Here is a 125,086-nt window from a genome sequence, read left to right on the forward strand (position 1 = left end):
TTGAAGCTGGAAACAGTGTGGAACCACATTAACACAGCATGACCCCCAGTGGGAGGAACACATGAAGGACAGCTTAGCATGTCTTTCATGCATGGTAAGCCTTGTCGGATGTATCACAGTGCTCCTCCTGTACCTAAAACAAGCAAGAGACACAAAAAAAAGGTGCACGTGTTTCTGTTAATGAGCAATTGGATCCAAATTTTCACTTCGGAAAGGAATTCCCTTAAGTGTGCGATCCTGGAAATGCAAATGACAACACGGCTGCATATTCAAAGATGTAAAATGGAGTCGTCATCTGTCCTAATAACCCTGTAGGGTGCTTTCTGCGGATTTCTTTGAGTATCTGTACACTGAGTAGGAGGGACTGTCTGGCTTGGAAGTTGGATAATGCTTGTTCTTAAGCTTAGCAAAAATGTGAATAAATAAATGACGATAAGGGCTTTTATTAACTGTGTGATTAGCATGTCTTGCTTGCAGTTCACTTATCTTTATTCAGTGCCTCACCTTTGTGAAACAGCCAACACACTTCACAGCTTTGGAGGATGACATGTGTGAGGAGAGAGAAATAGATAGAGGAGGGGGGGGGTAAAAGTGCAGAGACATTGTCAAGAAAACACCAAGGGATGGCTGCACAGAAAAGCCTCAAAGTGGAAGTTGTGACTCTGGGATAGTGAGACTCAGAGGTAAGTGTTCAGGCTTGGTGCTACAAAGGGCAGTATAGTGCTTACTTTGATTGAATCAATTGCTCTGTGTAAGTAGCTGCTGGTGCTGGCTTCCCCTGGGTGACAGAGAGGTCTACAGAGAGCGAACCAATCCAACCATCCATGGCAAGAGAACAGGGAAGATTAACAGAGCAATGCATCATAGCTGTAGCAACCAGTGATGTGTAGCAGACTGTATTTATTGACTCATTGGCTGTATTGATTGTCTCAATTGATGAAAAGTCCAGAGACAACAGACAGACGCACAGCAGATTATGCAAAATCAGAAAATGATAAAGGAAAGATGATGGGTCATGTTGTTATTTCATTGTATGAGTAAATTAACATTTCACAGCAAAAGCCTGTAATATCTGATACAAGCATTCAATCAGTTAGCGCTGCTGATCATGTGATTAAGTGTTTGCTAGTAAAACGTCTAGTTACAGCACATTTGACTGGCATGAGTTATCCCATTCAAGTTAAGCACATACAATAATGGCTTGGTAATTTACCTGGGCATGTATGTAGCTTTTCCTTGACAGCAAATTCTCTTTGACATTGACATTGTTCCAACAGCAGCAGCAGTTTATTTAACACGCCATTAATCTCTAACGACAGAAGACTGCATAGCAGCAGATGTTTGGTAACAAACTTCTGCTCGGTCCTCTGTTTTTCTTCACCCTCATTGACATGTATTACTGTGACAAGAGGAGGGTCACAAGGCAAGCAGGACCACAAAAGTCAACTGTTATTTTTGGGAATGCTTTGGCAGCACCAATTTTTTCTTCTGCCTAGATGCAGACTCGTTTGATGCACAAAGAGAAAACAGATTCATTTGTAATGCTATACCAAAACTACTCATAGTGCACCACACTGGTGCGCATGGTCGTCAGTATGCTAATGTTCAACTGTGCAGTGAAACAATCCAATTATTGAATGATGGCCACTGTACATCTTCTCTCATATGTATGCAATTAATGAGTGCAGAGCAACCATAACAGTGACACAGAGTAAATTAACACTTTGGTAAACTTAAAAGGATTGTCTCCACTCAGATATAGACAACTGAAAAGATGAGCACATGTCAAAGGATTATAGTTCTATGTCTATCATGTCCTCTTTTCTCTCTCTCTTATAAAGCAGCAGAACTCTTTTAAAAGAAATAATACAGAACGCTTCATGGCATTAGCCATTGAAATATAATGTCTTTTTGTACTGAATGCTGGTGAGTGGGCGTGAGGGCAACAAACTGCAGGAAAGTAAAGGGAGAAGAAACAGGCAGAGTTTACCCTTAGGGCTCATGAGGTAAGGACACTTAACTCATCGCATGCATTGCCATAGTCAACATGATTTTTTTTATATCAGTTCTATGCTTTAAACCCAAAAGGAATAAATCATCTCATTTACACAAATATAAATATATTTTATGTTTAGTATATACAATAATGATCTGCCATCATCAAGAAAAAGCATGTCAGTAAACTCTTGCTAATGGGTACAGACACTGCAAAGACAGCCATGATTGATTGGCGTGCTCAAGCACTCTCTGAAGATGAAGCCGGACAAGATTAGTTTTAGTGAGAAGGCTGGTGGTGTGGCTGAGCCGTGCCATGCTAGTCCTGAGAGCTACGAGTTTCACTGTCCTCCTCCAGCTCCCATTCAAAGTTCTGACCAGTCATTTGGTAGAACATCATGTTAAAGGGCTTGTAGAACTTGTGCAGCCGCCGAATCACATCTGGGTCAATTTTAGGATGAGTTCTCCCTTTAGACTTGCCAAGGCATCTGGGAGTGCTGCTGTCCTCTGGCTTCTTTAGACATGGAAATCCTTTCGTTTTATTAAAGTAAAAGTGTTTGTCTGTGACAATCCGCTTCAGTCCCAAGAAGTCCTGCACTTTGGCCATCTCACCAGCAGGATCCACAATGAGCCTCTCTCCACTGACAAAGTGCATTTGGGAGAGTGGGAAATACTGCATCCAGCTCTCCAGGTGAAGCGCATATATTCCTATACGCAACGCACTCCACGAGGCATCTATAAGACCCAGCGTCCGGTTCTTAAAAGCCAGAACCTCAAAGGTGGGGATATCGGGTTTCTTGGACAAAGTCTGTGTATAGTCTGAAATGGCTCTAGTGACAGGATTACGCACGACAATAATAAGCTTGATGTCTCTTGCCATGGAGTGGATGCGCTTGGGGGCATGGTTAGTCACAAAGTAGCTTGGTGTCTTTTCCATGGTGATCTGCCCCTCCAGCGTTGAAGGCATCAGGTCTCTGGGAACAGAAACAGCAGAGGGGGAAAAAAACAGCTTAGCATGGTATTACCCTCAACACCTCTTCCAGTGCAAATAACATACCCAAGGACAAGGTGCAAGCAAATCTGGTACATTTACTAAGCAGTGCATTATTCGAAATTACAAGAGAAAATAACCGTTATTATCACTGGACATTATGTTGTGAGGAGAAACATACAGCTAATTACATCCATAGAGTAATATGCAAGAGATAAAAGAAGGAAGATGAAACAGCAGGAAAGCAAGTATGCTCATTGCTTAATTGACTCCATCTGTGTTACTCCAGGAGCTGTTTTGGAACTTTAATAATGAGTTCACTGCATATCATTAATACTGGGGTGCCTGGGGTATTGTTTTGTCATACATTTATTATGCATGCTAGGCTCACACTCTGTGCAGGCAGTTTTATTTCTAATGCACATGCACTTCCCCAGCAGGAGAAGATTGGAATGGGTGCAGGCAGCTCTTTTCTTTTGCTCTTTCTGCTGCATTTAAGGTTAGGGGCCAATCATTTAAAGCAGCAGTGATTAATTATCAGATTCAAGGAGATAATTTGCAGTACAGTTGAAATGTCCCAGACTTGATGAATTAATCCAGGGAGTCGCAGGAAGCCATGTGCCATTGCCACCAATATTATGAGTTTCATCTCTGAGTTGTAGAATAGGCCAGTGCAGAGGCAAGTATATCAAATGCACAGAGGCAACTCTTGTTTTTGCAGCTTTTATTTTTGTATCAGTAATAAAGCATAGCAATCGCCTCAAGCAAACCCTTATCAAATGTTTACACTGATGTTCATTCCAATCCGTACTGTTTTCTTTGTTTGTAGGCTATGTGATTCAGTGCTAAATTGGTACATTAAATCCTCTGTGAGACATGCAGATTATTTAACTACTAACAAATACAAGCACAGGAGATGTGTAATACACTGTAAAAAAGAAGCAGAATCCAAGCACGTAGAAAGCTGCTTCCTTCCAAATTCACCAATGTTTGCTTGGAAATGAATGTCCGAACAACCGACCAAAATCGAAATTATTTCTTCTGGAGACTCACTGATTTAGTGGAGAAATTTCCCCATAATTCTGGGATAAAAGCTATTTCCTTCTCCCTGCAATATTCTTTTTCCATTTGGCTGCCCTGCACCACAAACCTACAGTTGTAACGATATAGTCACATCAATCATTTGCATCTTGGACATATTCTAAATTAACTGTTCTCCAGCAAAGAATCCAATTTACTCTGCTAGACATAAGAGCTGTTATGCACATATCGACCACACACGTGTACCCACGGATACTGGGCTGAAAGTCTCACAAGTGGCCTGGTAATTGCATCTCAGTAACAGTATTGCCTTCCTGATGGGTAATTTCCCTCCGGATTATGTTTGTCTCTTGACAGTATAGAACTGTGGTTACTTCTGGGCCTGTAATGGGATATTAAACATATCTACAGATAGCATAGTGACCAGAAAGAGTATTAGTTTTCATTATATTCAATCACTTTCCACACTTCCCCCTTCCAGTAATAAATGGCTAAAGATTGTTTTAACCTTTCAAGGACTTCAGGTCTGTCTGCCATTAAACTCCAAAGTCCAGTAGGTGGTCTAATAGAGCAACATCGCCATGCAGAAAAAAAAAGTTCAGATACACACCACAGCGAATCACCTTGAAACAACCGACGTCCTACTGTATGGACATTAGCTGCAGCGTCTCCCTGGCAATCTTTGGAGCATATCCAATTGAAAGGACAGTTATACAGTGTTCAAGGGTACTTTTTTTGAAAACACAAACATAGCAGGCTATTATTGTAATCACGCTCATTGCTTGTCATCATACATTTAATTAAAAAGCGAGCGAAAGCACATAAGCCCGGTAACTTGTTATTGTGCTTTTGATTGAGAATCAGTCATGGACCATGTACATCTAAAATGTCAGTTGGATGTTGAGGCGGGAAGGAAATCAAAACACTGATAAGCAAGCTAATTTTACTGTGCATTGCAAATGACTCCTCTGGCCTTGCAGTCTAGTGGAACTGAAGTAAACACGAGCAAACAGTTAACTCTTACTTTTTTTTTCTCTCCACATCAGCTGCTCAGCTCAATGCAGGTCATTCAGGTGGGTAGCTAAATAAAATCCATAGCGCTAAAGTGGCGCTGCTTACCATCTGCTGTTTACTGCCTCACACCGAGAACATACCACATAACATTTATTTCTTGCATTTCAACACGTGCCTAACACTTTATTTACATAGCAAACAGAAGTTTGAAGATAGAGGAAAGGTCTCTCATACCATTTGAGGAATTCTAACTGTGTTGCATTACAAGTATCTAAGGAAATAATATAAAATTACTCTGAAAATCATTGTCAAGATATGATCCTCTGACAATTTATGGCATAAAAAATATTTCCATCAAATATTAACAATACATCTTGCAATCAGATACTTTGAGTGGAAGAAAGAAGTCATCCACAGTGAAATAAATTATGAAAAGAGAAAATCAACCTTTAAAACAAGTTCACTTTCCAGTTGCACCAAGGTTACGTACTCGTAGGAAGGGAATTCCATTTCACACCCACTCCTCATAATTTTCAGATCTGGAGGATGCCATTTCAGAAAGTTGATTCATTAGTAAGAATGTGAAGTACATCAAATCAAATTTGTTGTGTGTGTGTTTGTTAAGACAGAATCTTAGTAGATAATCACAAGTCTTATTTCCTAAACACCCACTACAACATACGTGAGCATTTAACTCGATGTTTCATTCTGTTTTGTCAAACTGTTGTGCGGGGAATATTTTGAGGTATGATGAGGTGAGGCATGATGCTCATTTACATTCCCAGATACTAATAGGTCCAAGCTGTTTATGGAGAAATGCAGTTTCTCCAGAGAAGCTTTGCTGTTTCTAATAAACTCTGGCAGAGGAATCAACGCTCCCACAGTCTCTCATTTGGATTGATCACATCTCAGCTGCAGAGTATCAATCTGCCGTGCTTCCTCCACGTCATGTCAAATACAATCAATTATTCTAAAGGAATCCACTCATAATAAGCTTCTGACTCCTTGGAGAATGTACTTTGGAGAGGGGGCCAATGTTGTGGGCAGATTTGTGTGATTTTTCTTTTTTTCAATAACGCCTAAAAACTAACATAGTGATATTGAGGTGTAAATTACAGGAATTCTTTGCTGTCTGCCAATATTGACTCAGTAAGAGAGAATAATCGTTTTGTCGGGGAGGTGTCAGAATCTTGTCATCTTGCCATTTATGAAGGAACATACTTGTTAGTCCTATAATAGAGAAAGCAGAAGTTGTACTCGGATTTACTAAAAATGGCTTTGATAAACCTTTATAAGTTAACCAGTGCTTAGTACAGGCAGCCCCCCCCCCAACAAAAAAACAAACCAGTAAAAGAACAGGCAAATGTATTACACTTACAATTGGAATTACAAATATCAGTCGAGGGTGTAAAAGCATTTTTCATCAAAAACAGTCAAGACATTTGCAGTGAGAGATACTGTGGTCATTTTGCAATGAATAATCCAATTATTTCACCATGAGTGACATGTTTGTGATTACAGCGGCACAAAGAACAAAGACATGGGTTTACTGCAAAGTGGAGAGAAAACAAAGGTTGGTCAAATGAGTCATTCTTTGCTTGGCTCTCAACAAGTGGATGCGTACATGTTTGGCACACACAAAAAAACAAGCCCACAGGCCAGAGCAAAGGGGTCCTGGTGGGTCTGCTGTGGAGTGGGAGGCATTGTTTTGTCACGGTTAAGGTGCAACTTTTAGGAAGAAAATAAATAGAGAGAAGGCTGCCATTCTGAGCCATCAGATCATGTTCAAGTAATGGGAGAAAGTTTGGCTTGTTTTTTGTTTTTCTCAACCTGAATCTGACCTAACCACATGGTTGTGTAGTGAAAGTATCCTTTCAGCAGCCTTGCCTTTAAGCTATTAACTGGATTTAGTTATGCAATGTACATAGAGCCACTTACAATTACAGTGAGAATATTATGTGATTTGTCATTTAGAGCATTGAAAAAGTGACATTAGGCTTTTCACATGTGTCACACCTATATACATATATATTTAATGAATTCTTTTTTGTTCATGTTTTAAGTTTTACATTATAATAATTAAAGACACGTGTGCATACACAGACACAAACTTAATCCATTTATTGCTTTTAATGATTCCTTCTGAATCACTTACATATTATGTCTTTCTTTCACTATCTTCAAATCCAAGGGGCTTTTCACACCAGGAAGATATGTATATGCATAATAGGCATAAAAGCCTTTTATTGAAATCCAGTAAAAGAGAAGATATGGTTGAATGTATTTAATATTAGCTCTGCATGCTACTTTTTTGTGCAGTAGAGTCTCAGATGCAGAGCTTTTACTATTACATTGGGCAATATGGAAATGGTTCATTTTTACTTTTAGAATTTTCCTGACTCGTTTTACGTTAAACACTTATTTTCTTTCACTGACTTCCAGTTTATTTCATTTTTTCTTTTTTTTCTTGTTTACATTTACTGCCTGTTGTTATTAAAAACAGACATCTAGAAGTAGTTTCATGAGAAAGATGAAACCAAACCAAACTGTATTTCAAAATGCAGTCAGGTGCTTGGTCATCAGCAACGATAAATACATTTTTATAAAAAAATAAATCTATACTACAACATCGTTTATTATTGTTTATTCTACAATATCCCCTTTTACACCCTTAAACTGTTTTTTGTCTGTTAATCAACTAAAATACTAGCTATTACCAGCTATTTGAAAAACCTTTAAGACTACCATGAGCATTAGAACATTATTTTTATCTATTTATTTTTCTTTTCACTCAGAGTTCCCAGTTTGGCTGATGCACAAAGAAGCAGCGATGAAACCAGGCCCATACTGACTGAAGAGTGTTGCTAGGTTGTTTCAAAGCTGTTTAGACAATAGGATGAAACCATGCCAAACTGCAGTATGAGATTTTTTGTTCCTTTCTTTAATCATAACAGTACAGTGGGTGATAGAATGAGGAACACTGTTTGAGTTTTTTTTAAAGTCACTTTATCATTTAATTGTACATTAAATTTATTAACTGCTATTATGTGAAAATTACTATTGGTGTGGTATTACCACCTTTTAAGAGCCAAAATAAGCAAAGCAGATTAAAATCATATTTCAAATATAACAGCTTTCTCATACTTACTAAGTAGTAATTAGGAGGTAATTGAGGGAGAACTCTAAGTTAATGGTCTAGTAGCTGGAGAATATTTTGTGACGAATAAGTCATTTATAAGTGACTTATAATTATTTCTAAAGAGTCATTAAGCTACTAATGTGCATAATAATGGTAAATAAGTACACCTTAACATGGACTCCTATTGAACTATGAACCAAGTTCTAAACAGCTTAAACACATTTCAGAATTAATGCTGTTTGTCATGCAAACTGTTGGCTTTCTTCTCAAGTGCATTGCTTTCTTTCACCTGCAATGCCATGATCACTGAATATAGACTGTATATCTGTCCACATTCATCATGCTGTTTTTACAAATTCACCACATTCATTAATTAAATGCAACATTTTGAGCCTAGCGGTCAGAGTTATGCTAAATTGTTGAATGTTAATATTGTTAATCTTTCCTCAGTAGAGATTAAAAGACAAGCAAATCATGTCTGTAACATGACAAGGAGAGCAAAACTGCTCTAGCCTCCCCACTCTAAATAAGCCTATTATACTTGCACTTCTGTGGGACTGTAGACTTTGAGAAATAGTTGAGGACAGAAGTGACAGCTGGTCCTGATCAAACCCCTATTCCCCACCCCCTTCCTGAGATCCCCTAAAGACCATCCCATTCCAACAGTGGGCAAGCCAGGTACTTCTCTGCCCACATCACCAGACTGCAGTGCTGAGATCTGAAGCTGTGCTCAGATGCCCTTTGGACATAAAACATCATGAAATAAAGTGTGGCAATGAAGGAGACTATGAGGATGTTTGGAATGCTGTACCGACCTGCAACATTAGTACATAACAGTGTATATGAGCCAGAAAATAAGTCTATTTTTAACTGTATTAATGTCTGGGAGAGAGAGCGGAAGCAATCTTATCTCAAATCAAACTTCAAGGATATTGCCTTTTTTTTTTCAACTTCACTGTCTTGTCTTAACATTGCTGGCTATAAAAAGGAACTGATTTCTAATCATAAATCTCGAAATAAACACACAGTACATAACCCAAAATAATATCCTTACATAATGGCTCATCTGTGGTCTAATAAAAAAAAAACAGCAGTTTGCCACTCCTCTGAAAGACGATTGTCTCCTTTTATTGTTCTTTACTTGTTTGTTTATCTGCCTTTGAATGAACTGATGAGAGCACTTCAGACAACACTCATTCAATTTGATCACAATTGCCCTCAATATTCCATTATTGATGTTGCCACTACAGAAACAAGTCTATGTTATGTGCTTGTCACAGCAGTGCTGCACCACTTTCACATTCATTTATTTACAAAGTTGGAGCACAAGCGAGAACACAACATAACAACCGCATGCAGGTCAGTGTGATAATATCAATGTTAATGAGCCAGTGGACAGAGTGCGACCTCAAAGTTGTTTTGGGTTTTTTTTGCATTTAATACTTTATGGTATTTATGTTAAAAATGTAAAGCTCTGCATTTTCTTCTGTGTGGAACAGAGGGGTTTTCATTAGCGCCTGCCTAGCCCAACTTAATTCGCTTACACCGTTGAAACCTTACCAAATGTCTAATAGCTCAACGAAATGCACAAAACAGCAGCTCTAATTGAAAGTCACACCTGAATACGTCAAAGTCAAAGGCTAAAATTTACATCCTGGCTATATTGCAGATCCAGCTCAGTTAAGCAGAACCAATTAATATGACAGTTTGAACATGATAGATTTCCTTGCCAGAGAAAAAAATGGGCAACACTTCAGGATCCAATCAGTTTAAGTTGACCACAGACAAAACTTTACACTTGTTTGGCTGCATTATGTAAAGCAACCTTTTATTAAAATGCTCATTATTTTGATTACATAACACCATCCATGAGCTCTTTCCATGCTTTTTCTAAGTGGATTTATGAGGTAGCTGAAGTGTAACTTTTGATAAAGTGTCTGTCAGAATGACAAGACTGAAAGGCATCAATTATTGTGGTTAAACAAGAAGACATGAACATATGAGCTGCTGCATGTCATCAGATCAACGCCATATGACTGAAGAAAGAAATAATGTAAAATGGATAATGTCACCATATTTGCATGTGTGGCTGATATAACTTAATATAACCGGAAAACACAAATTGTATTTTATGTAATTTTGAGTATAATATGTAGGTCTTTGTCAGATATACATTACTCATAAGTACTCTGGTGAAAACTTAAAAGAAAAGATTTGATATCCAAATGATAGATTTTTGGCAGCTCGATCAGTTAAACACCTGGACATTTTCCAGAAATGACCTATCAGAGGCAGTATTTTTTCCTACTTTCCCCCCCAACTTATTATTAGGCTGTAGGTCAGCGTGACACTACGAAAAAGAAGACTGCACAAACTCTCACTTTCTGTGTGCAAGACATTACCCTAACACAGACAGAACTTTGACGATTTTCTCCTTTTAGAAGTTTGAGTTAACTCACAAAATGTCAGGCTGAATATTATGAAAATTTGAAAGCAAGCAGACTTTACTTTTGTCTTTTCTCATGTTGTAAAAATCTTTAATCTTTGCAATGAAGCCTTACAGAAATGTCAGTGTTGGGCTCTGTTGATTCTATATAATGCACCTTATTCACACATTACAACAAAGGATGCAAGTGACTGAGTTGAGTACTTGGCTATTTTCCTCCCTCAAATGTATGTGTTAAGCTGGCCACAGTTGTCATAGCTATAGAAGAATAATAAACAATATAGTAAATAAAATGAAACATGTATATAGTAAAAATTAAGTCGCTACTGAATTAGGTAGGGATTATTGCATTCAAAGCGAGTATTTGGTTCACTGGTTCACCATCAATTCTTTCTACGTGTATTTGTCTTGATGCTTCAACCCAAACCTAAATAACTCTTCAGAGCACATTTGCATTCATTTCTTAGTTACTACACAGCAGATATTGAAATGCATCAATAAGAAATCCAGCAAAAGCAAAAGTGTGTACTGCGTTTCCTTTCTTGCCTTTCCTGTTTAACATTAATCAAGGACTTCAGCGGCTCCAACAGAACTGCAGGAACACCACACATAATGGCATATAAATGCTGCATGAAGCCACTTTCAATCTTGGCAATCCTGAACATTTTCATTCAAATAAATGTCTGGGAGCCCCCATAAATCACTTAATGTGGTATCACAATCGTAATTAAGTCTGTTGCCGACTGATGAAAAATTGTGCAGCATATTTATATTTGGAATATTACAAATCTAGTGACTTTGCCAAGAGACAAATGCATTCTTAATTTGCACACCAAATATTACCAACTGCTATAGCTTCACATTAAAAACATTAACTAGCAAAACAAAAAATTGTATTGTGTTGGACTAAGAAGGTACAACGGATCCGCTAGCTGATCCTCCTGTTCGACTACAACCCTGATGTCAAAGTATCTTTGGGCAAGACACTGAAGATCAAAGTGTCGTCGATCCATCAGTGTGTGTGAATGTTAGGGTAAAAGTGCTGAGGCATAAAAAGGCACTTGTATAAATGGTAAATTAGGCTAGTAGTAAGAAAGTGCTTTGAATTCTAAAATTGTGCAGAAAATTGCTATAAAAGTATCCATCCATTTATCAGTTATGAATTAGAAACAGAAAAGGCAATGTGTTTATCAATGAGCTGTGCACTTGTGTCAGTTATTTATTAAAAATGCATCTATAAGACTTGACAAAGGTTTTTTTTTTTTGTTTTTTTTTACATATTTTTAGACTGTGGATCAGTTTGACATATCACAGGGAGTAAAGGGACAAAAAGGAGTAGACCTAAGGCATTTACATTAAAGTTCGTGTTTTCACTGTCACATCTCTAAGATTGCTTTTTTAAAGCTTGAAGTTGTGCAGACCCAACTAATAGTAATTAAGCCTATATTTGCCAGATAATTTTCTCTGTAATTTACATTTAACCAACATTTTAAATTGGGTGTGTCCTGCCACATTTCCACACTGGCAACCCAGTATCTCTGCATTTTACATTGCAATTATTGGTGCACTTGAAAGGTTTAGAAACAACACGTGAAGTTTCAGATAGAAAAGAAACTCAGCTTTCGGAAGAAGGATTATTGTCTAAAAACAAAAGAAAGATTCGTGGTGAGGACAAATACAGACAATAAAAATACATTTAAAGTGCAGGTTTAACTGTCCAGTTTTAAACTGTAGCTGATATGGAATACACTATGACCCACGAATCTGTTCATATAGTTTCTATCCTTGAGTTTTTAAGTGAATTCCTCAGTCAACTGTGGTGCAAAATTTCTAACCTCAAAAGAGATGAGAAATGCCTCTAGCATTTAACTGTCTTTCTGCCTGAGCCAGTGAGGACGAGGTCAAGTCTTAACACTCATTAACACTGTTTTATCTACCAGGTCCCTCTTTTCTATTTAATTTCTTTCAACATAAATTAAATCATTGTAGCAGTTTTAAGATTTATAGAAAAAAAACATTAACTGATTAAAAATATCACTTAATTGCAATTCCTCTGTATTTTCTCTGTCTTCATTCCTGTCTCGTGTTTGACCTCCTGTTATTGTTGTGCCCTTAAACAGGGGAAATAGTGAGGAAAGGTGAAAGAACGGCACAGACACGCAGCTCTCACTCTCACTTGTCTCTATTGAGTTTCACATGCAATACAACCAAAACAATATTCTTATGGATGCACTCAGTCTCAGGACAACTGTGTCCAAACTAAGTCACTATTGTTCGCTGCATTAGCTGATGAGAATACTTTAGATAACATGAACTGTAGCATTAGACAAAAACATCTTTTTAACTCGCACATGTTAGCTGACACAGTCACTAACTTTCCACAGCAATGAAATAATACTTTAAGTACTGCATGTCTTTCAGTAGTTAACTTATACAGATAGTAACAGAAAAATCTTCACACAATATGGCGGAGTAATAGCGAAAACTAGCATACACAGCAACAGAGGTTAACTGGAACTTCTCAGCAAAATAGTCTGCAATTCACATCTTTCGCTACAATGAATAATGATAATGACCTAATAATCAACAGTAACACATGCTGCCACGTTTATACAGATCTGTGCATGGCAGTTACCTTAAACAGGGGAAATAGTGAGGAGAGGTGAAAGAACGGCACAGACACGCAGCTCTCACTCTCACTCGTCTGTATTGAGTGAATTAGGAGGCGCGCGAACCCACCTACTGGAGCCCTGAGGCATTAACAATGGATCGACGCACAATCAACGCAGGCAAAACTTTCACTACTTATCTCCCTCTATGTTCCCACTGCATATTCTATTTGAAAACAGTCAAAGCAACAAATAAAACATTAATAAGGGCATGACATGAAATGTAAGGAACAGAGATGTACAACTTCAAAACTAATCAAATTTATAATCCACCACATTATGATCATATGATCAGCAGCAAAAACACATGGTAGTTGCTCTGCAACATGGATCCTGATCCTACTCTTTAAGCTTTGGTGCAACTTGAAAGACTTTGATCAAATTTACAAAGTAAAACGTGCAGTATCTGAAATGTTGGGTCAGCAGTTCATAGCTGCGACTGGTCAGCAACTAAAAGTGATTTTCTCTCTTGAGAAAGGGTGTGAGTCTATTCTGTCTGGAGAGTGTGGCAGCCTGCTGGTGTGCGTGATTTTAGATGACTTTGGGCAATGTGCCATTGCTGATAGTGCTTTGTAAACATTGTATTTCATTTTAAATATGGTGTGACTCATGTATTTTTATTATGGTCTGTGTCTTTCACATCTTGCACTGTACCTCTGTCCCCATGTTCTAGGCATTTCATATTCTGTATATACTTCTATATTTCAGTGTGCATGTGGCAGCTACGAGTGCTTGAGAGTATATTTCACTTTTGTCTTGCATTTGGAAAAAAAAAGCCTCTAAGATTTTTGCTCCCAACAGGCAAAACAGAAAGCAAGAAAAGAAAATAAGGGAGGCATGAAATAAACTGTATCTATTACCTGTGTTTGAGAGATTTACCCACTACCTGTCTCTGCTTATACACGGTGCAACAGTGTGTAGTGTGGTGCAAAAGAACCTTTAATACCAATCAAACAGAGCGGCACAAATTCTTTTAAGCTGCTTTTTGTCATCTGGGCAGGTTGGCCCATCGTAATACTCATTGTAAAATATTACCTTTGGCTCTGGCAAGAGAGGATGGAAAACAGATGAGAAAGGTTCCTGTATTATATGGGGGTATGCGGTGTATCTGACAAAGGGAGGAAAACAGTTATGCGTCTAAATGCAGGCTTTTGCTAACAGCACTTTAGCCCATCATCAACTAATCGATGAGCACTTTTATTAGTGTCTTGTTTGTTTTTTAGCCCATACAAATAAGCTTGAAATTAAACGTATCAACAGTAACATGGATCTTTCAAGCATTTAGGATGCTTGAAAGCGAGAGAGGGAAAATAAAAACTCCCCTCCAAACAACAAGAACAACAACACTGATCAGCCAAAGCCTGGAACACCCAAGGGAGTCTAAAAATAAATTATTAAATAAATAATGTGTTCTCCAAAATATGTTTAATAAATTATATTGAGATTTGCAAGTTCTCCTTGTTCCTCCATTTGTTTCTTTGGCTTCCTCTTTGTTGGGTTAATTGGTGATTCTAAATTGGCTGAAGGTGTTAATGTGAACAAGAATGACCGACTGTCTCTGTTTTAGCAATGCAATAGACTGACAGCCTTTCTAGGGTGTACCCTGCCTGTCACCTTAAGGCAGCTGGGATAGGCTCCCTTTGCCCCCATTATGTTCCTCATTCTTTGGATCCTTATCAATTCGTGACTTCAATATTGCAATGGAAGTAACTACGTATACTGTTAAAAAAGACAGCTAACTTAATATGCGAGTATTCGAGACGAAACAGAAGATATTTTTTAAAACAATAATAGTGAATAAAAGTGACATTTTTGTCTCGCAAACTACAAGATGTGGCCACAGATCATGTTCATGACATTTCGGAGCTAAAGCAATTACAGCGTGAAGTCAAAGCAGCGGGGTGCCCTGCAATAATGTGGTGGAAACTGCTGGTCGTAGGTGTCCATTTTCATGGTGGAGGCATGTGAATTAAGCTAGCGGCAAAAGTTCTTTTAAATGAGCCGTGAACTTATAAACAAAAGGTTTCACGTGTAAGAGAGACGAGCTGATGAAAACATTCTGGCACGTGTTTTATTTCTATGAGGACGTCTCGTTTAATATTAACAGTGGAAGTGTTGGCATGGTTGGGTAAGGAGAAAGGTAAATGATGAAAGCCCCCTGAGTGAAACCTGTGATCAGAAGAGTCTGAGAGACTTCTAAAGACAGACAGCCCTTTGAAAATGACTAAACCACACAGCAGTTTGCATAAACACTGGGACTGTCATTTGGAAAAATAAAACATTGATTTTTCAGGTAATCTTCTTAAACCCATTTGCATCATTGACAACATCCATCATAAAGCTTTAAAACTTCTAACCTGATCTTGGCCTGTTTATATAATGTACTGATAATGCAAACATGCTAAGAAGAGAATCACTACGTGGTGGTGCGTTGAGCACTTTCCAACAAATGTATATGCACACGAACGGCGTCATTTTGTCACGACATGAGGAAATTTACATTGTCATTTGTGTTTCATGAGAACAACTTGCACAGGCTGAGAGCTCTAATTTAAAGAGCAGTCAGAAATTGAAGTGTTGAAAATAAATTACTGCTGAAGGTCTGAGAAATGGGGTTTCTGAAGTTGAATGTGTAGCTGCTTAAATGCACAGACAGTGCAAAATAACAGTGCTGCTAAATATCAATTAACTATAAAGCATTCGTCACATGCCAGCATTTCAAAAAGAAGCGTCAGAAATGAAATGTCTGCTGTAGTCGAATGTAGTTAAAATGTTGTTAAAGTTGACATTATAATGCTTTGATTTAGCAAACAGATGAAAAAAGAAAATGTTGTCAAAGATGAGAACTTTTAGAATAAATTATTTGTGCCAAATAAGGAAGAAGCATTGCTTGACATATTTTACAGCTAAAAGATCCTTTCAACATTTATCACAAACAGCATTGCTGACAATTAAGGTTCTTGAAAAATGTATCACGTATGCAAAGGTGTTTTTAAAATGTTCATCTTTTTTTTTTTGTTCCTCTGATCTACATTTTATTTTGGACTTGAAGTGAGGCAGACATGTTTGTGCTGTAACATCTGGAAGCAAGGCAATAGGCCGCTAAGAATGTTATAATCATGCAGACAAGGCCTAAGCTGCTCCATTACGGGCTAAGCTGACCTATCAGTGGGGCTTTTGCTAATCCAAATTGTGCTTTAGCTGGCAGAGATTGCTCAATTCAGACAGTCTGTTGGGAGGGCTGAAAAGCTGAAATAATTCACCTGCCATGTGAGCTGCTATCACTTATAAGATATTAAACTCCTAGTATCATATATGCACAAGAGATGATGTGTTTTTCTAATTAAAAAAAGTTTATTTTCAATCTATGTGCTTGCCATGAAATGCCAGCTATGGTGCCTTAATTGTGCTTTCATTTTATATAGGCTTAATAGCCCAGCTGCCGTGCTTACATCATGCTCAAACCAGCCCTGTGTCAGTTATATTTGCAACTGCAGGCAGAGGAAAGCACAGAACGTGCTGTTAAATGTATGTGTTTACTTGCAGGGGCCTTTTCTTATATCTGGCAAAAAAGGTGTTTTAAGGCCCTGCTGGAATGCTCAAGATGCAAATGCACAACTTGGCAGGCCTGAATTCTTGCCTGTGTTAGGGGAATTTTGTTTTCACTGTGACTTATGTACAGAGGCAAATCTATTATGTCTCTGCATGGTGTGACTTCATCTAAAATCAGTAGCACAGAGTTGGCTCCACAGATAGACTGTGTTACCCAGCTGACATGACACTGGGGAAATTAATTTGCTACAGTCATATAATGGTTGGTTATTTAATCACTGTTAGATTTAATGTAACACCTTAATCTCACAGGGTTGCTTCCCCTGCCGGAGTTTCATACCTGCAAAGACTGAAGGGATTAGAGACAGGATTAGACAGAGTCCACTATAAACAGGACCCAACTCTGCAGCGTGAGCGGCTTCGCTGTGCTGTCAGAAAGAAAACACGAAAATAGCTACTAAACAACCGCTCCGCTAAGTGTCTCTCTTTATGGAGGAATAGCTTCGTATCATGGCTTTTGAGCTTTCTGGTTTCTGTCATGTATATTTAATCATTTTGAAGATCAAAGCGTGGCACGTTCCTTCCCAGTCTCATGGACTCAAATACTTGCAACTATAATATTAGCTGAACATCAACCAAAGATCTCACTGAGCAGAGACACTCTGCAAGACCTGTTTATTTTGTCAGTTCCGCATTATTTCTGCTGGTTACAGCCCCAAACCACCAGAAAGACAGTCTTTATCATGGAGGAAATGGGCAGACAACACCTCAGCTGTGAAATGGCTGTTGCAAGTCATTGAACATCTCTCTGGTTTTCAATACTCAAGATGGGAGGAGATATGAGGATGTAATCCTTGAATGAATCTCAGTATAGCCCTCAGCCTTTTGAGCAGCTTGTTTGAGCACTTCCAGTAAACCCTGTACACACCCTTAATCTCCCCAGCAGAGGTAGTTTGACACAGCAAGGGAATCTGCCATAAACACACATCACAAACGCAGGATAATGTTTTAGAGATATACAGATTTGCTCATGTAATCCAGGCTGCCAAAGGGAGAGCTTAAAGAGAAATGTGTCAAATGTTTATAGATAGAATAAAACCAAATATTAAACCTTAATCTCAGAAGGCTTTTTGATATTGTTGTCCTCACATGTTTTGCACTATTCTTGAAATGTATCACTTACCATTATATAAATAGCAAAGAGCTAAGTTACATAAAAATGCATGCTTTATGAAAATATGGGAAAAAGATTTTAAGTGTTTTAACCTCCTAGGACCTGGCGTCCACATATGTGGACATCACATTTTGGGTTATTTAGCCCAAAATACTCAATTTTGCTCTACAAGGGCCTGATATCCACTTACGAGGACATTATACTGCTACTGTTCTATCAAAATTTTAAATGAATATCCTCATATGTGGCTCTTATTTGTCTTAAAAACAAAAATAAGGTAAAAAAAAATCTGGTAATTCTTTGTTTTTACATTCATCGGGTCCCAATCAGCCCAAATATCAAAGAGAAATTAAAAATGCATGCCGTGGAAGAGTTCAGGTCATCTTCCTTCACATGGCTTCTCCTAATATAACAGAATATGTTGAAACAAACTGCCCATGTAAAAACAAGCAGCTCAGGGCTACGGCACTACAGCACATTTACTTTTAGATAAGAACACAAACATACGTTCTTAGAAAACCATGCTGTATCACATACTCCTGAAACAGGCAGGTATGCAGCAATTTATAAAGTAATTCTACCCGCTCAACATTAACTTTTTTTTTTTTTACATCAGTTTAACAGTTTCCCGCCTCGGTTTCCATTGGCTAAAGGATAAAATTGAATTCTGTACAAAGTCCAGATGCATCCCGAGTCAGTTACACCAAAAAAAAAAAACAGTTACCCGTGGTCATGGCACGACGGTGTTATGGTTTGAATTTGGCTGAAAAGATATAAACCACATCTGGGTTGTATATATTGCCAAATCAGTGCCACAGCTTAGCTGTTTATTTGGAACACATTCCTGCCAAAGAAAATTTGCTGACTGGATAATGCACTTAGAGGCACACTGTGCACCACACCGTCCCTATGCACATTCAAATTAGCTGATAAATGCATATTTGCAAAGCTGGGAGTTCACTGTGTAGTGTGTTATAGTTCCTGTTGTCCTTGTACTGTGGAAAATCTTTGAGCTTCTGCTACCAAGTAAATCCCTGTGATACAGACAAAGGTAAGGGAAATATTACATAACAGACCCATTACTCCTTTACTCCAACATTCTATATTGTATATTGACTGGAAATTAAATTCTCCAAAAAGCAAATGCACTCCTGACATGGGAGTGTCTTATCAATAACCACCACCTAAAGCAGGTACACTTCAACACAGAGGATAAATGAGTTAAAGCAAATTATCCATATGGGTTGAGTTGCATGTTTTAATTACTTGTGAAGCCTGCTCTGCTATCTCTTGTACTCTTCACATCAGTATTCAATTAAGCACTGTGATCAGATGATTTGGCACGGCAAACTGCATTGCGGCATTGAAATGCAAGGAGTAAAGGAGCTGTATATTACAAAGAAGGTATTTTTCTAGTGAATGAATTTGGGATATATAGATGATTGCAATTAATAACAATTAGCAATGACAATAATAATAATAATCCTTTGGACATGCATTTCCATCGCCACATTTTGAGCACTTTGAGCACTCAATTGGAAGTTGAACTGTTGTCTTATCTCTGCCAGTAGTCAAGTTTTCTTCTGTGCAGTGAGTTCTGTGTTACCATACATCATTAACCACTATGAGCTCTTCACTGATTTATCATCCACGAAAAACAGCCTTTGGTGTGTACACCAAGTTGACCAGTACTCGAACTCTCCATGTTACGCTGCAGTGATTATGGACCCTCCCTTTATATAAAAGAAAAGCTCAGTTAATTTAAAGAATCTAATTTCCCAATCAATCTGCATTTATAAATCGAATTGGACTCGGGGTGTGTAAAGTTGCACAATAAATTAATTGCTTAATGACTCTTGCACATACAAGCAATATTTTCTTCCATTTTATTCCAGCGGTAGAATAGAAGGCTTCTGAAAAGCAAGCACCTCATTTGAAAGCTCACAAAAGCAGCAAACAAGAGCTCTTTGTAGCTCCTTGTTAGCAGATACGTCTTATAATCTTGTAATGGTAGTTCAGATATCATTCACAACACAATGTGACTTGATATTTTCTTCAACAGGAATCTATTTAGGCAATAAATGTGCGCAGAAATCAAAATAGCTTCACCAAAGGCCCTCTCTAGTGACTTTATCAGCTCATTCAAATGTCAGAAATGTGTAAAAGCAAGGTATGATCATCTCCACCGCTCTGAAATTTGGCGTAAATGAGGCTTTGGTGTGAAGAATAGAAAAGGGGCTAGGAAAATCCAGGTGCTATTTCGTTTAGCAGTAATTAATTAGGTTTAACACCTATCTTTTTTTTCAAGGGAACAACTGTCTGCCAGAAAGATGGTGGTTTTGAGATTACCTAAATGAAACTGCATGAAATGAAAAATTATAGACAAAAGAATATGACAAGACTGGCATACAGGAAAAAAAATGCCAAGAACAAGCACAATGAAAATAGTGGGTTTGGTTAAAGGGGGCAAAGGAGTACTGATTAATATATAAATACTTTCTAGAATAAAAGAGAGTGGAAAAAAGGCCTCACAACATCAACCTGGCCCTGTCAGTATGCAGTACTGAGCCTTAAGACATAGTGAAAATTGGTACTTTTCGATATAAGATTGTAAACACTATTAAATAAATAACAGGATTTCATTAGAATGTCGTGGCAAAAGTGGACTGAGGACAGACACTCTGGACACAGAGCCCTCACGAGTCCTAGTCAGGGCTCTCTGTCCAGCGTGCATGCCATCCAACACCTCCGGGTTTTACTGGAATGCCGAATGTAATCCAGGCTTTATTGCCCAACATCAGTAATGCTCTTGTGACTGAATAAGAGCAAAGATCCCCTTGCCCTGGTTTCAAAATCTGCTAAAAAAGCTCTCACAGAAGAGTAGTATTTTAATCACCATTTCCCATGCAGGCATCACAAATGCAATCTATCAGCAGTCCAGCCATATTAAAACCTGCAAAGCCATCATGTATAATATTTTGTATATAAAGTAAGTAATTAAATTAAATCATTAAGTATAATGTTTTCTGTTTTTGGCTCGTCTTTGGGATATTGCATTATTTGTTGTGAATTACTTTAGTTTCTATGAAGACAGAGTGGCATTAATATTACTCATCAGAGACAGGTTTCACACAAGGATGCATTTTTCCTGGTTTTATCTGAAAATATAAAGTGTTGCCCTCTCTCACCACTTAGATACTGAAGACATTATGAAACCAAGAGTGGTTTAACCAAGGATAATCTCAGATGAACTTAAATGGGCAAAGCTATTAATGGACAGTTTGTATAGTTGAGCACAGCAGTTAAAAGCTTGTCAGGAAGAATTTTTCTCCGCCATAAATCCTTTGCTTGGTTATTCACATGATCACATTTCAAATGTGCATTTCCAAGTCAGCAGGTCTTACTAATCTTTACAAGCCCAGCTGAATGTTGTGTTCAGAACCTTGGCAATTTGCATGATTCATGTGAATATTCACACACTGCGGATGCATGCAATGTGTTGTTCATTCCTCGGGTTGTAACAAGCTCAGTAAGAATTCCTCTTCTTGTCTTGGGAAGGGTTTTTAAGCCATAATAAATTTCAGGGTATATTATGAGAAACAATATTATCGTAAGCTCCACCTGATGATTGCCTCATTATAAATGGTTTGCACATTGACTTTTACCTCAGCAAGACAGAGGGCTATTAAAAGATGCTTTATTCTCCTTCTGGATGTTCATTATTTTGCACAGCTAAGGATGTTGACATCTCAAACAAAATCCCTGAAGTGACCAGCCTCAGGCCTGTCAGGGGAAATTTAGATAAGCTTCATATGCATACATTTTCTCTACCAAAACTGACGAGGCACCATCACGATAATGTAATCTTACAAACATACTTCTTTTGTAGTTTTCATTTTTACAACCAGTTAAATTAGACTTGACTAATCCCTTCAATGAAACACATTCTATACATGTAACGTATCATAAGTATAATGTAGTAAAGAGGAGAACAAAAAAAACCCAGACATCTGCTGCAGACACTTCAGGGCCAGAACGATGACGTCTTAGAGAAAGACATTATTATTGATAAAGATATGGTACGCGTCTCAATTGGACAGCTCTGTATTCCTGATGACTTAATGTGCTGCTTGTGACAAGCACAGCCAGTCTCATGATCACATTGTCAGACATTCTCAGTAAAGCTTATAATTATTTGTGTTGCTTAAGTGCTGCAAAAGAGAAAAGTGTCCAATTTGACTTACTTTACTAAAGCCTGTTTGAAATAAATTGAGTCTTTTTCTTTACAACACAGTTGGGCTCTTCGCACATTTCATAATGGCTTATTGAGATAAAAACCCAAGTGCTACGATGTGGACGTGTATGGTGCAAAGACTTCTTGGTTTCTCTAATTGATGCTCGGTAATTAAAATGTCTAACTAGAGTATTTGTATACCTTAAAGGTTAAGTTTGTTATACTTAAGTGTGTTTTTTGATGTCCCTGACATGCAAGCAATCAAATCAGGCACTTATTATGTTGATTTGATTACTATTTAGCAACATAGTGCACCCATGATATTTCCCTGTTATTCTCAGAGCAGATGTTCAGAGCAATCTGATGGAGCGCCGCAGGAATGTAAAAGAGGCTGTTAAGAGAATAAGCTACTGTAAAAAAGCTGCACTTTTACAGGTTTGACTATATAAAATTAATATAAAAATTTATATATTTACACACTGTCACAAACACATAAAGCTTCAAAATGGAGTAGGAAAAATAGTCTGTAATGACTATAAGCAGTAAGTCTGCTTATTAAGTCCTTAAGTTTTGTGCTTGGACATATAGTTTATAACAACATTAGTGGCAGTTAAAAAAAAAGATTTTATCGTTAACTTCTTTGTTTTATAGAAAACCCTCATTGACAATACTGGCCTCCTATATTGTTTTTAAAAATAAATAAAAATGAGTCATAGCCAGTCAGTAAGAGCTAAAGCTATTATTCTATTTTTTTAAAGCAAAACACAGAGGACATCTAAGGCAAAAAATAAATATTTGACTCAACTGATAGCATGTAGCATATTATTATTATCGTACCATCATAACCATTGCCACAGCAGTGAAGCAGGAAGATACCAGGCAGGCTTTGTACCTTAAATATTACCTGCTTATTAGCAGTACTTAAATGCAATGTCAGTATTTCATCAGTATTAGTATTTCATAGGCTGAAAGCCTTTTGTTTTCATATAGTGACACACATATACACACGCATACAAAAATACAGCCTTTTCCTTATTTATTTCCTGCTGCTTTTTGGGACCCTGCTTCCCCCATTGAGTCTTGTATACTAACTATGTCTGCATTTAGTTGTTAGCGTATATGTTCACCCATGAACATAGTTACTTTTCAAGAGTCCTTTACAATGTTTTGGATTATTTTTGTTGTGCACGTAGTAAATAAAATTTAAATGAAATCCGAATGCAGTCAGTTATATTGTAGTTCATAAACTCATATTTTATTCACAATAGAGCATAGAAAACATATAAAATGTTTAAATTCAGAAAACGCACCATTTAAAAAATTTAATTTTTAATTTATGAAAAAAGTTGGTGTGAGGTCATGTTTCCCACTGAATTTCCTGTTCTGTTAACAGCAGTCTTCTCCGGGAACTGAGGAGAGCAGTTGCTGGACTTTTGGGAGAGGAATGTTGTCCCATTTTTGTCTGATATAAGATTCTAGCTGCTCAACCGTCCTGGTCTTAGCTGATTAAAGGTCTATACTGCAGGCCAGACAGTTCTTCTACTGTGAAGTGCTGCTGTTTTAATAGTAGCAGTATGCAGTTCAGAATTGTCTTGCAGAAACGTGCAAGACCTGAAAAAGATGTCATCTGGGTGGGAGAACATGTTGCTCCAAAACCTGTATGGACATTTTAGCACCAATAATGGCTTTCCAGCTGCCAGATTAATAAGCAAAGTACCCCCATACAATAAGATATGCAAGATTTTGACCTGAGTGCTGGATGGTCCATCTCCATTTTAGTGTCAGGACTAAATTTAAGTTCAATTTTGTTACCTGTCAGCCTTTTCTGTCATTTGCAAATCTTAGCATTCATTTTATGCAGCTTGCACATTTTTTGGAATTGGGCTAGCAAAATTGACTTTTTAAAGTTTTGTCCTCATGTTATTTTCTAGCAGTTTTAGTTGACACTAAAGTTTAGTAAATACATGTTTACATATTTATTTTACAGTAAACTGTGTCTCTATTCTGTCCCTTCTTCTTTAAAAATATTACTTTCACTTGAAGACAGAGCGTTTTGTGATGTTTTGATGGTATGACACTCTCTTTTCAAGTGCGTGTTTCTTGGCCCCAGACAATCCCCAACCTTCGCTGTGAGCTGATATGACAGAGAATGCAGTCTGGCTGTCATTTGCCCTGACCATGACGGAGAAGCACATGGCTGTGAGCTGCATACACATTCTTCTGCGCAGAGTCTGCCTACACCACTGACACTCTATCTCAGCTAGAATGAGCTGTGTTCACACCCTGAAACCCAACAGTATTCTTTGTAATAAAAGTATTTTTCAAGTGGGTCTGAATAGCCGTCAAGACACATCATTGGTGTGCCTTTTGGCCATTTTAAATAAAGCAGGTGCACAAAAAACACAATAGAACCTCATATAGCTTAGCTAAACCTTTTGCCCCACAGCTGACAGGCTCGTCGGCTGGTATTTGGGTGTAAATTCTCAAAAAGCAAGAAAAAGCATTCTCATACAAACATACTCAAAATCCCTGATATCCATAAGGTAGAACATTGACCATAATATTCTAAAATACAGGAATACCAAAAACGAACATTTTCTCCAAACATATGGTCAAAATCGAACATGACTTTACTGCAGTTACAAATAGCCACTTGGTAATACACATATGTTACCATATGCATATTACCATTAATGAAAACTCCAATTTCTGCTTACTTTACAGTGACAAATTTCAGGCAAACCTAGTGTCACTCTACTGCCTACATTAATAGGACTGCAGTCACTCTAATAGTAATACAGACTTTGGCCTTCATGTGTTGTTTAAGTCTAAAACATTTTTTTTTTTACCTTTAAAAATTTACAGTAAAGAAGAAAATTACTGTGCAAAGAGTAGTTTTATCCTGGTAATTCAGCAGACTGACTGCACATTCCACAAAGCCTCACAGTCAAGAGTCTGCTGAATATGACCAGCTGAAAAAAATGTTCACTTAAAAAAAAAACCCTTTTATACAATTACAAAATGAAAATATTTTCAATATAGCATGTAAAAAAAAAAAGAAGAAATGCTTCTGGATTAGTCTTATAATCATAAATTTAGTATAGTGTCATTATGCCTCTCGTGTTTGGGGCACCAAAGAGGAACAAGTCTGGCTTTAAGGTGATCCTGCTCTTTTTTTTTTCCCTGCACTTTTATGAACTACTTGTCATACATTAGAATAAATCATGTCTAAAAGGTTGTCATTCATATAAAGCAGAGCTATTTCAAATGTTGCACAAAGGAGATGCCGACGTTATTATCTGTATAGGCAGAAGTGTTTTGATAACTGCCTTGATAGGATGGCCTTGTGAAATCTTGTGAAAAAGAATATGAAGGAAATGTCAGTCAAAGTGGTTAAATGTCATCTAGCATGCATCACAGATCAGGGAATAAAACTTCATTGCAGCCAATTAAAAATAAATATGCCACAGACCAATATGAGAGACATTAGGTTAACAGGTTACTTCCAATTTATAGCAATTAGCCCACTGTAGAGTCAAAGATCTAGAGTCAAAGTGAGGGCTGAGCTGCTCAGCACAATGTGACGAGCTCCTGGCACATGACATCAGTTAGTTGGAATCCAAGTCTCTGACCTTCGCTGCCTCAAAGAGTGTTGAGCTTTCTGTTCAGTGCTTGCTCTACGATTGTGGGTTACATATCACAGGGAAGACTGATCTCTTGACCCGGATTGATATACTGGTTACCCTTTGCCCCCTTGCTTGTTGATGCTATTCATGCTGAACAACATCTGGCTGTTATAGACTGAAAAAAATCAAATAAATCAACACCTCGCATGACCTTTTGAATATTATACCATTATCATTAATTTACCTGCTTATATTTATTTGCCTACCCTGTTTTCCATCATGAAAAAACCAGAAAAGTGGGAAATTAATACCAACCACACTTGTAGAAAGACAGCTAACCTTTTCTTTCTTTTTAAAAAAAATAAATAAATAAATAAGAGACCAAAATGTGAGCCAGGCAGCGTTCAGTTTCACCTTGTTCTTTTGTCAGCTCTGGATTAACCTTTGCTCTGGTTTAGGATGTAAAGGTAGCATTGCTAATACAGAAACCTCAATAGTGACTGAAAATTGTACAATTTGTACAGTGCAGTAAAGCCAGTGTAACATGTTCCATGTGTTCCTGTTCCACACAGTTCTCAGATAATGAATGCCACAAAAATGATCACATATTTAAACTTGTGTGACATTATTATATAAGTGGCAGATGGTAGTGGTAATTTAATCAGGAGAGACTACATTTTAAAAGCATTGCTTGATTACACTTGAAGGAATCGCTTGTGGCAAAAAGACATAAAGCAACAACTAGACTGACAACATTTAGCTGATGTAAATCTCACTGGATGGTTGAAACAGGGGGTTCACTAGTTTTCTAAGATATCGGCAAACATTTGGTTAAAATAAACTAAGGAACCGTGACTGAATATAAACAGAGTGATGGATATCTTAGATGTCAGGACTAGGTTTTAGTTTACAGTTTTTATAAATTATAGTGTTACGCTGGAAGGATTATTACATTTTCTTAGCGTCTTCTGTCTGTTTGAAACATCATATCCACACTGTTGATGCCAACTGTTATACTTTATGTAAGAATATTATTTTCTTTTAATATACATGACTGTGTTTTTATTGTATTCAGGATTGCCTTTGCAAAAAACACACTCTGGGGATGCTGAGGCTCCTGTGGCTGGTTTATTATAAAACCTGATGTTCCCTGTGCAACACCTGAGTTTATTTACTGTCGTAGCAACAGTTAAACAAAGAATGCAACATTAATCTATAGCAGCAGCATTCACCACACCACATAAATTACTGACAATTTATTACAGCTTTGCGAGGCAGTAATCAACAGGTTAATCGCTTTGCCGCAGTTGAGCTTAAATTTTCACTGGATGTTGCATAAAAAATACAGTTGAATTTGGATGATCTGACACTATACATGCACTACACTAGCCAGAATGGCACTCAAGAGAGAACAACAGATTCAGAGACAAACAATATCATTAAATATGTATGTTTGTCTTCTCTACTAAAATAGTGTATTTGACCAAATGGGTTGTTCACATAGCAATTGAAACACAAAGACGAAGGCTATTCAAGCAAAACAATGCAGCCCTTTGAGAGTATATGATCACTGGGAAGAATAGTGTATTCCTCACGTATTACTTTTACTACAGCACTGAAATATAATTTTAGTGCTTGAGAAAGCTGCACACGTGCGGACACACAAGATTTTAGTTTTCTAAAATCTTCTTTCGTTTAACTTGTAAGAGTTCTTTTTTCTGTGTTTTATTTTGATGCCCAACATTAATTAAGTCTGGAAATAAAAGCGGCTTTCAGAGAAACAGGGTTTTCTTTTAAAGGCCCCCTCCATTTTTCTCTCCATCCATCTTTAGATAGTTTGTGAGTGACTTGAAAAGTGAGATGCATCAGCAGGCAGGGGGTAGAAAACAAAATGCTGAGAGCTTATAAGAAGCATGTGGAGATGTTTTGTGTCTTAAGCAGAATGAATCAAAATGGGTGAAAATATTTGTGATCAGAAGGACCTGAATCACAGTTAGCGGTTAGGTGCAGTAATCAAGGTTTTTGTTATTATGATTATTTTTGTTAAGTTATCATTAAACATTAAAAATGTAAAGTAATATATAGCAGACTGTTACTTTTTAGGCTCTGTGATAAATTATTTGTAGGTAGTTACTGGTGGAATTTTGCCAATTGTGCCTAATATGGATATTTTTACACTACACTGAATATCTGAAATTAATGAAGTGCCTTTGAAAAAACTTGCAAAAGACTTGCACTTTTGCAAGACTTGTATTGATTGAAAAAATAATTTAGAAAAGTTGAATGTTTCAGAAAGGGCAGAATTCTGTTGCATACGTATTTACACCCAAGAGGAATTTTAGCAGTTTCCAAAATGTGTTTGTAAATACTAAAATGTTTATATTTGAGCTATCAGGTCATTATCTAGGCACTAAACAATATTGATTCAAAACTGGAATCTCGACTGAAACATCTGTACTAATAAAAGCAAAACTTTTGTGCATTATTATGGTAAAAGGCATAAAAAAATCAGATTAATAGACAAGACAGCGATCTCAGGCTAATGTAAATATAAGGGACAAAGCTTTAGGATCAAAGTTCATTCCTAGTTTTCATGTTGATATATTTTTTTTCTACATATCAATTAGATATACAATTTTTCCCTATAAATCTTCCTCTTTTCATTCAATAATTTCACATCCCCCCAACCAGTGGCAGCAGATGGTGCCCTTTTCCTGAGACTAGGCCAGAGGTTTCTTCCTGTTAGAAGTTAGTTTTTCCTTTCCACCGTTGCCAAATGCTTGCTCATAGAGGATTGTTGGGATTTTCTCTGCATTATTGTGGGGTCTTTATCTTACATAATAATGCACCTTGAGGCGTTGTGATTTGGCACTATATAATTAAAACTGAATTGAATTGGACTGAATCAAAGCGATGACGTACTTCTTGCTGATCACCATTGTTTATCTTCAGAGACATTGTCACCACTGTTCAGTTTTACCTTGAGATCGTGTGCAAAGTGTGTAGCAGTGTAAAGTGTGTAGCAGAGATGCAAAGAAAAATGAAAAGGTGGCTGATGACAGCAATGTGTGTAAATACTGTCATGTCTAGTGACAAGTGCAGCCATGTTTAGAAAAAAGAACAGAATGGCTCATGTTTTACAAAAGAACAATATATTTACATACCCTCTATATATAAACCTGTTCTAGCTTCACATGCACCAAGACCTAGATGAACAATAAGTTTGCCCCTGCACTGTGTGGTTACCATGGTTACAAAAAGTCTCACAGTATGGCCATCTATTTATTGCTAAAAAAAAATAAAACAAACCAAAAAGATCTAAGATTAAAAAAAGCAAAAGGTTTCTTTGTATCTATATTTATAGTATATTGCCGAGAATTGTGTATTCTTTCACACGCATATGAACTTGAGCAACATCTCATTCTTAATCCATTGAAGTTTATTAGGATGTTGGCCCACCTTTTGCAGCTATATCACCTTCAACTTGTCTGGGAAGGCTTTTCGGAAGCGTATTTGTGAGGTCATGCCGATGTTGGACAAAAAGTCCTGGCTCATAGTCTCTGCTCCAATTCATCCCAAAAGTGTTCTGTTGGGTTGAGTTCAGGACTTTTTGCAGGCCAGTCAAGTTCTTCATCACCAAACTTGCTCATCCATGTCTTTATGGACCTTGCTTTGTGCACTGGTGCACAGTCATGTTGGAACAAAAGGGGCAATCTCCAAACTGTTTATCACAAAGTTGGGAGCATGAAATTGCTATGCTGAAGCATTAAGAATTTCTTTCACTAAAACTAAGGGGCCAAGTCCAACTCCTGAAAAATTGCTGCTTCACAGGTGGCATCCTATCACACCACGCTAGAATTCACTGAGGTCCTGAGTGCAACCCATTCTTTAACAAAAGCTGTGTGTATCCGTATGTCTAGGTGCTTGGTTTGAATCAGCATGGAAGTGACTGGAACACCTGGATTCAATGATTTGGATGATTTATTCTCATAATAAGACAACCCTACTTATTGTGTTACAATAAAAAAAATCATATTAAATTAAATGATACTGACAACTAATTAGGAAAAACAAGCTCTTTTTACGGAGATGTAACAAACATGGAAGTACAGTAAACAGCTACTGGATCTAAGAAACTGCAGACAATGACATTTTCATATTTTCAAAGTGTAAAACACAGTATGAAACAATCAGCTTGTGATTTAAAGTTATCTAAAGCCAAAAGACCTTTTAATGATTTAAATCTAATAATACAACAAGTCTCAAACAAAGTGGCCTGTTATTTCTGTTAATGAGAAGGCCCGATCAATATGATGAATTGTTTATTTTTATATGGACATAAACACATAATAACCACCGACTTGAATGAAGCCCCTTATCATACTGTGGCATTCATAGCCTGAGGCAAATTTGCAGCACCTCTCCCAACTTAATTGCAAACTGATGCTTAAATGCTAACACCATGAATTTTTCAGCAACTATTAATGAGCAAGAGCTTAGAGAAGGCTTGGATTGCTGTTGAATTATAAACCTTTATGAGTATGGCTGTGAAGGATAACGTTATATATTATGTAGTGTATACAAATGATTTACCTTTTCCTCAGCCACGATCTGATTCCAGAACCAGAAGGGGAAATATTTTTTTCTTATGGAGTCTCTGTTGTGTCTCTCTTAAAAGATTGATTGTGCCATGCAGCTCAGTCACACAGTGATGGCTTATTATTTTTGTCCAGACAGGTAGAAGTGGAAACTTTCCAAAATCTGACATTTTTTCCTAAACTGTTTTGGAACAGGAGTTTGTTATTTATATATAACCTGAATAATATAGATTGCCAGACATTTAAAAGCAGCCACAGATTTAAAATTGGCTCAACATATCAATCATTACAAATGCAAAATCTGGAAAGTTTAGAGCAGCACTGAGCTGTGTACTCCCTGTTAATCCTTTAAAACCCAACAAATTCAGGGAATTTGGAAAACTAATGCCATGCTTGACCGCTCTGATATGCCTATGCTGCTTTAGCGTGTGTAGTGAACAGAGCCGATTTTGACATCTAAATCACTGTTTGTCAGCACATGTGTTGGAAGAAAATCAGTTGTAATGCACGGCTACAACAGACTGTTGGAAAACATCCTCCAGGGGAGATCACTTGTGAGCATTGGCTGTGCTGTGTAGGACATAATTATTTTATTTGAAAATGTAGCAGACAATAATCATTATCAAAATGAATGATGGAAAAGACAAACTAATTGAGGGTGTTAAGTGTCCTCAAACCAAATGAGGTATGACTAAATGCATCCTTGGAAATATGAAGCCGCATTAGGTTTTGGAAAACAAACAGTCACTACATTCTTTACCAAACACTGCAGAACACAGAGGCATGTGGTTTCATGCCAGATTCATAAAAACAGCAATCAGCAGAATACAGAGTGCCAAGGAACAACCCCATGATTTCTAAATTCTCTGGGAATCCTAAATAAGCTGTGTGCTGTGTTTGCCTGTCCTTTTCATTACACCGTGATGTGCTGTCTGTTATGTTAAGTCAGTCACACACAGGAAACAGAGATGAAAATAATATCACTTTTTTTTTTTTACAAGGTTGATGTCAAACATCTGAGATCCGCTGAGTAATACACTCTTTTCCTCCACATTTCCATTCTGCAAAATAGTGGTCTCTTTATGTGTTGTATTAGTTTTATTTCTTAGTGACAAGGAAAGACTGTAAAAATAGACACAGTGATCAAAGGCACATCTGTGACTGGTGAGAAGAAAAAGAATTCATCAGCAGTCGGAGAAAGTGGGTCTGCAGCGCACGTCTGTCTAAAAGCAAAGTAGAAACTGTGGATCCGCTCCTCACACATCTCCTCTGAGAGCCAGGTGCTCAAAATCACCTGAGGTCACCAACTGTCCTCCCACGTGGGCATCCATGCCCTCTGCAGGCACTATCAATGTTTAAAAGCTTTATAAGCGTGGAGAGACTAAGAGGCAGAGAGGAGGTTTGTCATATGAAGTAAAAGCAAGAGAGAAACACTATTAGAGAGAGGATCATGGAAAGAAAAAGCGGGGTTTGGGGAATAGAAAACTGGATAGAAAAAAAAGATGGTGCTTTTTAGTTACTGTTCCGCCTCTATCTCTAAAACGTTTTTTTCTAAAAGCCAGTGTTATTCATTTTGGACAGTTTGTGTCTCAAAATTCAGCTACTCCACATAGCTACGAAAGCAGACAGGAGCCCAAGTATGAAAAATTGATAGGAAACAAAAGACAGCACTTCCCAAATGTCAATTAAATCTGTGTTACTGTACCCAGGATACACACACATAAATAACACAAAGTGCCTGCTTAACACTGGACAATAAGGGCTAATTTTATTTAAACATCAATCTAGCCCAAAGGAGCAGTGCCTCACAGTGTACAACTGATATAATTAAATACTCTGTCACAACATATGCAGCAGGTTTAATTATTCCCCAGAGCTGTAGATAAAGAGAGGACTGCTTTTTTTGGTGATGTAGCACTTTTTTTGATGACGCTTTACTTTGGTCACGGGCCCAGTCACTAGGTAACACAGTACTGTGTTATGTGTGCGCTTCTTGCAGAGAGTCACTTTTAGCACTGCTCAGATCCAGAAACCTGTGGTGTAAATTACAACAACCAGAACCACCAGTTAGAATTTGCCTGGGTGGGAAAGCCATTATTCGAGATGTTACAAGTCATTACTAAGTGTGAGGATATTCTTGGTAGCAAGCAGCATGTGTGTGAATGTGTGCGTTTGATTTGGGAGACCAATATGGAGACATGCAATAAGAGGCTTGAAACTTTCTGCATATTTTCTTTGACAGAGTCTGAACCACATATTTGCCTGACTTGATGTATGTGGTATTTAGTCTATAAAGCATAATGTAATGTGTATCTTATACAGATGACAGAGCATGATGATTAATGACAGAATATTCGTATTCACTTCTTAAATTCACTCACTCAAACGGAATCCTAACAAGACATTTCTCTCTCTTATCTTTCCAAGATACATGAAATCTGTTTATTAGTTTGTTTGCAGACTCTTCCTTCGTGAGCACTCATTGAGCAACCAAACTGGTATGTAGGTAGGTATCATATTTTAGGCCCCTGAATGTTCTTATCTACCCTATATCTGCTATTATGATCTTATTGTGTTGCCTACCAACCACCAAAATTGAACAATGGTGATCCATTTGTAGATTTTGTACCACCCACCTAACAATGCACAAAAAATTGCGGGCCAAATTATACTGTACAATGAGCATGGACTACTGATGTACCTTCATAATGGCAGTTTTACATTAGTTTCCTTTACCAATCCCTTACCATTCTCCTTTACTGTTTTGTGTATGCCATTTTCAACCATGGAAATATCACAATAGGTAGACTTCATTTTTCTGTGATTTAATTTGATTATTTTTTAATTTTTTTTTTAATTCAGTATACCTGAACGTTAATGACAGCAAATGCGGTTGATGGAGTTTTTCTTTAAATCCTACACACAATTTCTGTGCCATATTTAACTGACGCATACCGTTCCTTCAACTTTTGCATGAACAAAATAAAGTTTTTTTAACTTATTCTTAAATGCTCATTTCCATCACCTGCATTGCATACCAGCTCTCTATATATTGTATGACTAGTATGTAGTGTGCTCATATTCAGTTAACGTTAAATAGTGTGTCATCAAACACCGCCTCATTAACAGCAGCATCATTAGGATGAAGCCTTTAAGAGCAGTACTCAGCCATGTGACAACACTGTCAGAAATGTGAAGTACGACTGCACTTAGTGAAAAATTTGCATCTCAAAACAACTCTTTTTTTTTTTCTAGTGGGCAGGATGGATGGCTGACTCTTGCTGTGTTTTATGTACATTTCAAGTTGTCAGTGTTAGCCATGTCACATTCCTGAGCATAGCACCGTGAAAGCAACACACTGTGCTGTAAACGAGATGAGATGAGTCCTGTTGAGAGGTGGCTGCACAATCTGTCTCTTTTTGTGTGTCTCTGACCTTCTAATGATCGAGTCATGGGCCCAGGATAGCAACCTCGTCTAAAACTGCAACTCAAGCCAGAGTGAGGAAGGTGATATGAACGGTTAAGACTATGGCTCAGAGAGACTCATTTCATAGCACCTTGCAAAGCTGATAAAGAAATCCCTTTGACATTAGGGAGGAAGCTGCCCTCCCATTTTAATTACCTGGCAAACTGCGAGGCAAACAGTATTACTTCAGCCTCCAGATTCTTTGATGGCATTTGTCATTTTAGACAGATAGCAAAAATTGTCAAGTAGAGCTAACTCCTCTCTAAAGTGGGACATAGATTTAAAGCTAATCTGGGTGGGAAGGGGAGTCTGGATAGATAAACACTGAACAGAACTGAGCAGACAAACAATTTTAGCTGCTGTTCAAATCACGTCTTAAAGTAAACAGCCTCATCAAAGCACCAGAGATGCTCTTGAACTGTCTTTGTTCCCAAAAAGTAGAACAGTGGTTTCACTTCAGATTAGGTGGGCAACCACACAGTAGAATATTGTTTTATTTATTTATTACAGTGGTTTTTCATTTGACATGGAACATTTTTACAGATGACTCAGAATGGCTGGAAGTATCAGCTGAATAAGACAGGGTTCTTTTTTAATAAAAATATTCTGCTCTCTTATTGTAAGAAATGCGCCTGGGGTGAAAAGCCTCTAGAAACTGAGGTCTGCCCAAAACTGATCGAGGGAAAGGTAGTACTTAAGCTCATATGGTTATTTTTGTCATGATGGAGCTTCTCAAATGACATGGGCTCGAGTAATTATTTAGGTCAAACGTATCGAAGTGCATAGTGTAGTTATAGCACACCACTAGGGTTAGAGTTGGGAGGTAAAGTATGTAAAATACGTTACTTTTCCCACAACTTTTTAATCCCTTTATTTTAACAGAAAAGTCTACACTTTCTAATCACTTCTCACTTGTGCTTACATTTTCAAACCGGGTTCGTTACTTTAGGTTTAAGACAAGGGGAGGGTATTACTTCCCGTCATTGCATGCCTTCAAACATCAAACTGATTTGAACCTAAATGGATGGAATAATAAGTTGTAAGGAGCAAGCACATAGGTAGTAATTTGACAGGTAATTTCAAATTCAATGTTTCTAACAGCTTAAAAATTATCAGCCAACTGTCTCTGTGCAGTTTGTCACACAGTGTCTGCTAGCTGAAGGCGCAGTTGCTGTTTTTCCCTTGGAGAGAAAGAATGTGTGAGAGAACTTCAGTCAGAGATGGAGAAAGATGTAAGAAAGGCAGGGCAGGAGAGGAAGAAGAGAGATTAGATTTAAATGTAAGAACTGCACAGTGATATTTGTTGAACTGGAAATTGAAAGCTTACATGTAATGTCCTCATTTGTTCTCGAATTCTTGAAACCAATATTCAATCGAGTTTGAAAGTGATCCAAAAGTATTCTCCATGTGCAGTAAGGTTAAATGCACACATTTTGATCTGCTGCCGAGAAAAAGATTGAGAGCTCCCCCCTCCCATGCTACTTCTTTCTCATGAAAACGTGGCAAAATATCAGTGCTCGGAAGAAAGACAATCATAGAAATTTTGCATTTAATATCAATGAAAATAAGACCCTTTGTGAACTGTGTGGATCATCTCTCACTATTAAAAACACAAAAAACGTAGTCAACTAAAACTAGACTAAAACTAAAAGAATTTAGATGCCCAAGTAATGACCAAAACTAAAAGATATTTTAGTCAAAAGACTACAAATAAAACTAAATCACAATTTGCTCACAACACAAATTCTTGTCTCTAATTTCTAAGTGATTATTTTCCTCACACTGCACCGTTACAACCAACCTTGGTGTTACTATGCCTGCCGAATCCCACTGGTTATACTCATCTTTCTGTTTAGCTGTGGAAGCGAAGTTACCTTAGCTTTGGTGGCTTTACTTTTCTTTTCTATTCTTATAGATTTATATAGATCTTATAGATCTTTTCTATTCTTTTATCTATTCTTTTCAAGCTGGGTGAATTCTTTAGAATTGACATTAAGGTTGAAAAAAATTGGAATTCTCTTGTATTCATGTATTATTTTATTATAATATGACACGAGGTTTAGTTAGCTTTGCAAAAAGAATAAAAAAGTTAATAGTAGTTTCAAATTGTTAGCAGAAATGTCATGTAAAGATTACTTTATTTACTTTAATAATTAATACATACATTTCAGAGTTTGTACTTTTTTACTTTTACTTCAGTAGCAAAGCTAAATCAGTACTTTCACCAGAGCTTTTACCATTTTTTTAAGACATGTTTCTGTACTTCTGCTTAAGTGACAAATGTGTGTACTTTTGCCACCTCTGCTAGGCCTCCAGGATGACAATCATGCGGCTGAGAAAAATGATGCTCCATTCTCAGTGGAAGGTCTTACTGCTTGCACAGTTAGCACCAAGTGTGTTTCCTTTACTGTGGTTATTTTAGTGGTGCTGTATTTATGTAGACATTTAAAAAGGGTTTACAAGAGACAGATAAGATCACTTAATTACTCGCTTTTATAAAGAAGCATGTTTCAAATACTTATATGAATCAGCAATCACTGTGGCACATCCTTCAGAGAAATCAGGAGTTTAATTTAACAAAAACAAGGTGATGATGAATGACTCTGAAGGAGCATCCTATTTTTCTCCTTGATCAATCTTATCTTTTCTTCTTTCTGTGATATTTTCTGCACTCTGATCCTGTCCACTCGCCGTAAGTCTCACTTAAGATAGTGTCAGAGAAAGGGTATGCTGAGCACTTTAACACCCTCTCTTCTTGAGACACTCTTTCTCTCTCATCAAGTATCCAACTAGACACGGACAAGCGCACTTAGAGGTTATATTTGGCGATTACAGGATAACACCATGAGCACAATTCAAACACCACGAATTGGATGATGTGGTTGTGGTATTGAAGAGAAAAAAAAGTCAAATGTAGTTTGTTTATTCATTTTGCAAAGCATGCTGTGTTTCATGACTTCCTCCCAAGCAGTGTTTCTACTGCGGTAAACAACACCCTCAAACTCTGACTAAACTGTGTGATTTTCAGAAAACTGAAACAAAATATGTCTCAGGAGAGAAGAAAAAGAGAAGTGCGCTCACTTGATTTACTGCAGGGACTGCAAAAGAGAAAACTTGAAAGACACAGGTTTACTAGAGTGAAGCAAGGCTTCCCCGGGCACACAGTAAATTATCCTTTTCACTTTGAAATTTAGAAGCAGAACTAGAACTAGGGAAAGCAGTCTTTGGGGCAAAGATGGACATCTGTTAAAGAGTGATATATTCATGGGGAATCATATCGTACTATGGGAATTCTTCAAATTGCCACTAACATTCATTAAATTGTATTTAAATTTGTATTTTTTTATTAATACTGTTTGACATAGTATCCTAGTTGATGCGGACCTTTGTATATTTTATCCCAGGATAGTTTGCACCATTCAGGTGTATTGTTGCTGAAAGGATTTTGACTTACTGTGTTATGAGAGCTGAATGCCAAAAATATATACGGCACTATATTTTCTCCTCAAAATACTTTAACATTTAAATTAAAATCACTGCTCCTAACGTAACATTTTTAAATTCTACATTTTACACAGATTGTGGTTTTCAATATTCACCTGTTCACCTAAACGAAGAGGTATGAAAATAAGAAACTGACAATAAAGGAAAATTACGTAGTATCAGAGTCACTGGATAAATATGCAAATAGCTATCACATTTCAAACCAGTGCATTCTATACTCAGGTGTTTCTGAAATGACGAATCATAAAAAGCACGATAAGAAAACAACAATAGACCAACTGTCTACCAATAACGCTTCTACTTTTCTCTCCTCTGTCAAGTGTTTTGCTGCATAAAAACAGAACAAGCACAGAAGACAAAGGGTCGGGTTATTCTCACTTGTCAGACATGGTGTTTGACTGTGATGGAAATCACTGTTTGTTCCAAACAGCCACATTACTGTGTAAATATGGAGAATTGCCATAGCTCCAGCTAATGTCTCGTGTGCATAGGGTGATGTTTTTGGGGATTTTTTTGGCCAAAGCATTTTGACCAATCAGCAAGCACTTCACATCTGCATGCTAACACAGAGACAATACTAACATGCTTTCGTTAAGCCAGAGCTGCCAACTCCTGTGTTTTTGGTGTTAGACAACCAGTTTAAGGCTCTCGTTCTCTTAAAAAAGTCTCAGTGGACTTTCTTCATAAATAAAACAGTGATATTAATAAAACACAGCTCCTCTCTATGCATAACACAGTGTTGACAAATTAGGCTTTATCTGTATTTCACTAAAAAAATCAGTCCATAAATTTTAAATGGTATAAAAGACAGAGTTAGAATGCTGCGTTTTAAAAGAGAAACATGGACACGAAACGCTTCCTCATTTACTTAGAATTGCAATCCAAAATCGCGTGTCAATTAATAATTTGGTCCAGTTTGCATCACCAGTAAAGTCTTCCTGTGTTCCTACATGTAATCAGGCTTTTGACAAAACGTATTTATTCATTTAGCTTCAGCTGTTTGAAGGTTAAATTCCCCTGATAATAGATAAACACTGGTACCACCAATATGTACATTTCCATGGTAACACAGCTGTAGATTTCCCATTTATACAAGTGACACATTGATTTGCTTTATTATAAATGTGATTTAAGTATGCTAAACAAAAGAAATCTTGATGGCATACAGCTCTGACAGGTGAGGTGTAACAGACAAATTTACAGTTTCCTGGCTACAGTCAAATAATTTAGAGCTGCCATCTTCAGTTTGAGTCCTGTGCTCCATCACAGCTGTCAGAACAATTTCATTTAACTGTAAATTAAATTCCAAATCATTAACTCTGCAGAGTCAAAATATCTCCTTTTTTTGTCTCATGTCAACTTTATCATTTTCGGGTCTTTCTGGTTGCATTCTTTAATCCAAAATTGTGCTACAAATGGCTGCCATTGTGTGGTGGGGCGTGGTCTGCACCGTGCAGGTGCGTCCGCCCTCCCTGCACGGTTTGGGTGTGTTGTGGTGTGAAACCAATAAAATGGCTCTAAATGATGATCTTTGGTCCCGCCGTGCCTTATTCACACCACACTACAACACACCCAAACCCCTGAGTCCCGATGTTTTTAACTAGGCGGGTGTGATTAAGGATGCTGTGCAGATTCGTCCGCCCTCCCTGCACGGCACCGCAGACCACGCCCCACCATACATTGTTTACAGTACACGGCAGGCATCTACATCATTATAATATACATTTCATATAATCCACATGATAGACATTGGTACTATGTACAGGGAGTGCAGAATTATTAGGCAAGTTGTATTTTTGAGGAATAATGTTATTATTGAACAACAACCATGTTCTCAATGAACCCAAAAAACTCATTAATATCAAAGCTGAATGTTTTTGGAAGTAGTTTTTAGTTTGTTTTTAGTTTTAGCTATTTTAGGGGGATATCTGTGTGTGCAGGTGACTATTACTGTGCATAATTATTAGGCAACTTAACAAAAAACAAATATATACCCATTTCAATTATTTATTTTTACCAGTGAAACCAATATAACATCTCCACATTCACAAATATACATTTCTGACATTCAAAAACAAAACAAAAACAAATCAGCGACCAATATAGCCACCTTTCTTTGCAAGGACACTCAAAAGCCTGCTATCCATGGATTCTGTCAGTGTTTTGATCTGTTCACCATCAACATTGCGTGCAGCAGCAACCACAGCCTCCCAGACACTGTTCAGAGAGGTGTACTGTTTTCCCTCCTTGTAAATCTCACATTTGATGATGGACCACAGGTTCTCAATGGGGTTCAGATCAGGTGAACAAGGAGGCCATGTCATTAGTTTTTCTTCTTTTATACCCTTTCTTGCCAGCCACGCTGTGGAGTACTTGGACGCGTGTGATGGAGCATTGTCCTGCATGAAAGATGCAGACTTCTTCCTGTACCACTGCTTGAAGAAGGTGTCTTCCAGAAACTGGCAGTAGGACTGGGAGTTGAGCTTGACTCCATCCTCAACCCGAAAAGGCCCCACAAGCTCATCTTTGATGATACCAGCCCAAACCAGTACTCCACCTCCACCTTGCTGGCGTCTGAGTCGGACTGGAGCTCTCTGCCCTTTACCAATCCAGCCACGGGCCCATCCATCTGGCCCATCAAGACTCACTCTCATGTCATCAGTCCATAAAACCTTAGAAAAATCAGTCTTGAGATATTTCTTGGCCCAGTCTTGACGTTTCAGCTTGTGTGTCTTGTTCAGTGGTGGTCGTCTTTCAGCCTTTCTTACCTTGGCCATGTCTCTGAGTATTGCACACCTTGTGCTTTTGGGCACTCCAGTGATGTTGCAGCTCTGAAATATGGCCAAACTGGTGACAAGTGGCATGTTGGCAGCTGCACGCTTGACTTTTCTCAGTTCATGGGCAGTTATTTTGCGCCTTGGTTTTTCCACACGCTTCTTGCGACCCTGTTGACTATTTTGAATGAAACGCTTGATTGTTCGATGATCACGCTTCCGAAGCTTTGCAATTTTGAGACTGCTGCATCCCTCTGCAAGATATCTCACTATTTTTGACTTTTCTGAGCCTGTCAAGTCCTTCTTTTGACCCATTTTGCCAAAGGAAAGGACGTTGCCTAATAATTATGCACACCTGATATAGGGTGTTGATGTCATTAGACCACACCCCTTCTCATTACAGCGATGCACATCACCTAATATGCTTAATTGGTAGTAGGCTTTCGAGCCTATACAGCTTGGAGTAAGACAACATGCATGAAGAGGATGATGTGGACAAAATACTCATTTGCCTAATAATTCTGCACTCCCTGTATATAAATCATTTGAGTTATCACTGTATTTTGGAACTTTGTAGACATGTACAATTTTTTTGCAAAACATGCGTTAGTTGTCGAGGTGTTTTACTCATGACCACTCTAAACCAATGTAGTGGCATTACTGAAGTCCTTCAAGGCAAGTGTTCGCCTAAGCAGCACCTGTCTTTGTAACACCTCTGGCCAATTATATCAAGACCTGTCAGTAGTTCCACTATGCATGGTTATGCATCAACGCACTAACTTACTGATTGGACAGTCCTGCTGTTATAAAGAATACAGTTAAGGACATGTGTAATACAGCTGTTATGTCTGGTGTTACAGATTCTCATAGATTTTTGAGTGTCTCTTTCTTATAATGTCTCTGACACTATAGAGAAATTCACTTTAACTGTGTACACAGCATCTGTCCAGGGGTGGCCCCATTTTTAACCACTGTGGCAGACCTGCCAACAGATTCCACGAGCAATGCTGCCGGTGTCGCTAAAAGTGTTGCAATGTTATTTTCTAGTTTTTGACTGTGTTTGCACTGTGTTTTAGTTATGCCTTACAGTTACTCTCTTTAATGAGCAGTGTGTGCATATAATTATTCTAATTGATGAGATATTTTGACAAGATTTAACAGGATGCAATTCAATATAAATATTCAGGAAATGTAAATGTGCCTCCACAAACTAATTAAAAGACTGCAGTGGGTTATACAGGGTACAAATTGAGGTTCATTCCCCAGACTGTGAAAATGTGGTACATACAGATGAAGTGTGCTGAAGGGAAAATGAGCTTTCTTCTGACCAGAAACAAGAAAATTTCACAAATTTGTTGTGACGTATTCACCTATGTTCAGTATCGTTGCAGTTAAGTCAAATTCAGTGAGGCTAAATGCTGATTCTGAATGCAGGTCTGCTTCTCTTATTAAAAGCTTTCATGGTGGTTTGAGGCACTTGGTCAATGGAGGGAAAAGCAGAGGTTAATTTTTAACATCTCTTTATTTATTTATTTTCTGCCTGCACGGTCCCTTTGTGACGTCCATCTCAGTTTGAAAGGAGCTGTCTTGTGCACTGCCATAGGGAACCAGTCATGCAGTGTCATGTTAGAGTGCACTGAAAGATAAGAGTGGGTATGCGCGACACAATAAGATGCTCATACGTAAAATCTACACAGTGTAAAAAGCTTGTTAAAAAAAATGCAGTTGAACTCATTTAAATGATTCAGATGCCCAAATCATGAAAATAATGACGCTACATTTATTACACTATTATTAAATCATTTAACATTTAAGGGCATATACATTTTGATCAGTTTCCTTCCCAAATGTAAATGTGCTTGTTGGTAAATCCCTTTGAAAGACTGCATTAACTGAATGCATTTGATGGCATTAGAAGACATTCTGACAATAAAAATGTAGTAATTGTGGTCTTGGCACTTGTCACACAGTAATGGAACAATGATATAGATGTATGCAAACTGTCAGGATAATTACGAGGTACCACAATCACCGGTTTCACCTTACACTGTGATCCCCCCTTTATGATTATACTATCCTCCACTTATCACCTCTACATTGGCAGTTACCCCCAAGTTGGTAGAATCTGGCACATGAAAATGATCGTAGCATTTTAGTTCACAAAAAATTCATTGTTTGACAATTGGAAATAAGAAATGTTTGAGATAGAGCATCTACTAAAGGCATAAAGATGTATCAAAAATAGCTCACCGTGCCGTTATGAAGCAATATATTAGACTGCGTATTGTGTAAGGCTGTAATGAATTGTCACAGAATACCAACTTGTGTACCTTCTTCAAAGGATGAGAACAAAAGACAAAGGCATAACAGAGTTGGTTGTCTCCGATATTGGATATTACACACCATGCCCACAGAATTGCTAATGAACTTCATCCAGTTTCATGCTAATGGTTATCAGGGTGAATTCATTCCCTCGGCCTTTGTGTGTAATTATTGATTTCCCCAAGAAAGGTGGGGTATATAAAGCCCAGTAAACAGCAGGTAATTAGTATTTCTGGACCTTTGGCAGGATAATGTCCTGTGTTGCTTCTATTTGTATGCATGAAGGTAGAGAATATAAGAATTCTTTTCACACACCAAGATAACTGGGAGCAGCCTCAAAAGATGCCACCTGAAGGTTCATTTTATCTTCTCTCTCTAAAACGTGTTAACAATTACAATTTTCAATTGGACATTATTGAAGGTTTCAATTAAAACCAAAAAGATTAATAATTTTCTTAGAACCAAAGTTTTCCAGGAGAATGGCAGAGGAGTTAGGTCTTGCATTATTCATTATTTTGCCTGAATATGACAGGGAATACTATTTCTTCCTATTCGAAAATGCCAACATTATTCTTATTGTCGTGATTTATTGGGAGATTTTCAAGAAATATTATCTGTGAATCCCACTCTCCCAGAGGAAAAACGCTACAAATTAAGTATAATCTATAAGGAGGCTTTTATGGTCTTTGCAGTGGCTTAGGGTGAGGACTCAGCAGGGGGTTGTGATATAAGTGCTACAAGCAGTTACTTAGGGTGATCAAGAAACTGAGAAAAAAAATATTGCCTCACACCCATTGCCTCACACCCATTCAAGGCCATCGTTAAATGTCAACAAGCTGATATGATTGAAATAGCCCTGACATACATCCAAATATCTAGCTATTTAAATAAGTGAGATGCCCATTAGCATAAATGACTATATGCCCACTAATTCTTAGAAATCATAAAAAAAAACATATGTTTATCTTGTGCTTTTCCTCATACTGTACTGATAAAAGTAATTATTCTATTAATTATTGGTTATTATCTAAGTTGGTTAATAATTATCTTAATTGATTTTATCTGCTACCTCTCTGAAAATAAAGATAAAGTTCTCAAAATAATCTTCCTTTAAATATCCCCAACCCCAAAAGACAGTTTATAGAATACAAATGCATCCAGCAAAGCTTATGAAATGACTTAAATAACTAAAAATGACCGAAATCAATAAGAAAATATATGAATTAATTAATCTTCTAGGTAATGCTACGTAAGTAACTCCAGGTGTCACCCCTAGATCTGTGTGCATTATGCATGATCAAACAGCTGATCATTTGTGATGCAGATTTCTAGAACTCTAAGCAATATATGTTAAAAATAGGGTTCATCAAAAGTTTGCCCATAAGGCTTGAAAACCTTAAAAGACCTGAATACACAATACACATGGGAAGTACATCATGAACGTTGCCACTGGTTGTTTTGTGTAGCTGCCTGTTCTAAAAGGGTGGGTATGATGTAGGACCACCATTTGGAGAGATTTCAGCCCCCAGATGGTGTTTTTTTGTTGCTCTGAAATTGTTTAAGAAGTACATTGTGCAAGTTATAGTGATTTGGCCAGTCACTCAATTCCAAAGGTCATCTCCTCATTAACTGTCCTTTTCTTTAGGGACAGAAGGAAAATAGTAACATTTTGTTTCATATCTTTTATGAAACAAGACTCCCAGTGCTCCAGTTCTTAACACTGATTACCAAACACTGCAGACAGAGTCCTGCACAACATCATGGCAATATGAGACTTTGATTATGTGTTTGTTGTTTAATTATAGTGGAAGTATTATCTGTATTTTTCACGCGGAAAGAACCTATGAACTGAAAACCATTTTAAATAGCACCTGTAATGCAGAGTGAAATAGCAAACTGATTTGTGCAGGCTGGTGAAGCATCACCTTTCCTGGCATGGTGCAGATGACCTGTGTTGAGCTTCGAGGATACAACAGAAATCCATGAAATGCAACACACTATTAATGGACATTTGTTGTGGATCACTCACTCTAAAATGTCAGCACACTCCCTTTTTTCTCCTTTCAGCATTAGAGCAAGGAAGCACATGGTGACTATCAGAAAGGACAATATTATCCACAATACATAGTGGATAATATTTGTGAAAACATAAATATTGTATGAACGTGTTTAAGTGTATATATTTGAAAAGTAAGAGATCAACTATGTTACTGAAGAAATTAATTCCAGTATTTGTTATGTATTTATTTAGCTGTCCCTGAGCCTATTGCAGTCTGTCCTTAATCGTCAAGGTTGGCATAGTTCATGGATATATGAATATTCAGCTGGGAACAGTGCGCTAGTTCTCAGAAGAAATATGCAAAAAACAAACAAACAAAAAACATATATTTAACTCACTTTACAGCGACTCCACTCTGGCGACTCTGTTAGGTATGACTTGCTAATACTGGGCTATGCCTTCTTGGCACAGATTGTGGAAACATTCTGCAGAGATTTTGGTCACGTTGACATGATTGTTTCATGCAGTTGCTGCAGATTTGTCAGCAGCACATCCATGATGCCGATCTCCCGTTTCACCACTTCCCAAAGGTGCTCTACTGGATTGAGACCTGGTTACTGCGGAAGCCCTCTGAGTAAAGCAAACTCATTGTCAAGTTCAAACACAGTTTGAGATGATCTGAGCTTTGACATGGTCCATTATCCTGCTAGAATCCCCCAGTGGACGATGGGTACACTGGTTATAAAGAGATGGACATGGTCAGCAGCAATAGGCAGGCAGTGGCATTTAAACCATGCTCAGTGGGTACTGAGGGGCCCAAAGCATGCCAAGAAAATATCCTCCACACCATTACATCACCACCACCAACTTGAACAAGTGGTACAGGGCAAGATAGATCCATGCTTATGCTGTTTCTGCCAAATTGTGACTCTACTGTCTGAATGATGCTGTAAATATTGGGAATTATCAGACCACGCAGCAGTTTTTTAATTTTCTATTCTACAATTTTGGCAAGCCTTTGGTTCCCATTTTAACCTCACTTTCCTGTTCTTAGCTGACGGGGGTCTCCTGAGCTTTAACGTTCAATGTATTGTTGTTGAGATGCTCTTTTGCATAACTGTGTTGTAACAAGTGGTTATTTGAGTGCTGCCCTCCTATTAGCTCAAAGCTGCTCTACCGATTCTTCTCTCACGTCCAACAACAATACAGCACTTTCGCCCAGAGAACTGCCACTCAGTCCCTATGTGCTTTTTTTCCAGACCATTCTGTATAAGAGAATGTGGTATTGGAAAATTGCAGTATATTTGAAGTTTTTGAAATAATCAGACCAGCTTGTCTGGCACTGACAAAGTCACTCAGCTCAACTTTCTTCCCTATTCTGATGCTCAGTTTGAACATCAGCAGGTCATCTTGACCGTGTCTACGTGCCTAAATGTTGAATTGGTTCCTAAAAGCTAAACATTCTGCTGACTTGTTATTATTCAACATAAAAATCAAAGAAAAAGATTGGGTGATTGCAATTATATTCTAGCAATACTGCATTTTAAGGGTATTCCAATGTGGCAGAGGAGAAAAAAAGCAGCATGAAAACAAATGTTTTTACTATTGGTTGTTACTTTTACAAGTAACCAGCAGCTATAAGATGTTTGAATGTGTATTTGCTCAATGGCAGCAAAATCAGGTGTGAATTTGATGGATTTAGTTTTATAGACTTGCTCTCGGGTAGGTTCACAACAAACAACACCTGTGACAGCATATGTTGCCTCCGTCCTCCTGCAAGAATAAATCATTTGCCCCCCCCCCCCCTCCAAAAAGATACAACAATGCAAAAACACACTATTGTGTAGTTATGCAGAATCTCTCTGCTCTGTGAAGCTTCATAAGATAAAGGATTTTTGTTTTCCTTTTTTATTTATTTACAAGGTCTTACGGAGAAAGCGCTTTAATAAAACCCCAAACCGAAGCTATAAAACTACGTAACGGTAAGTTAAAAAAATAAAAAACCAAAACACGAGGTCTCTGTGAAGTAGCCTGCACCCATTCTGATAAAAGCTTCATATGAGTAAACTGCCAAACGTAAAAAAATACTTTGTGTGGGAGCCCAAAAATCGACTCTGTGGCGTGTACCTGATGCATAATTTAGCCTTTGTCTAATGGCACTAGGTGTCTGAAAGTGAATAAACAAAAAAGGAGGCAGCAACTAATTTAAACAACCTTTTCATTTATGCACATCTGCACTGTTACCGATGCAGTTAGTCCTGTGGCCTTGGATGGCTGCCATGACGGACAACCCACCTCTAGACGCGGCTGTCTCGCCATGACACCAGATGACCTGATCGATTACAGCTACTGTCAGTCTCCTTGAGAACTGCCAATATCGAATGTCTCGCCAAAATAAAGACATCAAGTGTTTCTCTGATCCTCTGCAAGTAGACTGCAAAGTTAACCCTATCTGATGCCTGAAATTGTAAATGCTCCAGGCTTCATCTTTCTTTTGAATTTGAGCCTCATTTTTTCAAGATTAAAGTCATCGGCATCTTGATGTTGCTTTTAGTGGAGTTAAGAAAGCGAGTGAGAGATAACCTGGGAAAATAATGATCTAGCCATAGAACACGACGAGGAAAAAAACAACCTTGTCATCTACAAGCTGTATGGTAATTACTGCAATGGTGTTTTTTGGTTTTTTGCCTTGTACGTGTATTAGAAAAGGAAATGTAGAAGCCATTCTGGTGTCCATTAAGAATGTTTAGTTTTATATAGAGGTGGAAAACATAAATTTAGTAGTGAGATGTAAACAAAGGATCAGGAGTATCAAGAAATACACCTCTCTGTCTTTAATTAATGCTGCCACACAGTGCACACTATAGCATCTCAGATTACAGAGAGCAAATTGCTATGTAATTGCTTGCTAAAAAAGTTAGACAATTACTGCTATACTTTCTTTTCTACAGTAACAGCTGCATAATCACATGTAAATGAGTTTGAGGGGCTGTTATCACGTACCTATGTGAATGGCATGCTAAAAATCACTAAGGGGCAATTTAAATCTGAAATAGCTTAGAAGACACATGTACAGGGAATGCTAAAAAATTGGATCCTAAATGCACCAAATTCTAGTTTATGATTGCACCACAGGTATCATCCTCCTTTCTAAATAATGAATATGTATTATTACCTCCGATTTGGTTTATTGGTTGGTTTAGTTCTCTGAAAGTCCTACTAAACGTTTTTTGGGGTAATGTCTTACTAAAATTGCCCGCCTTGTTCCTGGTTTTCAGCAATATGTTTTTAGGAGAAGGGAGTCAAACTCATCCTTACAAATGCAGGAACACTTTTTTTCCAGTTTCTCCACTGCTGTACCTCCCAGCAATCACTTATCAGTAGGCAAATCAGCTTAGTCATTGACCTCATGCCTCCTGGCACTCATTAGTGCAGCATGTGACAGTGATGGAGGGGTGGGCTTGTGCTAGAGTATGATGCTCACGCAGGGAATACATGGGTCACCACTAGTGGGTGGTCAGATTAGTGTGTACCACAGAGAGCTTTCTGGTGTGCTATGCCCGGGGCAAGCTTTTTCTTGTTTTACCTCCCCTTGCCAAGACCCCTTTTTCTTTTTCAGTTATTCTATTCTTGTTGCCCTGGATATCAGAAGAGAAACTAAGAATTGGAGAGTAGCTGCACTGAGTGATGTCATGTAGCTCAGGCAAGCACTCAAGGCATTATGGGCCCAATGTGCTGAGTGCACTGAAATGAGAGAGGATCAGCTGTGGCTTTCGAGCTTTTTCCAAAGCATCAATGGACGTGCACAGTGTGGCATCTTTAGAGAACCCCCCCTCCATGCAGAGCTGCTGTGGCAGTACATTTGTAGTGTGGTTCTGATTGGTTAAAAGTAGGTAAACACCACCACAGTATATGTTTTGGTATATGGGGGAGGACACAACAACAGCTGTGACATAAAAAAAGAATCCGATACATCATATATATTTTATCAGTTTCTGATATTGCTGTATAGTACCTAATGTTGTGCTGGTGAACTGTCACTCACGGCTGTTCATATTGAATACAAGGTAAGCTGTGATAAAATCCATGACAGCTTTACAATAAGAATACAGACTGAAGATTAAAAGCAATATCTCTCTTCATATTGAGACAGAAAGAATCCTCAGTTTTTAATGGGGAGTCACATGTTTTTAAGGGGATTAAAAACTATTGCTGTTTACATAGGCAACCTCTTGTGGTAATGTGAGTAAGTGCATGTTAAAGGTGTAAGTTTTGTAGAAAAACTGTGGTGATCTCATTAATGTAGGAACTGAAAAGCAGAGGAGAAGCTTGTAATAATTGGGGAAGTTGGCCTTTTAGAAGTGGTTAACCTTCAAAAGGGGTTATTATGACAAAATTAATTATCTTATCCTGAAAAAAAGAATTCTGTGGGCAAATGCATCGTAAACCATCATCAGAGTCCACAGATTTTTTTATTGTACTAAATAATCCTGATTTTCACGAGGCATGTAGCCATATAGTTACTTTCTAAAATAAGCAGTTTGCTACTGTTAAGGTGATATCACATTCTCACTGTTCGGGCTGTTGCCACAAAACATGAAACAAAAAATAAAATCACTCAAGCATTTGTAGTTTGTTTGCTTCATATCTATTTCTTTGCAGATAGCTGAATTCTTGGAGGAAAGCATTCCATACTACAGTTGTTTGTGGGCACGTGCATAGCTCATCTGGTGAAATGGCACAGAGGGAATCCTTGAAGTTTTCGAGTTACTTTGATTTCGTGGCTGAAAAGGACAAGAACTGTCAGCAGCAAAGAGCTCCACTTCAGAATAGAAGAAGTACCTGAAAGCTAAGCTTTGCAGCTCTTCAATACTGGTCCTAAGGACCACTGAGAAAGAGAAATTATGCTGGTGCAAATACTAAAAAGCAATTATTAACTTTTTTGTTTGGCTAAATGTATCATTTCAAGAGAAATTCACATGCTCCATAGTTACATAGAGTGGAGATGCTACAAAAAGGACACCAATAGTCTATAAGGTTTCTCTCTTCAGTCTTTTTGATTCAAGTTATCACAGGGCGCACAAAGCATTGTGATGGAACTGCTGTATAAAGCAGCAAGTATAAAATAAAGTCAGTTAAACAAAAATTTAACTCCTGCTAATCTTTTTATTTAAGATGCAGATACATTCAATCGCGTGCTCTCGAGACCTCATAATTTCACCTGTTACAGACAATCTTCACCAGTGTAACCTGTATTATTAAAGACATTTTATTTTGTAATAGATCTGAACATATAGAGCAAAGTAAATGAGGTAAGACTCAAAAGCACAAAACATCTTTCGAACATGCAAAAGTCCTTGTGTGCATCTCAGTAAGATAAATGCATGTAGACTGTGTCTTTGTCTGCCTGTAATGTCTTTTTTCTTGTGTGCAGCTATTGAGGCTTGAGATTACATGTACAGGCAGATGTATACGCCCATGTTCCATCATTTCATGAAAATGCCACATCTGTGAAATTGTCATCACCAGCGCGACGCCTATGTCGCACATTTTTAACACCCGTGTCTCTACTGTCAGTGTGCATAGATTGTTGCTATGCATTTAAAGGTTTGATCAGATCTTAGCTGTCTTAAGTCAGCACTAGTGAGGTGTTTAGAGTAAGTTGCAAAATTTGACCCCTGCAGTCAACACATTCAAAAAGGAATGCGCTGTATGCAACTGCATTATTTGCTCTGGACAAAAAGTGCGAGGAATGGGGAGTGCAGCAAAATCATCAAAAACTGATTACAAATTTGTACAAATGTTTCTTTCAAGAGTTGCTGCCATTCAATATATTCTGTCTTTAAGGTAGAAGGAAACATGAAATTATCTCTAAGTGAAGTAATGAAACACAAATAGGTCACATACAATGAGTGATCCATTCACATTCGTTCAGTGTACTTTTTTTTTTTTTACGCAACAAAAGATGTATTTTAAGATCCACACATTTCCTCCTACCTTCCCACAGTTCCACCTGGGAATTGGATTTTCAGTACTGATAGTACTGTAGGTGCAGGCATTGACGCATTCATTTGGTGGACTCTACTTATAGCTTTAGGTGTCTGGTGCCTGCACTTCTCTAAATAACACAAAGTACAACCTAATAGATAATAATAGATAACAAATGCAATTACTTTGTGTGGCAAAGAAAATGTACAGAAACTGCAGAGAAAAGACTTCGGGATGTGGGATGTGTGGCTAATTTCATTCTTTAGTATAGGCGGGTGTGAACACCATGGGATAGTGTTCACCCACATACTGTATGCCTGATTAAGCTGGCTGGAAAGAAGCTCCCATGGTATTTAATCAGCTTCCCCAGACCATAACCTCAGTATGGCTGAGTGCAAACATCCAGCATTGTCTTTTTTGTAATTCAGTGCTATCTCTTATTCAACCAGAATGACATGAACAGAAATGGTAGCAACAGTGGTGGAGCTGGTGTGTGTGTGTAAGTAGAAGGGTGTACTCATGCAAGGCTGTAAGGATTGACAAGACCAAAGAAGTCCACAGAGAGAAGGTAAATAAAAGGAATATCGTAACCTCTAACAAGGATTTTAATTAGCTATTCAACTATATAATTACACAGACACCGAGCAATAATCACTCCAAATATCTGACCTTCAATAAACCCAAATTGGCATTGCATTTCTATAGTTACAGTGTCCTTAGAAAGAAATTGTTTCATAATGAAATTATAACGGAGAGAAATTTCCCCCTCTTCAGCTTACACCTCTTTGACTTTGCTTCCACTGACTTTTTATGAAGACTTTTTTTAACGAAAAATCTAAAATACTGTGGCAAAAATGGGAGTGAACCTCATTAGATTCTTCTTTAGGAACAATGCGTGATACAAACATGTGTAGAAAGAGTAATTTAATGTCACAAAGCTGTTGACTGAGCACACCATCAAAGGCTTTCCATTTCCTGCAAATCATGAGCCAGCTTATCTAAAATATGAATTTTACACCTTCAATAGCAGATGTTAATATAGGCATAACGTAATTGAATTTATGTCAGTTATCATGGTGATGAACATTAAGTGAGAATTACTAATTTGCCTACAGTGACAGTAAAACAGATTCAACCTAAACCTTTCAGCTCTTCTTTATTTTCCATAAGCGCACATCTGAGCTGGAGAGGAGCCCGAGGAGGAAAGTCAGAGGCAGTTAAGACTCTCTGGCAGAACTCACTCAACAGATCAAAGTGTGAGGCTTTGTCCAGTGTGAGAACAGTGTGTGAAAATGGTGCTGGGGACTGGCAGACTCAGCTTTTTCCCTCAGTATTGGGTTAATGCAGTTGTGCCACTAAACCTGTCAGAGCATCTAACAGTAGGGCAGATTCACAGCTGCTAGCTTTAACATGCTATTACTGTTGCAACACTCAACAGCAACATGGCAGACACAAACACAGAGTGATTTGTAAACCTGATGTTTAAAAAATATCCACTCAACATTAAGCTATGTTTTTCCCCATTGTGGACAATGTTAAACCAAGTCTTTTAAATTTCTCCCTAATAAAGGTGAATGCTGATTGTCAGTGTTACCTAATAATTCAGTCGGCCTATGCAATTTTATTTTCAAGAAAAATCAAAATGATGTAATAACTATCTATTCCAAAGTTTCAGATGCTTGAGTTGTTTAACAAAAAAGAATAACAAAATTACAACTGATTGAAGACGTCTGTGTGGCAGTACTGTATGATTTGTCTTTGCTGTAAAGATAAGAAGATTTGAAAACTATGTCACACTTTAATTTTAAGCCGTTTGACTTCACTCGCTGGTCTTCAAGAATACCATTCCAATTTAAGAGGACCATTGTATAGCCACATAGCCATGTCCAAAATAAGTATACAATAAGAAATTATTATTATGACGCAAAAAGAAGCCGCATCAGACATAGCCAAAAGCATTTTTCTCCTAGCAGCATTTCTTTTTTGAATCCATTATGTTCTGATTCAGAGACTCTCACAGGGGAAGACAAAGAAGATGTACTTTGTTCAGCGCAATGTAGGCCAAAATGCTTAAAGCAGGGGTCAAGCCACACAGAGTATTCTTTGATAAACTCTGGAAGAGAATCAGAGAAAACCACCAAACCTAGACTTGTCTAGTGGGGTAGTGCTATTACATGCAGAACAAACAAACAAATCCATGAATGAGCACAAATAATTACAATATTGCATTATGTAAAAAAAACAACCCAACTTCCGTTTTGTATGGCTGTCTCCTTAAGGATTTGTGGTTAGCAGTATAATTGTTTCTCTAAACAATTTAAACATTTTAATGGTAATTAGCTTATTCTTGCCAATAAAACCCAGAATTTATATAAGTTTGCAGTTCTTCAAATTAAAAACCTTGATGAACATAACCAAAAACTACTTTTGCTCTATTAGATCCTAATTATATTAGTTATCCCTTAGAAAGCTCAGATTTATTTACAATTTCAAGGCTTTCAAACACAAAGATTGAAGCTTGAAAGCTGTGAAATCACAAAAAAGAATAATCACTCATCACTAACCCTAACAAGGTCAAGTTTAGTCATAGTATCAAAGTATCCATATTTTGTTAGATTTAAGTAGTTGCTAATTCTGCTAACCTTCAAACTGTAGCCTGTAATCTATGAAAAATACACTCATCACTGAAAAATCTGTTTTAAACGTTGCAAAATAACCCGAACATGAAACCCGTGCAACCGTATGCCTGTTACCATTGAAAGCAAAGTTTTGCAACCTTGTTTTGTATCCATTAGGCCTCCCATGGCCTCATTTTCAGAGTACTTCTCAAAAGTGCTTCATGTTGCTTGGTTACAGATTTATCTTTTTTTGTTGTTAGATCGTAAATAACTGAGCTGCCACTGACAGCCAGGATCAGTTTCTCCTTCATTATTCATTGTGCAGGTATGGTTAAATGGTTCAGCAACTTAGGGTTGAAAGTGTTTATGTCACAAGCTATTTCTGCGCAGTGCAAGCATAAAAAAGGATTCGAAAGAAAACCCTTCTGAGATCGAGTCACCAACACTGAACTTTAATGTTTTTGCGTAGAAAATGGAATCTGTGAACATGAATCCTTATTATTAGAGATATGACCAGCATTTAATGTTATCTTGCCGTGAAAATATAATATAAAAAGTTGATTTAAAGATTTCACAATGGTTTGTCTTTCCTAGTAAAGCAGTACCCCTTGATCACCAGCATTATCTTCAGGTAATCTCAACAAGTACTGTATGCCAGCGGTCCCCAACCTTTTTTGCGCCACGGAGCGGTTTATGCCTGACAATATTTTCACGGACCGGCCTTTAAGGTGTCGCGGATAAATACAACAAAATAAAACCAGTACCGGTACCGAAAAAAGAAGATTTATTCATAACACACGTGAAAAGACCCAGGAAAACCGAGTTAACAATAAAAACGATAACAAAAACCCCTGAAAACAATACATTTCACACCCGAGCCTCAACTCTCGCGGCCTGGTACCAAACGGCTAAAGGACCGGTACCGGTCCATGGCCCGGGGGTTGGGGACCACTGCTATATGCTATGCATTTGTAAATTAGCATCTTGTCTACACTGGCCACATAAAATAAACAGCATGTTAGGAGGAGTATTCATCATTGTTCAATTTATTGCCTACATTGGAAGGATTTAGTCATCAAACTGCTGTGGGCAGAAAAACAGTGATGTTACACATTTAAGACAGAAAAAAAATGTGGTGTTGAAAATAGAGCAGGCAGTAAAATGATCCCTGTGGCAGTAGTTTGTGCTACATTTTTATTAAACAGTCTTAGTTGATGGGCACCAAGGCCTCTTTGAAAGCAGATTAGTATGAGTTAGGAATAGACCAAGCAACAGACTTCACTTAATGTTAATCACTGGATCAGTCTGGGTGTTAGTATTACATAAAACGCCCAACTCAGCATCTGTATTGATTCCTATTGTAAAAATATAATAAAAGACATTCCAGTTGTTTTCAGCACATTTTGCATTTATATGTAGGACTATTTACCCACCATCAGAGAGTATTAAATTAAATGAACATTTTTGAGCTGAATAATGTTGGAAGCAGTGAGACTCATTATTTTCTTTGACTTAATGATAGTTCTTTTGCTAATCTGTTGTGCAGTGTCAAGAGCTGATTTCGATTAGCTAGAGCTGAGTGGAAAAGTCGTTTATTGTTGCCATGGAAAACTGTGTGCTGTGTGTGTGCTGATCACATTGATCAACGGGATTTTGTTCCAGTAATGTACTAACAATTCTAAATCAAGGAAATCACAGTGATCAAAAATATTTGGAGACTAGATGCCCTTTGCAAAAATGCAACAAGAACGTTGTAACTATTGAGTGCATTACCAGTGTTGTTAATATATAAAGTTAGCGAGTACATGAAACAATGAAAGACTGAAAATACAAGGTGATGCAGAACATGTAATAGAGCCTGCATTTCACTTTTTATTTGTACACAAGACCAATAAATGACTGTCTTATTGAATCGATGCGATGCTAAAGGATTGTTTCGAAAATTTAAAAATAAATAAATAAATAAATAAACTACTTTTCTCAATGTTTGAAGCCATCCATTTTCTTTGTGTATACTTCAGGGTTGCAGGTGGATTAGAGATGAGGACACATTGCCAGTGAATCACTAGATGTGTTTTAAACCAATGGGAGCAATTAGTTGATTTACAAAAATAATTCTGTAAATCACTGACCTTGGCTTTTTTTTTGGAGAAGAGAAGATGTTTTATGTACCTTGTTGAAATGTTGTTCTGATGCCTTTCTTTGTCAGTGTAAATAACTTTGAGTGTTTTGTATGAGATATGTATATAAAAAAGGGCTTTATTTTAATTTCTCATTTTCTTTTATTTATTTCTATTATGAAATATAGTATGATATTACTCCCTGTGCAAACACAGGAGCAATACTACAATGCCTCTTCTCTTTTCTTATATGCTTGTTTAAAGATGATCTGAAAAATGGACAGAATTAATGTTGTAAAATGTCACACTGAACCTTCACACAGTAATTACAGTAATTACAGCAGTTAATTAAATAACTTGATTTTGTGATACACCTCATAACCACAATAGATAGTTTAAACTTGTTATTGCTGTACAGGTGTAATAATGCCTGTACAAAATGTATGAATGAATGAATGAAAAAGTAAATGGCTGCTTTATCCATTGACATTTATATAGCCTCAAACAGTTGGACTTTGCTTTACCAACAAGGTCCAGAAACTTGCACTGGATACAGATGAAACCATAGTGTCTCACTCTTCACTTCACTTTCATACGTACAGTTGAGATAGTAGAGACAGAAAACAACTACAGCAGGACAGCTCTTTAGAAAACGCCGATCAGATTTGCGCATTGTTAGACCTCTGCCTGACCACCACATATTTTAAATAAATCAAGAGTTTCTACAGACAAAAACATGGATGTGTCATGGGCTCCCCAGTGTCAATCATTGTAGCCAACCTTTACATTAGGGAAGTGGAAAGTAAAGCTCGGCTCTTTCAAAGGGACCCCGCCTAGCCATCCCTTACTGTGCACTCACTTCAAACCCAGCCAGACACTCAGACAAAAAATGCTTCATCCTGAGGACAAAACTCCCAAACACAAACTAAACAATGAAATTTATGCTGTGCTGTGCAGTGGTGAGTGCTCAGACTTCTACAATGGACAAACCAAAGAGCCACTTCATAAACGCATGCAGCAACATCGAAGAACCTCCTCGACAAGACTCAGCTGTACATCTGCACCTAAAGGATAAAAATCACTCTTTTGAGGATGCTAATGTTCACATTTTGGATAGAAAAGATAGATGGTTTGAAAGAGGAGTTAAAGAATCAATCTATATCCACTGTGAACGACCACCTTTGAACAGACAGTATGGCTGGCCTACGACACCAACTGTCTGCCACCTATAATCCAGGTTTGAGATCCCTTCCTCACATCTTGCACCAGACGATCTCAGTAAGTCACATGATAGGGTGAGGCAAGGTATTACAGTGGTTTCACCCAAAACCCCAAACCTCTGATGAGCCACATGATAAATAGTGTGGACAACTCCCACGACGACTTAAAAAACTGGGACTCTCCATCATTTAGTCTTAGAACTGAAGAAGCTTCTCGGATAAGAGGCAAAAGTCCAGTCTCTCTTCTTTTCAAGCTCCTTAGATTACCATGACCTGGATGACTGAGAATCTACACAGACATATTGCCACTAATTCAAATATGTTTCTGTTAAACCTCTAGCTATGGAATGCTGCATAGCTGCATGCATATCTGCAGATAATACTTTTAAGTGGAAGCTGGTGATGCCCATGAAAAGGTTAAGTGCATGCTGCCTCTAGCTCTGACGTGACAGCGTTACTGTTAGTGATGGGGCAGGACAGCCTCTATCAGGAGGGAAGCAGCAGGCATTACCACGGACAGGTATCACTACAGCAAGGATAAATGAGGACAAGAATGAAGGTGGATATTAACATATCCTCTCATTACCATATTAACAGTGTGCATGAAAATGTGGCTCAAGCACTTACCTCAATTAAATTATAGTTGAATTCCAAGGTCACTGCTACATTACCTTTGATCCTATGAACAGTCTAAATAATTCTGTTTTCCAAAGCACAAACGTGATATATATTCACTTTAAAAGGGGTCAGCTGTGAGAGTGCTATTTTATCCATTTGAATAAAGGAGTCTTTTTTGTGACAATGTTTGTTCTTTTTCATAATTTCATTCACTTTATGCTTCTGCTAAGAGCAGGGTTGCGTAAGCTAAGATGCTGTCTATCAGTGTATGTAGAAACATTTGATGTTTCATCAGTTTGACTGTATAGTCTGTGCCACAGACCCCACTACATCCTTTGCTGTTTTGAATTGAGTTTAACAGATGGGGTAGATGAGTCTAGGTTAACATATGCTAAGACAGGATGCTAAATCCCATATGTGTACAGAGGCACACTGTTTACATAATATTCTAAGGGGAGTTGTGAACCACATACTCCATGCTGCTTAATATACACTCCACAATTTCCACATTACTGGGCACGCAAACAGCTCACTTTAATCTCTGAGTCATGAAGTGTATAAATAAAGCATGAGTATTAACAAGAAGACGGGGTTAAAAAGTTCAGCTACCGTTCATTGAAACGCTAGAATGGTCAGGATGTGCGATTACAACTTTTAATGTGTCATGACTGTTGGTACCAGACTTTCGAAAATAGTGAATCTTCAGGGATTTTGGCACATTGTGGTGTGTAAAACTGAGGATAGCGTGGTAAATTGCACTGAATATTGCACCATCTGAACGTAATGATGAATAAAATTATCTAGGTAATATTTTTGTAACGTTTTCCTAAGCTTAGTAGCATTCTTTTAAAACAAACGTTTGAAAAGGTGCTGAAAGCTACTGCCCGTTTCTTCCAAAAATCTTTAAAACAAATTGTGCTACTTAGTGAATTATGGATGATTTAAAAGATCTTGTGAAATCAGCAGAGTCCTCTCAAAACTAGATACACTGTCTCGTCTCAACTGGTGTCTTGTTGAGGACATTGAGATGAGTATCGTTGTTAAGCCTTGTGTGACATTTTTAACTTTTTTGTGAGCAAATTCATTTTCTACAAACAAACCTGAGTCACATCGACAGCTGAAGGATAAATAGCAACTCTGGCTACAGGGCCACCTTTCTTTCAAACTTTCAGTTTGTGAGGGACAGCCAATTGGGAAGCAAAAAACAAGAAAAAACTAACAAAAACAAGTTAAAACAGCTCAACTGAGACGAGGGATAAACTGAGGCTGGCATGGTCCCTGTGTCTGCCCGGCCAGCCCTGGTAGGCTACATGTGTTTTTATTTTGTCCTCATTTCTCCTCCCTTCTGCTCCTGCATCACTCGGCCGGGGCGGAGCTCTCCTCGGGCTCCTGCCTTTGGCATGCACACCTGCCACTAATCACTCACCTGTAGCTTATCACTGTTTCTGGACACTACTAAAGACAGCAGCTCAGAGCCTCTCGTCGCTGGAATATTGAATTACCACGTTAGTGTGAATCCCGGCTTATAGATTCGTGTCCAATATTGCGTACCTTTAGTGATTGCTTCCCTTCCTGTCTCCAGTTTCCCGGACCCTGCCTGTTCCCTGCAGTTTGGAGGCTTGAGCGTGAGTGATAGCTGAGAGCGTGAGCGAGAGCGGAGTGTGAGGAGCGGCTGAGACCCCGCGAGTGTGGAGCACCCGTCCCTTTCCCCATCAACTCGTGGACCCGTTGGAGCCCTTCCCCAAATCCCTCACTTTGTAAATAGCACTTGGTGTTCAATAAAGTTAAAGATTGTAAATGTGACCCGCTGCTTACGCTTGAGTCCGACCCGCTAGCCCTGACAGAGGCGTCTTAAAACATAAGCTGAAAAAGGTTTATTTTGAACTGTAAATCATGTAAAAATGCTTTAATAGAATCCAGGAACAACAAGATATTCTAATTACTACAGTATACTGGATACAAACCGTTTTCTTTCAAATATTCAGTGAAATTACACATTTGCCAATGTGTTGCCACGATCAGCTGCCAGATTGAGGAATAGCTCGTCATAGTCATGACCATGAGCAATGTCAATTGAGTTGCACAGCTGGAGTTGTGTTAAACGTAAGGCGAAGTGACAGAAATGCTAATCAAGTATCAAAACTGACACTGCATTCCCATTGATGCACATCAGACCTTCAATGATTTATTAGTCAAAGTGAAAGCATGTGTCACTGTGCTGAGTGGCTTATGGGTAAACACAGTTCTCACCAAGGTGCACTCCTCAGCAGTCCCTCCCCTCTGCTTTCTCTCAAGCATGAACAATACAGTCTACAAGGTCCACTGACAGCAAAGTTGAAGAATTACTTAAAAACAACAACAACGAACAAACAGGTGACTTACATGCAGTCTATCTTAGCAGGTCCTTTAACAGTATACTAAAGGCCAATTATAAGAGTAGAAAGTAGAAGGTGGTGTGTGACTCTGCTTCAAATGGGTCTTCTGCTGAGTAAGCTCTGTTACTTTCTTCCTGCCTGACTCCCATTCCTTCTCTGTCCCCAGATCTAAGGGACGACAGAGAGCAGCAGCAGAGCCCAATTATCAGACCGTTATTCATGATCCTTCATTTGGCTCCTCAATCGCTGCTCACCATATGACATTAATTTTACTCAGGATATTCCAGCTGGAGTCTTAGGGAACTGGAGGTGCAGAGGTTAAACACTCTACAGAGCAAGTGTGTTCTGGCATAAGAACCGGGAGGATGAGACATAAAACACAGCAAGTGCTGGCTTTTCCCTTACTGGATATTTTTTGCCTCATGGACAGAGAAAGAAAGTTGTCTGTTTGTTTTGCCTCTACTTTAGTCTTGCCAATTAATTCTGAATTTCTTTGTGAGTGGATTGCTGGAACAGGGCCTAGTTTGATGGATAAACAATGCTCCAGTGCATAATTTAGTTGAGCATGGAAGTGAAAACACGAGATCCATTCACTCTCCGTCTCCCAATTGTATTCTTAGCATACACTTACATTGACTGCAGAGTTGTAATGAGATTATTGTGATTGAACAACTGAAAAACGGATAATTGGCCAATGTTTTTTTGTCACTAAAGTGTTTAAATCAACTGTTGGTAATTTTGAAACCTAAATATATCTAATGTCATGCATGCACCCCCTGCCTCCCCAAATGCAGAAAAGAATATCACATATAATGATAAATACTGGAATAATTGCATTCTACACAATTCATATATCTTAACATCTCAGAGAAAATCTGCTCTCTTAAAGCCGTTTCATTGGCTAACCTTTAAATCACTTTAGAATCATCTGTTCTATAGTGGGTTTGTACATTTTAAATGGCAAAGAACGAAAAAAGAAAGAATGGCTAATGATGCTGATTATCCAGCTGGGCAGGCCAACATGTTTGAATTTCATTGAAAAAAACAGAATCATCATCATCATCATCATCATCATCAGGAATCATATAAAAGTCCTCATGTTAACACACGGACACATACACACACAATCACACACCACACTTACGCACACCATTTCTCTAAGGATCCCATTTGCATTAAGTTTCTACTGTTACTTGGATGGTGTTTATGTCTATTATCAAGAACCCTTTCATTTATGTAATTAATGCAGAGCCTTTAATTACTTCAGCTTTATTTCAATGGGAGGTTGAAATTGACATTCGACCCAAGGCAAAATCAGAACGCCATAATTACATACATAAAAATATCTCTTCATCCACGAACAATAGTGTCCTATATTGTTATATTTTTCCTTCTTTCTTTTAAAGGGAGGATTATGTGAACATGGTGTATGCCTTCCTCTGTTACAGGATGGACAGAGCTAGTTGCATAAGAGCAGCCTGCAGCAGTTTAGCTTTAACGTGAAGAGGGAAAAGGGGAATACTTGGGAGATTAATGGTATATAAACAATACAAATGACTATAAGTATATAAACGGTGTCCAGTTTTTTCCTCTTGTTTGTATTTATTGATCTTCTATTACTTGTTTACACAGACCTTAATTTCACTTTTTCAAAATTTGCTATAAATTTCTACTTAATATCATTTTTGAATGGTATGCTGGGCTTTATGGCCATAGCTAGAGCAAACACCAGCTCACTGAATAAATATGCATAACTCAGATCTAAGTTTGGGGAATTATGAACACCTTCAGTCATTAAGAAGTTTCTCATTTAAACAGGTGCCCTGTTTTCAGTCAGTTCTGTCCTTTACAGATACATAGCTTTGCTGATTTAAAGGCAATTTGCATCCATGCTACAAAGAAACTGACTGTGCAGGTAACAGAAGAAGATATTTGGCATTGTTTACAGTTTCATCTCAAGACACACAAGGTTCGATCCCACATTTGCACTTGAATACAATGAAAGGTGTTTGCTGAGTGAAGTTTATTATACAGGGCCAAATCAAGATAAACACATGCTGACAACAATAATAATTCTTCTGTCTTGGATGATAAATTAAATCTGATATGTATGTGCAGAAAGCAGGCTCCTGCAAAGGCAAATCTGCACGGCACAGTTTTCCAAATGTGATTCTTTTTTTTCTTTTTTTCTTTTTTAAATCACATTTTAGATTTCAAGGAGGCCAGTAAAGAAATCATATTTGCACATACTGAGCTACATAGAAACAAATATACTGTCATATGTGAGATTATATTCTCTCACTAAATTCATTTAGAAATCAAATAAGTTTATTTTAGTACATCAATTTTGGGCGCTCTGTGGATTTTAAATGCAATATAAATTTAAGTATCCCATGGGGAATAACATCTTTAATTAATTCAGATATGGATCATTTCACGGTTTGGACTTGGGATTGAAGTATAAACAGATAACTGTTTGGCATTATACCTCCTGTGTAATAAAGATGGCCCCATTGCACTTCCAAATAGGTCCAATATGCAAGTGAGGAAATTCATAGTATGCCCTGATTTATTTGTTGTTATTAATGGGGCAGTGTTGAAGGAAGTGGTCTTTGGCTGCCAGCACAATATCTGAGCTCCAAGAGTGCATTAAATCAAGGCATTAGGGAATGCAGTAATCAAAAGGCCAGGCAAGTCAGTGAATCCACTCAGGAAATAAATAAATAACCAACCACAACACTAGCCCGGAAGAGGATAGACTCACACCCAGAGGCTTATCTCATGCATAAGACAACAACACAGTAGGCAGCCATGCAGCTGTTATGTGTCCATGCAAAACCCATGTTAGGGTGTTCTTAAACACAGGGTCAACAATCTATCAGGTTGATATTTGGCAGGGAAAATTCTGTACCATGCTAACCAGTCTGTATTAGTGATAAAAAGTTTAGAAAAAAAATACAGCTGAGACTGAGGAGCAGCTACCTAAACCATACTCCCTCAGAAGTCGATTGTTTTGTTAATAGTGTTACATCTTCACTCTGGTTATTTTGGTTCCTCTAAAAGACAAAGCTTCAAATCAGAGGTGTTTGACTGCCTGTTATAACTCACAAGCAAAGTAGATAACCCATAAGCTGGAGGAGAAAAATGGAGTTTCACTAATTTAGAAGACTGTTGTTTGGCTGGGAAAAAATATTTTTCTCTCTCTAAAACAAGAATAACCCCAGATTTCTGTACAGCAATGTAGTCAGGAGGGAAAAGAGTCTGAGCTCTGTTAAACTGAGTATTCATCTCATTTTAAAGTCTTTAACTAGTAAAGAAAATTTACAATTTCACCATTAGAGAGAAATTATGCACATGGCACAGATATATTGTGTACAGCAATGTTTAAATCTGCTGATATTTAAAATCTTTCTCACACATTGATGGTTCTGAGTTCAGTTCAGTAATTACTTCATGCCCCATTCCTAGGAAACAGCAAAGAAGTCCTACCATTAATTAATGCTTCAGCCTTAAATATTTATCTTTATTAATGGGTTATTATTATGGGCACATGCTTTTAAGATGGTGGCAATTAAAGCATTACTTAAAAAGCCTTTACTTGACCCAGGTGTTTTGGCTAATTATAGACTGATTTTTAATCTTCCTTTTATTTCAAAAAGTCTTGTAAGAGCAGTTTTAAAACAGCTAACTAATCATCTGTAGAGGAGTGATTTATTTGAAGAATCCCAGTCAGGTTTCTCAATTCATTACAGTATAGATACAGCACTAGCGAAGGTTAGTAATGGCTTATTATGGCCTCTGAGAGTGGAATCTCAGAGCGTTTTTTTATCCTGTTAAAATTCATTGAATACAGGTTGCACTATAGTATTTTGCTATAGAATTATAACATACCATAGGTATTAGGAAGACAGGAATAAGACATGCTGTGGAAGAGAACTATAGATTAATAATAACTAATGATAAAATGCAGAGCAGTGTATAAACATACAGTGAGTGAAAAACAAACAAAAAAGGTGAGTGAAGAGGAAACACTCAGTTGCATTTACTACATTTTTATCAGGTTGTTCTAAAAGTTCCTTAAAAAGCCTTCAGTAATGGCAGTAATCACCCTTTTCTACTAGTACCTACTTTGATTTTCATGAAGGAGATGCTATCATAACTCATCAAGTAACACCGGTGGCATGCAGTCTGTTGACTTCACATTTTGAGATCCTGCTTAGAACCCAAGCTGAGTAGGTACGAAAAAGTACCTGGTGCCAGGTACCTGAAGGAAAACCCTAAAAACCAAGCCAAGGCGTAACTAGCCGACTAGGTACTAGTGGAAAAGGACTATAAGAGTTCAGACAGGGAGTAGAAAGGGAAACCATATTTCTCCCATATTAGCTTTTCTTTACTAGCTACCTGTATATCCAGATTTAATTTAAAAGCCTACTTATCACTTATAAGGTCTTGACCTATCATATCTTAAGAACTCTTAGTACTATATTGTATTAAGAATAGCCTTAAAACTTTGAATTTTGATGAAGCTTGTAGTTATGTTTGGATCAGGTGATGCTAACCATACCTTTGTTATGTTGCAATAGGCTTAGACTGCTGGGGATGGTCATGATGCAAGCATTTTTTTTTCTTCACTCTTTTTCACTGTCCATGCATTTATACACCACTGTTGTATCTATTTTAATTAATTTTAAATCCTGGTTCCCTCCCATGTCTTAACTTTGTCCTATCTACCTCTGCTCTCTTCTGTTTTCCCTTACCTCCAATTTGTCAGAGGGATGCCCCTCCCTGAGCCTAGTTTCTTCCTGTTAAACAGAATTTTTTTCTTCCCATTGTTACTAAGTGCTTACTCAGAGGGGGTCATCCCATTGTTGGAGTTTTCCCTCTAATATCCCAGTGTCTTTTCCCTATGAAATAAAGTGCCTTGAGGTGGCAGTTATCATCATTTTTAAATAAAACTGAACTCAGTTTAATTGACAGGCTTCATAAACCAAAATATTTAAATTTGATGTTATGGTGATGAACACAGCAGCTTAAAACAGCAGCTTTATGAAATTCCTCAGTTATAAAATCATACAAGGTCTTGGTTACAATAAGTAGGACTGTTGCATAGCAGTGCCAGGGTGAAGAGAATCGAATTAATCTGAAATGCTTGTTAAGCTTGCTGAACAAGTTACATCTTGCTAAGACAGTCAGCAATGTTTCAGATATTTCAATCACATTAAATTATAACAAATTAAAGTAAACTATTAAGATATTAGACAGGCACAGTTTAGGTAGTTATTAAAATTAAAACTGGACATCACTCCAGTTACCATAGAGTATAATATAACTATAGTAACCATCTTTTGTTTGTTTGTCTGTTTTTAATTTAGTATTGAAATGGAATGAGTTTTGAATTCCAATCAGTGCAAACCTTTGGTAATACTTGGCTATCAACACAGACACAGATGCCTTCAGACACCATAGAAAGATAGTCATTTCTTCGAAGTGTACTTGAAGTCGATCCAAAGGGTAGTTAGTGAATTATAACATAGAGTGTCTGTGAATGAGTCCACCTGTTCGCAAAAACTTGGCAGGTATAAAAATATCCACTAGGAAAAAAAAATGACCAGATTTACATCACTCTGACTCAGAACCTCATAGAAGGATGTTACTACTACAGCTGGAGCTTGTAATGTCCCCACTGAACAGTATGGAGATCATAAGGTGACACTGATATAGGAGAACAGTGTTAAAGAACATGATGATACACCACTATCAATTATGACAAATACATTCACTAGATCAAGTGTGACATATGTGGCAAAACTTACAAAAAATTAATGCTCAAACCATACCACAAAGCTATCTAATAAAACACACTATCACAATCATGAAAGCTAATTAACTCAGCCATACCATTGCAATATAAATTATGGATCTTTAACAGGTTGAAAGCTGGGATCGAGAAAGCCCTAAAAGATGTTACTCATTCATTAGGATGCTGTGATAGACAATTGCTAGATGGAAAAGAAATAGTAGAAATACAAGGCTTTAGAATTCACCAAACAAAAGTCTCACAGCTCTGGCTGTTAGGCTAGTGGGACACAGAAGAGAAGCAGAGGCCAAGAAAATAAATAGCCTGGCATGAAGAGCTGGGCAGCACCAGGACCTAACATGATCCACTCCTGCTGGCTGAAGAAGGTGACATGATCACCTGGCAGCACAAGGAAGTGTGCTTTCTCACCCAGCCTGGCTAAGAAAGACCATGTTTTTTTTCCCATGAAGAATCCTCACAAAGGTACAACACCTTCAACATACTGAGTGATAACCTGCCACTCCACAACATGAAGGCTTCTGTTAAGTAACACAGGAAGCAACACTGAGTAAGCACAGGGATTAGAGCATGAACAAAGCTAAGAAGGGCATTGGAAACAACAGGATCAGGGTTAGAAAACCAGCTACTGCTCAGTAAAGTAATCACCCAAGAGTCTGACTGGGCAAACTAACCTATACACTTCCTGAACTAACTACAAATAAGTCTATGACTTTGGTTTACTAACAACCACAGCTGTTCTGCATTGGCCTAAACCCTCTCAGCCACATCAAGATCAAGAGTGGGCATCGATACACAATCATTCACCTCAGCAATATCCAAAATATTCAAACAGGAAAAGTGCACTGAATCTTTTTATGTCTGAATTATGGGGGCAAAACTGATCATAATATCTAACATATGGTCTTATCTTTGGTCAAAGAGGTTACCCTCCCTCTGGCCAAACAGTTCTTTGTCTTTCATGGCCAAAATATTTTGAAGTTGAATCAAAATTGTATGTAAGGTGTGTAAAGAAAATTTAGATAAACAAATTTTAATTCAACGGTGCTACTGGACCACGTGGCCTCCCCTACAAGACAATGTGTGCAACTTCACTACAAAAGCTTTGCAGAATGGCTTTAGTAACATGACGAAGACTTCAGGGCATTTGCCTGGCCTCAAATCCTAGTATTGGAACAAGTCTGATCTAGTGCTTCATGTGGAAGCCCACAAGATAACCATAACCAGAATCAAAATAGATTCAAAGTACTCGTGTTTGACACCACAGGATAACTCCAGAAGTCCCACTTGGTGGATCTGAGATGTTCTAAATGCACATGAAGGACTTGCCCAAAAGAACATTGGTGATTTAAATATTGTTGTTGTTTGGTATAAAGGTGTTTGCTAAAAAAAAAGTCAATATGTGTAATATGTCAGATTTCACTCTTGGTTCACACATGAACTGCAGGATATAGGCATACAAAGACACAAAAAATGCATAGCGAACGCAAACAGACATAATTACAGAACTTGGCTGTGATTTTCTTTTACATGTTCACAGCTCTGAGACCTACACTTTTTCTGTTCTTCTTTTTAAATGGTATCAAAACAATGGGAGGTTTGGCGATTACATTCATTTTCACTGCACGATTTCTCTAGCAACTTTCAAAAACTGGCAGAACATGCGGTGGACATTGTTGTGCTTTTCAGTGTTAGAGCTTTCAAGAGTCAAATGAAAGAAAAAAAAAAAAAAAAACACTAAGGAAACAAAAAGCAAAGATTTTATGGAGAAAAAGACCTGTGCCTGACTCTGTGGTTTAGCACTTACACAGGGCAGGGGGCAAAGCCTGTCTGATGTCAAAGTGTCTGTGCAACCCACTGTCTCATTATCCATTTGAATAATTTTCCACTGCACCTCTACAGACATTTCTCTGTGAAGTAAAGAATGACAAGTCTCAATAAAATAAATTAAAATTGGTCTTTCATTTATATAAAAAAAATCTAATACTAAGTGACATTTTAAAAAGAAAAACATTCACTAGCATGGACGATAGTAATTAGAGTTGATGGTTCTGGAAGTAGCTGAGTGTTTAAGGCAGTACTTCTCTTTCCAAGCCCTCTGCACCTAAAGGCCTGCTGGTTTTCACTTTGAAGATGTAATCAGGAAGTGTTTTACACCTGGAATGCCAGGTGAGGGAAATTACATGCAATCAACTAGCTAGCAGGATAGAAAGAGGTATTGGTTTGTGTCCTTGGAGTTGTATTCAGTGTTGTCCATGAGATCACAAATAGTTTTACATTGAAAATGTGCTGTGTATTGAACATCCTGTTACTAGATGTTTTAGCATTTTACACTTTCATATGATTTGTTTTGAGTTTAGATGTTCCAAAAAATAAAAATACAGACACCCCAAATAGAATACATATATATGAAGTATAACAATAACATTTGTTAATGACATCCAAACATTATTAGATACGGATTAAAATATTCTCACGTACAAAGATGTTTTTTTTTTAAAAATGCTCTCTTGGTAAGAGATGATCACTAAACACTGACACCATGAAATAACATGAAGAAACATATGCACATTACAACCAGGGAGAATTATGGTATATATTATTAGACTCAAGGTGTGAAATCCCTTCCTCTGGCATTGCTCCATTGCTTAACTAATTATCATGGCACATTAATTTTCTAAACCCCGAAGCCTTTGTTGAGTTTACCCAGTGTGCAGAGCATGCATGTTTATTCCTGTAAAAATGAGGTGTACTACAAAACAGATTAGGAAAAAAAACCCTATTTGCACAGGGCAGAGACAACACAGAGCTAGCAGCTGTTAGTACTGCTTCATTTGTATTCTGCAGATTGTATCAGAAATTTGGAAAATGTTAATTGGAGACAATGTGTTAAGAGGGAGATCTGGTCTGACATGTAGCCACCATAATGGTATTAAGGATAGATTAATTATTTTAATATGCCCAAGGCAAAAAAAGAGAATGCCTTCCTCAATCCATAGAAATACCTAACAGATGAAAAAGATAGCAGTGAATGCTAAACATTTACTTGTAAAAAATATGCTGAAGTGCCTTTCAGTTTACACACTGAAATCAAAAGACGCAACTTCACATCATCCAACAGTGGACATGTTGACAAAGCCCTCATTTATTACAGATTCCCAGCCCAGCATGCATGGCCCCAGTGTGACGCTGATTAGAAGGCTTGTACAAAATACGCTTGAGAACCCTATTTCACCACAAACCTATATTCATTTAGTTCTGCGGATTTATACATCCAGCTATCTAGCCAAAAAAAAATTACAGCATGACATGAGAGTGTATTCTGGCCTTTTGAAAAGAGTGTTAATCTCTCTTTCTTTCATGGAAAAAACTCTCAATCTTACAGTGACCAGCATGTCTCATATGATGCCTCAGCCAGAGCAATAAATTAAATTAAATAAACCCATTAGTTACAGCAGCCACCTTCTCACCTCGGCCCAGATACTCTTTCATGGTAAGTTGGTCCTTTATAAAGACCAGGGGACACAGCTTAAGACTGTAATGACAAAGTGACCTTGAAACAAAAGATGGAAGGCATGTCCTTGTTCATTACTAACATCAATTAAGACAAAATGTTTGCTGCACGCCACAGCATCAATGTATTCTGCAGTTGCTTAAAAGTACATATGTGCTTATTCAAAAACCAGTTAGTAGTTAGTTTGCATGTTTTTGTCAGATAGACATAAAATAAATAAGTTGAATTAATAAGTAGAAATTGACTGTTGGGAGATTCGTGCGTCACATATTTTAAAGTCAAAGATTCTTTCATATCGCGTAAATTAATAACGCATATTTTAACTCTGCATGTGAAAAGGTTAGGGTTAGGGTCAGGGTGAGGTTGCCAATCACGGTGTGAAAGACATGCAAAAAGCAAAAAATCAGTAGTGAAAACATGTAAAATATCTTGACTTGTTATTCATCCTCTGTTGCCTGATACCAGGCTGACCTTGTTGGATCCCTGACTACTTTACTCACAAATCTGCTTAAGGCTCTTGGCTTGTGTGAAGTGTTTTTCTGGGTTTTTTTCCCCGAGATATTATTCAAATAAAACACCTTCAAAATTGTGGATACTGATTGAATAGTAAGGTGTCAGTCACTGCAATCTAATGTTAAAAGCTCATCAAGTTTTAAAGGCGTTAGTCAGTATTTTATTTTCCTCAGAGGCTATAAAGGCCATTTGAGCTAGCAGCCAATTTAGTCTTGCTGATTTTGATCAAGTTGTAGGACTTTCAACAATGCAGCAGCATCTTTGTAGGTTCTGGCATGAAGTATCTTTGGAAACAATGGCATTATCTGAAGCCACACACCTAAAATCTCATTTTTTCAAACTTGCAACAGAATAATTTATCCTCTACATCCCAGCTGGCATAACACAACAAGGTATAAGGGAACCTATATATAAAAACTAGTCATAGATTCTCTAGAAAAACAGTAAAATTGTACATAAAGACTTCAGAATGTATGGGATTTATAATTTAGAGCTTTTCTGGATGTCCAATCAAAGATGGGAATATCCCTTGGAAGGCTATAGTCTGAACTATACAGCTAAAATTAAAGCCGGTCACACAAATTCTTCATGGATATTGATGTGCAGGTTGTTCCTATGCTGAAAGGACGACGTGTTACAGATACAGGCCAAAGAGGGGCTAAAGAGAACGACTGAAGAGCAAAAGTAATACAAAATAAAGTATACAAATGACCAATGGTCGGTGTAATACGTTACAAAAAATATATTATTGTAACTACATAACATGTTTTGGTAACATAATGTCATTTTATGCATTGATTTACTAAATTCAGTAATCACATTACAGCTAAAATTATGTTCCTTTTGTATCAAAGGTCCGTCGATTATCTAAATGAATGGACAGAAAAAAAAATCAAACATGCCTTTTTACCAGCACACTTATGTTACAATAACATAAAATGGCAAGAGTGGTGCCAACTGCAAGCAGAACAGTAGCAACTGCATTACACAGACAGCACAACACTGGCTCCTTGTAAGCAACACAAAGCTTGTGAAGAACCCAGAGTTTTGTTAAGGCTGAGTGTCTGCCAGTCCCAGACCAGTCCCAGAGTCTGATCTTCAGTAGGTAACCAAGAGAGTGATGACCAGCCACCATTCTAGCATTGCAGCCTCCATTTCTACCTGTATATGTTTCAGTAGAATCCCAGCGGCAATAACTTAAGTCTCTAAGCTCGTTTTCAGTTTTACTTTGTGTTGATGGCCTTGTCTTTACTCTTAAATGCTAAAAAAAAAGATCACATGTACATGATCATTAGAATAGGGATTGATGTCAGTGTATAGGAATGGGGCCTAAAGTTTATATTGTTAACTGTTAATTATGTAACAATACATTTCAAGTTTTGCTACAACAAGTAACTAGAAAACAATATAACAAGTAATGTAGCCAATTACTTTCTCAGGTGAGTAGTTACATAAAATAATGTTTTACTTTAAAAAGAAAACAACATGTGTAAAAAATTATTTATATATCACCCACGCCATGTGGGATCTGACCTGTAGTCTCTCATGTGAGGGTTGAAATGACAAATTAAAAAGCGTCATACATGGAGGTGTGCTTCACTGCACTCTCACAGTATTGACCAGCTGGCAGTGAGGATGAGGTACCCACCATTTGGTATTTGTTAAGCGCCTAAATAGACATGCCTTTTTTTTCTTCTTTTTTTAAGAGGTCAGTGTCTTACTAATCAGAAGCAGTACAGTCAAATCCAATAATTTAAAGCCTTTGGAATAGCAAAGCACTCTCAACTATATTGAAAGATAAAAATAGTGTTTCTTTATATTAAAAGTCATAAATATATTCTTTCAAATAAAAGCAATAAAAGGGCTAAAATGAGCCATTAAGTGTCAGCCAATGAGCAGTTTAATAACAGTCTATTAATAAATGAAGGATGGAAAGGGTTTACTTGGTCTTTGTCTTTTGAAAGCAGAGAAGTTCTTATTCTTATCTTACTAGTGCAAGCTCAATGTAACATAGCCGTTATGAATCTTCATCACAGTTTGGACGAATAGGTTTTTATGGCTGATAAATTCTAAAATGAACCGTTAATGAATAAGTGAATAAGTGCTAAAACATGTGCACTGTTATTGTTACCTTTATAAATAAATTATAAATATAAACTCAGTGTGTTTACATATTAAAAATGCGTTATGTATTTAAAACGAGTCATTAAGCCTTATTTTTTTATGCAGTTAAAATGTGTTGTGTTTGCTTGTTTTGGACCTGTATGAGACATTCTGTGAAATCCAAATATAGGGAAAATATGTATACAATTAAAACACATTACACGTGATTATTTTTGAGTGCAATATCACACAGTACAAGGTGAAAAAGTAGTACAAACAGGTTAGCTCACATTCACATTCCACAGTTTATCGTTTTGATCTAATTTCACAGCTACAAATATAAAATGAGTTCATGTTCATTTCTTTCACTGTTCTAATTGAGCTTCCCAGAGCTTCGCCTTTTTTTAAGCGGAATCATTCCCACTTTACAAAATAACTGAATAACTGTATAGCGCTATAAAATCACAGATTACTTTTTTTTCTTTCCAACAAAAATATTCTCTCATGAGACAAAATATTCATATGGACTGGCTTTGACTAATGCCGGCAAGCTGTATACTTTTGTTGTAAGTAAACTGTATACAGTTCATCATAGACAGTGCAGAACTGCATGGCTCTGAGAGCAAGCAACGCTCACTTCATCTTACTAGTTGCAGAGTCTATTCATTTAGTCCAGTGTTCACTAAGAATATGATATTTTAAAGGACACTCGTGTTGTTAGGTTTAGGCAGCAAATGTCCTGAAGCCATAAAACAATGACCAACATTTCGATAGGCTCTTTATAAGCCTCCGTTTTTATTTTGCAATTCTGTCTGTGTCTGACTACTAAATCTCTCAGGAAAACAAAAGTTGATTCAGGAAACAAAGGAAAAATGTCTCTGATTAGGAGACAGTGACAGCATATTTTCTATTTGTTGATTTTAATATTAACAAGTTATATAGTTTCTTTCAGTTTATATAAAAACATAATAAAACTAAATAATACAGAAACACAAGCATAATAAGTTAGCACCTGATTTTACTTGTATCAACACATACTGAAGAACTTCTATCGGCTGTATGGGCTTCATTATAAACAAAATTAAAAAAATAAACTAGGGTTCTTTCCTCTAATGTTTTGTGCTCCCCGTACACCCCTGAAACCAATCTCTTACTTTAGCTACTAATTTGCGCAAAAGAAGTTATTACTCCATAAAATAAATAAAAGAAATTGACTTTACCTCTTTAGTAAACGTTCCTTTTTCTTAACTCTTATTTATACACGAGTGTTGAGCATTTTTGTTTTGTTTTGTTTTGTTTGTGCTCTGTGTTGTTGACAGTAGTCTAGGTGTAAAAAGGTACTATCCATATTCTGTTTTGCTTTGCAATAATAAAGAATAACAGGCCATTGTTTGTATCAAATTAGACAAAATTAAATAAAAAATTATGAACAATATGTTCTTTATTAGACAAACAAAAACACCCTTACTCCAATTAGACACAATATATTATGCTGTGATTAAAACATTCTGTTGGAACTAAAATATTCAGTTATATAAATTGTTACCAGCTTTGCTGTTTATATTATTAATCATAGAAATGATACAAATAGATGTCACAGATTCTGCAAGAGAAGAGTTGGTTTTATGGTTGAGAGCAGGTAAGAGCCTTATTAGAAAAGCAGAACTCGTCAACTTTCTCCTAAATCTCTATTACCAATAATCCAAATTACCCAGGAAAAACAATCACCTCCTGATATAGCAATTAGCAATTAGCATAATCCCTAAAAGCCTCCTTTTGCATTCCATTGGCTTAATCCAAGTCTCAAAGGAGTTTGGCAAATGCCACAGCTTGTGTTAATGACTTCCAATATACCAAACACATACTGCATCAGCAATATGTTTCAACCAAGTTATAAAATCAAAATAATAGTGAGAATATTCTCTCACTATTCAATCCAGCATAGCAACATCTTGACTGTATGTAAGAAGTGTGTTGAGAGCAGTTTACACATCTAATACTCGGCTCATACTTTGTTTCACACTGTGCTAAAATTCGTCTAACGGAATACCCCATGGTGATTTGAGGGAAAGAAAGAGCATGAATAAGTAAACAACATAAAGCGATGAGAAACTTCAAAGGCGGTGGGACAATCACAGCAAACAAGATCCTGGAAGCCAATGAATGTGTTTGTCTTTGTTTGTGACAGTGACTCAGGGGTGTAAACAGAGGAATTAGCTCACACCTCCGGAGTCTCAACACATCACACAGCCATAATTGAATTAAGTCTGTCAGGTCGTTGCTGAACTGTAGATGTTATGAGGAGCACAAGATGCATTTGACTCTAAGGACCACCCCTAGAAACGGTCATTTTTCATTCCCATAAAATACGAAAAGTAGTAATTAGTGGGGAAAAAAATGGTTTCTAAAAATTATGACATCTATGTTTAGCAAACAGGCCAATTTTTATGTTAAGATATTTAATGCATTGTAGCAAACACCTAATGCGTTGCGTTTATCGTCATATGCACTTTCCTTCTTTTCATCCCTCAGCCTATGATACAAAAGAACCCATCAGTTCCCATAGACACATGCTTGAAACATATCTCCAGCGGTTCCTGTATCTTGGCTCTATGTCCATTCCTGTCAAGGTTTTCCCTTTGACTGAACAAATGCATCAGCTTGTGTCTTGAGACCATATCGCTCGCAGCCAATAAGGAGCGTGAGCAGCAAAAGTGCTTCAGGAGATGTGGAAAGGAAAATTGGAATCCTGACAAGTATGATTGACATGCGTATTTGTCCCAAAGGTAGTCTTATTTGCAGAGATTTAAAGACGTCTGTAAACCAGCATTCTGCCGAACAGAGTCATTGTTCCTCCAGACTAGAAGCATATCACGGCAATTCTGTCGCATGCAAATAATCTTTTGGGAGAAATGAATCCCTTTGAGCATAAAATTACTTCAGCTTATACTTTATTTTCAGTCCAAAATAAATAATTTAACAGATGAAGCTATGTCTTTCATTTTCAGACAATCTGTCCATGTTGCGGAACAAACACACAAGCCCAAGTCCTTCCTTCTATCCCAGCAACAACAGAGGAGAAGGCTGCTGCGAATTGTATCTAGCTGTTTTGATGGACACAAAAAAGTGGATATGAGCCTTTATGGCAAACCATAACCCGGGGCCACTTCATAGCAGCGGAAGGGGAAAAAATGGAGAATTAAAATCTAACCATAAGTAAAATAGACTTCCACTTGAAAGCACTGGAGTGTAGCTACAGCAGAGCAAGAGAAAGAGACAAATGTGTGTGTAAAAGAGGAGGTATGTGCATGAATTCTGAACAGAACCAAAGGCAGGATGAAATTGGCTATACCCATTAACTGCTGAAGAGTTTTTTCCCCCTTCTTCTATATGCAGAAAAGATGAAGCGCTATTACTTTTTCCATAATTCCCATGACACATTACAGATGGCTAGAATAAGATTAAGCCTATCTGTTGTCCTGGAATAAAAGAAGCCTCTATTCAGTCAAAACAAATCACCAGAGGAAAAAAAACCTCTTGAAAGGTAATTCTACACTGAGGTATGTACAGTATGTGTTTATCCACTGTATTAGAATATTTGCTGCAGAAAATATGACACCAGAGAATCATGTTGTAATAGTCGTAGTAATTAGCGATTCGGAATAGTTGCAGCTTAGTGCCTGTTCTTGTTGAAATTCAGAGGTCTCACCCGAGGTTAACTAATTCACAACCTGATGATACATGCATGATGCATAAAATCACACAATAACAGCAAGACGTGTGTTTTGCTTTTAGAACACCGCATTTAGTTAGCGAACATTAACGACACAAAGCCCATCGGAGCATACACAATTTTCACTCTAGCTCTGTTCAGCTCAAAGGTAACAGGAGCAGGGGCAGATCTAATGTGGTGGCATGGGGTGGCATGTACCACCCTAAAACAATCCCAGTGCCACTCTAGTTTTGCATTTGTCAGTGTCGTTTATTAAAATTAGCTAGCATTAACACTTTGAGCCTATTCAATTAACACTGAATATAACCCCCCACCCCCTTACACACACACACACACACACACACACACACACACACACACACACACACACACACACACACACAGAGAGAGAGAGAGAGAGATTATTTATTATGCTAATAATCCATGTAACACAAGTTTTCAATTTTTGGTGAAAAATACATCCATTTGTTCATGACAGTGCAGGTTTCTGAAATTTAGGCATGTAACAGTTTGATTATTTCTTAAAATGAAAGAGTGTGAAACACTATTTCATATTTCAGATTGCACAGTTACTTGCTGGTACCTTTACACTCTTATATTCAGCAGCATATTTATAAATTACCAAGGATTGTCCTGTTGCAATAAGAAGTCATTTCCAATACAAAAAGAATGACTTCATCGCTTTGTTGATTCAACAAGATAGATTAAAACTCAAGTGTTGTAGACCTATACATTATTGTGTATTAGAGAGACAAAAAAGAAAAGGCTGCTCTTCCCGTTTTTAGGATCCAAAGAGCAAATTTTCTGAGCTATGCAGGATCTGAAGAGATTCTGAAACAAGAAATAAACATGATTGCTCCTGTGGTAACTGGTACCTCAGAGCTCTGTGATCCTTGAGAGTTTAATCAAGTGGAAAGAGGGTGGGCACTGAGAAAGACCTGAGTGAAGCAGTCCTCTGTCTTTACAGCACAGGGGTATGCTGCTAATTAAAAAGTTGAATTCTACAACTGCAGTACTGGCACTGGAGCACTCAGAGGTGCGTCCTTGCGAGTCTTGGCACTGTCTTATCGGGCGTAGGCAGATTATGCCATGTTGGGAATGCGTAGGAGAGGGAAGCATTGCAGCAGCACACAGGCCCAGCTGGAATGGATGGCATCCTGCCTACTCCGGGATCTGGCCCACCGTGCTCTTTCCCATCTCCCCACTGAGTGGAGTCATGGGCTCCCAGTCAGGTGGCAAGAGTCAGGGGCTAAGCTGCCCAAGGAGCAGCTGAGAGAGGGAAAGCAGGTCTAAACAAGGGATAAATGCGGGATTTAGACTTTCTGCTGCTTTGCTTGGCCATGGATTCACATCTCCATTACACACCTCCTGTTTCGGTTGCAGGTACACCAATGCCTATTCTGCGTTACACTCTGTTCCTTTGACGTGCCACAGCAGCTAAATCAGACATTGTACACTGACACTTCTTCCACTTTTTTAAAAAAATGGATTTTTTTCACAGTGCAGTGCAAAAAATAGATATGTTCCTTTGATAAGATAAGGTGAGGACTGAACGTACTCTATTGTATGACCTTGGATGAGGTAAAGGGATGTAGCTGTGTAGGATTCACTGATTATAGTGCATTTCTTATGAGAAGTTTGTAAAAGTTGAAAACCTCATTCATTTTAAACCTCATAGTAAGTAAAATAATTAATTGATTAATGGAGGATGCTAAAGTACCTGTCCTGTGCAGCAAAGTGTGAATTTGGATTTTGGAGTGGTGGTCGTTTAGTTACCTTGTTTGACAGAATTTCATTTTGCACTTTCACTTGTTTAGGTTTAGGCACCAGAAGCTACATTAAGTTCAGAAAAATATTATAATTTGGACTGAAAGCTGAATCTTCACGACATTAATCTTGGATTTAGAAGGATGGAACTTAGCAAGTACATTTAAATGTGATGCATAGTGATGCTGAACAAAAATAGTTTTCAAATTTCTTGGAATAAAACTTACATCTGCTGGGACAATTATAGAGTTGAAAGCTATGCTGATTTGTTTTTTTAGCACAGAGATGGAAAGGTAGGGCCATCTCCCAAAGATTTATGGGTATGTCTCTTTAGCTTTTATTGAAAAGTGTCATTTTAATAACACAGACATATTACAGCTTCCAAATCTCGGAAAAATGTTGGTTCTGGCTCACCAGTAACCAGTTTATCATATGGTTAAATATATTTAAACATTACAGTCATGCAGACCTGTGTTGAGCTGTTGATCCACTCATGTCATCATTTGTAATTTTCATTTCTTTTAATTTACAAGTTTTATTTATATGTAATTATCTTCAAAGTTGAATGCAAAACCTGTAGAAAACCTTTGAATTACATTTTTCCAATATTTTCCCATATGACTAAAGGATACATTCTATATTTTGATAAGTTATTTTAAGATAAGATAAGATAAGATACCTTTATTAGTCCCACAAGTGGGAAATTTCATGTTAAGGCTTCCGACCTATTGCACGCAATGGCGGCGCCATCTTACCCTCCGACCATACATACATTACACAAAAACATCACATGGGGAAGACAGGTCAGAGAGGTATAACACTGGAAAAAGCACCACATGAGGAAAGATAAAATTTTGTGACTGGGACTGTGAGGAAAACCATTAACTGGAATATACAAGGATTCTTTTATTGTACATCGCAGTATTCAACTTAATCAATTTGTGTTTATCTGTACCTCACATCTAAATTATGTTGTATTACATTATTTTATTATTTATGGGTCAATAAGTCTTACTTTTGGACACATTTCATAGAACAGCTTCATACTTTTCAGGAAATGGATTTCTAGCTGTTTAAAAAATAATGTGAGGCAGAGCCCACTGGTGGGGCATAGAGCCACTGCAGACTGAGCACAGACGTTCAGAGGAAAAAATTGGCACAAAGCTGAAGGAAATGTGTATGTTTTTATTGGGAAATTAAAAAGAATAAATAACATTTTGTTTTTGATTCTTATTTGTAACCTTTATTTGGATAAAATTTGAATGAAATTTGAATATATATTTTTTATTGTCAATGAATGAATAACCCTACCCCCTGTGAAGTAGGTCACTCTGACAAATTTGACATCCAGGGTTACAAAGAAAACTCAATATGTGACAGGTTATCCAAACATATGGAGGGTAGACACAGGACATGTACTCATGAGGTGCATGTACTAGCACACAGAGACAGAGCTACTTGAAATTTACCCAGCATCTTTGTTTCAGAGTCATATTGATTTTTGATGAATTTCACATAGGATTTGGCTTGAATCTACTCTGTTGATGTAGCTGTACAGCAGACTCTTATCGAATGTTCACCTTTATACATAATACAGATAGGCTGCACAAATTTAATATGAGTCTGCAGGCAGAACTGGTGTGCATTTCACTTTTAATTACCTTGAATCTTGGAATTGCTCACAAATTGCATTCTGGCTTCAACATTTAACATTATTTAATTACATATTTATCACATAATACACAACATAATTGCTCCATATGATGTTCTTTTTTGCAGGCAGAAAGCTATTCTGATTTGTGAAAAGAGTAATCTAACTACTGACTTTGCAGTGTATTCATCAGTGTGGAACAGAATTACACTGAGCCTCAATAGATGAGAAACCTTGTGCTCTCTGCTGTATTATTTGATCTGGATACACATGCTTTTCAAATAGAATTAATCTGAAATGGACAATCTGACATGTTCCAAAATTGTGGGGTTTTTTTCCACTGTGTAGTAGGCAGATACTCCTAGTATTAATATTCTATGCACCTTAGATGTTAAAGAGTTTGGAAAAATATATCTTTTCTATTTTGGAATTTAATATTTTAACTATCTTTAAATTAGAAGCATAATAAAAATCAGACAGCTGTGGGTCAGGTGGTACAGGAGGTCATTGAACAATTGGAAGGTCAGCGGACTGATCTCTAGTTCACGTGCCAAAAAAACCTTGGGCAAGATATTGAACCCCAGATTTTGTAGAAAGAGCTCTGAGTGCTCAACTGAGTAGAAAGGCACTATGTAAGTACTAGTCCATTTATCATTTGTGAGTCCAAAAATGGATAGTTTTCTGCCTTGTTTACTGATACATGACTTTTTGAAGCTTTTTTGACAGCAGTTTAGCATCCTTTTTTTCTTTATAGACTCTTGCTGTGCTTCTCACTCCTCACAAACCCTATTAGTTAACAATAATGTAAACACCATTGTTTGACATTTTGCAAAAGTGACGAAAATACCAAACAGTCAACCTCTCTAATAGGTGCTCATTAAATCAGCGTAAAGTGAATTCCTGCTGAGTGTTTACCCACATCAGACACAAATCTTAATGAATGACTGGTAATCAATTCAATTCTTTAGCACAATTTATGATGCACGTATTTTTTTTCCACTGAAGTACTGTATGCGTAAGCACAGGCAGAGCTGGAGTCAACAGTTGCTGTGTTGGTCACCAAGCATCTAACACTTCCTTTTCCAGCATGGGCGTTTGGACCAGGTTGACTCAAGCTCAAGAGAACAGATAAGTTAAATCCTTGTGGTGATGGCTTATCCTCTTTCCTCAGAAATAGAGGCAGCATTAAAAGTGCCAATTGGCTGATGAAAGTCCTCTGTGAGCAGTAATGATGGCACTACATTGCAAATTGCTTGTTCAAGTAAGCTCAAAACACACTGGAGAAACTATCCAAGAGTGCTAAAAACAAGAACGCGGCACCAGTCCCCAATCTGGGACTGTCTATGGAGGTTTATACCAGGCCTACACTAAACTTGGAAACCTAATTGGAATATCACATGTGGTGGGTTTGAAACTAAACTTTTATAGTCTTGAAAAAAACTAAAAACTTCTTTAACCTCAAATCCAGTCAGAAATCTTTTGCAAAAGAAATGCATGCTTATGTTACAATTTCAGAAAGTTAAAAATCTTCTGAAATATACAAAATGTGTGAAATTATCATTTTCCTTCCAAGTTCTCTATAAAAAAAAAAAGCTTAGTTTTGCATTTTGATCCCTCAAGTTTCTCCAGCTGCTAAGGTTTTAGCAATGGGTTACTTTTCTCCAGTATAAATTAGTATAATTGTATGCAAATTAAGCAATCTAAGAGTATGATATATTATAAATACGGTATTTTATATTGTTTTGCTAAAACATAGACTATAGGACACTAGATAGATATTTTAGAAGGTATTTAGCTCTCCATATGATCTAAATACTGGAATTGGTGATTGAAAATGCATAGAAAACTGCATTAAGTTCATTTTGTTTCTTTCTTTTATGTGTAATTTTAGATTTAAGTGGTTAGGTTATGTACACCATACATACAGACAGAGTTAAAAAAAATTAACCGTAATTTACAGACTTTATGGCACTATAGTGAATGATTTCATAGTAACACATTGTTAATGTAGTGTGTTTTTTCTGTGTTTTTTTATTCATAGCCTATTAGTTTAATCAGACACAGTGATTAAATAAAAATGTATTCCATTTCAACGTAGATTGACCAACATATATTTTCTGTACTTCAACACTTACATCACTAAAGCTATGAAGAGTAAGCAAACCCTAGTGGTTATCAACTTGGAATATCAACTCAAGTTTTGTTTTAAATCTAACTATGCGCTATATGGACAAAAGTCTTGGGCCATACCTCTTAATCTTAGCATTCAGGTGTTTTTAGTCCCTGTGCCACAGGTGTCTACATCAACCACACAGCAATGCAGTCTGCCTGTATGAGCATTTGTGAAAGAATGCCTCATTTTAAAATGTTCACTGAATCGAGTTTGGCTGTAATAAGATGCCACTGCTGCAACAAGTCAGTTCCAGGAAGATTTTCCCTCCTAGATATTCCACAAACAACTGTAAGTGGTATTATTACAAAGTGAAAGTGTTTAGGAACCAAAGCAAATTAGCCACAAAATGGCAAACGACAGAAAGTTTAGAGCAGGATCGCCAAGTACTGAGGCGTACAGTGTGTCTCCAGTGCTCTGCTGTCCATGGACAGTATAAAATACATACAAGCTAATGTGGAAGTGCATTAAACATTCATTCTATTTCTCGGCCACTTGACGGCAATAACTGTGGCTGCAAAAAGACAGCTGGACCTATAGAAGTCATTGTGAAATTAGCTTTCTGTCAAGACCCATGTAGAAACTTTCATGTGGAGTTTGAAGGGTCAGTCACTCATTTTGGATGGAAGTTTTATTTGCTCTAACCATGGTTCAGAGATTAAGGATTACGAAACGGCATGCTCATTGGCTAACAAAATGTAAATCACAAGTCATTAGCCAGTAAGTGTATGGTTCAACTGTTAGACCCTCCCTTTTTCTTGACCACGATTACAGAAGTCTTTATCTCAAGACTTTAGAACAGGATATCAGACATCAACAGGTGACATCACGGTAGCTATATTCAATTTTTATACTATGTCTATGCAGTTGGATCAATAACTATTCAATTCAGTTCCTCCGCTGCTTAGCCATAGGCCACAGCTTTGTAGCTGTAATAAGTAGATGGTCCAATACATTTGTCTATATGAGTGCATTCCTTACATTTCCTACAAAAAAAAGCTATTTTCATTCTAAATGAATAAATGCAAAATATATCACTGAGGATGGATACAACTGACTATTGTCTGTCAATTAAAGTACTACATTGCCTAGATGCATTCTTATTGTGAGTAAGAAATGGCAGGGCCTTATTTAGCCCTGCCATTTCTGTCAAGATAAAGGGTCCTATAACTAACAAATTCACATTTAAAAAAAACTGAAACCAGTGAAAGGCTTACTAAATTCTAATATCAAGGCAAGATACACAAGGCTTTACACTTTTGTTTATGAACTGCTTGAAGCCAGCAGGGAAAAAAAAAATACAAAATATGTTCCTGCTGAGAACCTATGACTCCCTTTGACTGTGGTTATAGCCATGTTTTTTTTTTTTACATTTCATTCTGAGTGAAATCATTCCAATTAAAAATGTTGTGTCAGCTCTTTTCACAGAATATAGCTTTAATAAGCTCTGGTGTTTACATGCACTGATGCAGAACAGTGTGACATGTATAAAAGTGATGAATATGTTAAGCATCTTTTCTCTTTCACATGCATGTGTTTGATCAGCTCCCTGAAAACGGATACGTATCACTTGTTCAGCACAGCAGTTGCCATTATTGCATTGCTCTTAGCTCTTTAATTATTTACGAGTTTGAATTCAAAGGAAACTCTGCAATGAAGAAGTTCAGCTTGGAAGCTGCTATTTTTGGGACGTGGAGAAGCAGATGTCCCCACACATTTACAACATGATCTGTCCTGTGCAGAATGAATGCAGCCAGAAAGTAATCACGATCAGTAATTGACACTGGACATTTTTTTCTTCGGATCAGTTTATTAAAAGGTTTAAACCAACCTTGTGAAACATCTGGACCTGCTTACTCTGACTTTATGGAGCGTTTTTGTTATGCTTGGGTGTTAGACGCAATTACAATTGGTTTATTAGGTGTAATGTAAACACATGTATTAGCACAGATTTATGTAAGATCAGAAATTAATTTGATTCTAATATATATATATATACATGTATATATATATATATATATATATATATATATATATATATATATATATATATATATATATATATCATCTGTTATCAGAACATAGATGTCCAAGAGATTTTCCTGGGATGATAATGTTTCTTTCTAGCAGAGTTTATTGGTCAGTAGATAATGGTTTTCATATGCATTAACCTGCTGTCTTGAATGTAATATACTCTAGAGCGAGTTACGTGTATGGCATAAGTTAACATTATGCCCCAACAAGTAAATTACCATTACTGTAGTCCTAAAACTCCACAGTTAAACATTGAAACCTCAAAACTTACTTAGGGTTAGCAAGATTGTGCCTCCAACAGACTCATGTAATTATGCATATGACCTTGTTTTACAACATGCCCTATTCTGTAAGAGTAGTTGTAAAGAAACATTGTATAACAGTTGAAATACCAAAAAAAATGGCTGTGTACAAGATAACATCTGTAGCAAGAGTTTACTAGAGCTTATCTTCATAGATGGGTACCGCAGAGAAAAATCTTGGAATTTTATCTGTCATTTTTGCATGATATACCAAAAAAAGCTAGTGCTACCAGTATTTCCAAACTAAACTAGAGACATGCATTGTGTGTCAAGAAAAACCCTTCATTCCTGATCCTGGCATTTTTTAATGTATTTTAATTTCACAAAATTGCATGAAAAAATATCAAAATGCATAGACATATGTAAATGTAAAATGTACCTGTGCAATGCCATGATATGACATAGGTAGTTAACAAAAACAAGAAAAACACAAACACAATCCCAATTCATTCTAAAGACACTTTCTATGTGTAGAAAACCATAAAGCTCTGTTATCTTGTATTTATACCAGCCCTCGGCAGAAAAACACATGGTCAGAAAGTAAGCCCAGGCATTTCATTATGTACTTATAGGATGTCGTCAGACTGATATATTCCCTATAGATCTTCTATCATAGCTGTCAAAATACAGAGCAGGTGCTAGTGAGACAGGCCCAAATTTATGAATTCCATTTTGTGAGATTACTGGTCTCATTCAACTACAGCAATGTCAAACTGTTGCAAACATTAGTATGTGATCATAATTTCACTTCCATTAAGTGCGCATTAGCCAGAGCATTACCGACAGGGAAGAGAGAGGCAATATAATACATCATTTAGTGTTTAGAAACAAACAAACTTTGCCTGAATTAATGTTTAAATCAATGACAAAAGGGTGACTCAACTCATGATTAAAGCACATATCTATTCACTTTGACCATCGAAACAAGTCAAAATCACACCCATCGACGTAAAATATTTCTTGCGTGTTTATTTGTGTCATTTTGAGGTGAATGTTCAAAATGAAATGCCCCTTCAGGAATTATTTAGCCCAGGGGTCCTAAAACACACAAGTGCATTTATTATTATTTATGTGAGCATGTCATCCTCCTGTCTAATGAGCCTTTCACCGTAAGCATAATGAAACAGCTTGCATTAGCACAGGATAAATGAACAGCCAGAGAGCTCCCATGTCTATGCAGTGAGATGAAAGCAGATGTTTCACAACCCAAACACCAGTGTAACAGACTTAGATCTACAGAGGAACAGAAGGGACTTTGAGTCAGTGTCATTCTCATCAGCTCATTGACTCCATTAGAAAATTCCCCTGGTCAAACATCATTATGTGAAAACAACGCCTAACTGAGCCATGACCAACTGACCATGAATGAACTCCTAAATTGATTTTTTTTTTCTCCTATAAACACATTAGTGATAAACAGGTTCGACAATAAAAGAAAGCAGTTGCTACAGCAATCCATGGTTTCATTTCATTGGTTTTATGTTTTGACTCATAAAATCAAAATATAAATTGACATATATTTAAATATTTGTGGGATATCTTTATGTAATAAGCAGTATACGTACAAAAAAAAACAATCTCACCCTTTTTTAAAAAACCGGTAACGCTTTTGTGTGCATGGGTGTGACTGTGTACAGAATTGTAACTACATATTTTCACAGTCAAAATGTAAATGTGAAAATTTCTTACAATTTATCAATGATGTATTGTTTATTTATGATAGGCTTTCTTTAATCTTTTTTTTCTCCAAAGTGTTGTGTGTTTCAGCTTTATTGGTCGATAAAGGGAGACGAATGGAGCCCAAATTGGCTCTTTCAAAACAAATTAGCTAAATTGTGAAAATAAAAATAAAATGTTGTATAAGATGGATATAAATAGCTTAAAAATCTTAAAAATATATGATGATGATCCCCTGTCTAACCTTTAACCTCATGTGTGACAGCACATCCACTGGTATATGGCAGACACACGGTGAACAATGCATAACTCTTTGCTATTTTCAATACTATTGTGGGTTTTTAATGGGATTAAATATGTTTTCATTATAAACTCTATGATAAAGCCAGGGGAAGCTTCAAATAAAAACAGTAAAACCACGTCTCGTTTTTGTCTGATAAAAAGTCATAGAACTCACTTAACCCATGTAGTAGAGAAGGAAAAGAATTCAAATGGATTCTTTTAAAGGACAACATCATGTTTTAGACAAATGTCATAAATCATGTGTATTACTGGTACAGCAACCACTCTCTAAAGCTGCTCTATTCGATTTTTCCGACACTTTCAGCATGCCGTTGTCTCCAGTGTGTATGTATGAAAAATCGGTATAGAGAATAACAGTGCGATGCTTTTCCTTTTAGGCTCTGCTTTGTAATTTTAGCGTAAGTAGGCTAATGTAACTGAAAGTGCAGATTGACAAGTGGAAAAGTTTTGCCGTGATGGCTGAAATTATGTTCCGTGAATGGGATTACATGTCATCTATACACGGTCATCTACATACATGTCATTTCTACACGGAAAAATTAATTAACTAATGAAGCATATACGCCTGCATATATATATATATATATATATATATATATATATATATATATATATATATATATATATGCATGACCTTCTACAAACAACTGCACGTGATTGAAAAGGTAACTCACCTGTACCAGTCAAGCCCCTTTTCGTAGTTCCTATCAAAGAAATGTGGCTCATTTCCAACTGCTCTGACATCCGGGTGCACCCTGAGAGCCTCCAGCAGGGCTCTGGTTCCCCCTTTCTTCACCCCGATGATAATGGCTTGGGGAAGTTTCTTCTCTCCGTAATCCGAGGTGCAGTTCACCCTGAGTTCGCTGTCCGTGGTGCTGAATTCCTGGTGCTCCCTCTCCAGCGCAGTGGTATGATACGCCGCCGCCGATTTAGTTGGAGACGTCCTAATCCACTCCACTGTCCTTTGTTCGGCCTCGGCATGTTCTTTCGCGATGGATACCGGGGTTGTTCTCTCGGATTCGGTGAATTCAGAAAAGCCCTGGGAAGTGGAATAAAGTTTCTCCCTCAATGTCACAAAAGTTGTCTCCTCTGTCACCAGCCTCCCCTGATACACATAGGTCTCTTGCAGAGGGAACTGCAGCGAGTTGTAGCAGCTCATCAAGCTATAGAACAAGTAGGTGACAGACAGGGAGAGGGTGAACATGAATAAGATTTTCCGGGGCACTTTAGAGGTGAAAACCGAAGTGCTGGACCAAAATGCCATCTCTGATAGCAATGATCCTCTCAAAGAAGTGGTCAGACATGTTTCCACCCCGAGTCTTGCATGGACAAATTCAACAGCAATAATCAGTCACTATCAACGCTGCTCCAGCTAAAAAAGCGTGAAGCTGGACCAAACCACCCTAATCCAACCAAACCGCATATTTATAAGGATAGCTGGAACTAGACCGTAAAAATTCCGAAGGAAAAACAATGCGTCCCTTTTCTCGAGTATCGATTTCTAATTCCAAGGCTGACAGACAATGTCACAATTTATTGGACTGAACTTGCAGATATGAGAGGCTGGAGGTCTGGCGTCCTTCCAAATTAGCAGCCTGACTGGAACTGGGCACCGTATGATGGACGAAATCCTGGCATTTTGCGAAGACGAGAAAAAGAAAAAGAAAAAGGCAATGAAAAACAGAGTGTTTAAAGTACGCTTCTTCTCTTCAACCGCTCAACCCGAAGTCCAGTCCCGTCTCCCACAAAAGAGTAGATTCCCATCGGTGGAGGCAACCTACAAAGCCACTAAATCTTTCCAACATGAGGCAGTTTGGCGCGCAATCCTTTACTCGTCCCTTTATTTACTTTGCGTAGTAGAAACTCGGTTTCCTTTGTACCAAAGCATCCACACTTCCCACTGACTACAGGATGCTGCTCGCCGTCCTTACGCCTTCTCACATTGGTAGGATACTACGATGTGCGCATCGGCTGGGTGAGCTCATCTGAGCTGAGGCACTACAGAGCCACACAGCACAACTAGTGTGTACACCCACTTTTCCTCTGTCCGTGCACAAGTAGTGCTAGAAACGTCAGATTTCCTAATCTAAGGGAGTTGTGTGGGGGAAAAAAGCTCATCTTTATTCCTTTATAGAACTACTCGTGGAGATATAAAACTCGACACTGGAATATGCGAGAGCTTATTGCGGTGTGATTTGCTCCATATAAAGTTCACTGTTAAATTCAATATCAGAGAGATTATTTTGATAGAGGTTATTTTTTACAGAAAGCTCATGTCTGCACCCTGCTGGTTTTTTGCGGCGCATTAATTTACAAAAGACGAGAGAATGTGTGTATGGCAGAAAAAGAAACGGAAACAAAGTTTAACCTGATACATGTGGGGAAACGAATATTTAGCGTTTTTAAATTAACAACGCTGATGGTGAAGTCAGTTTTCCTTAAAATATTTCTAAGTGAAAGAATCCACAGGCAGAAAGCAATCCCGCGTTTTGCATTGTGCTGAGGATGTTGCTTAGGCGTATTATTCACTGAATTTATTATACATGGGCTGCAGACTATAATTACTGATGAGAATATTCAGTAGACCTTAACTTGTACACTTTGTTGCCACAATATGAGGATCTAAAATTGCATGCCACCGAAATGTCTCCCTGTATTAGAGAATCTCATTCATCACACACCTCCAACACACCAGGAGAGCCATCGTCACAATAAGTACTGGGTCACAAACAATTTGCAATGCCTGCTTCTCAGAACAGCGCGCCCCTGCTATATTTAAAGATCTCTGTGTCGTAATAGGAAAAAATATTTCTATGTATATGTTGCTTGACCAGATTTGTCATTTCTAATGCTTGTAGCTGGCTGGGCATGCAAACCAGGGGTGATACCAAGTCATATTATAGTGTCGGTAAAGGATTGCAGTATAGCAAAGGAGCTCTTTGATATTCAGCCAGTGCATTTCCATTAAATAAGAATTAAAAACTGTAATTATGGGAGCTACTATTACACACAACAATACATGTTACCATGACTAAGGCTTTTGCAGGTGCCGTATTATTGTAAAGCTGTAATAATTTATACCTTTGTTACAAGGTGATGTAAATTGACATTTGGACAAACAATGTGATTATCAATACGAATAATAATCACATTGTCATATTAATCAACCTACAAAGCCAAATCTGTAGCTCACCTTGGGTTTAAGAGTTGGTCATTTTGGTTGTTGTGAATGTTTGAGGTCTAAATATTTACTCCTGGTTAGAAAGATACACGTAGTGACTGGTTGACATATTGGGTCATGTATTTATTGCAGCAGTGAGTAGGAAGCAAAAACTCGGAAAGAGAAGAATGAATTTTGTATTGAACTTTGCATCCATAAGATGACCAAGCACATTGTCAGAAACATAGCGGTTATAATATTAACTCTTGGGTGTGTAACTAAGCAACAGTTTGCTATCAATATACATTTATATGAAAAAATCTGAGTTACTCCTTGGAAAATAAACCTCACTTACACAATAGATAGTATCATGAGATTCAATGGGCTATAAGTTGCTGAAATACACACACACAGACACATAAATAAATGTATATGTATATATGTATGTATGTGTGTGTATGGGTTTTAGTAATTAAAAAACAAACAAACAAGTAAACCCACAAAGCAAAACTACATGTAAGCAATGCAGGTGATTGGCTGAGTGGGAAGAAAGTATGAACAAGTGTTTAGAGCACAATGGTTACTAGGTGTTTGGCAGTCAAGAGAGTGTAGGAGAGCTCAATGGGTTTGTTGAAATTGTTGTATTCATAAATTGCCACTCAGAGAATCAGAGAGCTCTCAAACACGAACTGCACCGTTTGTGAATTCCCACTGTTATCAGACCATCTACCTGTCTAAGAGTCACTCTGTCAGAGATTTCTGGGCATGTTCAGAATCTCCATGAAGTAGTTGCAGCAGAATTTTTCTTTGTTAATAATAACACAAGTGAAATGGTATTCAAAAGGAAGCTTCGACTTGCCGCTGATGATAAATGATTATCACACGAGCACATGAAAAAATATATTAAGTTGTTTTATCTTCCCTTTGTTGTGTCTGTTATCTGAGCCATTCATAAATTGCTCAGACATTGTCTATCCATCTGGTAACTGAGTGTTCAGATTGTGTCTATTTGCATTTACAAATAAGTGGTTGTTCAAAAAAAAAAAAAAAGTTTACTGACATTTACTTCTGATAGTCGAGAGAGCTGCAGACCTACTGGTTGTGTCAAAGGCCAAAATCAGAACTCAGATATTTTCCTAACCCATAGGCAGTAGGTCTTTTAGGAATTTATGCTACAGGTTTTACAGCATTGCTGTTACTCTAACAGACCTAACTCATTATTTCATTATGTAACTAGCACAAGAGTGCCACACAGTGAACCACCACATATTTAGTGTTCATCAGGGAAAGACTCTGAGCCAAATGAGCTATTACTCCTTGCAGCTCACATCAACACTTGCCTCACGTGTAGATAGTATTTGGATATGAATTATCCATATTGGATCTTAAGAAAATAAATGTGATTTCAAAGGCTATATACACATGGGACACATCTAGTCCATGATGTTTAAACATGCCATCATTATTAGTTAAAGACCAAAATATTTATTACAGGAATTCGATTAAAAAATAAAGCAAATCTAAAATGATTTAAATCAGCATAAAATATGTAATGTGGTTTGTATATCTTGACAACAAATTGTTAAATCTAAAATGTAAAAAAAAAGACTTTTACACCAGCAACTAATGCCCAGTGCATTTTTTTCCATGGTGTACTGGGGATGCAGCCTAGTTAGCCAAGAGCCAGTTCCTGCAAGACACATCATTTCTATGGTGAATTAATGTGACAACAGAGGCTCTTCTGTGTCTGATTGAGTATCTGAAGTTGCAATACACAGTCTTATGCTGAAACCCCAAAGACTGCAAAATAATTCTTGTGACAACACACACACGAAGCTTCTGTTCTGCCAGTGCAAACTACATCAGGCCTGTGGCACTTTCTCAATATAGTTACAGCTCAGGAGCTGCAGCTCCACCTTTGAGATTTGAGTCTACTAATATGAAATGACTTGATTCTGAACTCTGCCACAGTCTAAGCTTGTCTGGTGGAGCTGAGATGAACGGCTATTGTGGGAAGGTTTTGGCAGACTGTATATGCTCAAACTGTTACGGGGCTCAGTGCAATTAAAGTCAGAGTACTGCGGCCAGCAGAATCACACCCTGCTGTCCGCTGGGGTTCGTACCTGCAAAAATGGTTTATCAGGCAACATTTAGAAAGGAAATGACAAAATGGATTTAAGTGACCATCCTGATAGTGATAAAAGAAAGTAGAAAATACCTTAAAAAGAGCAAACTTGCCTTTGGCCTACAAATCAGTAAATCAATATTTGTATGACCTTGTAATTTAATTCTCTCTCTTTCATGGAACCTTTGAATTAATCACAATGTCATGGTGCTGAAGCATAAGCATGTGCAATCTCGATACAGAAACTTTTGCAGCAATCTACCTTAAGTAGGACTGGTGCAGGTTCAGGAGAATCACTTGCCTTGTTGTCTTCCTTTAATGAAGATAATAAAATTCATGAGGAAAATGCCCCCGAGTGATCCTTGAAGGCATTTTCCTCATGAATTTCATTGTGGAATCTCTCAGCAAGAAGATTGGAAATATAAAGATTTTGTATGTTCGCCCTAGAGTAGAAAGATTGTTTTAAGGCATGAATTTATTTTATTTTGTTTTTGTTATTACTTTTATTGTTCTTTTTATGTAGAACAACAATGTGAAGCACCAAAGAGTACTACGGGGAAAAAAAGATTTCCACATTTCCTTATTCAAAAATGACACACTTACAAATCACCTTTTCATTATGCCAGAAACGTTAGATTGTCCGTCTTTATTTCTGGGGCCTGGTAAACACATTTGGACAAGTATCACTCAATCATATGTGGAAAAAAAACATTTGGTTATGGTAAGCAACCCAAACATAATTGGAAATTTGGTTAATGCATTTGTGTAGGCATGGTAAACAATAACATGGGGCACATTAAAACACGTTGAGACTTAAACCTGTGGGCCTACATGTAAAACAGAATTTGGGATGCATAACCATGAAAATAATATTAAAATATATCCTTAGATATAACGTCTTGTACATTTTCATGAAAATGTGGGTTTGTTTAATTTAAAAAAACAAAAACAAAGTTGGAATACGACATAAACGTTCTCTTTTTTTCTGGTGTTTATTGTGTGCACTTTTATTCCCCATGTGCATAAAAATCTTCTTATTTATTTATTTATTTACTTATTTATGTGTTGCATTTATGTCTCTTTATTTCTTTGTTTTTGTTTGTTGTTGTTATTAAATCTTTGGTTAATCAGTTATTGGCTATGTAACACATGCACGATACATTTCGGAATGGAGACAGAGTCATTAGTGACTGAATGGGACCAAATGGAGGCAGACTAGAGTCCTCTTTAGTGCTTTGATCCTATAACACCAAGCTATATCCCTGGATTATACAGTGAGCTTAATTTATCACCCTGTTCGAACGCAAAATCACAACCTGATCTCAAGGTCTGCACTATAAAATGGTGTCCCTTTTTTCATCCAGCATACCAAGGAATTTCGAAGCGCCTTAATTCAGTTTAGAAGGTCAAGTGTAAAAACTCTACTGATCGATTTTTAATGCAGTCACCTTAATAAGTGTGAAAGGCAATAAAGAGGAGCTGCTTTTTGTTTCCAGAACGGGTGGTTTCGAGGGGGAGGGTCATATCTGCATATCAAAGTTTAGACATTAAAATTAACATTTAAATGTAATGATTCATTATTATACAACATTTTTATTTAACTTAATGAACTTACCAGAATAATCAAGGTATATTAAATTTTTTGGCACTAAAATCATTCATTGTCATTAGACTTGTGTATAGTTATGAGTGATGAGATGCACTCACTGGACAGCTACACTTTCCCCCGTGCTTTTGTTGTAATTTTTGCAACACAATTGCTGAGCGTTTTGTCTTAGAACAGATAACTGTTGCTTTAAAACACTTGCTTTGCAAGTGTTGAATTTGCCAGCACAACTCAGCTGGGGCACCTGACAGAATGACTAACTGGCAGTATTGATTTGCTTGTTCTAGCATTACAGATGTCACTGGAGATCCATGTAGCCATGTCCTAGTTGTGGAATTTTCATCTTTAAAAGTTTGCATTTTTAAAATAAATATATCATAACGGACGGGCATGGTCTGTCCTATTTTAAAGTCTACAGCAGATTAGGCAGTGGAAAGGCAGCGTTGTTCTGACACAGTGAACACATCATCTATGGCCCTCAGTATTCATCAGTCTTTGGCACTTCAGTTAATTGTCTTGTCAAGGATTTCAGTTCAAGAGATGACCCAAATACAGGACACAGAGACATGAAGGAGGGTTGTGGAAAGAACATGAATACTTTAAAATAAGTCGCAAAAAAAACAAGGACCAAACTAAACAAAAGAGAGGCAATTATGGAAAAAGTATACACACAAAGTAACAAGGGCAGGATTAAATACACAATGAATTCATTGAATACGAGTCAAAACTAAATTGGCAAAACAAACAATAATTAAAAATCGAAAGACACAAAGATTGAAAGAGATATAACAAGAAATAACAGCAATTCCAAACAATAACTCAGGAGCCATCTACATTTGCCAGTTGAGACTCAGAAACAGAAAAGATGAAAGTAGACATATTCCAGGATCAGTGAACACAAATGTTAGCGATTCTGGAACAGTCTTTGCATTGGCAGGCCATCAAATGGGTCTGAAATTTGACAAATCTACATGCAGATTCAAATGCAGACTGAGGAACAGACATAGGCATAAGCCAACTGGATTCTAGAAGGGGAACAGTAGAGGTTTCTTGTTACTGGATGACCAAGAAAACTGAGAGACTTTGGAAGTTACCGTCAGAAATGTTTTAAAGATAGCATGTATATTCCCCTTTTTCTTTTTTTATCTCATCATTTTTCCCCTACATATATAAAAGGTAGAATACACCCTTAAAGTTATGGGCTATTGGGCCCAGGACCTGGCATTGGACATATCTTCAGTTGAATGGGATTCATGTCTCCATAATATTAATACTATGTATAAAGAAATAGGCAGTAGATTTATCCAACTTAAGATAACCATAGGTGGCATTGAACATTGCAACAACTGTATAAAAGGAACTTGGCCCCCGTGGACGATTGCTGGAGTCAAAATGCTTTGATTTCACATGTCTTATGGAGCTGTTTGGCACTTCGGGACTGGTGGAAGGTCAACGGAGGTCATTTTCAGTGTTTTGAAAAGAAGATTTGGCATCTCACGAAAACTGTCCATACTTGGTATAACTACAGAAGTTTCTGATGGAGACCTTTCCTGCTATACAAAAAAATGGATCATCCTGACTTTTACTACAGCAAAATGGGTCTTGTTAAGACATTGGCAGAAAAAGAAACCCCCTCCCTATGAGGAGTGGCTAACGACGATGGTTAAGTTGGCATCTTACGAAAAAGTGACAATATAATTGTATTTGGTCCCCCTTTACTAGCTGGTTTTCTGTAACTTGAGGGGCAGAAGGGTAATGAGAGAGTGGTTGGTGTGGGGTTTGGGTTGCGAAGGAAGAATATGATAACTTTATTTATTTTTTCTGTTTTGTTATTTAAGTTCAAAATGAAATAAAATAATTTTAAGATAAATAAAAGGTAGAATGCAGAAGAATTTCCCATTCTTTTTGACTACGGCAAAGATAAGGCCAACAACAAATTACCTTTTCCATTTACTAAGTGTTTTCACTTGTTCTTTCAGCTCTTTCGAATAATACCCCTTGATGCCTTCATGTTTGTACTCTTATACCAATCCCATTGCTTAAGAAAACCCTAATTTTAGAAGAAAACATCTTATCAGTTTGCTTGATGTGATACCCTCAACTTATAGAAGATAATGTCAACTGACTAATTTTTCATCTCACGTTTGGTTAAGACAAGTTTTTATTAATTAAGTATTTGCAAATCGATTGAGAAACTATGGTGGAAATAGTAGTGCTAATACCTCACCAAGTGTTGAACTGCAGAGTCAGTACAAGTCTATTAGCCTGTGGTGCAACTGAAGAGAACAATAGAATTACCTTTGTTACCAATGCCATTCGTGATTTCCTATGCACATTGCCACAATGATATTGTCTTCCTTGTTTTCAAATCACTAGAGAGCCAATGCTGAAGTGAAATGATAGATACTATTCGCTTCTTGATCAATAATTCTGCCTCCCTCCATTGTTGACCAGGCTGCCACACTGTGGACTAATTAGATGATAAAAAGTGATGGATGTGTATTAAATTCAGCTGGACCTTAAGAGAACTCCTTTGGGTTTTGTCCTATTTTGAGCTGACCTTTTAGATCCTAACTTTATTGTACATCAATGCAGTTTTATCGGATTGCTGGATGTTTGTGATGCATCAGTTAGACTGTACGCATTGATTCACAGATAGATAGATAGATAGATAGATAGATAGATAGATAGATAGATAGATAGATAGATAGATAGAACTTACTTCAGTTAACCTATATTGGTCATATGCGTTCATATGAGGACATAAGGACATGTTGCCCATTTCAGTAGGGAAAGTGTAAATTACAGGGAGGGAGAATTCCCAATGGATCAGTGAGAGGTGACTAGAAAGCCCTTAAACTGCAAAGCATTTTGATTAGCTCTTTTTTTTTTTTTTTTACCATCAAGGTAATTTCAAGGTTTCTTGTCCCTACATTTAAAATATAAATTGTATTAAGTGTAGTTAAAATTAGGGCAAGCAGAACAGTCATCTTACAGGGACAAGCTATATTTTTTTCTGTTAGAGCAGAAAATGACCAGTTTTCTGTTTTGGAGCAAAAACTCATTTCAAGACTTGCCCAATCTCTTCCTCTCATCTACTACCCAGTTTATCAACTGTACAGTGATAACAACTAAAACACAAAAACAATGTTATTATAGCATTAGAGATCACTAAAACCAAGCTTGTGAGCTTTGTCTGGGGAATTATATTATATTATATTATATTATATCAAAAATGAAGATAGAAACAAAATAAATAAAAGGTTCCATAAATGTTAAAGATTTTTTAAAATTAAATAAAGGTGGTGTCCAAGTTTTTCTGTCGTGTATAATCACATTTTTTCCAGAGGATTTAATGTTTCTGCTAGTGTTTTTCCTTTTTTTCTCATATTGTTTACTCATGCTTTTTGATCGTGTTTTCTTTTTACTCAACCTCCCATTATGCCAGTGTGCTATCTTTAGGATGTTGATGTTAGACTGATGCAACACTTGGCTCGCTGTGCTTTTTTTTCTTAAAACATGTCAGAGCACAGCCAGATAATGGGGTACAATTAGGGTTGTGCTGAAAATGTTCTGTTGGAGGTGTCATCACAAAAAAGGAGACATCATGAGTTATTTTCTTTTGGTTTAATCCTAAGAATTGCTTTCCTCTTGTGATTTATCAGCGGGAGCTGTCATGAATTTGTGACACCTATTTGCCCTTTACACAACTTGTGCTTTGGAAGTCACTCCCAGGTATAATGTTCTCTATGGAGTTGCTGTAAAACTCTTTTTAGCAAGGCCATACAATGACGACCAGACTGGATCTGCATGGAGCGCACTGCCTGTGGACCACTGGCCTCCTCCTGAGTCGTTCCTGAGTTAGCAATGTCCCCTGGTGCCTCCCAGGTGTGACTCCCTCAGCATAATTAAGGTGGGATCTGCCAGGGCTTCTGGGCCAGGGTCATTCATCAACTGGATCACCTGCAAGATTAATGTGCACTTGCTACAGCGCTCCAATGGATTGCTGCCACTTGCTGAGATCATTAGCGTTGGTCTCCATATGACTGCAGAGGGCTCTGTGCAGTGGATGGAGAGATTTGCAGCTTTGCATACTAAATGAATAGTCTATCATTGCCTAATTAAGGGCTTATTGGAGACACTTGTGTCCAGTCCCCTGGACAGTAAACCATAACTGAAGGGCAAACTAGATAGATTAGCTCCACCTGCTTAGTAGCAAAGTGCAAAGTAATGAAACTGCTGACAAAAGTAAGCTCAAAGGAGAATGAGTGGGGTGTGCGTCATTACACTGCATTTAGGTCCCAAAGGGACTTTGATGCTCTTTTTTAAGAACTCGCCGTTTTTACAGTTTTAGAAGTCAAGATCACAACATTTCAACATTTCAACACGGTTTAGCAAATATCCTGATCTTCCGCATAATCATGTATCACGACTTCGTAAGACACTGAGTTTAAATTTAGATTATATTCAGTCACTTACTCATACTGCTTTAATGTAAATTAAACTTGATCATCATCTAAAACTTCAACTGAAACATTGACATCGAGAAACCAGGTCCCAGTCTTACCTCCTGCGTCAGTACTAATCAACAACCAGTTGTAAATTTTTGTTTTCAGAAATATTTTTTATTAGGTCATTCAGAAAAAAAAGACTTAAGAAGCAAGTATATGGTGTAGCTAGTTTCTGTTATCTTCTAATTTTAAATTAACTCAAAATTAATCAACATTTTTTGCCCTTTGTGATCAAATAGAAAACACAAGACAAACAAAAACATTTCAAGGTAATATGGGAAATTCATTCATTCTTTCATTCAATTCATTCATTTGCATATCCAGAATAATTACAATCTAAATTCGTTTCAGTCTCTTGTAGTTCTGTTTATGGTCTCTACCTACTCTGGGAGGATATATGTGGTTAGCATTGCTACATGCTGCATAATGTTCACCAGCTATCATTATGCTGCAATACTAATAAACAGTAACATAAAAATTACAAAGGGTACACATAGCTCCGTTACAAAAAAATAGCCTTATAACACTCTGTGTTTTTGCACAACATTTATTAACATTTATACATTTCCCTTCATACTAATTGGAGAATTATTTAATTATAAAATATTTGAAAGTGTATCTCACCAAATGTATCCATATGATAACTGGTTTATTTTTGAGTGCACACTGTCAACAAGGTAGCAGAAAATATAATTGATGTAAATATTCAGCCAAAACAAAGCAACATCTCACTGGAGTCGATTAGTAAGCGCTGGGTAATCAGACACAAGTGCAGCCTGTGAACCCAAATCAGCTAAGGAGCTAAACTTGCATTGTGTGAAAAGGTTTGGTGTTTTATATCTCTTGGCCACACTACAAGCAACAGCTTCATACTGCATTATAATCATTTGACTCATTGCGTATAGAAAGAATTACAAGAACTTGGTAAAAAATATAAAACGACTGCAGTGAGAGTATGGGATGATCATTCACAGTTATAATATATTTGCATACAAATCCAACACAAATGCGAATGTGCCAAAATGGTCAAAAATGAGACTCCACTTGTTGTGCAAACCATTATACAGTTTCACACTGAGAGATTGGGGGAGGCGGGGGGGCTGTGCACAGCTTTTCTGGCTGTAAGCCTCCCTGTATATGAGGCTTGTTTTTCATTGACTGTGTCAGGAATCAAGAGGGCTAATCCCTCAGAGACTTCAGATGAAAGTTTCAAAAGAAATAATGAAAGGCATACTGCCTGAGGGTGCATATCGGGGTGAACGTACAGCAAGCTGGAGAGAACAGCAGCGGCGCACGACAAGCAGCAAAGGAAGAACATAACAGCTTCCCTTGCTGCCACCCCCACCAGTCTAACTATAAATCACATATTCTGTCTCCAAGACATAAACAAATACGCAGCAGAGCAGATCAGAAACTTGGCACAGCATGAATACTTAAAATAAAAATAAAACGTATCATTTTGCAGCTTGTACTTTTAAACTATTTGAATGATCCGTAAAAATGACTAGAGACTTTATGAAAAGGAACAAGAGACTGGCTTTTGCAAATGTCTTCCTAAGATAATAAAAAAATCTTCCAGTAAGAAGCATTTGCATATTTTGCAACTGAAATATATGTAATTATAATGATGTGTGCTATATGATACAAAGTAACTAAATCAGAATTGGCAGCAGTGTTTAGGAAAGGCCCTATCTGTGTGCTTGGTGAGCGGTTTTCCTTGCTTGTTTAGATTTATTTTTCTATGTTTGTGTGGGTGCATGGGTGAGTGCCACATGGGAGCTATCCACATTTTTAGGTAAGTACACATGGAATTCAAAGATCTTGGGTTTGGACTTTAGGAAAAATGAAACAATGTACATCAATATAACAGGATTAATTATACTATTAAAACAAATAATATTTCTGTTTGATTACAAAGCACGTGCGTGTTTAAAAAGCTGAGGTAATCCACAGAACAGGTGGACAAATCCTTTATTCACAGCTCAAAACAGCATGGCTGTGCCACCAACACACCTGTTAGCTGACTCTTTGTTAATACATACCATCTGTAAACTGTGACCATGGAGTCATTTAGGCTGTAGGGTAAATGCACATTTACTAACCTGACTCTCTTTTAATGTTTAGAAAGACATTCTTGCAGTGGGAATGACACCATATGTTTTTATCATTCCTCGGAGTTGAGATAAAATGCCACGCCAAGATATAAGTCAGTGTGAAATGTTGCTTTCAGCTGATTTTATGATGGCTTTCACAAACAAATTATTCTTGTGGCCTCGACTGTTGCAGTGGATGAAACATGCAGACTCTGACTCCGGGGCTTGAGCTGCATGGAGTGTGCAGCATACCTCTGAAATGACCAAATTAGAATGCCATACCGTTCACAAAACATGTGCAGTGAATGGAGAACACCCCTAATAGTGCTGGCAGAAAAAAGCATCTGTATTCTGCTGGGCATGCATATGTAAATATACATTTTCCTCCCTCCACATAGTAATGACTTGTAGGTAGAGCCAGACAACTTGGCCACTAACCTTTGCAATTATTAATGTGCAAATAAGATTTTTTTTAAAGATGCCGTTCAGTCAAATTCTTTCAGGTCAGTTTAGGCATTTAGATAGTAATAATAATCACTGAAGCTTAAATATTTGCTTGTAATTACATTTTCTGCAGACATTCAGCTAGTTTTAAATTATAGTGTCTGCACTAATGCCTACATATTTTGTGCTTTCCATAGAATATACCTTTCAACCCAGTATTCAGGACAAAGATCTTCTAGGAAATCCCAGACGGCTGATTCTGTTGCTTGGACGTAGCGCCAGATGAAAAAATATACCTTCTGGGATTTCCTTATCTGGATGACTGACCATGCATCAAGACACACGACAAACATTGCAGTGTGTTAAGTGAATTAGCTGCTTCAAATTAAATGCTTACTATGCTTATAAAGTTGGTATGATGTCTTTACATTGGGATAACCATTAGATAATTTTCTTCACCAGCTATTATTGTACTGTTGCAATACAGCAACTTTGAATATTGAATGAAAATTGTTGTGTAAAAATCTTTTAAAGACAGCGTGAATGCCATGTTTGGCCTGTAATACAAAACGGTAAAGACTTACCGAAGATGCTTTTATCTTACACGGCTAAACTGGCCGTAGCAGTGTGGGTTTTTCCTGGTTTTAACTGTCCATGTCCTGACTTAACTGCAGTGAGAGGTATTCCCATAACCCTGAACTTTTTAGAGCTAGTAAAAGTTTTGTTTTAACATTGCTAGTCAAAGAAAGTAACCCTACCTAGGAGTGTGTTAGCATGCGCATCTGTTACTGTGCCAAAATACATTCTCAAAGATTTTCTTTTTTAAGATCGTGATTGATTATCAAGCCATTATTATAATCTACAGACAATGGAATTAAAAGGCAGTTTTTATAGTAAAATGAAAAAAATTCAGGGTTTCGAGAAGGCACATTTTTAAATGCGGACAAGTTTTATGAACGACAGCGGTCTAGCTCCGTTGTTAAGAGCCCCTCACATTTCCATGCACAGAAAGAATAAGTGAAGCAGCTGTCTCTGATTCTCCACCTGATTTACCAATAACTGACATGCAGAGCATGTTTCCACAACTGTTCTGCTCTGTTGGGCTGGGGTTTCATACATTTGATCTGATGTCAGGAAAACAAAAGGGTCAGTGTTTATTGCAGGCATCAGAAAAAAAGGAACAGTTCTTTTCAGATTTCCTCTGTTGGGTGGCTGATTCCAAACTTCAATCTTGTCTTCCTCAACACTTCCTCCTCATTTCTACAGCCATTCTGCCGCGTAATCTCTGGCCTTATTCTCTGTGATGATTTCTGGACTTCTGTTTGTCCCCATTTTGGCCTGCACCTTCAACCTAATAAAAGGTTTGCTTTTTGTTATTCTAGTCTGCCAAGACTTCTGCATCTTGGTTCTTTATTCTTCAGCCCGTAATAGGAACACATCTCATTATTTCTTAAGTCCTATTTACAAAGAATGAGTATTAACATGGGACTTGATATATTTTAGAAACCCACGTTTATGTTTCATGTTGCACATGAGCAAAAAAGAGAAGTCATACTTAGAGAAGTCAAACCAGTCAAACTTACTGGTTGCCAGTTATAAATCTATACCAAAACCATGACTGCCATATAGTTGTAAGTCCTTTTGAAATAGCTCATCATACCATCTTAACAGATTATGCTTTTTTAATGAGTCTATATTACAGTGTAGCCACACATGTCTTTCTGAATTCATGCAAAAGAGATTTGCACAGGATTGGGATCACAAAAGACAACTAATTTTTACTAAAAATTCCCCAGGTAACACAAGTCCCCTACAACAGAGACTAAATCAGCGCTCTGAGTTCAAACTACTGTGATGTTTCTCCTTTCAGCATTCTCCGATGGAGCTGTAACTGTGTCAGCCCTGAAACTGTGTGGAAAAAAAAAAAACTGTCCCATAAGAATCAGATCAGACAATGGTTAAACTGTTCCTAAAGCTTAGTCTGAATTATTAGGCTTTCACAGCATCATTTGGACTGGCTTAGTGTTACCAGGGGACATCATGAGATTTAGAAATGACTCCCAGGTCTGTCTTTTTGTGCATGGGCTAAGCATTGTCTGAGTTTTACTCATATTTACTGACATTAAACCGGGGTATGATGACAAATATTGATTGGAAAATGTCTAGTCACTCACTATAGACCTAATGTTACTATAAATAGGCATTTACAGAACAAATGCTGAGATAGCAAAGTGTTGATTTCCACATGCTGTTTTTCAGTGAACGAGTCTCAGGGCTGCTTATCAAAATGAGACACACAAAGTTTCCAAATGACCTTTAATCGCAGAGGTGCCACAGTTGACTAATACTGTACTAATACAGGACTTCTCAATTGTTATATGTAATTTGCCGTGAAAATGTTCATAGATTTACAGACACACTCTGCAAATATTGCATTGCTTGGTGTCTTTGGGTAATACTAGTCCTGTGCACATAAGGCTTTCTGTTCATTCTTTTTTTTCCCTTTAAATGTCTTTTTCAAATATTAAGCACCCTTGTTCCTTAATTAGCCAGTTGGCATTTGAAATCCTTTCTTCCGTGTAGTGTAGCATCTTATTGGAAGATTAAAATATTTCAGTTTTGTTTAATGTGTAGTAAAATATTTTTGGTATCCTGCATTTTTCAATTAGACAGTTTGAATGTACATTTGCATGATAGCTTAATACATTTAAATTATATTCCTTTGGCCTCGTGTGGGGAGAAAATGGGGACACAAAATCATGTTTTTCCCTCTGAACACATATGGTGCAAAAGGATTTATCATAGGCAAGACATGCAGGGTGCAAAAGGAACAGTTCCCCAGATGGGAGATTCAGAATTTACAGTACCTTTCCATTCAGAGAAGACCAGAGGGTAAATGTTCACATGGACTAGAATTATGGTCCTGCTCACTGGTGTTTGATAACATCCAGGCAGAGGTTAAGTTTATCCAGTATGTTGAGAGATAAAGATTCTGGTTTGCTTTTTCCATTTCTTCCAGCATATACCGAGTCCTTATCACAAAAGTGTGACATGGTGGAAAAACAGAAGAATAGCCCAAAGCTGCTGGAACAGTGCTGTAGAGGCAACATGGTGGTGAAACATGTTTCTCACTATTAGACTCAGGTGATTTGGATTTATAGAGTGAAAAGATCACAGATGTTGTTATAATAATGTTGTGATAATGACTGGTTATTTATTTCCATTTTATTTAGTTGAAAAATTCTGTCAAATAATGGAACAGGTTTAATATGTGAGTCTTTTCAATCAGGAGCTATAGAGTAGGAACTTTATTGTGGTAATTGTAAGCATATATAAAACATCATTTTGTACAGTTTGTTACTATAATTTACATGTGTTTGGATAGAAATAGAAAATCACTGATATCTTACAGAAATTGCCTGTAAAATACCAGCTGGGATACTACTGACTTGAGTGAAAAACATTTTTGTAAATGTTAAATGCTGAAAATCTGTTCATCACCCTAAATGCTTTCAGAAATGCATAGGGAATCTGGCTAGAATTAAATTCTTCAATTAAAACCAAGAAATCATGAAAAACTAAGCCTCGTTTTTATGAAAATGTGCACAGAATGATGATGTGTTTATTAAGAAATCATTTCCAGGCATACTGTGAAAAAGTCGTGACTCACCCCTCATTTCTTTATATTTTCCTTCCAAGGAGCCAGACTTTTTTTTTGTTGCTCTTTTTGTTAAAGTGTGCTTGAGAAACAGATTTCCAGAATTCCTTCAAGGTTTTTCTTTGCACATTAAGTGCTTTTTATTCATTTTCCAGTCCAGTCTTTGTACCTGACCATTTTCAAGAGAAAATTTTAGTCGTTTGTTTTTGTATTTGTCTGTGTGTTTTTTGTCATGGTCTGCAAAAAAAGACAAAAATTGATAGAATTATGAACACAGAAAGGTGCTGCCAGCTTTTGGTACCATCTGAAAAGTTTCTGATTTGCAGCGACTTCATGTTTTTATGACAATGATCCCAAACACACTGCCAATGTAGTAAAAGCATACCTGGATAGAAAAACCCACAGTAGAATATTATGAGTCATGGCTCCCTAGAGCATTATCCAAAGTATGAGATCATCTTGACAGAGAACAAAACAAAATGCAGCCAACATCCAAAGAAGAGCTTTGAATGTCCTCTAAGAAGCCTGGAGAACTATTCCTGAAGACAACTTAAAGATATTACAAGAAATCTTTGCTCACAAAATTCAAGCTGTGTTGAAGAATAAAAGGTGGTTAGAACAAATATTCACTTTCACGCTTAGAACTTAAAACTAAAAAAAAGCTGTTTTAGCCTATATACTGTATCTCTGTATGCTTGCAGATGTTGTTAAATCTTTGCACATACTCCTAATTTCTTTTTTTTTTCAACCATAACCCTAACCCCAACTGCTCACAAACTAAAAGGAACTAACAGAAGCAAAACAAAGGTCAAAGGTAACCAGTAATGGAGAAGCTGCAGAGGTGCTTTTATTCATTCTTGTCACATTTAGATTGAAAATAAACTCAGGTTATACCATCAATTCATGAAACGCCCGTCTGTCAAATCTGTTTTATCTATGGTTTGCAAGAACAAAAATGTTTCATTTAATAGAAAAAAATGTGATAGAAATGTGTGACTATAACTGTCTAACGAATCCTGGACAGGATATATCATCTATTTAATACCTAATTGTATAATGATTTCAAAGCTCTTTTTGTGCTACTGTCTGTTTTATGGGGTGCCATATGGGTGATTGTAGCTAAAATGACAAAGAGGAGATTTTAATCAAATAAGGCTTTCAAGAATCTAAGTTATACACATTTGTCTTATAGACACATTGTTACACAGCCAGTTCATGTGTTATATAATCCTTAATAGCGCATCAAACTGCAGGAAAAGGTGTTTGTGAGTGAGACACTGAGATGAATCAACCTCCTAATGGGCAGCACAGCAATGTAGAGAGAATGATTTATACAGCTCTTTTTTTTCTATTTTCAGCTGTTTTCTTTTAGTTTACTCTTTGTAGAATCCTTGGACTTTGTAAAAGGAAATACATCATCTTTAGATGAAAAAGTTCTAACATATATAATAAACATCTTGATGCATGCTTAATCATCCAGGCAAGGAAATCCCTAAAGGCTGATTCTGCTCATTTTGACCTAGGGTTTTCAGTCTGAAGAAGTCACTTGGATGAGTGATAAAACGTTTCTACCGCTGAAAACGCTACGTCCAGATGAACAGAATCAACCTTTTGGGATACATAATAAACAGGATGTAAGATCTCTGACATCCAGGTCATGGTAGTCTCGAGTGCAAGTACTCAAAATGATTTAGTCCTTAGCAAATCTTAAATATAGATAAATATATCCTCAGATTGATTAATGATCGATAATTAATTGATCATCACCACATCTGTAAAAAGCAGCTTGTTGGTGCCGACTCTTCACTCTGTGTTAACACAGTGCCAACGAGGAAAGATATTGTTGCTGCCCATCAATTGACGAAGAGTTACAAGACCATTTCCAAACAATTTGAAGCCCATCATTCTACAGTGAGAAAGACTATTCCCAAGTGGAAAGCATTCAAGACAGCTGCCAATCTTCCCAGCAGTGGACATCCCAGAGAACTCACCCTAAAGTCAGACCATGCAATGCTCAGAGAAATCGCAATAAAGTCAAGAGCAAAATCTTACTCTACAAGCCTTAGTTAGCATTTTCAGTGTTAAAGGTCATGACAGCAGAGTTAAAAAAGGACTGAACAAGTAAGGCTTATTTGGAAGGCTTTCCTTGAGAAAAATAACATGGTAGCATAGCTTAAGTTTACAAGATTACATCTGAATAAACCACAGCACGATGTCTTTTGGACAGACAAAACCAGAGTGTACATAATGCACAGTGTCATGTTTGGTGATGAACTCTGTTTGCTTTCCAGCTACAGAACCTTGGCACCTCGCAGTCATTAATTTGACCATGAACTCCTCTGTATACCAAAGTATTCTAGAGTTAAATCTGAGGTTCTCACAGATGGATCTTGGCCAAAATTGTGTCAAGCAACAAGATAATGATCTCAAGTACAGCAGCATAGCTGAAAAAAACAACAGAATTAACTTTCGTAATGGCCTAGTCAAAGTTCAGGCCTCAACCTGACTGAAATACTGTGGCAGGACCTCAAGAGAGCTGTGCATAATTGAAGGCTCACAAATCTCAATTAACTGAATCAACTTTGTAGGGGAGAATGAGATGGGTTAGAGCTAAAAGTGGTACAAGGTATTGAATCATAGGGGTGTACTTAACTTTTCCACACACTGCCTGTTCATTTTTGCTTTTTTTTTTAATATATATTATATATATATAATATGAGAAACTGAGGATGAAACAGGATATACTTTCTTTTCAACATGACTTTAAACCAAAGAAAAATTTCAGCTATTACAAATATTCATTCTGCTATCAAGCAGAGGTGCATGTTTCCATGAAATTTCACCTTTAAAACAACTGGAGTGTAAGTAAAGAAAAGAGAATGAACAGTTTTCTCTGAAACAGCTTCTCTATCAGATGAGAGACATGTCTGAAACGCATCTCTCCAAATGTTTGCATAGTACTCCAGCTGCTGAATTTTAAACTTCAAACACCGTCATTAAATCTGTTGGCATCAAGGACACCTCTCAGTTGAAACAATTCTACACTCCTCTGCAGGCAAGTTGTTACTTCTCGGCAGGTGCCTGTTGCAACTGGAAGTGCATAAATCATAGAGCAGGAAGTCTGTCAGCCATGATGACACTCCTCATAAACACTGCTGACCGCTGGCCATGACATTGTACTTCTTCATCAGCGCTCGCCATCAGAGACGAGTGCTTAGGGCACCATCCACATACTTACTAGAAGGCAGCTCCAAAGTCTCTGCCTGATAGAAAACAGCTCTATACTCTGGAGTGCCAAGCTTTGAATTGTAGTGATGCTTCCTTGGCAAAATTTAGGCCCAAGTGCCCATGGCTTTGAGGTAGGAAAACAAAATTTGATTGCAACGAGTTTACATCACACTGTAATGTGGCAAAGGCTTTTATCAACATATGGGCCTCCATGATTGGATGTTTGGTTCACATTAATATTTCTCTTAAGGCTGTTATATTAATAAATATGAAAGAAAAGCACAGTCTGTATGTAGTCAAACAGTTAATATAGGGTGACAAGAATTCAGCAAGACAGCAGCATTTCATTTAATGGTTTTCAGAGATGTTCTGCAGCACTCCAAAGCGGAGGTTTGCATACATGCTCTGGGTTATTTTTCAAAAATCAACACAAAATGTTGAAAACAATAAATATTTTTGTATCTGTTTGCTGGCATATAGTTCATAGTAAAGGATTTTGCTGATTATATTTAAGTTTAACCATTTTTTAAACCCTCTTCCTAATTCAGTGATTTGATACACATATACATATAAATCCAGATTTTTGTGGTTATCCCCTAACTTAAATATTATGAACTACAGATAGGCGACATGGCAAGAAAACCATATGCCAACAGACTTAATGCACCTTGGCATTGGGTCTCCAAGTCTGTGGAATTCAACTAGTGTTACGACCCAGCTCAAAAGCCACAACATAAAAATGGAGACGAACACCAGAATTTCAATGAGAAGAGGTTTTATCTTAAATTGCATAGCAAGTTGGCTAAAATAGCTGGTACCACCAAGGCAAACACTGGTGAGCCTCTCTGAAAGCCTGCCTCAGGTATGCCTTTATGCACACCTGACTAGGTGTGGTCAATGAGCAACAGCTGAACACTCTTGCACTCTCACTGCAAAGAGATTAGGGGCTGCAGAGGGGCGTAACTAGAGGCATTGAAAACCATTCCACTAGAAGTTTTTCTCTCATTTTCATGATGATGCGTGTTGTCTAAAATTTTAGCTCCACACCTTAACCCGTTTAGCTAGTTTGAGGTTGGGTCACTGTGAAGGCCACAGCATGTGATTTACACAATTTCACACTAATCAAGTATCAAAAGGTGACTCCACAACAGGACTCTCTCCACATGTTTATGAACATTTTTTCTCACAATTTAGCAAATGCTGCATTCAATTTATATGCAGATGATACAGTTATCTATTGGTCATTGCCTTCATTAACACAAACCTTTAATCTCCTGCCAACTGATGTTGTTCAGCTGACTTTATCTATACACCTCATTAGTATACTATCTCAAATAGCAAATAATTTACATCTCACCTTCCTGGCAATGCAGTTAAACCTGAAAAGATTATATCATATAAGTATTTACCCATTATTGTTTCTCTTAACTTGAAATTACACCGTAAACAGCCTACTTTGCTTCCAAGCTGAAACTTCTGAAAACCAAACATGCTGTTTCTGCAGGCAATAAGGGAAATTGACTAGTACCTAAAGAGTGCATTGAAATTTATGGAAACCACATACTTATGAGTTCTCCTTGCACTGCTGCTAACCTATTATTTTTTTAATCTACCAATGGCATTTCATCCATAATAATAAATACATAAATTAATGAGCTGGTATGGGAAAGTGAATATTAAGGGGAGGGAAATGAGTACTCTTGGAAAATGTTACTATCCTTGTCTTGAAATCAGTGTGAAATCAATGATTTTTAATATAGCGTGTCAACATTATGGTGATATAAACAGCTATAGCATTCAGCTAAAAACATCATTGTGGGCTTTAGAGTGTCCCTGAGAGCAGAACAGTCCAGCTACAATATTTCTTAGTCATTCTTTTCACTTGCCTGTGTTTCATTTTGAAAAACAGACCAGAAGTCCTTATGTGAACCTATGAATGAGACACTTTTCTGTGATGAGTGTAGAATAAAAAGGGAACAAACATCTTTTTTATTATTATTATTTTGGCCATAGGTTAGCGGTAAATCTCTGTTTTTTTCTCACTGAAAGACATATTTTCTGCTGCTAGGGCTACGACATTCATTATTTTCATGTTTTCCTCCTCGCACCAACAGTTTGATTTCAAGTATATACTTTAATAACTTTCCATAAAATAAATGAGATGTGGATTGTGTTAGGAGTAGCTGCTGTTTCCTCAGGGTATCAGGGACAAAATGCTCATGATTAATAATTCATGTGATCTGTTTGATCCTCATAGAAATAGTTTCCTCCAGCTTAATCCTCATCAGTCCGAAAATTGCTGTATCTGGAGGACAGTACACCTCGCCTCTCCTCTAATGTCTCTGTTGCTCTCACTACTTTGATATGTGCTGAATTTCTAATACCATGTGTTGTTAGGTGGAGGAGGGAATATCATTTCAGAGCAGACCTCAAGTAGCTGGATTAGATTTCAGCTGGCAAAGTTGTTAACAGAAGTACCCTTCTTCTGTTGGTGGCGCAGAAGGGAACTGACTACAAAATTAACGCAAGCCTAACCAGGTTTCTGCACGACATTTATTCACTCAAGGGGAACATTTCATCCAGTGTACCCCAAGGACTCGGAACACAGTAGAAGGGTGAAAATGAAATGGACTGTAGAATGAAAAGTAAAGTTTCATTATGAGGTGAGCATCATATTGCAACCCGCCTTAATGCCAGACACTGTTACTTCTTTGAAATGTTAGATTGTACTTCTATTCCAGTCTCTGTGCTATTGTGAGAGAATCAGTCTCCATCCTTACAAAAAAAAGCTTTTTTTTTATATCTAAATCAATTTGTGGCTTTTTATTTATGGCCTCCATGCAGCAACGTGCCTGTTCTTTCGATTAAAATGCAGCATGATGCAGCTTAATGTCAGTGTTTCTCATGCTTAATGGAAAGAAATAACGCAAACAGATTCAAATAAATAGATGCATTTATAACACAGTCCAAATTATGTCAGCACCATATTATTGCTCTAGTAATAATTTCAGATCTAGGTCTACAAACAACAGAGGAAATGATGTGTCAGATAAGGTGATCACAGTTTTTAAACAACAAAGCATTATTGATCACTGCTGCATGGGCTTAATCAAGGGACAGAGGAATTTAAACTGCCTAGCAGCATTTATAATAATCTTTTCCAAGAACCAGTAATTACAGAGCAACCGTAAGTGCTAATCGATGCTGTTAATATTCTTGGTGCTGTGTAGTATCAAGGTAAAGTAATTCTTGTTACATTGGATTTAATGCAGCTCCTCAAAGTCTTTTTTTTTTTTCAACTGTTTGTCATAGTCGATAGCAATATACCTCAGACAACCCATCTCGCTGCCATTCCAACAAAAGTGTCAACAATCCCTGCTGCAAAATAATACAACACACAACTGCCAGCTCTAAATATAAATACCTGAACTGCAATACATATTTCTGACATCTACTCAAGGATGGTGAACAAAATGTTTCTGAGAAGTATCACTCAGCGTTAAACAGTAAACCATTCCTCTAACCAAGTGTAATTTTACCGGTATTGCTGTTTTTGCAATGCAGGCAAAATAATTTGTTGAAATCTAAAAAAATAAGGTGAATTATAAAACACAGTTGTTGTGTAAATCTCTGTACTGCAAAGCAGAGCTATCTGTATTGACTCACAGTCTGTTCTCTAAGCAACCATCTGTAGATGTGCTCTCGACTACGTTTAAGCTTAAAAACATGCAAGGCTTTGGTGTATTTTCATCAAATTTCATTTTAAAGACAAACACCATTTGAATGCATCAAGCATATAGCTGTCTCATTTGCTGAAGATAATAGAAAGGTTATGATGTGTTTGTTGCACATGTTTGAATCAAGTTATTAATCTGCAAGATAAGAAATTATCTGTAGCAGTGCAAACTGAACTGTTTGTACTCGGGAGGTGATTTATTTCTGGTGCTTACATTATTACTCTGTATTTTTGTTGTTGGGAAGTGTTGACACAGGTCTGAAGTGAATGTTATCATGATCCTATCAAGTATTTTATTTCTAAAACGTTATAGAAAATATAGCAGTTGTTTCCTTTTACTTAATAGGTAAAAACTCCTATATTGAGACATTTTGTGACTGAATGGCTTATCCTTCATAATGTGACTCAACCAACAGCCACCTACACATCCAGGCGAGAGCAAACAGAAGCGTTTGTCTTTAATGGGGAGAAAATATCCCCTGATGTTGTAATCTAGGTCAAACAGAAATGGCTTCCAAGTGGTTGTTCGACTGAATAAACTTATCATTCTGATTTAATGCCATAAGAACATTACACAATAAGATACTGTCTGTCTATTTCATGCAAGATTAATACCAGATTCCCCTGAGCAGTCAAGCTGATTGGAGATTTTCTAAACTTTAAGCTCAGGCATATATAAAGATTGCTAAGTTACACAGCAGGTAATGTATAACTAAGTCTGCACAGATTTGCTTCAAGGAATTTGATAAGTGAAGAGCTTTTGAGAGGTAAAATCTCAAGGATATTAAACACTTCTTTCCCACATATATATTACATTATCACACAGGGAGTGGTGTTTGGATTGCTATGGCTACACTGTCAAGCTGTGAAGGCACACGATCCTCTGTCTATGGATTCTACAGGGGCTGGATGCAGTTGAGCAGCAGAGAGGAGCTGACATGCACCTTTATCACATGGCTTAAAGAGACTGAGGCTGAGGAGAAGACAGGGCTGGTGATGAATGGGCTGCAGGGCTTGCCTCCCTTCTTTCCTTTGACAGAGCTGCTGTAATCTGTTACAGAGCCACCATTGCCTCTATTAACTTCTGACACATGCACACCTGCACACTCACTACCACTGACCTTCCACTCCTCTGTATTCAATCCCATTCATTCTACCTTCAAGGCGAGTGAGAGAGACAGAGTGAAGCTAAATTTTTTGAATGTGTTTACTATAAGCAAATACAGTAGTAACTTTTCTCTCAACTTTATAATGTTTTGTTCTGTTTGGAGGTGGGGAGTGCCTTTTTTTGAAATCTTGTGATAAACTAAAATACCAAAATTACATGTATTAGCAAATTACAGAAACGTGTTATAGCTCTACCATCATTTCAGCCTACACAGGGGTTGAACTGAAAGGTTATAGACTTAAATTATCCAAGCGCTGCCTATTCTTACAATCACCACCATACATACACTCAAAAAGCCTATTATTGTTTTTTTTTCTTGTATTTCTTTCTTCTTCTTAGAGTCAAGAAAACTAACCTTGTTGTTGACTTCCTCCATTACCTCCATTACCAAATATGTCTTCCAACTCTAGCATCTAAAGATTCTAGAATTTGTATTAATTGAAATAGTGATTCATTGTGATTCATTTTAAAGACAGTGAAGTAGTTTGCAGCTTGGAAAATAGTTGTTTTGAATAGACTTGACTTTTGAAGCAGCATTTAAAATAACTGAAATGTGTCAGTGTCTTACATTAAAGTCTCTGCCTTTCTATTTAGATGGTAAAGCTGTCCGTAAGCATTATTTTTCGATATGTATTTCTCAAGTAGAGAACGCAAGAATATCGGATATCAAAGTAAAGTATAAAGAACTTCCTGTTTATTTTTGCCCTTCTAATCATTTCTCTCCTGTTAGTGAGCCAGTTGTGTAGTCACCTTACAATAAGAGGAGAAGAGGATTAAAATCTGATAGCAGTCTACAATCAGCAACCTTTTAAGTACCTTATCTGCTATCTTAATGGGATGAAGTGCATATCCATTACTCATATAGAATTCCAAAACCATCAAGGAGACGGCTATCATAATAATCTATGTAATGATGAAAATCCACAAAATTACTTTGCTGTAGTGCATTTTTATGCATGAATTCACCGCCACTGTATTCACGGTATCATAAAAAACATTATTGTTATAGTCATATTTTGAGTAGTGTCAGGGTTCTCTCTTTAACGCTTTTAAGACTTAAGCTTGAGAATAGTTTTTCCTACCTAAACATTACCACTATACAGGCATTCAGCTGCAGTTTTTAATACTTGTAATGAAAGCGAATTATAAAATTACAGTGATGTGTTAGAAAGTGACATTGCATTATGGAACAGAGTGAAAAGAGCCTACCTTGGCAGCACTGCTTTCTAAAAAGAAAGGAAACGATGGGAGTTTAGATATCAGTGGCGCTTTTGAAATCATTCCTTATAAATATCCGGGGTTTATAAATGAAAGTAAGAAAAAAAAACATTTCAGTTAGAATGTCTGCCACATTGGCAACAATGTTGACACATCATATTGATGTGTGGCAAGCACCTTGTCTTGGGAAATATTTTTGAGTGATTAATGATAACAAGAAATATCAAAGACAGTAAAGCTATGGAGGCCACATAAGTGGTAGATAAACTTCTACTAAAAAGAGATGTTAAAATCAGACTACACAAACTAGTTTGTTTTTTATTAGCCAGTAATGTGAGCTAGTTCATTTTCATGTCTGATTGCTAAACTTTGAGGTAGCACTTACAATATATGCTTCCACTTCCAACACTGGAAAATATGGATGAGGTATTCCATAAATTGAGTTGTGATGTTCCCCTCTAGTAATTACATTACTGAGGTACACAGACACAGTTGAGATACTCGTCTATCGGTTCAACCTAATCCCCATGTGCCTACAAAGGGAGTCGGTCACTGTGAGTAAGAGAAGCAGCTTCAGGTTGCAGAGGCTACTACCTGCATTTATTTACAATTAACCTGAATATGAACCGAGGTCGGTGAACTCATTAAGTTTCAGACATCACTGAGACAAGCTTATGCTTCTTGGTGAACTGACTTACTGATAGAAATCTGGCACATTTATGTAGGTTATGTAGCATTTTTATGACTACAAATATCAGTGCAGTAAATTCAAAGGTGACCACATAGTCACATATGAGTTTTTGCATCAGTCTTAGCTTATCATGCAGATGAATGTTGTGGACATGTCTACCTTATTACATGTTGAATCTCATGTTTTAAATATGTGCAAATCTAAATTTCTTTCTTTATTTGTTTTGGTGGGAGTGGGGATAACTGAAGTTTCCACATTTACAAAATATATAACATCTCCATGTTGTCCAGATTAGCACACACCACAGAAGAAATGTCAATTCTCATACCTATATTACCAAATTCATTAAAAATCTATTTCTTTTCATCTGACAATAATACAGATAATGGGAGATTAGATATATTGTTCTTGGTTAAGTTAAGGGAATGATTATACATCAAAATGCATCTCCAAAAAGCTCTGTTCTCCTGCACCGTCCAGAAGGTTGGACTCTGAATCAATGCATGAAGAGGCAGCTGAACTCGTTTGCTACCAGCTGTTACAGTATCATGTTGGGTATCAAGAGAACAGAATGAAGTAGTAATGAAAACAGTCAGCCTGACACCCCTTGCAGATGTACTCATCTCCAGACAGTTTCACACTCTATGCCAATAGCTTCAAAAGCCTCTGGATACCATGGTCCTTCAATATGCAGTGTACACTACAATCCAAAGGCGTAAAAGAGGAAGTAGACTGCACATTGCCTACATAAGTACAGTGAAAGAACTGTACAAGCTGGCAAAAGACAGCCAGACAATCTAAAAACATGCTGTTACTTTCTTATAATAACACAGCTGTAGGAGTTTGTAACTTTAGTATATATATATGTGCTATTAATTAATACAGCCTTTTCCAGAAATGTAACCATTTGCAGTGATAATGTGTCACCTGTTAATTTTTGCATAAAAATAAAATACATTATTTTTATATACAACTCATACAAAATTATTTTGTTGAAATCCCAATGGACATGACTATGATTCTGAACTAAATAATGCTTATGCATTGAAAACTTGAAGTTAGAAAGAAACCGTTGATCAATTTGATACATTCAGCACATATTGAGGTGTGTGTGTGTGTGTGTGTGTGTGCACTGTATTACAAACGTAACTGAGACCTATTACCAGATACTAGATCTTTCTATCTCTCTTTGTGTTACTATCACAGTATTGTTTCAGCATTATCCCATTAGCCCTCCAATTTCCCTCTCTTTGTGGCCTTTTCCAGCTACAAGTCAAGTAAGTGATTTAGTCCATGTAGTGGCAGGATAAAGACAGAACCTGGCTGACACTGATGGGAATTGTCCTCACCAAGTTAATTGCTGAATTCAGTGAGTGATGCAACATTTTTAAAAAGATGTCCAACAGGGCAAAAAACACCAGTGGTCGTGCAAGTTTCACAAAAGCCGCTCAGTTAGACGGAATCATTTTGAAGCAAAAATCAAAGGCAAGGAGTCCATAGTAAACGTTTATTGTATTTCTTTCAGGTTTGACAAGTGATGAAAGGATTATTAGCAACATTCCCAGTGCTTTCAATTGTTTCAGGTAATCAGGTGATCAGTTGGTTTGATTACAATGTGTGTAACTGCTCATCTTTCTTTTGCTGTTGTTTGTTTGGTGGCATTACCCCCTTTGTAGTAAAAGCACCAAAGCATCTGTAGCTCTGTTTTCTTTTTTAGTATACTGGAAACTGATTTGCACTATTTCCATGACAGTATATTCAGAAAGCTTTGCCACCAGTATAGTATTATACTACTAGCAAAATCAATCTTTGAAAACACCGCTGATGAGAAAAACACATCCAAAAAACCATTTGGGGTTTTTTTTGTTTTTGTTTTGTTTTTTTAACAGTTGACAGAAAGCAATAAATGAGTCTCTAACACCAGTTGTTTCTCCTGGGCACTCTAAATGTACACATAAAGATGATAGACATATCTATCCTACAGTGTTTCAGCCACTGGCCACATGGAAACACTGATAAAGACTCTGAAATCAATAGGCCACCCGCTGCTTTATGATCTTTTTGCAGCAGGAGTGCTTATGCAGCATCTGGCCTCTGACCCTCAAATGAATTTCCAACACTTACTTTTTGCTACTGTCTTTTATCTAGTCCACAAACCTTGAAGGCCAAACATCAATGGACCTCCTAGGTCACTAAATATCCTTTGCTTTTATTTATTTATTGATTTATTTTTCCTTGACCATTTTTTTTGTAGAATCCACTCACAACGGTAATAAGTCTAGATCCCGCCCTAAAGAAAGCAGTCCTCAAGAACCCATCACAATCCTAGCGTCATACCATGAACTGTTGCTTCTAACAATGTTGCGTGCCTCTTGGCTGTAGCAGCAAAGGTGAGAGTTCATTTGTTTTCATGAGGTGTGTCCAGAGGAGGAGGAAGACAAATTGCAGAGCTGTGTGCCGTTGCTATTTGGCTGAATGCCTTGTCCTACTGAAGCCTCCCCAGAGTGCCCTGCTGCTGGCGTCGGATTCCATATGGGGAGGGCAGAGGGGGTATCAGCTCCTGCCCACACAATCAAAATATAACATGCAGCATGCTTTTCAGTGTCTGGCTCAAGTAACTTGGTAATCCAACACTCAATGTTGCACAGATCATTAAGGTCATGCTCAGATCTTTGAGACGCAACAAACAATTGGTCTTGGCAGTACGATATGTCTATGTTTCATTGTGACAGATTTAGCTGTATAGCATTTGACAGGACAGACAAACTTTAAGTCTAGACAGGGCTGTAAATCTCTGCACAACCTGTTTTATAAATCTTTCACATGCCGGCTTCTCCACTGCTTTTAAGAACATCTTTCTACTAGTGTTGACTCATTTGGAGCCGATGTCGGTTTAGCTGTTTGATTCTCGCTTCTTCTTTGGCAATAATTGGCATTGCTTTGTACTGCGACAGCACAGAGTTTGAAAGTAGATGGTTAAATGTTTTATTGAACTGTCGATATGCACTATACTACTGTGTGAATGTGTGTGATATGTCAATTGTAAACACATAGCAGTGTCTCCAGGATCAAGCCATGATGCAATATTCTTCATGCATTGTGTTCTCTTGAAGCAGCAGCAGAAAGCGCTTTTTTTTTCTCTTGTCAGATGAAGGCCGAGACTTTTATGGTAATGAGAAACCCAGCCACGGGGTGTACATGTGGAATGAGGCACTAGATAGAGTCAATGTATATTGGCTGTTCATCATCTTTTTTTTCCTGCCCTGTTTTAAGTTCCAATTTGAACTTTCTTCGGCTCTGCCTTTCATCTCTCTTGGAGTTGCAGCAATTTACACTTTGTCTTTCAATTTATTCCTGTCTGATGTAGTACTTGGTTATCAGTTCACCTCGTGCCTTCCCTCAGTCAGACTTCTAAAAGGTTGTGGGATGAATCACATGGGACATTGACTTTGGTGAATATGAGGCAAAACCCCTTTCTCCCATCACCCACAAAAACACCCTCCTTTTCTATTTAATGCCTGCACACACTCTCCATTTTATCCCAGACAAGACGCAAGGGAGAATTTTCCCTCTGTTGACATCATAAATCTGAACTAGATTAAAAGTACTACCACACTGTTGGGGAAGCTCTGTGTTCTCCTCTGTCACCTGTGGAGGAGCTAACATTCGAGACAAAAACAGAGGATTGTTTACCTGCTTGTGCCTGTTCAACTACTGCCATCTGCAGTACACTGCAGTCACAGCGTCCTTTCTGCTTTCCTCTTTCTCTATTCAATTACAGCTTCAGGAAATGTGTGCAGTGGCTCAGTGATCAGTTTCTATTGTATGCAGAACCAACAAGCATGAAATATAGAACAGAATAATTACATCCCAAACTAAGCAGACCTCAGGCATAGTCTGCAGAGAAATACCTTATAGCTACAACAAACATTTAGCCTTGACTTTGTCTAGAAGGGGACGCCGAAAACAAACAGCCTTTATTATGTCTATTTACCATGCCAGGCCAGTGTAATTTGTTAGTGTGAACAGAATGAAAAGAGGCGTGACCTGCCATGGTGCAAGAAGGGCAACTAAGCGAGGACAAGCTTTTCTGCCTGCTAAAATCCAGAAACAAATGTTCAGCTGGGGTAACTTCAGATGGTTTTTCAGAGAGAAAAATACAGAAACTTGTACGACAAATGACACCATCTCCCTCTTTTTCTTTTTTCTTTTTGGTCCAGGAGACAAAAGAAATGTCTCTTTTCACAAATCAGAACCTAAAGAAGACAATATAAATTTTCAATTTATATTCTGTCTATCACAGAAATTGGACCACAGTGGCAATGCTGTGAAGACACATGAACCAGAATATATGTCAGTATAAAACCACAACTGTGTGTGTGTGTGTGTGTCTGTCTGTCTCTACATGCAGCAATAATTTACACTAAATTCTCTGCTTCTTGCCTAATCTCCCTCTAGGTCACTAAATAAATCATGAGAGCTCTGCTTGACGTTGTTCGTCTAATAATAAAAACATTAACCTTTTTTCATGTGTATGGACGGGGTGATAAAAGAATCAAAGCTGAAGCTTTTCGAGAAAGATTAAAGGTTAATAAATATAAATATATTTAAATGGTTGTATGTCAACAAGTATCTCTTGAAATAAGTGGAATAACCCCAGAAACTATATAGAATCCTGCAAGGGTTTAGTCCTTGTATGTCTCTACGTTCTGGATGAAGGAGCAGGTCAGAGTGACCACAATCCCATCTAAATCTGATAAATCCTCAGCGCAGCTTACTGTATGACATTCTGGCACCTTTTTTTTGTTGGGATTAAACCTTCTAACCTTCTGCCACATGCGCCCTTTTTCCTCTTCCTCCACATAGAATTTACTGACCTCTGACCTTTCATGCATACTTAACATGTGCTTTTTTAACATTGTCACTTGTTTAACTCGTGAAATAAAGCTGGTGCTTCAAACCCTGACGTGAATGGTTAGATGTTTCTGGTGGATTGCAAAGATAAGATCATTCTGTGACTGCTGAGGCCTGTCAACACTGTAATAACTGATAGAGCCTGTGCTGGATTTAATAGGGGGAGAGGACATGTATATGAAGAAAAAGCAAAAAAAAAAAAAAAAAAAACAACAAGAAAATAAATGAAAAGAATGCCTTTTTTTCTTTCCATGTCTAGAACACACCATATTTTCCCAATCACAACAGCTTTACTGCAAATTAGCATTTAATTCATGCAGTCTATCAACGAACCAAAACACTGATTACACAGTACTTGTGCAGATAGGCACTAGTTTGAACTTTGCTCCTTGCCAGGTTTTTCATGGTTCCAGATATAATCAAATTCCCCGACTCATGCCAGCCCCTACAGATTGAATGAACAAGGCACCTGCTGTGCCAGTCTGGGAAGGTGACAGGGCTGGCAGCTTGTAGATTAAATAAAGCTGTCTCGTCTGTGCCAAGGTAATGGCTTCTCAAACCAGAGTTAAATGTAATACTGATGCTGTGTCAGTGTTGCTTTGTTGGATAACTCTGTTTGCTGTACTGAAGCAAGAGAGCATTGCACACGGTACACTTAGGGTTCCAGCTGAGACTGCTTCAGTTCTGGGTCCACAGGGGCCCCAAATATGTTCCTTTTATTTCAGGTGTGCAACACGCCAGCAGCAAAAGGGCTGACAGTATATAAGAACATGCATGGGAACAAATATTTAACTTCAGGAATTTTAATTATTTAAAAATTAAATAATGAATAATGCATCTATATGTAGCTTTACATAAACTAAAAAATTAAACAGTACTTTACATTTCAGCATTTTTGTTTATTTTTGCCAAGTACTATACATAACAGATCCTTCTGGCTTAGCATGGTTACACTATATTTTTAGGGTTTCCTAATTTAGACGTGCTAATTTCAGTCATGTTAACATCAAATTAAATTTAGCTTTAACAACGTGCTTTATATGTTTATATTTAGATCAGCACTTTGCAGGTATTTAGTTATGACATCTTGTCAGAACTACAATAACACCTCCTCTCCAGCATCCTCTCTCTATACGTTGAATAATATGTGACTTTAGAAATGCTGGGTAAATGTGGTTGTTCTTACATCACCATAACCTCTAAAAAGACGTTCACCCTTATTAGTAAAATTTAGCATGGATTCATGCTTTTTTGTATTTGCTGTACCCTAGTAAGATGGCAAGTGGGCTGGAAATCACTGTATTTGTCACAGCTTTCATGAAAACATCAAACAGTGCATATTTCTGAAATTAAAGCTCCAGGTTTTTAATATGAGTCTTATCACAGTATCATTCACGTACAAATGTGTTGATGTTAGAATTACTTTATTTGTACACAGAGCTGTGTGTCATGTTACAATTTGGTGCATGTTGGATTCACTGTATTATATAAGCATAAAAAGTCATATAATCATTATGTATTCACTTATGACTCGATACCTCACCTTTCACCCAGTGTCACCTGGGATAAGCTCCAATTAGTGAATGACATTACCATGTTAAAATCAAGTTACTAAGCAATAGAGGGAAAGAATCATATTCAAAACACAAGGGAAACTTTTGTGGCATTCTATGGTGAAAGTTGAGCTTGTTGTGAGAAACATTTGATATATTTCTACATTAGAAATATAGGACTTGACTATAAATATTCATGAATAACAAGGTGAATAGAGTATGTCGTAAAAGAGGTACAATAACTGGCAACAAACCCAAGTACATGAGTACTTTTATGTAGTCTTGATGGGGTCATTCACTCTGTCAAAACACAACCATTTTCTTTTATCTTAAATCAATTTCTGTGGAGATAATGTCATTTCTTATTTCATGACCACACACTGGTGGTTGCCATGACAAAGAATCAATCTAAACTGTAACAAATGACTTCAATTCATACAGGGAAATGGTTCCCATTTGTCCCCAGCTGGTCAATACACATTTGAGGTCCAGTCGAGAGCTCTTTAATGAATGTGTGCTGGCTTGTTTACTCTGGGAGAAAGGAGACATAATTTCTGACTGCGTGTCCCTGGCCACATTTTGCAAGAGCTTCATGCCATGATTGCAGCAAAGCCAGTTTTCCACAAAATGTTCTGGGCTGATCAACCCTTTCTCTTTGGCAAGCTACATCGCATTCCCCACCAGGGTAAAGGATGGAGATAATCACTGCAGCTTTGTATGCTTTACTCGCCTCCCCATTTTTAAAGGGCAGTGCTTAAGGATGCCTCACTGTGAAGACATGCACACGATCCACAACACTCAAAAATAGATGGAAGACTGCAAAGCTTGACCTATACTGTATGTTTCTCCTGTTGTGATGAAAGGACATCAAGCTTTCTTTGCATATAAACCAGTTAAGTTGTGTGAGGGAGCTCAAGGGCAGGGGCAAATTCATAATCAATATTTGCTAAAGATCCTAATTTAGCACATTATTCATGTTGACTACTTTGTTCCATGGCTATTGATCGATGGGCAATGTTGTCAAGATGACAAAGATGAATAGGTGAAATAAGAAGCCTTAATAAAGGCGACAGAGTCGTGTCTAGGGTCACCGTGTACCTCCGTGAAATGAACCCATTAAAAATCACATTTTGCATTACCTCTTCATTTTTGTCCATGCCGGCTGTTTCTTCCTGTCCTTTATTTACACAGACTCACTGTAGGGACGTCTTAGTTTATATTATCGACCTATGATGTTGAGGGCTGGTCATCTTGGCCTCCACAGTATGGATGTCAATAAGCATCCATTTACACTGGCATCCAACAAATGGAGAAGGAATTCAATTTGCCAGCATTCATTCAAAAACTATTTTGTTCTATGGTCTTGCTGACATCTACCATCAAACAAAACCAATGTGGTGGAACCCACAGACAGCCTGCAGGCTGACAGTGAATGTTCCCCCATTACTGCAAGAACAGATCAATCCACAGCAACTATGGTGGAAGCGCAGACAATTGACAATGAATATGTATGGTTTTAGGAAACTGTACTGTATGGTGACCATTTTTTAGGAATGTTGTTCAACACAGTATATAGTAAACAAAAAATACTCTTTGCCTGAGAAGGACATGTTTCTGTCAGAGCCATTAGTGCAGGAATATGCATGTAAGAAAGTAATCTGGAACCATTTTTTGCCTCACCACAAGAACAATTAATGGTTCCTGGGTCTAATGGTTAGACTGTCGCAGTTCAGTCCTCTAATCCCAATAGGAACATATATGTTTAAAGGATTAACACAATTGGGATTTTGTCTATCTGCTGTTTTACTATGTAGATAACAATAACCGTCTGTGTATGCTCAACAGAGAAGTTCAAGATGCATCTATTATTTAAACCATGACATTATAGATGAAACTAATTTAAATATTTAATTGTTTCATTGTTTATGGTCATACAGTTATATTTGATACTGGCTTATGCACTAATGAACTACATCCTGCGGCTCCCCTTCGCCCGCTACGTGTAATTAATGCTGAAGCGATGTCAAACTTCTCTATGTCTTTCTTGGATTCTGCATCTGTCACTCTCGACTGTTGTTCTTTTCGCTCGGTTGATGACTGTGCTAATTCCTTGCTATCGCTATTTTCTTCAATCCTTGATACTGTTGCCCCCATTAAGATGAAGCGCCCTAGAACCTACTCTCAGTGTTGGCTTAATGACACTACGCGCGCCTTACGTCGCGTGTGTCGGCGCGCTGAGAGAAGGTGGAAAAAAAATAAACTTCAGGTTTCCCATGACATGCTATGGACTAGCCGCTTAAAATTCCAAAGTGCTGCTAAAACGGCCAAAGCGTCCTTCTTGTCCAAAATCATCCTGGCCAATGACCATAACCCCCGTACCTTATTTAAAATTTTTAACTCTGTGGTTAACCCTTCCCCGGACATGCCTTTAATTTATTCTCAGGCTCTTTGTGAGCGATTTCAAATTCACTTTTTAGAAAAGGTCTCATTTCTTAAGTCCTCCCTTCCCCCTGCTTTATATCCTCTCCCCATTCCTGAGTGCATTTCAACTTTCCACCAGTTTGAGCCTGTGTCACTTATGACTCTTAAGCGGCTAGTTGCTCAAATGAATAACACCAATACTGTGCTTGACATTCTTCCATCTCGTTTAGCTAAGGACTGTTTTGATGTAATCGGACCTAGTATCCTATTTCTTATGAACTTTTCCTTGCTCTCAGGCTGTGTTCCTTTGGCCTTTAAGCATGCTGTAGTCCACCCGATTCTTAAAAAAAGAAACTCTGACTGTTATGACCTTTCAAACTACAGACCGATCTCTAAGCTTTCGTTCTTGTCCAAGATCCTGGAGAGACTAGTTCTCTCCCAGCTCCAGGCGTACTTGGACACGAACAATATTGCTGAGAAATTTCAATCTGCCTTTAAGCCATTGCATAGCACTGAAACAGCGTTGGTTAGAGTTCTTAATGATATTCTTGTAATCACTGATACTGGACGCTCTATGGTCCTAGTTTTACTGGACCTCTCTTCGGCCTTTGATATGGTGGACCATAACATTTTATTACTAAGACTTGAGCACACTGTGGGTATTAGAGGCACTGCCCTCGACTGGTTTAAATCATACCTCGCTGATAGATCCTTATCAGTTCACTTAGGCACCTTCTCCTCTTCCTCCGCTCCGGTCTGTTGTGGTGTGCCTCAAGGATCAGTTTTAGGCCCTATTCTCTTCTCATTGTATTTGCTCCCTCTAGGCGCAATCTTTGAAAAATACAATATCGCCTTCCACTGTTATGCCGATGACATACAGATCTATTTTTTCAACTTTCAAGAATGCATGCGGGAGGTCAAAGAATGGTTCCTGAGTAATTCCCTCATTTTAAACGATAAGAAGACTGAGATTGTGGTGTTCAACAGTAAAATCCCTCGTCCCCAACTCTGTGCTGCCCTGGGTTCCTTTGCTAGTTTTTCTTGTGACTATGTCAGTAACTTGGGTGTACTGCTGGATAGCTCGCTCAAACTCGATAAGCAAGTGTCTGCTGTAGTGAGATCTAGCTTCCACCAACTGCGCCTTATCTCTAAGGCTAGGCATTATGTTCCGCATGAGGACCTGGAGAGGCTTATTCACGCTTTTATGACCTCCAGGTTGGATTATTGTAACTCTTTGTACTACGGTCTTCCCTCTTCTCTTCTTCTTAGATTGCAAACAGTCCAAAATGCAGCAGCCCGCCTTTTGACTGGTACCAGGAAATTTTGCCATAATACTCCTGTCCTAGCTAGCTTGCATTGGCTGCCCATAAAGTACCGTATTCAATTTAAAATATTACTCCTTACTTTCAAAACTATTAATAAATTAGTGCCAAGTTATCTTAGTGAACTTCTCAAACCACATACTCCTGCTAGAACACTCAGATCTGCCACTCAACTACTTCTGACCCAACCCAGATCTCGACTGAAGTCCCGGGGTGACCGTGCGTTTGCTCTGGCTGCTCCGGTACTGTGGAATACCCTTCCTCTCGACCTCCGCGCATCTGATTCCATTGCACTGTTCCAATCACGATTAAAAACCCACTTATTCAATCTTGCCTTTCCCTCTAGTTAATATTTCTTTTATGATTTTATATCATGCACTTTTATGCTCATTTAAATTCTTGTTTGCTCTGTACCTGTTGCTTTCCTATGTATCAGTGACAGTTATCTGCTTGCATACTTAGTACTTGCTTTGGTCCTATTTCTATTATCCTCTTCCTATTCTCTATCTTACTTGTTAAGCACCTTGGCATACCCTTGGTTTTTAAGTGTGCTTTATAAATAAAGTTTATTATTATTATTATATAGTTTTAATATTGTGAATTCTACTTTTGATTCTTTAACAAAAAACAAAATCCTTTTGAAAAACAAGCACCTTTCATTCTCTTAATAATTGGATGTCACAAAACATGGATTAGAAATCCCTCATACCCAATAAGAGACGCCTCAGAAGGTGGTTGAGAACAACAGGACTAAGAAACCTCGAGTTTAACGAAGACAAGCAGCTGCAATTAATCAAAGCTGTGGTTGACAAGGAGAAGAAGTGTTCAGTTGTGACAGACTCAGTTGACAGTAACACAAGAAAGAAGATCATGAGAAAATTGTGAAGTGCTGGACACTGAAGGCCTGAACTGTAGCAGATATGGAGAGTAAATTCCAAACTGCAAGAGTGGCTCCAGCAGATTCCAGGCACATTATCTCTGCTCTGTCCTGATGAGTACAGTCCTAACAGCAAAGATACAGACACACACATACACACACAGTTAGGTCCATTAATATTTAGACAGGGGTAAGTTTTTTTTCTCATTTTGGTTCTGTACATTACCACAATGAATTTTAAATGAAATAATTCAGATGCAGTTGAAGTTCTGACTTTCAGCCTTAATTCAGTGAGTTGAACAAAGGGATTGCAAAGAAATGTGAGGAACTAAAGCATTTTTAACACAATAACCTCATTTCAGGGGCTCAAAAGTAAACAAATTAAACGACTGAAAATAAAAAGAGTTGAAAACTCTTTTCTGCCAACGACAGCCTGAAGTCTTGAACTCATGAACATCTCCAGATGCTGGGTTTCCTCTTTAATGTTCTACCAGGCCTTTACTGCAGCGACATTAAGTTTCTGTTTGTTTCTGTCCAAAGTTTAGTCTTCAACAAGTGAAATGCATGCTCCATTGGGTTAAGATCAGGTGACTGACTTGGCCATTCAAGAATATTCCAGTCAGTTCTTTCCTTTAATAAACGCCTAGACTGCTTTGGCTGTACGTTTTGGGTCAGTGTCCATCTGTATTATGAAACGCCACCCAATCAATTTGATTGCATTTAGCTGGATTTGAGCAGACAGGATGTCTCTGAGCACCTCAGAATTTATTTAGCTGCTTCTGTCCTGTGTCACATCATCAATAAACACTAGTGTCGTAGTGCCACTACCATCACACTGCCTCTACCATGCTTTAAAGATGATGTGGTATGCTTTGGATCATGAGCTGTTCCATGCCTTCGCCATACTTTTTTTTGCCATCATTCTGGTAGAGGTTGATCTTGGTTCCATCTGTCCAAAGACTGTTCTGTTTTTCCAGAACTTTGCTGTCTTTTTAAATGGTTTTTAGCAAAGCCCAGTCTAACGTTTCTGTACTTTAGGCCTATGAGTGGCTTGGATCTAGCAGTGATGCTTCTGTATTAACTTTCATGCAATTCAATTTCAATTCAATTTCAATTTTATTTATATAGCGCCAAATCACAACAAAAGTCGCCTCAAGGCGATGCAGTCTTCTCTTCATGATAGACTTGGATATCAATATGCCTACCTTCTGGTGAGTGTTGTTCACTTGGGTGACTGTTGTAAAGGGGTTTCTCTTCACCATGGAAATGATTCTGTTATCATCCACCACTGTTGTC

General features: G+C 37.5%; 1 protein-coding gene across 1 annotated transcript; it reads right to left on the minus strand.

Moving 5' to 3' along the window:
• Positions 1-880: 880 nt before the first annotated feature.
• hs3st4 (heparan sulfate (glucosamine) 3-O-sulfotransferase 4) lies at positions 881-87,206 on the minus strand. The gene is made up of 2 exons (XM_084925529.1): positions 85,740-87,206; positions 881-2,969 (listed from the first exon to the last, which is right to left on the minus strand). The coding sequence occupies exons 1-2, from the start codon at positions 86,327-86,329 to the stop codon at positions 2,315-2,317; spliced, it is 1,245 nt and encodes a 414-aa protein (XP_084781655.1). The 5' UTR covers positions 86,330-87,206; the 3' UTR covers positions 881-2,314.
• Between the last annotated feature and the right edge of the window lie 37,880 nt (positions 87,207-125,086).

The sequence above is a fragment of the Perissodus microlepis genome, chromosome 4 (assembly GCF_051167445.1).
Source record: "Perissodus microlepis isolate ML-2025 ecotype Zambia chromosome 4, ASM5116744v1, whole genome shotgun sequence".
NCBI classification, from domain to species: Eukaryota; Metazoa; Chordata; class Actinopteri; order Cichliformes; family Cichlidae; genus Perissodus; species Perissodus microlepis.

Coding starts and splice junctions, on each gene's coding strand:
- hs3st4 (XM_084925529.1), bottom strand. CDS start 86,329: ATGGCATTTTGGTCCAGCACTTCGGTTTTCACCTCTAAAGTGCCCCGG. Junction 2,970..85,739: donor AAGGGGCTTGACTGGTACAG/GTGAGTTACCTT, acceptor TTCTGTTCCCAG/AGACCTGATGCCTTCAACGC.